The sequence below is a fragment of the Aquarana catesbeiana genome, linkage group LG03, assembly GCF_042186555.1.
Source record: "Aquarana catesbeiana isolate 2022-GZ linkage group LG03, ASM4218655v1, whole genome shotgun sequence".
NCBI classification, from domain to species: Eukaryota; Metazoa; Chordata; class Amphibia; order Anura; family Ranidae; genus Aquarana; species Aquarana catesbeiana.
The window spans coordinates 594773988-594918166 of NC_133326.1; the positions used below are offsets into that span (position 1 = coordinate 594773988).

General features: G+C 42.8%; 1 pseudogene; it reads right to left on the reverse strand.

Annotated features, from left to right (window-relative positions):
* Positions 1 to 65337: 65337 nt before the first annotated feature.
* LOC141134005 (small nuclear ribonucleoprotein F pseudogene) lies at positions 65338 to 103776 on the reverse strand (annotated as a pseudogene).
* Positions 103777 to 144179: the final 40403 nt, after the last annotated feature.

The window sequence follows — 144179 nt, forward strand, 5'->3', positions numbered from 1 at the left end:
ACAAGAGCACTCTGTTTCCTGCAATTGCTTGAGTCCTGTTTCTTATGGAAATCACAAACTATAACCCAAGATAAGTAAAAGTGCTCATTTTCTAGTATAGATTAGACATGTGCAATTCGTTTCGATCCGAATGTAAATTCGGACGAGTTTTTGGTTATTTGGAAATTCTAATGTATCCAAATCTCCGAATGAAATAGTAATGAATTTTGTTGAAATTTGTTGAACTTCATTTTAAAATAAAAAATATACTGTATAATACATGTGTTAACCACTTCAACCACTTTATTGAAGTGGTTAACACATGTACTGTACTGTATATTTTACAAAACACTTTGACCCTCTACATGACTAATTCTTTAAAATTTGATAACAATTCAAAAAAGCTTTTATATAGAGATCCAACTTAAATTAAATATATTATAGTGTGTTTAAACCCTAACATTTTTTTAATTTCTCATTTCCTCTGTATAGGTCTGTTTAACCAGCTCAGCTCCCATACCTGTACACCCTGTATGGAACCAAGCATTTTTTATAATTTCACTCTGGCCCTGGTTCTGTTATCACTGGAGGAGGGCTCAGTGTGGGGTAAGCATGCCAAATGATGGCACAATTCATCCTCTATGCAATGGACCTTAGTTTTACTTTAAAGGGTTAGTTCATGTTTTCAGAGAAAAATTAAAAGGTGAACTGATACTCTACCTCCTTCTCTTCCCTTGGTCCCCTCAGTACTTACCTCAATAGATGATGAGCTGTCAGTGCCAACGCAGCCAGTGTATTGGTTCTTGGATTTAAAATCCCCCCTATTCTTCCCCTTCTTTCTGTAAAGGTTCCAGGATGGATCAGAGTGATTCTGATTGGTCATTTCAGGCACATGACCACTTTGACCAATCAGAATCACTATGATCTATCCAGGAAGCCCTACAGAAAGAGGGGGAAGAAGAGCTAGGATTTCAATCCCTGGACCGCTACACCCAGCTGTGTGGATACTGACTGCCCATCACCCACGGAGGCAAATACAGCAGGGACCAAGGGGTTTGAGAGTGTGTAGGTCTTTAGTTCACCGTTTCATTTTTTACACTTAAATGTGCTAACCTTTCCTAAAAATAGTGATTGATTGGCTGTCATGCTGATTCTTTAGCTGCAATACTAACCTGATCCTTAACATGAAACATTTCACTTTTATGACTTTCATTTGCTGTTTTGGAGTTCAAATATTTACTTGTGTCCAGGGCTTTTTTTCAGCGGGAACGCGGGGAACGCAGTTCTGGCACCTCCACAACTGAATGTAATTTTTGGCAAGGATTGCTGGGGTGTGCTGGAGGGTCTATTGATGCTGGCTGCTTGGAATCTGTTGTCATTGCTGGGAGTCTATTTTTGTGTGGGGGGGTCTATTATTATTGGGCACTGGGCAGGTCTATTGTTGCTGGCAGGGGGTCTACTGTTGCTGGGAAAGATCTACTATTGAGGGAGAGGTCTACTGTTGCTGGCTGCTAGAGGATCTGTTGTTGCTGGTGGGGACTATTGTTGTTGGGGTGGTATTTTGTTGCGGGAGGGCCTATTGTTGCTGGGGGAGAGGGAAGGTCTGTTGTTGTGTGGGGGATCTATTATTGCTGGAGGGTCTACTGTTGCTCGGGTGGGGTCTATCAAATTCCATACAAATTACTTAGTAGCACAAAATGAAACTTGGTTTTGTATTCTCTAAAAGAGATGAATTTGGGAAGTGGGTAGGGGTTGGAGCCAAGAGACAGTGCTCAGAGGTGGGTAGGGGGCAGAGACGAAGGGTGACTCAGGAGGAGGGAGTTCCTGCACCTATTTTCTGAGAAAAGAAGCCCTGCTTGTGTCTATGGTGGTAAAACAAGCAGGGATTTGTTTGAATTGGATGTAAAGAATATGTCAAGATTTGGTTTTTTTGTTTTTAAATAAACAAATGTCATACTTACCACCTCTGTGCAGTTGGTTTTTGCACAGAGCGGCCCAGATCCTCCTCTTCTGGGGTCCCTCAGCGGCGCTCCTGGCTCCACCTCTTCTCGAGTGCTCTCCCTTTTTGCATAATGGGGAGGATTAACGCCTTAGGTTCCACAGTGAGTATAACGAGCATGCTTTATTGCATATACAGACTGATTTTACTGTTGTGGGTTTAGTATCACTTTCTTGTTCAGTATTTTTTTTTATTGAAAGTAGGTGCAAACATTGCATAAGGGACAATGACTAAGTATTACAATTAGCAGGTGTCTTCCTACATGAAAACAGTACAGATAACTAAATAATAAGTAGAATGCAATAGTAAATAGTAACTAAATGATAATATTACATCATGAGTAGAAAGAATGTAGGGGAGAATAAACTCCCACCTGATGCATGTGGCACAGGTATTTATAATGCAATAGATTACAGGGGAGAGTAAGGACCGCAGAGAGTGCCTTAGAGGAGTACCACATAAGGCCCTGACCACATGTCTCAGATAAAATCTGAAGAAAGAGATGATAGAGATCTAAAGGAGAGGGTAAGAAGAGAGAAAATGGCCTATCAGGCCACCGGGAGAAGAAAAAAGGTAAGAGGTAGAACAGCAAAGAAGGGTCACAAGGGGGGAGAGAGAGAGGCCATCTGTTCTGCATCAGGGCAGAGGATTAATAGGGTAGGAAATTGGTTTCACAACCCTAAGGTTCCAGGAGCCTAGGATCGAAACGTGAAGGAAGGAAATGATCCACCCATAGTTGGTTTAGTAACACTTTAACTGTGAAAATGTATTCACTCATAGGAACTCTTGAAGGGCTTACTAAACCTATGCTTAATTCTAAGTATCATCATTATTCACTTATGATTTCAAAGGAACTGTCTTACTTTAGTTTTTTGAGAACCTGCAAAGAATAGCAAAAGTCTCTGCTAAATACAACATGTAAGCTGCCAACATGATGACATTGTTGAATGATGGTACAACAATGTGTGCCCAGACTGGCAACTTTTATTGTCCAGAAGGATTGATGTATGAGAGAACCTCTAAGCTAACATGAACTTAAAAGGATAATCATCCTAAGTTGGCTCTGGTTCAATAAAGAGCACCCTTCACATTATACTATAGCATTCATACCCCTATTTTAAACCATTATTTAAACAAATTTTGGCTACTATTCTTTAGCAGACCAAGACTTTTATATACCAAGAGTTTTAAGCTTCAGTGCGTGATATCTGGGTATATGGTTATGAAGAACTCTTCAAATCTTCAAATCTCAAGTTGCTAGCAGTAGAGGGGTCCCGATACCTATAGGGCTTGAGACCATGAAGCCTTAGACACAGATACAGCCTTTCCAACGTTGTATAACTGAATCATTGGAGCTTGATGGTGGTATGTGTGTGTGAAAGGTCAAAGGGTAAATCCATCCATCCAGACAGGGGCAAGGCGCAGACACCATGGCTCTTTCCTGAGTGGCTCTGTCACGAGTGATGGGCAGTTTCACCGCCGCAGTTATCAAAACCGATCATGTCTTCTCTGCTCTTTTACAGGTAAATGTCTTCTGTCCATCTGTACACTCTACTGAACTGACATTGCTGTATCATATTTGGTAAATGTCTTCTGTCCATCTGTACACTCTACTGAACTGAAATTGCTATATCATATTTGGTAAATGTCTTCTGTCCATCTGTACACTCTACTGAACTGACATTGCTGTATCATATTTGGTTAATGTCTTCTGCTGCCATGTCTTTAAACTTCTATATTTAATGCTAGCTATATAACAACCACACTGCAATAGCAACATTACTGGTGATTGATTCTCAACTCTATTTGGCTTGAGTGACCAAGAGAGGTAATTAGCTTTACGACCCTAGCCTGTGTCTGGTCTGGTATTGGCCATCTCCTCTCCCATATTCAGGTTTCTCAAATCAGACCCTATAATGTCCAATAGAGAAATGCATGCCTGCTCTGTCTCCCTATTAATTTAAAGTAGCCTATGGGGTGGTGCAGACAGGGGCAAGGCGCAGACACCATGGCTCTTTCCTGAGTGGCTCTGTCACGAGTGATGCGCAGTTTTACCGCTGCAGTTTAATGAAAGCAGGATAACTGAAGCTGGATGCAGATACAACAAGAACTCTGCTCCACTCTGCAAGACGACAAGCAAACTAGCATTTGATATTTATTTTATATCAAGTCAGATTCCCAATCTCTATCCACTAACATGCTCCTTATTCTCTTCCTTCTAACATCAGTGTCTTCTATCCTCAAATTATCCTTACTCTACCCCTCCTCTCTACCCTGCAGCATGCACATATCACCCTCACTCCTACCCTCTCCCTACTACTGCACCCATCATCTCCTACATTTGCTGCACCCACATGCTGACATAAACACCAGGGTCACTAGACATGTGCACTCATGCACATCCTACTACCATCTTGCCTTCCTCGTCCTCCTCCTCCTAGTTTCAGGTGACATTTGTCCTAATCCTGGTCCGCCATTTTCCAACTGCAAGCCACATATCCGATACCCCTCCTCCTCTGGCAACCACAGCAGCCCACCTATCTCATGCGCTCTTTGGAACGCTTGCTCCATCTGTAACAAGCTAACATCTGTACATGACCTCTTCATCTCTCATGGCTTTAACATACTCGCCAAAACCGAAACCTGGCTTGAAAATTTTGACTCAGCTTCTCCTGCTGCCCTCTCCCATTTTGGCCTCCATTGGACTCACTCCCCCAGACCCAATGGACAGAAAGGAGGTGGAGTTGGATTCCTTCTATCCCCACAAAGCACCTTCCAAGTCCTTCCTATCACTCCCTCTCTATCCCTCTCTTCTTTCGAGATGTTTTCTCTGAGGATTTCAGCAATTTATTGGCCTCCTGGACCAGTATTGAGCTTTCTTGATGACTTTGCTGCCTGGCTACCCTACTTTCTCTCCTCTGAAATACCCACAATCATTCCTGGTGACTTCAACATTCCTGTCAATGTTAACAGCCCAACTACAGCTAAACTTCTTAACTTAACCTCATCTTTTGACTTAGCCCAATGGACACATACTTCCACTCAATCCAATGGTAATACCCTTGACCTTGTATTCTCCCATATCTGCAACCCTGGCAACCTCACAAACACCCCCTTTCCTCTCTCTGATCACAACCTCATTAGTTTCACTGTATCCTTGCCTCCAACCACCCATCCCTATAAGCAACAAACAATTACTTGTAGGAACCTTCGCCACTTTAACCCTTCTCTTCTCTATTCTGCTACTGAACACCTATATGACATAATCTCTCCTCTGTCCTTTCCTGACCGGGCCACCACTGTCTACAACAGTTCACTCTCATCATCACTAGATGAACTTGCTCCACTAACCACACGCAGCATCAGGCCTCGACCCTTACAACCCTGTGAAATTGACAACACTAGAAATCTCAAGAGACATTGTCGTGCTCTTGAACGACTGTGGAGTAAAACCAAATGCCTGCAAGATTTCACCCTATATAAATCTGCCCTTCTAAAATACAATTCCTGCCTCCATGCTGCCAAACAAGCCTACTTTGCCTCTCTTATTAATACTTTGTCATCCAGTCCCCATCGGCTCTTCTCAACCTTTAACTCTCTGCTTCGTCCCCCACCCCCTCTACCCACTAACTCACTCACTGCCCCAAGAGGTTGCCAAACACTTCAAAGACATGATAGATGCAATTTGTGAGGACATCTCCACTGTGTGTACATCTTTCCCACCCAACATACCTTGCCTAACAGCACATTCAACACTCTCCTCTTTTGAATTGGCTACTACTGAAGAGATTACAAAACTTTTCTCAGATGCCCACCTAACCAATTGTCCCTTGGATCCTGTTCCCTCACAATTACTACGGTCACCCTCTTCCTTATCCTATGCTCCCTCACTCACATCTTCAATCTCTCCCTGTCTAGTGGCACCTTCCCCTCCCCTCTAAAACATGAGCAGATGACTCCCATACTTAAAAAGCCCTCACTGTACCCCACCAACCTGAACAATTTAAGACCCATCTCATTGCTCCCATTCACATCTAAACTTCTACAAAGATTAGTCTACAACTGTCTTAGCTCTTACCTCAGTGAAAATACAGTCTGGCTTTCTCTCGCAGCACTCCACGAAAATTGTCTTACTAAAACTCACTAACGATTTACTAACTGCTAAAACCAACAGCCAGCACTCCATACTCCTACTACTTGACCTCTCTGCGGCCTTTGATACTGTTGACCACCCGCTCCTTCTCAATAAACTACATTCCCTTGGCCTCCAAGATTTTGCTCTATCCTGGTTCTCTGCCTACCTATCACAGCGCTCCTTCAGTGTCATCTACAACTCTGTCTCCTCCTCTCCATTGCCCCTTTCTGTGGGGGTCCCCCAAGGCTCTGTTCTTGGACCCCTTCTCTTCTCTATCTACACCTCCTCCTTTAATCACTTGATAACTGCCCATGGCTTCCAATACCACTTATACGCCAATGACACCCAAATCTATCTGTCTACTCTTCACCTCACTCCTTCAGTCTCCTCTCGCATTACTAACTTACTAACTGACATATCAGCATGGATGTCACACCACTTCCTTAAACTAAATCTCTCTAAAACTGAGCTAATAATATTCCCCCCGCCTGTGCCCCCCTCCCTGACTTTTCCATCAAAATCAACAATGCAACTATCAGTCCCTCCCCTCACGCCAAGGTACTAGGTATAATCCTAGATTCTGACTTGTCATTTCAGCCCAAAGTCCAATTGTTGTCAAAAGTTTGTAGAATTCACCTCCGTAACATCTCTAAAATTTGCTACTTTTTAACAAATGAAACCACCAAGCTCCTCATTCACTCCCTTGTTATCTTTCGCCTTGACTATTGCAACTCCCTTCTCATTGGCCTGCCTCTCCATAGGCTATCCCCTTTTCAGTCTATCATGAATGCTGCTGCCAGACTTATCCACCTTACCAACCGCTCATTCCCCACAGTTAAAACCATTTGTACCACCTGCCCCACCCTATTAGATTGTAAGCTCTTCTGAGCAGGGCCCTCTTAATCCTCTTGTATTTTATTGTATTATAACTGTATTGTCTCCTTTTTATATTGTAAAGCGCTGCGTAATCTGTTGGCGCTATATAAATCCTGTATAATAATAATATAAATGTGGACTGGTAAGTAGTGTGACTATATGTCATTTATCCTACATTATTGGCTAGTTGGTCAACAAAACAGTCTACTAGCTAGAGTAAATACAGACACATAAAATGTAAAGACAGATGTCAATCGATCCTTAATTAAAGGAGGTTGTAAAAGGAAGCGAAACATAATTCAATAACCTTCTCCAGTGAACGCCACCTCAGGTGTACACTCAGAGCTTGCAGTACAGTGCCGTCTCCTACTGAATAACAGTTGCTAATGACTGTTGTTGATCTTCGTATACAAAGTTTGTTTTGCATTTCCCACTAATGCCCTTGTTAATGAACTGTGAAAGCTGACATTTCCAATAAAGAACAATTAGGCCTGAAAATGCCTTTAATGAATGAATTCACTTAGAAAATAATACTTAAGCAGCTAAAGGATTGCAAAAATAATTTCTGAAATTGCAAACCTCTGGGAAAACGATGAAGTCTTAAATGAGGTTTGATGGTCAGAATATGTTGAAGTGATTAGCTTGGCTTAACTCCTTCCTGGCATGACAACCAAACAATACAGCTCTATAAAATAGGGTGGTTCTTACAATATACTTTCAAATAAAGGATTGTTTCCTGGATTTCCCAAAAAATAAAAATATCCAAAATGAATCCAGCTGAAAGTGGATTGGTGCTCCGCCATACGTGTATAGTGATTCTAGATCCTTAAATAAGGCAATTGAGGAATTTGCAGATTAGTACAGAATGTCTTGGGAGTACTATATGAAAATAGTGATCAGAAGTGACATGGTTATGCACTGGTCCACCTTCTCCAGCCTAACAATTTTATATTGTCCAGTGAAACTACACATATTTTTGGTGACCAACAGAAAATTGTGGGGACTGGGGTTTGGCCAATTTAGCTTTGGTTGCTAAAAGAATATCTTGGGCCACTTTGGAATTAGTATACAGGTACCTGCTGACACTTAGACATGTCCAATACTAGGCCCTGGAGCCAATGAACCACATAAAGTGAGCCTCCAGGTTTGCTTTAAAGGATAGTTATCAAAACATGTATGGATGGATAAGTAAATTCGAAAAGTGGAAGCAGATACATTTTATTTCTTTATTTCATTTTTTTTTTAACTTAGATGGGATTTTTTTGTTCATATGTAGTGCACACCCCGAAGATGGTATTAGTTGATACTTCCATAATAGTACACAGGCTGCTCACCACCACAAGCATCAATCTATACACTCCAGCTCCAATAACTCAGTCTAGGGGACGTCTTTTTGAATATTATTTCTTGAAGAACTTTAAACAGGGGAGGGATTAGGACATGAGATATTCCAAATGCCGCACAATAAACAGGCGCACACTCTTCTCTAGGCTCGCATTCTGAATTCTGCTGAGGACAGGGATAAGGTCGGTACTCTGAAACCTGATGAGAGCTGTCTCTGTCCAAGCTACCTCTATCCCAAAAGCACACACAGTGAACAGGAATCAGTTCAGGGTCATTACTCTCAAGTCCCCAGGACAGCTGCACACCTTTCAGTTTCTTCTTCTCCAGACCCAGGTAGGCATTGATCCGGCCACCACACGGGAAACTGTTACATCTGTAGCACTCATTTGTGGTGGGACAGGTGGATGCTTATCCCTTGGCTACTTAGCCAATATTGCTGCTCTCAGTAAATTGTTTGTCCCACCTACCTGGATGAGAATTACTTGGGCATCTATCTCAGAATAGATTTTGCAGATTCTATACACCTTAAGAAACGTGCCCAATATTTACAATACTTACAGTTTTTCAAATTATGTATTATCAGCATGGACTCTTCTGTCCTCAGTGCCTGCTTAGACATGGAATCATCACACTGGAATTTATTTGAATGCTAAAAAACTTTTTGAATCCTTGGCCCCTGAGGAAGGTATTCGAACATCTCATACCGGAAAAGCGTCGGGCATTTGGGCATTGATATTGTATGCTAATCATGTGTACAACATTTGTTTGACTTTCCATGTAACATACGTTATGCATCTTTGTCATATGTGGATTTTATACGTTTTTTATTCCATATCATTAAAGATTGTTTTTTATATAGTTTTCGAGCGAGTGGTCTGTTAAAGTCCCAATTTAGGGGGATTACCATTTTTGTTTCTTCTCCAGACCCGGTCCCACAGCCAGCTTTTCAAAAAGTTCACTCCAGTCCCTCAAGCCCTGATACCGCTGAGGCCTCAAGAACAGCCACCTGCTGGACACTGTTCTCTAGGGATTGGCCAGGTCATGATAAATATTTAGACTGGCTATTTGAATTTCCCTTCCTATTTTCCAGAAGCTTCTTCCATAGGCAAGGGGAAGCAATCAAATTCCCAGCCTGTGGAAAACTGAATAGACCAGAATAAGTAATCACTGCTCCCTTGTCTAATAGGTTGATGCTACATATATATCCTTTTGTGTGAACACTTTTTTCAGAATATCTCAACCACACTGCAACTGTTGGGGGGTATTTTCCTCGCCCAGTATATTTAGGTACACTTCCCCTGTGTATGTGGCCATGCTGAAAATGTTCCATCATCAGTTCCATCAGCTCTGTCATAGAATCTATCCTGAAATATATTTTTACTGGACATCCTGCTGCTTTGTACAGCACCCTCTTCATTTATGTTGGCTTTGAGAATATGTGATTATTTTATTAAAATAATAACTACCTACTGTATATCACCTATAGTACTTAAAGAGATACTAAAGCCAATTTTTTCTTTACTATTAAAAATAACAAACATGTTATATTTACCATGTATAAATGTAAATCTCTGTGCTTGTCTGAATTGGTGGAACAGCTGCTACTCAAGACCAGAAAGGAATCAAATAACTTGAAAGTGCACTGAAACTGTAGATCCGAGGGGGACATACAAGGAAGATAAAAAACAGCATTTTAGCTTGCACATGATTGAATGATAAAATCAGAAGAGCTTCCCCTCATTTCAGATCTACCCCTCAAATTTAAAGTGACTGCACGTCCAAGTGCACTTGTAGTGCAAAGTGGAGTTGCCTTTTGTAAATAACCCCCAATATGTTGGCTGAACAAAGAGTGACTGATGTGTACACAGTAGTATGTGAAGTAATTGCCTTAATAAATTGAGACTGATGTTAAAGAGATTGGTGCATAAGTGACTCTCTGAGGTGCTCAAAACAGTATATATAAATAAAAAATCCATGTATGGAAAAATTGTGCCTTATGTGATAAACAATTACATTGCACACAGTTCATATTCATGAGAAAAAATGCTGCATTTGGCATCTTTTCAGACAGATTCCTGCATTAATCTCCCATGCTGAATAGCGCTGAAATTTTGCAAGATGTCTGCTGGATTCCACTTGTAAGTAATCTCCAATGACTTGAAATATGATGTTTCATAAAGTAAAGTTGGCCTCTTACCAGATATGGTGGATCCCTATTACAGACATCAGACTCGCTGTGGGATATGATCGCCTGTGTGGATATCACTCTCCTAGGTTTTTTCACAATCAAACACCTCCAAAGATTGAACTCAGGTGATGCAAAGAACAAGGAACTGACTCACTTCCATAGGCCGTCAGCTCATCCAAATCACAGCAATTAGCCAGTTTAAACGTCTCAGGTGCAATGATATGTAAACTTTTGCATCCGTTTAAATGAAGATGGAACTCCAAGATTCAGGAAATCATATATAAGGAAATAAAAAGCCTCATAGTGTAAAACTATATAAATTTATTAAAATGCTTGTAAAGGTTACATTTACAGCAAGGCAGGAAATTCAGGCATGAAAAAATTGTCTGGAGACAATGTTATTCGTCCAACCAGTTGAATGGTGCTACAAGGACTCTCCGGCTCTCCAACTCTCCTTGTACACTCCGTGTAATGGTTTTGCACAGAGCAGCCCAGATCCTCCTATTCTCGGGTCCCTCTTTGGTGCTCCTGGCTCTTCCCTCCTGTTGAGTGCCCCCACAGCAAGCAGCTTGCTATGGGGGCACCCGAGCCAAACTTCAGCTCTGTGTGTCCTTTTAGACACAAAGCCATGGCCTGGCCATGCCCCTTTTCTCTCCTGATTGGCTCACTGACTTTTATTGACAGCAACTGCCAATGAGGAGGGGGGAGTCCCGGACAGCTAAGTCTCTTGTGCAACATCGATGGATCTGGATGCACCTCAGATAAGTATTGGGGGGGGGGGTTGGGCTGAAGGGGGCTGCTGCACACAGAAGGCTTTTTATCTTAACGTATAGAATGCATTAGGATAAAAAACATTCTGTCTTTACAACCACTTTAAATGTGAAAAACATAAATGAATTTATATTATATACTACGTCACATCTAAAGATCCACTCCACAGGATTGCCAAAACATGTTTTGTTCATACACACACACACACACACAAATATATACAGTATCTCACAAAAGTGAGTACACCCCTCACATTTTTGTAAATGTTTTATTATATCTTTTCATGTGACAACACTGAAGAAATGACACTTTGCTACAATGTAAAATTGCTGTCCCCTCAATATAACTCAACACGCAGCCATTAATGTCTAAACAGCTGACAACAAAAACATGGCACCCAATGGCAAAGATCTCTCTGAGGATCTGAAAAAAAGAATTGTTTCTCTACATAAAGATGGCCTAGGCTATAAGAAGTTAGCCAAGACCCTGAAAAACTGAGCTGCAGCACAGTGGCCTAGACCATACAGCAGTTTAACAGGACAGGTTCCACTGTTGAGGGCAGGTGCTCAGTGTCATATCCAGAGGTTGTCTTTGGAAAATAGATGTATGAGTGCTGGCAGCATTGCTGCAGAGGTTGAAGGGGTGGTGGGTCAGCCTGTCAGTGCTCAGTCCATACGCCGCACACTGCATCAAATTGGTCTGCATGGCGGTCGTCCCAGAGGGAAGCCTCTTCTAAAGATGATGCACAAGAAAACCTGCAAACAGTTTGCTGAAGACAAGCAGACTAAGGACATGAATTACTGGAACCATGGCATGTGGTCTGATGAGACCAAGATAAACTTATTTGGTTCAGATGGTGTCAAGCGTGTGTGGCGGCAACCAGGTAAGGAGTACTAAGACAAGTGTGTCTTGCCTACAGTCAAACATGGTGGTGGGAGTGTCATGGTCTGGGGCTGCATGAGTGCTGCCTGCACTGGGGAGCTACAGTTCATTGAGGGAACCATGAATGCCAACACGTACTGTGACATACTGAAGCAGAGCATGATATCCTCCCTTCGTTGACTGGGCCACAGGGCAATATTCCAACATGATAACGACCCCAAACACACCTCCAAGATGACCATCGCCTTGCTAAAGAAGCTGAGGGTAAAGGTGATGGACTGGCCAAGCAAGTCTCCAGACCTAAACCCTATTGAGTATCTGTGAAGCATCCTCAAATGGAAGGTGGAGGAGCACAAGGTCTCTAACATCCACTAGCTCCGCAATGTTGTCATGGAGGAGTGGAAGAGGACTCCATTGGCAACCTGTGAAGCTCTGGTGAACTCCATGCCCAAGATACTGTATACTGTATATATATTTATATAAAATGATTCTTCACATTCCTTCCAATAAAAATATAAATATGTATTTCAAATCAATAGGTGCAGGAATTGTGTGGTGATTACAAAATCTGACCAAGCTCATGTTCTAGCCATGTGTAGCTTGTGTATAGTAATCTATTGTATGTTGTTCCACAACATCATCTTTGGATTCCATTTAACAATATAGCACATACAGTAGATGGCCAAGGTCAGGCACATCTTCATTCAGTAAAGCAGTGTTTAAGGCCATATTAACTCATGCAAACCCATAGTCAAGTTTAAAAACACAAATTAAGTGCAGGAAATTACAGCTTATAATGAGTAACATTTAGAGCTGTGGTGTTCAAATTACAGTATTTAGTATAAAGAAGAGCTTTTGACATCCCCAAAGGGACAAGCGTAATGTTCTGTGTGTGTAATGCTGCACAAAAACTGTCACACTAGACATGGGCGATTTATTTAGTTACAAATTGAAATTTGGACAAATTTTTTGTTATTTGGAGATTCAGATGTAGCCGAAATTCCCAAATTACAACTGTAATGAATTACAACAAGTCTAAATAAATTATAACGTAAACAACAAATTCATTCGTATTCATTGGTTTGCGACTTCAGAGGGTTTTGTAAATTTAGTAATATGTATCACACTCTGTATTGTTATGATTGGCCAAAGCCAAAGTCACAGAACATCAAAGTCACAAGCAAGTCGCATCAATTCGGAACAACAAATATACAAAACAAATTCCGAAAACAAATCATTCTAGCATGACGAATAAGATGAAACAAATATGATTAAATTAATGAATAAATCCAAAATAAAACTATACAAATGTTTTCATCGTGCTCATCTCTGCTTGAAATACCAGAAGGGATGGTCATAGACTGCAGACATGTTACTGTATAGTAGTAGGAGACAGAGAATATGCTACAAAAGACAGTGAAGTACTAAAAATATATATATGGACGCATCTATATATTGTGAGTACCCCTTTTGGGGAGAGTATCTATATCTTTTAATACATTTTAAAACGGTATTATACTATGTAGTTTTTTTCTTCCCATCTATATACTCTTTACTGCATTGGAGTCTGGGATCCTGTAATCTACTTAGAACCCGGGGTGGTTCACAAGCATGGTTTGACTTTGTCTAGCGACTTGGTCACACACTCTGAGGTGAGCGCATTACCTTTGGGGTTACGGAATCACACCATTGCATGGTCCGTGGTACTTTGAGAGTTACTAGCAAGTTGATTGTATCACCAGTGGACATCACGTTTAGGCACCTTTATACCTTTTGAGGGACTTCATAGTGAACTATTTTTGGTTACATTGAGGACTTTTTTACACATGAACTGTGTGACACCAGATTACTTTTTGTATTGTATTTTTTGCACTTACCACTTTTTACATGCTCATATATATATTTATATTGTAATAAGTATGTTTATTTGCACTTTATGCGTTTATATTTTGCACTTTTGAGCAATATTGTCATTTAGTTATGCATATTGGCACATTTGCACTCTGATGCGTTTATATTCATTTATTCATCTAGTAATGCTTTGATTCAGTTATGCTTATTGGTACCTATGCACTTTGATGCGTTAATCTGTCTTATTTCACATTTGAATTTGCATTTATACTTTAATGCGTTTATATGCATTTGTCAATGTTCACGTTTGTATTCAGAGTATTTATCTATTATTAGGTCCGCTTACCTTGTAGAGGTATTGTGCTTCCTACATCCACATGCGTTTATTTAGACACAGTTGTTCTATCATGCTATAATTTAGTAGCATGTCTAACACACTCTAGCGCATAGTATTAAACAAAACAGTGAAAAATGTGCCAGCATCAGGACAATTTTCATTAGGAATAATATGTTTAATCGGTGTATGGCTATCTTTTTCTATCTATAGGGATGGGGTTATTCTGAATGTGAGTAAAATATTGAGGTGGTTCTTGCAACTTTTATTTAATGCTCAAAAATGCCACCCTTTTTTAAAGCGAAAACTTGCAGCAGCAAAAGGAAAAAGCATAATATGGACAGGGCAGCAGCTTTAAGTGACCACTGACCTCAAATAAACCCCAAAATAAAATAATAAAAGAGAAGACAAAAAAGTCCCGGTAATACAAATTAGCAAAAGTGCAGATTGTCTCTAGAACTAGCAATGAGAAATAAACTACAGTTCTCTAACTGACCCCAATCTTTCCCTATGTAGTTTTTATACTTTCCCTATGCTTTCCTTTCAACAGGTTTCAATTCACTGACAGTATGGCTGCTCTATGTCTCAGCCTTTATTAGTAATTTTTATTATTTAAGGGGGCTAGCTTACTCAAAAACTCCTTTATTGGCTTTCCTTAACCTGCTTGTCATAGTTCAAAGGTCATGCGGTGCATCATGGATTTAAAACAAATTTTCCCAGGGAAATCTCCAAAAACTCAAATGCGCAAGATTCGCTCAAACCTATGAGAACCTGAACCCCATCCGTATCTGCAGGAATAATACAGGGCATGAATGGACAGAAGCCAGATAGATCTGAATCCTAGTCATAAGTAGAAAGACTAATCTGTCGATCAGGCCCAGATTGAATGCACAGCAGCCTGCTTAGATTTTCTTGACTAGGGTACATGTGTGCTGCAAATACATAAATTGCAGTGTTGATCATTATCACCTATGTTATTCTCATGTTACTTGTGCTGCAATTAGACAGGAAAATTATTAAAATAGCATACAAAAGGATGAAAAAAATTCTCAGCAAATAGGGTTCGACGTCTTGACAAAACAAAACAAATTTAAAGAACTGTGCAGCATTCTAAAAGCAAATTTCACAGCTAACAGCAGTTTGATTTCATCTCATCGGTGCCTGTTTGTGCTTCTTAACAAATTTCTAATCTTCCCTGGCATATTTACTTTAGATATATCTTCGCGCTCAGAGAAAATGCTTTAAGTGTAATTGAGGGGCTGGATGTTTGCGTTAAACAAGCTCCTAATTCACTCTTCAAATATTCAATAGTCCTTGTGAAATAACTGTAATAATACCCTTTTTTCTTCCAGAAGATGATTCCTGATGGCTCGGAAAGCCTCGCCGTTCACTGCACACAATATTCTCACATTTAACCTGAGGGTGAGGGAAAGGGTTAAGCATTATAGCACAGAGATGTTTTCTCGGAATAATAGCTTTATTGCAGCTACATTGTCTTTTAAGGTGGATGAGATTTTTTGAGAAGATGCCGATAACCTTTTCCCAAGCATCAAAAACTGAGTCTTTTTAGATGGGAAATTACAAGTGTAGGTTTGTCAGGGTGTAAATAAATCTTCATGTATTTATCTCTGGGTTATTTGCGTTGGCAAATTGTGACAAATGCAAACAGTCATAGGCTGTATGACAGCAGAAGTGTGATCGTATTAAAATTATATCTAAAGTTGTTTCAGGGGGCAAAAGGTACATCACAGATAATTTCTATATGAAATACATCATGTAGACATGATGCAAGTAGAGCTGTAAATAAATACAAATTGTGAACAAAATTTCAGTTTTAAGAGGGAACTATAGTCTTTTAAATATGGATGTAAATCCTAACTGAACAATATTTAGTTTACTATAAAAAAAAAAATGAGTATCATATTAAATTACCATTTTTTAAATAAAATACTCATATACAGTACAACAAAAATAATTGCGCTCAGCTAAATGCAAAAGGAATGTGTACTAATAAAAACTAAAAGCTGCAGTGGAAAAAAAAAAACTTTGCTCAGATATGTTAAAATAAGTAAAATATCTCGAACATTTTAGTGTCCATAAAAAATTGTTCATCAGTCCATGAATATTCCACTGCCACACTTCTCCACTCTGTAACTGCTTGTAAACAGCAAATCTGTGTGAGAAACCACCACCTGTAAGCAACCACCTGGATTTACGGTCACCTTAAAGTGGATATAAACCCTCACATATACTCAGTGAAGTGAACAGACTCAGATGATACACAGAGATGACACAAAATTTCCTAAATAAGTTTTACATGTGCAGTCAGGTCCATAAATATTGGGACATTGACACAATTCTAATCTTTTTGGCTCTATACACCAGTGTTTCTCAACTCCAGTCCTTAAGGCACCCCAACAGGTTATGTTTTCAGGCTCTCCATTAATTTGCGCAGGTGATTTGATCAGTTTCACTGCCTTAGTAATTACCACAGCCGTTTCATCTGAGGGAAATCTAGAAAACATGACCTGTTGGGGCGCCTTGAGGACTGGAGTTGAGAAACATTGCTATACACCACCACAATGGATTTGAAATGAAACAAACAAGATGTGCTTTAACTGCAGACTTTCAGCTTTAATTTGAGGGTATTTACATCCAAATCAGGTGAACGGTATAGGAATTACAACAGTTTGTATATGTGCCTCCCACTTTTTAAGGGACCAAAAGTAATGGGACAGATTAACAATCAGATTAACAATCATCCATCAAACGTTCACTTTTTAATACTTGGTTGCAAATCCTTTGCAGTCAATTACAGCCTGAAGTCTGGAACACATAGACATCACCAGACGCTGTGTTTCATCCCTGGTGATGCTCTGCCAGGCCTCTACTGCAACTGTCTTCAATTCCTGCTTGTTCTTTGGGCATTTTCCCTCCAGTTTTGTCTTCAGCATGTGAAATGCATGCTCAATTGGATTCAGGTCAGGTGATTGACTTGGCCATTGCATAACATTCCACTTTCCCTTAAAAAACTCCTTGGTTGCTTTCGCAGTATGCTTCTGGTCATTGTCCACCTGCACTGTGAAGCACCATCCAATGAGTTCTGAAGCATTTTGCTGAATATGAGCAGATAATATTGCCCGAAACACTTTAGAATTCATCCTGCTGCTTTTTTCAGCAGTCGCATCATTAATAAATACAAGAGAACCAGTTCCATTGGCAGCCATACATGCCCACGCCATGACACTACCACCACCATGCTTCACTGATGAGGTGGTATGCTTTGGATCATGAGCAGTTCCTTTCCTTCTCCATACTCTTCTCTTCCCATCACTCTGGTACAAGTTGATCTTGGTCTCATCTGTCCATAGGATGTTGTTCCAGAACTGTGAAGGTTCTATTAGATGTTTTTTGGCAAACTCTAATCTGACCTTCTTGTTTTTGAGGCTCACCAATGGTTTACATCTTGTGGTGAACCCTCTGTATTCACTCTGGTGAAGTCTTCTCTTGATTGTTAAACTTTGACACACATATACCTACCTCCTGGAGAGTGTTCTTGATCTGGCCAACTGTTGTGAAGGGTGTTTTCTTCACCAGGGAAAGAATTCTTCGGTCATCCACCACAGTTGTTTTCCATGGTCTTCCGGGTCTTTTGGTGTTGCTGAACTCACTGGTGCGTTCTTTCTTTTTAAGGATGTTCCAAACAGTTGATTTGGCCACACCTAATGTTTTTGCTATTTCTCTGATGGGTTTGTTTTGTTTTTTCAGCCTAATGATGGCTTCCTTCACTGATAGTGACAGCTCTTTGGATCTCATATTGAGAGTTGACAGCAACAGATTTCAAATGCAAATAGCACACTTGAAATTAACTCTGGACCTTTTATCTGCTCCTTGTAAATGGGATGATGAGGGAATCACACACACCTGGCCATGGAACAGCTGAGCAGCCAATTGTCCCATTGCTTTTGGTCCCTTAAAAAGTGGGAGGCACATGTACAAACTGTTGTAATTCCTACACCGTTCACCTGATTTGGATGTAAATACCCTCAAATTAGAGCTGAAAGTCTGCAGTTAAAGCACATCTTGTTTGTTTCATTTCAAATCCATTGTGGTGGTGTATAGAGCCAAAAAGATTAGAATTGTGTCGATGGCCCAATATTTATAGACCTGACTGTATATCTGCTGTCTTCAGCTTCCTATATTCTTTAGAATTCTAACATTGTGTTAGAATTTTTAATTCCTTATTCAGCAGTGGGAGGAGAGTCTTGGCATACACTGTGTGACAGCTGATTGGAGGAAAGGCACACACCTCACTCCGCATAGGCAAAGGAACAAAGATACTTGCAGAACTGTGCTGTGGCAAAACAAGTTCTCTACTACTCTATTTTTAGCACCCACCCTGACACAAATTTCCAGCTGCTTTTATCTCCTGTCTGGGAGATAAGTCACAAATGTAACTCAAAAAGAAGAACATAAAAAATCCATAGTGCTCTTCCTTTGTGTGAAAATACCTATAAAGATACAGGGCTTAATTCACTAAAGAATATCTCATGAGATAAAAAAATCAGGTGACACATTTTTTTCCAATTATCTCATGAGATGCTGAAAAATGTCAATCCACTATCATCTTTTAAGTTATTTACCTCACAAACCAAAAACATGAGCTAAACAACTCATAAAACAGCTTTAAAGTCAATTCACTTAGAAAATAAATAAATGCATGAGTTAAATAAGTAGTGGTCCAGTCATGACGTATTTAGGGATTGTAAAAATATAATTGCCAATTTGGTGTAGTCTCTGCCTTTTTGGATCCGATTCTCAACAGTAATGCATAGAAACCTAAATATGGAAAAACACAGAATCATCGGGGCTGATTTACTCACAGGGTAACTCCACTTTCGTGGGGAAAAAAAATATTAAGTAAAGAAATAATAATATAGCGTATACAACTGTGACACAAGTCATATTGTAATTGAATGTTATTAAAAATTACCTTTCCTTTTCCTTGTCAAAAGAAGTTTATTGAGTATACAATGTTATAAAGATACATAAAGTAAGTTTACAAGGATCTATAAAGTAAGCTCATTGTTTTACAGTAGGGTTTATATAGGTAAATATCATGAAATTTCAAATATTAAACATTGGGTTCACGTAAACCTAAATTAAAGATATATATCATTTCCTTAGTTACTTTTGTAGGTATTTAAATGATTTATACCTACTATACATATTGATTACAAGTAGAGTGTATATAGGTCAAATAAATTCTGATAATGAGCTTTAATCGTAAGGTGGAGAAAAGGAAAGAGGAAGAAGAAAAAGGGTTGAAAGGTAGAGGTATGGTCCACAAGGTTGTCCCGCTCGTCAGTTTATTATTCTTTTTAGTTCTCTTTGAAGCCTTAGAATGGGTGTCTCTGTAAGTCATTTAATCTGTTACCATGGCAACAGGACAGAGTCATTGAAGTTTGACAGGAACTGTTGTTTTATCCAAGGATGCCAAAGTTTTTCAAATTTTGGAATTTGATTTTGATCGATGGCTACCATCTTAGCATGGGACATTGTATTATTCATTCTGTGAATTGTTTCTGCTAGTACCAATGTAGGAGATTTCCATGCCTTGGCCACTGTTTGTTTTGCAGCCGTTATTAGTTGGATCATAAGTTTGAATTGAGAGAGTGTTAACCATTCCGGTTTTAGATTAAGTAAAGTTAAATATGGATCTGGTTGTATTATCTTTTTAAATATTTTAGATGCAATCACGAAGACTTCCTTCCAGAAGGTTTGGATTACTGGGCACGTCCACCATATGTGGAAATATGTGCCTATTTCTGGGCATCCTCGAAAACAAAGAGTTGAGGTATTAGGTGAATATTTTGCCACTCTAGCGGGTACAAGGTACCAGCGAGTTAGGACTTTATAATTTGTCTCAAGTGCTAAGATGTTGGGGGAAGATGACTTAGATGTGAGCCATATGTTAGACCAGTCCGTGTCTTCTAAAGTTCGTCCCAGGTCCTCCTCCCACCTCTGAACGTAAGAGGGTCTATTAAGATTTGCTACTCCATATAATTGATTATAAAGTGATGAAATTGTACCTTTAGCAAATGGATCTTTTGTACAGATTGATTCAAAAATGGATAATTGGGATAATGGTGTATCCCCCTTTAGGAATGGTGTATAGAAATTTTTGATTTGGAGATATCTAAATATCTCAGAGTTTGGTAGATCATATTTTTCTCTAAGCGATGGGAATGAAAGGAATGATTTAGATGCTATGAAGTCATTTAGTGTCTGAATGCCTGATGTTGTCCAAGCTTTAAAAGAATTTGGGTAGATCCATGCCGGATAAAAGGCCGGATTTCTGATAAAAGAAAGGAGAGGATTGTGTGGAGATTGTAACTGATATTTGGTTTTTAGTTTATCCCAGAGAGATAAGAAGTGTTTAGTTATGGGATTATGAATTTTAAAGCGGTCTTTAGGATCAAGCCATAATAAATTTGATATTAATAGAGGGTCATTTTCTGAAGCCTCTATAAATACCCATAATGGGATTTCCTGTTTTGCATGGTATTTGGACAGACTGGCCAAATGTGCTGCTCTGTAGTAGTTAGTAAAATTAGGGTATCCTAGGCCTCCTTTATTTTTGGGAAGATGTAGTGTGTGTATAGGTATACGTGGTTTAGAAGAGCCCCATATAAACAAAGTTGCTCTTTTTTGTACTATTCTCAAAAAATAGGAAGGAATTGGAATAGGGAGGACTCTGAATAGATAAAGCAATTTGGGTAGAATAGTCATTTTGATTGCATTAATCTTTCCTATCCAGGATAAAGGAAGTTGCGACCATTGTTTTATTAGATTTGTGATCTGTCTTAATACAGGAGGATAATTGGTTGAGAATAAGTCAGAATGAGATGCTGTTAAATGAATTCCAAGATATGGGATTGATTTTTCTGCCCATGTGAATGGGAGTGCAGCCCTAGCCGGGATCAATTCCATGTTTGTGAGTGAAATATTAAGCACTAGGCATTTCTTAGGATTAATCATAAGGCCGGATAGGGCTGCAAATCCATCAAGAGCTGGTATTAAGTTAGGACCAGAGACCTGTGGTGATGATAGAAAAAGTAATATATCGTCTGCAAATATACATAATTTGTGTGTAATACCTCCTACTTCAATGCCAGTTATAGTTTGGTTTGTTCTGATGTATTGGGCCATGGGTTCGAGTATAAGGGCAAATAATAAGGGAGATAATGGGCAACCCTGTCGGGTACCTCTTTCGATATTAAAGGCTTCAGATTTGTATCCAGCATATTTTATATAGGCTTTGGGTTTATTATATAATGCTTTGATCCATGTTAAAAAGTGGGGTCCAAAACCCCATTTTTGTAATGAATATTGCATATATTGCCAGGATACTTACCTTTCCTTTTCAATCTGCAGCCACTTTAATTTTCTAAAAATGCAATGCAATATGGCTACCTGGAGTTGTTCTGTACACAGAATGTGTACAGACCACCCCCAAAAACATCATTTCCTGCTTGTGTGATTGGCTTACCAATTTTCCCAGAAGTCTGCCTAAGATACAAATCAGACTTCAGGCATCCCCTGGAACAAAAATGTCACTTTTGATGAGATGTTCGCTCCCAGTAGCAACACGTCTAAAGGTATGCAGGCCCAGCAGATTTCCTCATTAGGGCTCTGCAGCTACACAGCTGATGGATAATTATGAAACCACTCCCTTTAGACCCACTCAAAGCAGAGGCACAGACAAACACAGAGGGATTTCTTCAGAATAACAAAAGGTAGGAATCTGAAACAAAGTTTGTTATAATCCTTGCAATGTACACAGATCACCCACGGTGGAATATTTGTTTCTCAACAAAAGTGGAGTTACGCTGTAAAGTGTAACTAAAGGTGAAACTTATTTTTCGTTTTGGATAGAGTGGAGAGGGATTAGACCCCCTGTCAGGTTTTTATTGCTGCCTGTGCCCCCATTAGGGTGATTCACCCTCTCTATTTGTCCTGTTTACCATTATCATTAAAAGTGACATAAAATCCCTAATTATGGGTTGTCCTCAGAAAAGCTTTTAATGGGGACACTAGTTCTGGTGACCTGGGGGTTCCCACGGGATTCTTTTAATTTGTAGGGATTTCACGTCCTGTTTTGTCTATGTGACAGAAGTGAAGACATATCTCCCCAATGACAAAGCTGTCTTTTTTTATTGGTGGAAAAACAGTATTTATATATGTGTGTGGTTTTGAAAACTATTTTCATTCAATATTTGACATTTATAAAGATATTTTGTATTTACTTAATAACAAACATGTTACACTTACCTGCTCTGTGTAATGGTTTTGCACAGAGCAGCCCAGATCCTCCTCTTCTCGGGCCCCTCTTCTATGCTCCTGGCCCCTCCCTCCTGTTCAGTTCCCCTTACAGCAATCAGCGGCAGCCAATCAGGAGGAAGCATCTCGAATGGCTGAAGCACTCGTAGACATCGCTGGAAAGAGAGGGCCCTCAGGTAAGTATTAGGGGGGGTTGCTGCACACAGAAGGCTTTTTATCTTAATGCATAGAATGCATTAAGAAAAAAAACCTTCTGACTTTACAATCCCTTTATTTTAACTTTTTTTTTCACATGATGTGTGTCCTGTGAAAGCAGCTTTCCTTTGACTGGTATTCTAAACATCTTTTTATATGCTGCAAGGACCACACGGACATGTGAGTTGGTATATTTCTACAGTTTAAACCATTTTACCACATTAATAGCACTAAAAAATTACAGGGGTTCTAATCCTTCTCCACTGTATCCATCCCATTATGTCATGAGATAAAATACCACATGATTTCATGAGTAGAATACCTCACATTTTGATGAAATATCTAATGCTTTTTTTTTTTTTTTTTTTTTTTTTTTTTTTGTGAATTGTGAATTGCAAAAAAATGTGTGAACAAATCTATGGGTTATTTTATCTCAGATTTTAAGACTAAAATGTCTCTTTGTGAACTGAGCCCACAGTCACAATTTTCAAACAAAACCACTTTGTCTACATACACAAGAGCAGGAACAGCTCACTGCTGCTGTATGAATACCACCCAGGACTCAGTGTAAATGGACCAGCAGCCACTACACAAAACTAACGGGTCTCTGTGCTCGGCCCTAGGCGTTACATCATAAACCTCTTCAGGCTCTAAATAAAATATAATTTTCACCTTTGTTTCATCTTTTGTTGACTCTCTGTGCTGCTGATCCTCTGCAGCCTCTTTGCAGTCACTTCCTGTCCACATGCATGCACTCCAATAATGGCTGCATGGCATTTCTCAGGGTGCCATTCCTGTTGGTGACAAAAGTGGACCCCAGTAATTGCTGGCTTTTATGCTAACCAGCAAACAAATAGTTTCGCATCGCCCATGACTAGTCCCATCCCAGTGTTGACCTTGAGACGGGAGAAACTTTACAACCTTTCTATCCCTTTCTGCATGTTTCATCAGTGGGTTTATCAGTGCCCATTCTACCATCTCTGATTGATTTCCATGCCAACCCCTGTTGCTGCCTATAGCAGGAGGGTCTTTCTGGACTGCACAATTGGGAACAACTCTAGGTCATAGATGAGTGGGTTTAACACTTTCATTTTTGTAAGTGCAATTTTTCTTTTAGGGCTAGTTTACACTTGTTTCAAAACATGGCTTTGGACATGCTTTGTTAACCATTTCAGCCCTGGAAGAATTGCCCCCTTTCTGACCAGGCCATTTTTTGCGATACGGCACTGCGTTGATTTAACTGACAATTGTGGTTGTGCGGTTGTGCGATGTTGTACCCAAACAAAATTGATGTCCTTTTTTCCCCACAAATAGAGCTTTCTTTTGGTGGTATTTGATCGCCTCTGCGTTTTTAATTTTTTGCGCTATAAACAAAAAAAGAGTGACAATTTTGAAAAAAAAAACACAATATTTTGTATTTTTTGCTATAATAAATATCCCAAAAAAATTAAAAAAACAAAAACAAAATTTTTCATCAGTTTAGGCCGATATGTATTCTTCTACATATTTTTGGTAAAAAAATCGCAATAAGCGTATATTGATTGGTTTGCGCAAAAGTTATAGCGTCTACAAAATAGGACATAGATTTATGGCATTTTCATTATTATTATTTTTTTTTACTAGTAATGGCGGTGATGTGCGATTTTTATCAGGAATGCAACATTGCGACGGACACATCGGACAATTTTGACTCTTTTTTGGGACCAGTGACATTTATACAGTGATTAGAGCTAAAAATAGCCATTGATTACTGTATAAATGTCACTGGCAGGAAAGGGGTTAACACTAGCGGGCAATAAAGGGGTTAACTGTGTTCCCTATGTGTGTTTCTAACTGTGGGGGGAATGTGGCTGACTAGATGAGGAGAGAGATTGTTGTTCCTACTTAGTAAGAACACACGATCTGTCTCTTCTCCTCTGATAGAACCAGGATTTGTATGTTTACACACACAGATCCCGGGTCTCGCTCTGTCATGAGTGACCGCGGGTGCCCAGCAGTCATCGTGCCCACCGGGCACGTGCATCGGCTCCGGGGACACACTGCGGGCGCCCACGTGCGCCTGTTACAGTGTCCTAAAGAGCCGACATACAGCTATGACAGTTCTTCCAGGAGTATAACTGCGGTGGCTGGTCGGGAAGCGGTTAAAGCCCTCTGAACACCAGTCAAAGCCCCGTCACTAAATAAAATGGTTAGCTTACAGTCCTGTTTACACCTTGCTTTTGCTTCGATGAGGCTTCAATGAGGCTTTCATGAGGCTTTCATGAGGCTTTGGTGGAGCTTCGGTGGGGCTTCCATGAGCCTTTGGTGGTGCTTTGGTGGGGCTTCAGTGAGACTTCGATGAGCTTTTTTTGGGGCTTTTGGTGGGGCTTCGGTGAGGCTTTGATGAGGCTTTGTGGGGCTTTGATGAGGCTTTGGTGGGGCTTCAGTGGGGCTTCAAGCGAGCTTTGCCATAGATTTCTATGGAGGCTTTGAAAATGCTTTGAATTACCACTAAAGCTACATGGGGTATAATTTTTATTGCGAAGCTGAAGCAAAGCAAAGCAAAGCAAAAGCAAGGTGTAAACAGGACTGAACTCTAACCATTTTATTTAGTGACAGGAGCTTTGACTAGCGTGCAGAGAGCTTTAACAAAGCGTGTACAAAGCCCTGTTTTGAAGTAAGTGTAAACTAGCCATTTATGTGTGTTGAAGCCGAAGCAAGTGTAAATGAGCTCTTTAGCTTTCATTAAACTAAAGAATCACTACATTATGAGGAACATTCTCTGCCTTGTTGTTTGTACAACAGTGGAATATGTCTGTGTAATTAGTGTTAAAATGGCTCCTTGCAGTGTCCATCAATAACCCATGTAAAGCTTAGTTTACACTTGCAGTTTGGAAGAGATACTAATAAGTGGTTGAGTCATGTTTTCACTGCAATCCAACCCCCCTCCACACACACACACACACACACACATTCCGTAAGCTGCAAATGTACCTGGGCTCTTCACGGCGCAGCAAAAATGATCCCCCCCTCATGTTTGGTGAGCAATGCCTCCACTAAATGCAACATATTCGCATGGGGCTGCACCAGAACCACAAGTCAAATGCTAGGCTTGCGGCTGGGTACTTCATTCTTATTCAAACAGCCTGTTTGGCTGTAAAAAAACAAAAAAACAAAACAGGAATTCAGGAGGCTGCAGTGTCACCTGCCTGTGAGCTGCACGTGCACCGCAGAACACTGCTGATCACTCTTCACAATACATGTGTAAATGAGCCCTAATAGAGTGACAAGACAGGAGCACATTTGGTAGTCAGGGATAGCAAGCTGTCACCCTAAAACAACCAGTACTTTAACAAGGTCCTTTATAGCAGGATCAGCAGTTATCATTTTAATGAAAGTGCAGATTTAAAAATATTAAGAGTGACTTTTGAAACAAAATTATAGAAAAAGTATGATGGCTGTAAAAAACAGCTTCACATCCCTGAATAGGGATGAGCCGAACACCCCCCAGTTCGGTTTGCATCCAGAACACGCGAACAGACCGAAAGTTCGCACAAACTTTCGAACACCGTTAAAGGCTATGGGACTCGAACGTGGGAAATCAAAAGTGTGAATTTTAAAGGCTAATTTGCATGGTATTGTCCTCAAAAGGGTTTGGGGACCCGGGTCCTGCTCCAGGGGACATGTATCAATGCAAAAAAAGGTTTTAAAAACGGCCGGTTTTTTTCGGGAGCAGTGATTTTAATGATGCTTAAAGTGAAAAAATAAAAGTGAAATATTCTTTTAAATATCGTACCTGGGGGTGTCTATAGTATGCCTGTAAAGTGGCATGTGGTTCCCTTGTTTAGAACAGTCCCTGCACAAAATGACATTTCTAAAGGAGTAAAAGTAATTTAAAACTGCTTGCGGCTGTAATGTAATGTCGGGTCCTGGCAATATGGATGAAAATTATTGAGAAAAACGGCATGGGTAACCCCCCAGCCCATTACCAGCAGGCCCTTTGAGTCTTGTATGGATATTAAGGGGAACCCCGCACCCAGATTAAAAAAAGAAAAGGCGTGGGGCCCCCAGGCCCTATATACTCTGAACACCAGTATACAGGCAGTCCCAAGAAAGACAGGGACTGCAGGTTTGTTCTTAAGTCGAATCTGTTTGTAATTTGGAACAGGTACATTTTGTAAGTGTAGTTCCAGCCAAAAAATCTATTTTTAAGCTTTTTGGAAAACATAGGGAAGGGTTATCACCCCTGTAACATTTGTTTTGCTGTCTGTGCCCCTATTCAGAAGATTTCACCTCACTTTCTGTCCCAATGACAATTGGATTTTGAAAATTTGGGGGTTTTAGGGAAACAAGGATTGGTGATAAAACATCAGTGGAGGACACACCTTTTTCCCTAGGAGAGAATTTCCCTTCCTAGGGGTAGAATTCCTCTCAATTCTTGCTGTCTCCCTCCGTTTCTAAGTAGGAGTCATTTGTAAGTCGGATGTTTGAAAGTAGGGGCCTGCCCTATATACTCTGCAGAAATTTGGGCCTTAGGTGTTGGTGGTACCAGAACACTGTAAGCCCTCACAGTTATGTCGGACATTGATCGGACATTCCGACAACAAAATCCATGGATTTTATCCGACGGATGTTGGCTCAAACTTGTCTTGCATACACAGGATCGCACCAAAGTTGATGGAAAATCCGATCGTTCTGAACGCGGTGACATAAACACATACGTCGGGACTATAAACGGGGCAGTAGCCAATAGCTTTTGTCTCTTAATTTATTCTGAGCATGCGTGGCACTTTCTACGTCGGATTTGTGTACACACGATTGGAATTTAACCGATCGGATTTTGTTGTCGGAAAATTTTATATCCTGCTCTCAAACTTTCTGTGTTGGAAATTCCGACGGAAAAAGTCCGATGGAGCCCACACACGATCGGAATTTCCAACAACACAATCCGATTGCACTTTTTCTGGCGGAAAATCCGACCATGTGTACAGGGCATTACTCTTGGTGGGCGCTGGAACGGGCCCTGCTGTGAAATATTATATCAAGAATTGTAATTACATGCCCCTGTTGAACAGGGTCAGAAAAATTGGTCCTTTGGTGGTGGTGTAGTGGTGTTGCAACAACACTGTAAGCCCTCACAGTTACTCTTGGTGGGCGCAGGAACGGGCCCTGCTGTGAAATATTAGATCAAAAATTGTAATTACACTCCCCTGTTAAACAGGGGCAGAAAAATTGGGCCTTAGGCACTGGTGGTGGTGCCACAACACTGCAACCCCTCACAGATACTCTAGTTGAGCTCAGGAACAAGCCCTGCTGCAAAATATTACAGCAAGAATTGTAATTACACGCCCCTGTTGAACATGAACATTGAGGAGGAATAGGATAGTCACTCAGCATAACAGGGTAGTCACTCAGCATCAGCATAGGCAGTCTTCAAGGGATCTCACATTCATAAAAAAATTAGTCGGTTACATCAGCATCAGGTGCTTGGTAGCTGGTGATCCAAGACTGATTCATTTTTATGAAGGTGAGCCGATTGGTGAAGGTGATTGGTTACAAAGCCTCCAGCAGCACTGAATGTGCACTCCGAAAGAATGCTGGATGCAGGACAGGCCAGTAGCTCAATTGCATACTGTGCGAGCTCTGGCCAGTGATCCATCCTTAAGACCCAGTAACCCAGAGGATTTTCAGTTGGAAAGGTCTCCAAGTCTGATCTTGCCCCTATGTATTCCTGCACCATATAAATCAGACGCTGGCGTTGGTTGCTGGAACCGATCAGACCTTGGGGCTGCGGACTAAAAAAGTGTCTGAACGCATCTGTCAGACGGCCACCTTCTTCACCGCTCCTTCTGTTACTGACTGAAGCCTCAGCATTACGTTGTCAAGGACCAGGAATTTGTAATCTCCCAGGCTCTGGCAACGCGTTGCACAAACCTTTCTGCAAGGCCTCCCAAAGATGTTTCATCCTCTGCTCCCTCCGCAATGGCTGGATAAGTTCCGCAACCTTACCGTTGTAACGTTAATAAAGGAAGGTTGCCAGCCAGTACTGATCCCTCTCCTTGATACCACGAACCCGAGGGTCATTTCACAGGCTTTGCAGGATCAGGAAGGCCATGCAGCGTAGGTTTGCTGAGGCATTCGGTCCAGAGTCCTCTGGGTCACTAAGGATGAACTGATCCGCAGCCAACTCCTCCCAGCCACGTACAAGTCCATGGGTTTCTGGGGACTGTAGACGATCCCTTGAAGACTGCTGCTGATGCTGAGAGCTAGGCTCCACCTCCATGCTGACACAATCCTCCTCCTCTTCCTCTTCCTGTTTGATCAGCGGGCCCGCCGGAACACTGTCTGGATAAAGGGGGCCTTGAGAGGTAAGGAAATCCTCCTCTTCCTCCCTCTGTTCTGCCTCAAGTGCCCTGTCCATTATTCCATGCAGCGTGTGCTCCAACAGGTAGACAAGAGGGACAGTATCACTGATGCATGCACTGTCACTGCTCACCATCCTTGTGGCCTCCTCAAATGGTAACAGGACAGTGCATGCATCCTTGATCATGAGCCACTGGCGTGGCAAAAAAAGCCAAGCTCCCCGGACCCTGTCCTGGTGCCATAGTCGCACAGGTACTCATCAATGGCCCTTTGCTGCGTGTGCAGCCGCTGCAGCATTGCCAACGTTGAGTTCCATCTGGTGGGCATGTCACAGATTAGGCGAATCTTGGGCAGGTTGTATTCCTTTTGGAGGTCAGCCATCCAAGCACTGGCATTATACGACCTGCGGAAATGCACACAGACTTTCCTGGCCTGCCTCAGGAGATCCTGTAAGCTCGGGTACCTGCACAAGAACTGCTGCACCACCAAATTAAGGACGTGAGCCAAACAGGGAACATGGGTGAAGTGTCTCTGTCGGAGGGCAGTGAGGAGGTTGGTGCCATTGTAGCAAATCACCATTCCTGCCTGAAGCTGGTGTGGCGTCAACCACCTCTGAGCCTGCCTCTTCAGAGCTGACAGAATCTCTGCCCCAGTGTGGCTCCTGTCCCCTAAGCACACCAGCTCAAGCACCGCATGGCATCTTTTTGCCTGAGTGCTTGCGTAGCCCCTTGAACGCCTACGGGGCACCGCTGGTTCCGAGGACAAATTTATAGAGGAAGAGGCCATGGAGGAAAAAGAAGAGGAGGGGGTGGAGGAGAGAGTTGTGTCAGAATCACCACTAGTAGCATTTTGGAGGCGTGGTGGCGGAACAACCTCCAACAATACTGCACCCTGTCTTGCATCCTTCCCAGCTGCCAGCAGGGTCACCCAGTGTGCCGTGAAAGATAGGTAATGTCCCTGTCCATGCCTGCTGGACCATGAGTCAGCGGTAATATGTACCTTACCGCTGACCGCCCTGTCCAGCGAAGGCCAAGACATTGCCTTCCACATGCCGGTAGAGAGTCGGAATCGCCTTCCATGAAAAAAAAGTGGCGTTTGAGAACCTGCTACTGAGGTACCGCACATTCCACAAATTCACAAAAGGGGGCAGAGTCTACTAGCTGAAAAGGCAGCAGTTTGAGTACTAGCAATTTAGCCAAGCTAGCATTCAGCCGCTGGGCATGTGGATGGCTGGGACCGAATTTCTTTCGCCAGTTTAGCAACTTGGGTAGGGAATTCTGCCTGCTACAATCGGACGTTGGTGTAGCGATAGCAGATTGCCCGCAAGTACTTGGCACACCTAATTCTACACCTTCATTCCTCTCGGTGCAGGTTTCTGAGAGAACTGAAGGTATAGTGGGGTTGGAGATCCCAGCTGAGGAGGAGAAAGGTGAGGTCTGCCTTGTTCTTTGGTGTGGGTCTTTTAAGTACGCTTGCCAACGGACTGCATGGGAGTTCGACATATTTCTAGTCAACCATGTGGTGCCCAAGCTGCTGCTGTTTTGGCCACACTTGATACGCTTCAGACATATGTTGCAAACAGCAACGGTGCGATCTGCTGCACACATCTCAAAAAAGGCCCACACCAAAGAACTTTTGGAAAAACGTACGGAGTAAGCAGCGCCCTGCGGTGTGATACAGTAGGTTGGCTGCCTTAAGCTGGCCCCTGGAGGGCATCCTGCCTCATTGGAGTTGTGCCTCCTTCTCCCCCCTCCTATCAGGCACCCACGTGGATTCAGTGACCTCATCATCCCCTCCCTCCTCATCACTGGAGCAAAGCTGGCAGTATGCTGCAGCTGTTGGAAAATGACTGCCAGTTTTTTGTCCTTCTTGGGCACCCCCTCTCTCTGGGCTCATGTTACTGCCTTCCTCAATCTGGGTACCATCATCAGAGCCTTCAAAACGCTGCGCATCCTCCTGCAGCATGTACCCAACACTGTGGTCAAACAGTTCGGGGGACTCCTCAGGGCATCATGGTGAGGCTAGGGAATGAGTGACTGATGACATTGAGCTGATGGAAGAGGCCGCTTTGGCAGCTGCATTGGTAGCCAAAGTACTCTGAGCCTGGGTGACAGAGGATGAGGAGGATGAGGACGGCTTGGTCATCCACTCTACCAACTCTTCTGCATGTTGTGGCTCAACATGGCCTGTTGCTGAAAAAAAGAACAAGCGTGTAACACGGCCACGTGCTGAGGATGCACCGTGTCCACAACCAGCAATGCTGGCTGTAGACACAGAGCCTGCTTGCCCTCTTTTAGTGGCCTGTGAGTGTCTGCCTCTCCTTGTTGGCCTTCCAGGCATACTGTATTTGATGTATTTTTAATGTATTAGGTACACCAGGAATGGCCTGCAGTGAGATGTAGCTGCACAAAGCTGGGATGTATATATATACTGAATATACTGCAGCTAACTGAATGAACTGCCTGCCTGTAGAATATTAGGAAGAGAACAACAGGAACGGTCTGCAGCGAGATCTATCTGCACAGGATACAGTACTGAATATACTGCAGCTAATTGAATGAACTGCCTGTAGTATATTAGGAAGAGAACAACAGGAACTGTCTGCAGCGAGATCTAGCTGCATAGGATACAATACTGAATATACTGCAGCTAACTGAATGAACTGCCTGCCTGTAGTATATTAGGAAGAGAACAACAGGAACGGTCTGCATTGAGATCTAGCTGCACAGGATACAGTACTGAATATACTGCAGCAAACTGAATGAAATGCCTGCCTGTAGTATTTTTGGAAGAGAACAACAGGAACTGTCTGCAGCGATATCTATCTGCACAGGATACAGTACTGAATACACTGCAGCTAACTGAATGAACTGCCTGCCTGTAGTATATTAGGAACAGAACAACAGGAACGGTCTGCAGCGAAATCTAGCTTCACAGGATACAGTACTGAATATACTGCAGCTAACTGAATGAACTGCCTGCCTGTAGTATATTAGGAAGAGAACAACAGGAATGGTCTGCAGCGAGATCTAGCTAAACTGGATACAGAATCTATCTATCTATCTATCTATCTATCTATCTATCTATCTATCTATCTATCTATCTATCTATCTATCTATCTATCTATATATATACACATACAAAGCCTGGAATGTATATATATATACTAAATATACTGGAGATAACTGAATCAACTGTCTGCTCAATCTATCTAAATGAAATTAAATGACACTGCGGATGTGCAGGCGGCCTTACATAGTATGGGGCATGTACTTAATCCCCTGAGCCATAATTGGCCAAATGCACCCTGCCTTTGGCCAATTTTGGCTCTGTTTGCTTACGGCGCTGTGATTGGCCAAAGCATGCGGGTCATAGTGCATGCTTGGCCAATCATCAGCCAGCAAACCACTGCGATTACTCGTGTTCGACTCGAACTCGAAGCTCATCCCTATCCCTGAATAACTAGTGTAACGAGCCCCTTGCTCGCTCGGTTCCACTCTCCCGACACTCCTCTGCTGCTATAGAATCAGACTGCAGATCGCAACATCTGATTACTCGGTCATCCAATGCTCCGGGATTAGAACTACAGCTATGTGCCGTTCTAACCCAGTTGTGATAGCTCAGAACAAACACCAGGCAGGCTGTATGTAAGTTCAACCAGGAATCTCCTTTATTCAAAAATACAGGCTCTTTTATACACTAACAGTGGAGGTGCATACCTCCTGCTCATATTACTTTAACAATACAACTGTAACCTAATTAACCTAATTAACATGGGCTAATTAACTAATCCCTTTAGACAGCCTAGATAACTCAGACATGACCTTTAGGCCAGACTGGCCGTCTTGTAACTTAGAACCCCCAATCAACATTATCACAATAGCAGAGTTAATTAAACACAAACAGCAATGGGGATCTAATGACTCTTAGATCCCATACTAGAGACTTATTTACAATACACATTTTAGCAGACAACAGACAGGTAGCTGGAATTGATGACATTAGCATTTAACAGTAGGAGTCCCAATGGTATGAATCAGTCACTATTCCAATAGGGCAAATCCAGGGTCCCCAGAGTCTGTGTGTCCTGGGGGACCAGGACCCGAATGCACAGTAATACCACCTCAAGGGTCCCCAGGCATACAGCTCACAAAAAGCACCGTTCCCCCAAATGCCAGGGCCCACGATCGATCGGCAAGAGGCTAGCATACAGTCCTCTCCAAAAGTCTCTCTCCCGGCTAGGTCTGTCACAACTAGGAACAAAACATCATACAGGATAGGACTTTAAAGGTGCTGAAAGACCCCCTCTCAGAATGAAAGTCAATACAATGTTGAAGATAAAAAGAAGAAGCCAATACATGCGAAATATCTCACCATGGGACGAATTATCATTCTCTGCTGTAACTGATACTGGGGTTTCAATTTACTATCATTATCTGTCATATATATAATAATACATGCGGGAAGGAAACTCTACCTTCAGGGGTGCTGGTTTGAGACTATGTATAGGAACAACCACTTGTTTTTAAGGGGTTAGACCCCTAGTATGTCTTTTATCATTTTTGTAATAATTTTTTTATCTTCAATATTCTATTGACTTTCAGTCTAATGCCCCGTACACACGGTCGGATTTTCCGATGGACAATGTCCGATCGGAGCGTGTTGTCGGAAATTCCGACCGTGTGTGGGCGCCATCGGACATTTTCCATCGGATTTTCCGACACACAAAGTTGGACAGCAGGAGATAAAATTTTCCGACAACAAAATCCGATCGTGTCAATTCCGACCGTGTGTGGCCTGTTCCGATGCACAAAGTGCCACACATGCTCAGAAGAAATTCCGACACGGGACAGCTCGTTCTGGTAAACTTAGCGTTCGCAATGGATACAGCACTTTCGTCACGCTGCAATGTTCAAAATGGTTTAATACAGCGCACTCTCTTCTTCTTTATAATGTGACAAGAATTAAGTAGTTTTGATGCTCATATTCACACACACTTCTCACAAACTTATTTCGTTACTATTTATCGGGATTCCCTCAATATATTTTGATTTCTCACATCTGACAACATATTTTTTTTTTTTTTTTGACTTTAATGTAGATTCTTTTTTTGTGTTTCTCTTTTTTAATTTTTTTTTGGTGATTTTGATTTGTACTCCCAAAAATGTTTGTGTGTTTTTTGTGACAAGTTCCCACAACACCATTGATATGTTGTTCTATTTAATCTGTAGGAGATTGTTTGGTGTTGTTGTCCCTTGTTAATTTCACATTTTATGTTTTTAGAAATGTACCTGAATCGTCACCAACAAACTGTCCTTTTTGGATGAAAACACACACAGGAGAGTAGAATTTACCGAAAAAATTTTATTAAGGGCTCACAACTATAAAAAAACAAAGAGGGAGGCAACGCTGGAGAAACTGCAGAAGTGGGCGAAGCCTTGGACCCCCAGGGCAGACATCAATTATTTAAAAGCAAAATTGGTGGCCTGAGGAGTCCATATCTAAGGGAGGGCAGTCTGGTCCAGAAGTCCCAGAGATCCGGAAAGCAGCAGATGACATCTATGTCCCCAGGCTGTGGTCATACCAGAGACTGCAGCTTTTGTCAGACCAGACTGAACCCAGGGCAATCGCTCTTTGGTCTTCCTTCCACGCTTCCTTCCAGGCTTTGGCTGTGGTGGTGGAGTTGTGGCAGCAGGAGGAGGAGGAGGAGGAGGAGGATCGTCGATCTCAATGACATCCGTCTTGTGTGTCAGTTCCCCACTCTCCCCCTTACGTAGGACTTTATAAATCAGGTCCTCAGAGATCTTGCGTTGGCCCTCCTGCATGCCCAGCAATTTGGTGGCAGCCATGCAGGCAAAGGCCTCTTCAGGACTGGGGAAGGCTCTGAGGGACGCCGAAGCCTCCTGGATCAGCCTGTATGCTGAATCCTGCACAGGACTGGGAGTCATCTTCCTGGCTCGTTTATGTAGCAGGCGGAGGGGAGGAACCTGAGACTCAGTCAGGCTGCGACTGGTCCCAGGCTTCTCTTGGCTGACACTTAGCCCCGCCTCCTCCTGGCTGACACTAATCCCTGCCTCCTCCTGGCTGACACTAATCCCCGCCTCCTCCTGGCTGACACATTCCACAGCCTCCTCCTGGCTGAGGTCTTCCTGTGTATGAAAAAGGGACATAGTTTTAGTATTTTTTACATCAATCACACACAATTTTCACCTCCTGACTGCTGCAAATTGAATGTTAACAAATATAACAGACTATCATTCTGAGCCCAGCATTTTGCATTCTTGTCCCAATTTTGGGTGCCCACTACTGTCTATTGATATGTAAAATACTTTTTTAATCAGCAATTAGTGATCAATACTAACATCTAGTAAACATCATTTCTTTATTGCCCAGAAATCTGTAGAAGAATGCTATACCTGACTCCAGCTGGGCTCCTCCACTTCTTCCTGGCTGGAAGGCCCAGGTTGGACATCAGAAGCCTCAGCTGGGATGGAAGGAAGGGTGGAAGGAAGAGTGGAGAGGGATTCCCTGACTTCAGTGTGGTCTGACAGAAATCGCAGTCTCTCATAGTACCACAGCCTGGGGACATAAACGTCATCTGCTGCAGCTCCGGATCTCTGGGAATCTGTGACCTTCTTGCGCTCCCTAAGATATGTGCTCCTCAGGCCACCAATTTTTGCTTTTAAATAAGGGATGGTTGCTGTGGGGACCACCGTCTTCACCAACTCCAGCAGTTTCTCCAGCGCTGCCTGCCTCTTCTGTTTGTGGTTATAGTGGGGGTGTCTCACTTGCCACAGACAGGGCAGCTCCCTGTACTTGTCAATGAACAGGGGCAGGAAATTGTGGTCGTTGAACCCATCCATTTTCTCTGCAAGACACAACACAAGACAAACCCTAATGTCAGGCCAAACTCCCCTAATCTTGTTACAATATAGGCTTCCATTTCGAAGCAGTATAGGCGCAAGTTTAGATCCTACCTTCGTTAGCACGATCGGCGTCTCCGATGCTCCTTCCTCCGCTCACAGATCGTACGTAAGACGCGCGCGTTACGATTTATACACACTGCGCATGCGTATAACTCCGCCCGCCCCTGACGTTCTTTCTAGTCTATTCCCCGCCCCTTTTCATTCGGCGCAGTGGGGGAAGAGCACATGGCGGATAGACAGCAGGATCGTGCTAATTGTAGCAACGAGGAGGAGGAGGGGGAGGAAAGGCCAGAGCCTGAAACGTCCCGATCCAGAAGGAGATTAAAGGACTCAAATATGTCCTTTGGGGAGATGTTGGAGATGGTGGACATCCTGAAGAAGGCCGACTATGATGGAAAGTATGGGCCTTACCCCAACCACAATGTCCGAAAGGCCAAGATCATGGCGAAAGTGGTCAGGAGTCTGCACCGGAAATTCGGGGTACGTCGATCGAAAGATCAGCTCAGGAAGCGGTGGTCGGACCTGAAATTACGAGAACATGAGCAGTACAGAAAGATCCGGAGAGTGCTGCAAAAAAGTAAGTATTTGTGCTGTGTTCCTATTCTTTTTGTGTTTATTACGTTCGTGCTGCTCCATGTGCTTTTAGGAACTGTTGTACGGTTTAAAATGGCAACTTTCATGTTCATGGGCACATTATTCGTTCGGATCACACATTTTTATTTCGGACGATAAAATACCATTGTTTAAGCCATATGCATTTGGCCACCATTTTGACGCCCTATACTTGTCTTCAAAGAATTGGGTTGTGTAGATGGGTTTGTTACTAGAATGAAATGCAAACTAGATTCTGTGTAAGGAGAGGACACTCAGCAGCTGTTTTCACATCTGGACACTGGAGCACTAGTGTGGGACCCCAGAACACCATTTTTATTAGGGGGGCCACACAGGTGCTCCAGTGTATACTATAGGGGGGTCTCCATCTGTGAAGCTTGTACAAAACAGGTAAAGTATTGCAGCTTGACAAAGGACACTAAAAAAGCTACATCTTGGAACTCTGCTAAAATAGATCATTGTACCCCACTTCCAAGCAATGTTTCAGCTTTATAGTTCTGCCATCAAATATCTGTGTGCTAATTATATCATTTTTGTTTTACATAGGGGAGAAAAGACTCGGAGGACACCCCTCATCCGAGGAGACCAGAGCCCCCCCCCCCCCCTCTGGAAGAGGGGGAAATCCACCCAACACAAGCTGAGCAGGAGGATGAAGACGTGGTGGAACTAGTCACCACAACAGGTGAGTGTCTGCGACCACAGGCTAAGATAAGAGATGGATGGCGGCAAACCTAATTTATTTTGGGTTTCCTCTCTTTTTAGGTGATCGTGAGGTTGTGGATGAAGATCCTTTCACATCCGAAAGTGCCCAGATCCTGATCGGGGAGATCATGGGGTGTAATTTACAATTGGAAAACATCAAGCAAAACATCAATGATGTTATTCCAAAATATAAAAACATCATTGATGTTTTGGGGTGAGTTTAAAACCCCTCCAAATCACTTTCTTCTTTTGTGTGCTACAATGTGCGAAATGTTTTTGTGATTTTTCCCAAAGCCAAATTTGGAGGATGCACATAGTGTGTCAACATGTGCTATCTGCCATCACGGGAGATCAATGGACGCGTTTTGGGGGTGCAACACCTTCCTCAATAATAAAGTAGCGGTGAGGAAGGGCTTTATCCCCCAAAACACGTCCCTTCATCCCCCGTGATGGCAGATAGCACATGTTGACATTGTGAAATTTGTGTGCATCTTCCAAATTTGGCTTTTCCAGGGGTGATTTCCCCCCATCTGAACGCAATATCAAACACAGTTCCTAAATACTCATGTCTGATATTGCCTTCAAGTTCTACCTAATGTGAACTTTGTAAGATCAAGATTTGTGTCTTTCTTGTGGGTTTTACACAGGCCTGTTTTCTATAAAATGCACATTTTGGTTTTGGATAATGACACCACAAAAATTGTTATACAACAAACATGTTGGTTTGTCAGAAAAACCTTTGGTAAATGCACATGTGATTGTGCAGGTATTAAAAAGATTGTTCATCAAGAATGTGTGGATTATTGTCTCAACGCTACAACACTTTTGGGGTGATGTAATTGTTGTTTTAGGAGAAAATGGGGGTAATTTCCTAAGGGCAAATCCTCTTTGCACTACAAGTGCAGTTTCAGTGCAGTTGCAAGTGAAAAGTGAAAAGTGTATTTGCATTTAGTAAATAACAGCCAACAGTGCTTTGTATAAGGTTACACAATCATGACATTTTCTGGACTCCACACATTTCTGTCAGGGTCAGCTAAAACAAACACAAGCAGTAAATGTCCACAAAGAAGAGCCTGGGGGGAGATGCCTGTCGAGAACTTGAGGTCCTGCAGGCTTCTCCCTGTGGCCAAATACCACAGGGTAGCGACCAACCTCTGCTCCGCAGTGATGGCTTGCCTCATGCAGGTGTCCTGCCTGCTGATATAGGGGGTCAGCGAAGCCAACAAACGGTGAAATACAGGGTCCGTCATCCTGAGAAAGTTCCTGAAATCATCAGGATTATTCTCACGGATCTCACGGAGCAAAGGCATATGAGAGAACTGGTCACGCTGAAGCAACCAATTCTTGGTCCATGAACTCCTCCCCACCCTGTTCATGGACTGGACTTGTGTCAAGGTCAGGACCCCAACACCAAGCCCCCACACAGCACGAACTCTACGAGGAGTACGCATACGAAACATGGCTAGAAAACGGTCGGCTGCTCAGAACGAAGTAACAGAACACACTGAAGAACAGCAAGGCCTGTGAAGAGCGACCTGAAAACCAGTAACGAACGAACAAGAATACAATGACTACCTAAAGTCACACGGAACTTGCTGCACGCACTGAAGAGCAGATACAAACCCACAAGCACAAACTGAACGGCAGAAAACGATCTGAAAGCCACGAGTCTGAAAAAGCGCGAATCGTCTCTCACCAAACTTTTACTAACACGAGATTAGCAAAAGGAGCCCAAAGGGTGCCTCGCTTGGTTCTGAACCGGCCTTTTCTAGTCTCGTCGTACGTGGTGTACGTGACCGCGTGGTTGTCGATCGGAAATTCCGACAACTTTGTGCGACCGTGTGTAGGCAAAACAAGTTTGAGCCAACATCCGTCGGAAAAAATCCTAGGATTTTGTTGTCGGAATGTCCGAACAAAGTCCAACCATGTGTATGGGGCATAAGAGTGTTTTTTGCAGCACCTTTAAAGTCCCATCCTGTATGATGTTTTGTTACTTTTGAAACATTAACATGGTAAAACTTATATGAGATTTAAACAATTATTTATTGCATATAAGGGCACGGGCAGGCAAAATCACGTACCTGGTACGTGATTGCCTTCCCGCGGGCGGGGGGTCCGATCGGACCCCCCCCCGGTGCCAGCGGTGGTCGGCATTTGTCTAGGAGCGATCAGAGGTGAGGGGGAGGCCATCCGATCGTGGCCCCCCCTCGCGATCACTCCCAGCCAATGAGAAACATCCCCTGCCTGTGTATAGTACACACAGGCAGAGGATGTGATGTCATCTCTCCTCGGCTTGGCAGTTTCCGTTCCGACGCCGAGGAGAGAAGACATCTGAGTAAGTGTAAAACACTACACAACACAGTAGAACATGCCAGGCACACTAAACACCCCCGATCCCCCCCCAATCGCCCCCCGATCCCCCCCCAATCACCCCCCCCTGTCACAAACTGACACCAAGCTGTTTTTTTTTTTTTTTTTTTTTCCTGATTACTGCATGGTGTCAGTTTGTGACAGTTACAGTGTTAGGACAGTTACTGTTAGCCCCCTTTAGGTCTAGGGTACCCCCCTAACCCCCCCTAATAAAGTTTTAACCCCTTGATCACCCCCCGTCACCAGTGTCGCTAAGCGATCATTTTTCTGATCGCTGTATTAGTGTCGCTGGTGACGCTAGTTAGGGAGGTAAATATTTAGGTTCGCCGTCAGCGTTTTATAGCGACAGGGACCCCCATATACTACCTAATAAATGTTTTAACCCCTTGATTGCCCCCTTGATTGCCCCCTAGTTAACCCTTTTACCACTGATCACTGTATAACCGTTACGGGTGACGCTGGTTAGTTTGTTTATTTTTTATAGTGTCAGGGCACCCGCCGTTTATTACCGAATAAAGGTTTAGCCCCCCAATCGCCCGGTGGTGATATGCGTCGCCCCAGGCAGCGTCAGATTAGCGCCAGTACCGCTAACACCCACGCACGCAGCATACGCCTCCCTTAGTGGTATAGTATCTGAACGGATCAATATCTGATCCGATCAGATCTATACTAGCGTCCCCAGCAGTTTAGGATTCCCAAAAACGCAGTGTTAGCGGGATCAGCCCAGATACCTGCTAGCACCTGCATTTTGCCCCTCCGACCGGCTCGGCCCAGCCCACCCAAGTGCAGTATCGATCGATCACTGTCACTTACAAAACACTAAACGCATAACTGCAGCGTTTGCAGAGTCAGGCCTGATCCCTGCGATCGCTAACAGTTTTTTTGGTAGCGTTTTGGTGAAATGGCAAGCACCAGCCCCAGGCAGCGTCAGGTTAGTGCCAGTAGCGCTAACACCCACGCACGCACGGTACACCTCCCTTAGTGGTATAGTATCTGAACACATCAATATCTGATCCGATCAGATCTATACTAGCGTCCCCAGCAGTTTAGGATTCCCAAAAACGCAGTGTTAGCGGAATCAGCCCAGATACCTGCTAGCACCTGCGTTTTGCCCCTCTGCCCGGCCCAGGCCAGCCCACCCAAGTGCAGTATCGATCGATCACTGTCACTTACAAAACACTAAGCACACATAACTGCAGCGTTCGCAGAGTGAGACCTGATCCCTGCGATCGCTAACAGTTTTTTTTGTAGCGTTTTGGTGAACTGGCAAGCGCCAGCGGCCTAGTACACCCCAGTCGTAGTCAAACCAGCACTGCAGTAACACTTGGTGACGTGGCGAGTCCCATAAGTGCAGTTCAAGCTGGCGAGGTGGCAAGCACAAGTAGTGTCCCGCTGCCACCAAGAAGACAAACACAGGCCCGTCGTGCCCATAGTGCCCTTCCTGCTGCATTCGCCAATCCTAATTGGGAACCCACCGCTTCTGCAGCGCCCGTACTTCCCCCATTCACATCCCCAACCAAATGCAGTCGGCTGCATGAGAGGCATTTTCTTTATGTCCTCCCGAGTACCCCTACCCAACGAACCCCCCAAAAAAGATGTCGTGTCTACAGCAAGCGCGGATATAGACGTGACACCCGCTATTATTGTCCCTCCTGTCCTGACAAGCCTGGTCTTTGCATTGGTGAATGTTTTGAACGCTACCATTCACTAGTTGAGTATTAGCGTAGGGTACAGCATTGCACAGACTAGGACACACTTTCACAGGGTCTCCCAAGATGCCATCGCATTTTGAGAGACCCAAACCTGGAACCGGTTACAGTTATAAAAGTTACAGTTACAAAAAAAAGTGTAAAAAAAAAAAAAAAAACACAAACAAAAATAAAAAAAAAATAGTTGTCGTTTTATTGTTCTCTCTCTCTCTCTATTCTCTCTCTCTATTGTTCTGCTCTTTTTTACTGTATTCTATTCTGCAATGTTTTATTGTTATTATGTTTTATCATGTTTGCTTTTCAGGTATGCAATTTTTTATACTTTACTGTTCACTGTGCTTTATTGTTAACCATTTTTTTGTCTTCAGGTACGCCATTCACGACTTTGAGTGGTTATACCAGAATGATGCCTGCAGGTTTAGGTATCATCTTGGTATCATTCTTTTCAGCCAGCGGTCGGCTTTCATGTAAAAGCAATCCTAGTGGCTAATTAGCCTCTAGACTGCTTTTACAAGCAGTGGGAGGGAATTCCCCCCCCCCCCCACCGTCTTCCGTGTTTTTCTCTGGCTCTCCTGTCTCAACAGGGAACCTGAGAATGCAGCCGGTGATTCAGCCAGCTGACCATAGAGCTGATCAGAGACCAGAGTGGCTCCAAACATCTCTATGGCCTAAGAAACCGGAAGCTACGAGCATTTTATGACTTAGATTTCGCCGGATGTAAACAGCGCCATTGGGAAATTGGGGAAGCATTTTTTCACACCGATCTTGGTGTGGTCAGATGCTTTGAGGGCAGAGGAGAGATCTAGGGTCTAATAGACCCCAATTTTTTCAAAAAAGAGTACCTGTCACTACCTATTGCTATCATAGGGGATATTTACATTCCCTGAGATAACAATAAAAATGATTAAAAAAAATGAAAGGAACAGTTTAAAAATAAGATAAAAAAGCAAAAAAATAATAAAGAAAAAAAAAAAAAAGCACCCCTGTCCCCCCTGCTCTCGCGCTAAGGCGAACGCAAGCGTCAGTCTGGCGTCAAATGTAAACAGCAATTGCACCATACATGTGAGGTGTCACCGCGAACATCAGATCGAGGGCAGTAATTTTAGCAGTAGACCTCCTCTGTAAATCTAAAGTGGTAACCTGTAAAGGCTTTTAAAGGCTTTTAAAATGTATTAATTTTGTTGCCACTGCACGTTTGTGCGCAATTTTAAAGCATGTCATGTTTGGTATCCATGTACTCAGCCTAAGATCATCTTTTTTATTTCATCAAACATTTGGGCAATATAGTGTGTTTTAGTGCATTAAAATTTAAAAAAGTGTGTTTTTTCCACAAAAAATGCGTTTGAAAAATCGCTGCGCAAATACTGTGTGAAAAAAAAAAATGAAACACCCACCATTTTAATCTGTACGGCATTTGCTTTAAAAAAATATATAATGTTTGGGGGTTCAAAGTAATTTTCTTGCAAAAAAAAATAATTTTTTCATGTAATCAAAAAGTGTCAGAAAGGGCTTTGTCTTCAAGTGGTTAGAAGAGTGGGTGATGTGTGACATAAGCTTCTAAATGTTGTGCATAAAATGCCAGGACAGTTTAAAACCCCCCCAAATGACCCCATTTTGGAAAGTAGACACCCCAAGCTATTTGCTGAGAGGCATGTCGAGTCCATGGAATATTTTATATTGTGACACAAGTTGCAGGAAAGAGACAAATTTTTTTTTTTTTTTTTTGCACAAAGTTGTCACTAAATGATATATTGCTCAAACATTCCATGGGGATATGTGAAATTACACCCCAAAATAAATTCTGTTGCTTCTCCTGAGTATGGGGATACCACATGTGTGGGACTTTTTGGGAGCCTAGCCGCGCACGGGACCCCGAAAACCAAGCACCGCCTTCAGGCTTTCTAAGGGCGTAAATTTTTGATTTCACTCTTCACTGCCTATCACAGTTTCGGAGGCCATGGAATGCCCAGGTGGCACAAACCCCCCCCCAAATGACCCCATTTTGGAAAGTAGACACCCCAAGCTATTTGCTGAGAGGTATAGTGAGTATTTTGCAGACCTCACTTTTTGTCACAAAGTTTTGAAAATTAAAAAAAGAAAAAAAAAAATTTTTTTTCTGGTCTTTCTTCATTTTCAAAAACAAATGAGAGCTGCAAAATACTCAGCATGCCTCTTAGCAAATAGCTTGGGGTGTCTACTTTTCAAAATGGGGTCATTTGGGGGGGGGGGGGGGTTTGTGCCATCATGGCATTTTATGGCCTTCAAAACTGTGATAGGCAGCGAGGAGTGAAATAAAAAATTTATGCCCTTAGAAATCCTGAAGGCGGTGCTTGGTTTTCGGGGTCCCGTGCGCGGCTAGGCTCCCAAAAAGTCCCACACATGTGGTATCCCCATACTCAGGAGAAGCAACAGAATTTATTTTGGGGTGTAATTTCACATATCCCCATGGAATGTTTGAGCAATATATCATTTAGTGACAACTTTGTGCAAAAAAAAAAAAAAAATTTGTCTCTTTCCTGCAACTTGTGTCACAATATAAAATATTGTGCATAAGTGCAGTTCAAGCTGGCGAGGTGGCAAGCACAAGTAGTGTCCTGCTGCCACCAAGAAGACAAACACAGGCCCGTCGTGCCCATAGTGCCCATAGTGCCCTTCCTGCTGCATTCGCCAATCCTAATTGGGAACCCACCGCTTCTGCAGCGCCCGTACTTCCCCCATTCACATCCCCAACCAAATGCAGTCGGCTGCATGAGAGGCATTTTCTTTATGTCCTCCCGAGTACCCCTACCCAACGAACCCCCCCAAAAAAGATGTCGTGTCTACAGCAAGCGCGGATATAGACGTGACACCCGCTATTATTGTCCCTCCTGTCCTGACAAGCCTGGTCTTTGCATTGGTGAATGTTTTGAACGCTACCATTCACTAGTTGAGTATTAGCGTAGGGTACAGCATTGCACAGACTAGGACACACTTTCACAGGGTCTCCCAAGATGCCATCGCATTTTGAGAGACCCAAACCTGGAACCGGTTACAGTTATAAAAGTTACAGTTACAAAAAAAAGTGTAAAAAAAAAAAAAAAACACAAACAAAAATAAAAAAAAATAGTTGTCGTTTTATTGTTCTCTCTCTCTCTCTATTCTCTCTCTCTATTGTTCTGCTCTTTTTTACTGTATTCTATTCTGCAATGTTTTATTGTTATTATGTTTTATCATGTTTGGCTTTAAATATCATCTCTACGCTGATGACACCCAAATCTATCTCTCCACCCCCCAGCTCTCTCCATCTGTCTCCTCACGCATTACCAACTTACTAGCAGACATATCAGCCTGGATGTCACATCACTTTCTCAAACTCAACCTATCCAAAACCGAGCTCATGATATTTCCTCCCTCAGGTGCCACTTCCCCTGATCTCCCTGTCAAGATCAACGGCTCAACTATCAACCCATCTCCCCACGCCAAGGTCCTAGGTGTAATCCTGGACTCTGAACTAACCTTTCGACCCCACATTCTATCACTATCCATAGCTTGCCGCCTCTGTCTTCGCAACATCTCCAAGATACGCCCCTTCCTAACCAATGACACCACAAAGCTTCTAATCCACTCCTTGGTCATCTCCCGCCTTGACTACTGCAACTCCCTCCTCATTGGTTTACCTCTAAATAGGCTATCCCCACTTCAGTCCATCATGAACGCTGCGGCCAGGCTCATCCACCACACAAACCGCTCAGCGTCTGCTACACCCCTCTGCCAATCCCTCCATTGGCTGCCACTCAGTCACCAAATTAAATTCAAGATACTAACTATAACCTACAAAGCCATCCACAACCTGGCCCCTAGCTACATCTCTAACCTAGTCACAAAATACCAACCTAATCGTTCTCTTCGCTCCTCCCAAGACCTCCTGCTCTCAAACTCCCTTGTCACCTCATCCCATGCTCGCCTTCAGGACTTCTCCAGAGCCTCCCCCATCCTCTGGAATGCTCTACCCCAATCCGTCTGATTTTCTCCTACTTTATCCACTTTCAGACGATCCCTGAAAACTCATCTCTTCAGAGAAGCCTATCTGGCCCCCACCTAACAACTGTACACTTATCTTCTCAATCAGCACATCACCCACAGTTATTACCTCTTGTATCTCTTGACCTTCCCTCTTAGATTGTAAGCTCTAAGGAGCAGGGCCCTCTGATTCCTACTGTATCAAATTGTATTGTATTTGTACTGTCTACCCTCAAGTTGTAAAGCGCTACGTAAACTGTTGGCGCTATATAAATACTGTATAATAATAATAATAATAATGTTTGCTTTTCAGGTATGCAATTTTTTATACTTTACTGTTCACTGTTCTTTATTGTTAACCATTTTTTTGTCTTCAGGTACGCCATTCACGACTTTGAGTGGTTATACCAGAATGATGCCTGCAGGTTTAGGTATCATCTTGGTATCATTCTTTTCAGCCAGCGGTCGGCTTTCATGTAAAAGCAATCCTAGTGGCTAATTAGCCTCTAGACTGCTTTTACAAGCAGTGGGAGGGAATTCCCCCCCCCCCACCGTCTTCCGTGTTTTTCTCTGGCTCTCCTGTCTCAACAGGGAACCTGAGAATGCAGCCGGTGATTCAGCCAGCTGACCATAGAGCTGATCAGAGACCAGAGTGGCTCCAAACATCTCTATGGCCTAAGAAACCGGAAGCTACGAGCATTTTATGACTTAGATTTCGCTGGATGTAAACAGCGCCATTGGGAAATTTGGGAAGCATTTTTTCACACCGATCTTGGTGTGGTCAGATGCTTTGAGGGCAGAGGAGAGATCTAGGGTCTAATAGACCCCAATTTTTTCAAAAAAGAGTACCTGTCACTACCTATTGCTATCATAGGGGATATTTACATTCCCTGAGATAACAATAAAAATGATTAAAAAAAAATGAAAGGAACAGTTTAAAAATAAGATAAAAAAGCAAAAAAATAATAAAGAAAAAAAAAAAAAAAAAGCACCCCTGTCCCCCCTGCTCTCGCGCTAATGCGAACGCAAGCGTCAGTCTGGCGTCAAATGTAAACAGCAATTGCACCATATATGTGAGGTGTCACCGCGAACGTCAGATCGAGGGCAGTAATTTTAGCAGTAGACCTCCTCTGTAAATCTAAAGTGGTAACCTGTAAAGGCTTTTAAAGGCTTTTAAAAATGTATTAATTTTGTTGCCACTGCACGTTTGTGCGCAATTTTAAAGCATGTCATGTTTGGTATCCATGTACTCAGCCTAAGATCATCTTTTTTATTTCATCAAACATTTGGGCAATATAGTGTGTTTTAGTGCATTAAAATTTAAAAAAGTGTGTTTTTTCCACAAAAAATGCGTTTGAAAAATCACTGCGCAAATACTGTGTGAAAAAAAAAAATGAAACACCCACCATTTTAATCTGTACGGCATTTGCTTTAAAAAAATATATAATGTTTGGGGGTTCAAAGTAATTTTCTTGCAAAAAAAAAATAATTTTTTCATGTAATCAAAAAGTGTCAGAAAGGGCTTTGTCTTCAAGTGGTTAGAAGAGTGGGTGATGTGTGACATAAGCTTCTAAATGTTGTGCATAAAATGCCAGGACAGTTTAAAACCCCCCCAAATGACCCCATTTTGGAAAGTAGACACCCCAAGCTATTTGCTGAGAGGCATGTCGAGTCCATGGAATATTTTATATTGTGACACAAGTTGCAGGAAAGAGACAAATTTTTTTTTTTTTTTTTTGCACAAAGTTGTCACTAAATGATATATTGCTCAAACATTCCATGGGGATATGTGAAATTACACCCCAAAATAAATTCTGTTGCTTCTCCTGAGTATGGGGATACCACATGTGTGGGACTTTTTGGGAGCCTAGCCGCGCACGGGACCCCGAAAACCAAGCACCGCCTTCAGGCTTTCTAAGGGCGTAAATTTTTGATTTCACTCTTCACTGCCTATCACAGTTTCGGAGGCCATGGAATGCCCAGGTGGCACAAACCCCCCCCCCCAAATGACCCCATTTTGGAAAGTAGACACCCCAAGCTATTTGCTGAGAGGTATAGTGAGTATTTTGCAGACCTCACTTTTTGTCACAAAGTTTTGAAAATTGAAAAAAGAAAAAAAAAATTTTTTTTTCTGGTCTTTCTTCATTTTCAAAAACAAATGAGAGCTGCAAAATACTCAGCATGCCTCTTAGCAAATAGCTTGGGGTGTCTACTTTCCAAAATGGGGTCATTTGGGGGGGGGGGTTTGTGCCATCATGGCATTTTATGGCCTTCAAAACTGTGATAGGCAGCGAGGAGTGAAATAAAAAAAAAATGTATCCTGAAGGCGGTGCTTGGTTTTTGGGGCCCCGTACGCGGCTAGGCTCCCAAAAAGTCCCACACATGTGGTATCCCCATACTCAGGAGAAGCAGCTGAATGTATTTTGGGGTGCAATTCCACATATGCCCATGGCCTGTGTGAGCAATATATCATTTAGTGACAACTTTTTGTAAATTTTTTTTTTTTTTTTTTGTCATTATTCAATCACTTGAGACAAAAAAAAAAAAAATATTCAATGGGCTCAACATGCCTCTCAGCAATTTCCTTGGGGTGTCTACTTTCCAAAATGGGGTCATTTGGGGGGGTTTTGTACTGCCCTGCCATTTTAGCACCTCAAGAAATGACATAGGCAGTCATAAACTAAAAGCTGTGCAAATTCCAGAAAATGTACCCTAGTTTGTAGACGCTATAACTTTTGCGCAAACCAATAAATATACGCTTATTGACATTTTTTTTACCAAAGACATGTGGCCGAATACATTTTGGCCCAAATGTATGACTAAAATTGAGTTTATTGGATTTTTTTTTATAACAAAAAGTAGAAAATATCTTTTTTTTTCAAAATTTTCGGTCTTTTTCCATTTATAGCGCAAAAAATAATAATGGCAGAGGTGATCAAATACCATCAAAAGAAAGCTCTATTTGTGGAAAGAAAAGGACGCAAATTTCGTTTGGGTACAGCATTGCATGACCGCGCAATTAGCAGTTAAAGCGACGCAGTGCTGAATTGTAAAAAGTGCTCTGGTCAGAAAGGGGGTAAAACCTTCCGGGGCTGAAGTGGTTAAAAGCTTCCTTAAATGTCTGCAAATGATACACACAAAAATGGACAGCTGCCGCACCATAAATTGCAGCTACTTACTGTCCAGCAGTTGTCCGTTTGGCTGCAGTAAGCTGGCAGTAGGGGGGCAGTTTGAAGCATGATTCAGTGCATCACATAGCTCCTTTATTTTTATTTTTTTAACAAACTTTATTTGAAATGCACAAAAAAGTCAATGTACAGCAGAGCTGCATTTCAGTGTGCATAGAACACATAAAAAACAATTGTTTTCTGTGTGAGCTAGTGCTGACTGTTATTTTTCAATGTGGTGTAAATTGGTCCTAACTGAATGTAGTTTTGTCAGGATGTTTTAAGTCCCATTCACACCATAGTTTTACACTAACACATATGATCTCTGCCATTAAGCTCAAGCATTTTTAACAGCACACTGCATTCCCATTAAAAGCATATGGCACTCCAATGCACCTGCCTGGGGATGTGCATTTTTGCACAGAGCTCAGCAACTTGATAATGTGTGTTGCTTTCTAGTGCGCTAAAAAATGTAGTGCATACGTGCAACACTATGGTGTGAATGAGCCCTTAAAAAAGAATAAAACAAATTAAACAATGGCCTCCTTATCTAAAAAGAAAGGCATCCCTTACTGTAGCAGTTAATCTAACTTATACAAAACGAGGATGCGCATGCCCATGCACCAAAGCCCACAGGATATGGCCTAACTTATTAGGACTTTAGTAAGTAATTTAGTTGTTGTATGTACTGTTTTTATTCATAGGGGTAGGTAAAAAAGGGTCCCAAAAACCCCCAAACAATCTGAGAATAACTCTCACAAACACATCAAGGCATCAGTCTCACAGGGGTCTAAATTAAATGGCATAATAACACTTCTCACCCATGCTTCACATGTACATGAGTATATCTACGAGGGTGAGAGTGCTCAGACACATCCAAACACAATGTTTGCACCCAGGTAGTCCGATTAGTAGGAGTAATAAAATAACCCCCCACACTAATCCATCATCTCAATCCTGTTGCTATTCAATAGACCTCTGTGTATGCCAATAAAACAAATGTAGGTATTCATGTGATCCCCAGCCGGCTCCTCACAAAAAAAATGTGAATCCACAAAAAGGTGAAAGGAAAATTAGTGCACCAAAAAAACAAAAAGACCCTACATGTTTCACTCAATATAAGCTTCTTCAGGGATGCCCATAAATCCTAAAAGTGCAACAATCACTAAATGGCAAATGGCAACTATAATATGTTTCTCCTCTATTTATAGATAATCTCCAAGTTTGGTATGCTGTGATGACACCATGCATGTATGCGCAATGATGTAATCATGACGTCCGCACATATGAGCTTCATTTTTGCAATATAGAGGCCAGCTAGAAGAAGGCAAAAAATAGAAGAAGGCAAACAGTGATTTTAGCATCCCTTTTGTTGTTAATATATTAATGCAACCCTTTTAATGCTGCCCTATTAATAATCATAATTTTACGGATGCCTTTACTGTATTTTTGCTATATGTAAGGGGCCATACTCTTTATGCCCAGTCATATTTCTTGCTATATTTAAGGGACCATATTATTTTATGCCCAGAATTCCAAATAGTCACCAATTAACCAACATATCAATATTGCAAAATACAAATAATAAGCAAAAGACAGGCAACTAGATAAAGAGCTATTCACACACTAAGGGCAGATAGGTGAAATCTAGGGATGGGGTAAACGGGTGACCCCATCCCCCTCTGATACCGCGGGGAAAGCCATAGGGAAGTCCCCGTGCATCAGAGGGGGGGCGGGGTCACCGGGTGGCCCCGCCCTCCATTATATAAGAACTGTCACCCGAACAGAAGTGTCACACAGCGGTAGACTTCCACTGAGGCGGATCAGAGGACGAAGTGGAGAAGAAGAAGCCAGAGGAAGATGCAGGTTGAGAAGACCGGAGGAAGAAGCGGAGGAAGATAGAGGAAGAAGCGGGGGAAGAACAAGATGGAGGAAGAAGAAGAACACCGATGGAAGACCAGAAGAAGATGGAAGAAAAAGCGGGGAAAGAAGAAGACATTAATAAAGGAATTGTCAAAAAACGTCTTTTTTTTTACATTTTTGACACTTTTTTTGTGAAATGGTAGGGGTACATTTGTACCCCATTACCAATTCACACAGGGGGGGGCAGGATCTGGGGGTCCCCTTGTTAAAGGGGGCTTCCAGATTCCGATAAGCCCCCCGCCCGCAGACCCCCACAACCACCGGGCAAGGGTTGTGGGGATGGGGCCCTTCTCCCCATCAACATGGGGACAAGGTGTTTTGGGGGGCTACCCCAAAGCACCCTCCCAATGTTGAGGGCATGTAGCCTGGTATGGTTCAGGGGGGGTGCTTTCTCGTCCCACCCTCTTTTCCTGTGGCCTGCCAGGTTGTATACTCATATAAGGGTCTGGTATGCATTTTGAGGGGGACACCCACGCCATTTTTTTAAAAATTTTGGCGCGGGGTTCCCCTTAATATCCATACCAGACTTGAAGGGCCTGGTATGGAATTTGGGGGGACCCCTACGCATTTTTTTTTTTTTAATTTGGTTCGGGGTTCCCTGGTGCGGGAATCCCATGCCGTTTTTATCAATGAACTTCTATGTGTATTGCCGGACCGAATGACCGAATTCATTATAGCCGCGAGTAGTTTTAAATTACTTTTTTTTCCTTTAGAAATTTCATTTTACTGTCAGACTGTTCAAAACACGGGAAACATGCGTCACTTTACAGGCATACTATAGACACCCCAGGTATGACATTTAAAGGAATATTACACTTTTATTGTTTCACTTTAAGCATTTTTAAAATCGCTGCTCCCGAAAAAAAACGGCTGTTTTTAAAACTTTTTTTGCATTGATACATGTCGCCTGGGGCAGGACCCAGGTCCTCAAACACTTTTTAACAACTTGCATATTAACCTTTAAAATTAGCACTTTTGATTTCTCCCATTGACTTTTAAAGGGTTCCATGGCTTTCGAATTTGCCGCAAACACTCCAAATTGTTCGCTATTCGGCGAACGGGCGAACAGCCAATGTTCGAGTCGAACTCATGTTCGACCCGAACATAAAGCCCATCCCTAGTAAAACCCATATTTAACCCATGTGCAAAGCGCTATCCAAGGCAAAATAACAATCTGGACTGTTTTAAGCAGTTTTTTTTATCCAGGTGACCTTTTCTCTGACCCAACTTAACCTGCTGGACAGCCCAAAAAGAAAAGCATTCTGGTTTACCATTGTGCTTCTACCATCTATGTCTGGCAATTGGTCTGTCCTTTTTAAGTATCACATAGTTTACATGTTTAAGAACCCTATGTCTAAATTGTCGAACTGTCTTGCCGACATACAAAAGTTGGCAAGGACACTTAGCCACATACATGACACATTCCGTGCTACTTTTGTAGAAGGATTTAATGTTAACTATTTCACCATTTTTAGAGTTTATAAAGCGTTTCACCATTGGAATGTATGCATAAGCCTTACAATGCCCACATTTAAAACTACCCAATTTATTTTCAGGTAGCCATAATTGAGACCGATGTGACACAGGACTTTATCCAGATGACTGTGTAGCACAAAGTCTTTGAGACTTCTACCCCTTCTGTACGTAATCTGGGGAGTCTGTGGTACTATTTTTTACCTCTCCCTATGAGTAAAAACAGCACATACAACAACTGCTTGATAAATAATATCCACATATAATGTTGCATTACCCTGTACATTGACAACGCTGCATAACCAGGTCATATTCTGCCAGAATTTACTACACACACATAGAGACCTGTACACTAATTAGAGTGAATATATGTCATACTCAGTACAGAAGTTGTTTGATATTTAATTTCTGTTATCTATTTTGTATGTGCATCATGCAGCAACAGGGCCATATGAAGTGTACACTGATATCACTTAACAATAAAAATAAAATAGCTATTGCCCATGACTCATGGAAGTTACAACAGTGCATATGAATGAAGATCAGTGGCCCAGGTACATATATAGTTTCATACCTTGTTGCTTGCCAATGCAGGTTCCAATGATAAATTCAAGTACTTAAGCTGTCTTATTTGCTCTGAGAGTATGGCGTACAGGTCTTTTTAAGCTGTATCTATATAGCTATCAAAGACAAAACAATGCATGTCTGGAAGTAGCCCTGCCATTTATTTTTATCTAACAGACTAACTAACACAGTAAGTGGCACATTATTGCAAAGGAAATCTGAGTGGTTATTTAGGACCCACGGCTCCTGGTAAGCCTGGTAAGCCTGGTAAGCCGATGACCACCTGGCTACTCTATTATTTTTCCAGTACGCAAGTTTTGTAGTATTACTACCATTATGTGTGATCACAAGCATAGTGGCAGAATGATTTTCGATAGAATGCCCAACAAGCTCATGTAGGTATAACCCTGGAAGACACACACCCAGCTTTCACAAAGTCTTTCACATTGGGGTTGCAAAGGACACTCTACGATAGCACTATGACATGAAGGAGAAATGGAAGTGTTGAAGCTTGCCCATCCTCTACTACCTCCAACAAGCTCCTAAGGGTCAGTAAGGAAACCATTTTATAAATCAGCTAATAGGAATGTATGGGGAGATGGGGGCCTCTGGCAAGCTTTGATGCTACAACCCCTTGCAAAAAGCATGGAATCACCACTCTTGGAAAATATTCATACAATTGTTCAATTGTGTAAAAAAAAAAAAAAAAACTAATTACAGACATGCCTCAAAACTATTTTCATTTAACATTCCAACCTTCTGGTTTAAGAAACAACAAAAAAAAGAAAAAAAAATTGTAGTCAGTTGCAACTGTTTTTGCAGATCAAGCAGGAAAAAAATATGGAATCACTCAATTCAGAGGAAAATATTATGGAATCACCATGTACTTTGCAGTTCTAAAACAAACATCTGCATTAGATTACATCCTGAAAAATGATGTCATCAACACCAAACATCCTTTCAATTGATGGAATAAGAAAAGTGTCCAAAATCTCAATTAGGGATGAGCTTCGAGTTCGAGTCGAACTCATGTTCGACTCGAACATTGGCTGTTCGCAAGTTCGCCGAACAGCAAACAATTTGGGGTGTTCGCGGCAAATTCGAATGCCACAGAACACCCTTTAAAAGTCTATGAGAGAAATCAAAAGTGCTAATTTTAAAGGCTTATATGCAAGTTATTGTCATAAAAAGTGTTTGGGGACCCGGGTCCTGCCCCAGGGGACATGGATCAATGCAAAAAAGGAAGAAGAGAAGAGGATGAAGAAGAAGATGAAGAGAAGAGCGTGAGCCTCCCCCCATGCCATGGGTGCAGAGCGGCCCAAGGAGAAGAAGGTAGAAGACGCCGCGGAGGAGATGCTGGACGAGAACGCCGGAGGAAGAACCAGAAGAGCCAGAAGAAAAAGAAGAAGAAGAAGATAAAGGAAGATAGAAGAACGAAGCATTTAAATAAAGGAATTGTCAAAAACTGTCTCTTGTCATTTTTAACATTTTTGACAGTTTTTTAGTGAAATGGTAGGGGTAAGTACCCCCTTACCATTTCACACAGGGGGGGGCCGGGATCTGGGGGTCCCCTTGTTAAAAGGGGCTTCCAGATTCCGATAAGCCCCCTGCCCGCAGACCCCCACAACCACCGGCCAGGGTTGTGGGGATGAGGCCCTTGTCCTCATCAACATGGGGACAAGGTGTTTTGGGGGGCTACCCCAAAGCACCCTCCCAATGTTGAGGGCATGTGGCCTGGTACGGTTCAGGAGGTGGGGGGGCCGCACTCTCGTCCCCGCCTCTTTTCCTGCGGCCTGCCAGGTTGCATGCTCGGATAAGGGTCTGGTATGGATTTTTGGGGGGACCCCACGCCGTTTTTTTTTTTTTTTTGGCGTGGGGTTCCCCTTAAAATCCATACCAGACCTGAAGGGTCTGGTATGGAATTTAGGGGGAACCCCACGTCATTTTTTTTTGGCCGGGGTTCCCCTTAATATCCATACCAGACCTGAAGGGCCTGGTATGGAATTTAGGGGGACTCCCACGTCATTTTTTTTTTTTTAATTTTGGTTCGGGGTTCCCCTGTGGGGAATTCCCATCCCGTTTTTATCAATGAACTTCTATGTGTATTGTCGGCAATGCAATAGCCGCGAGTAGTTTTAAATGGGTTTTTTCCTTCGAAATGTCATTTTGCTGTTAGACTGTTCTAAACACGGGAAACATGCGCCCCTTTACAGGCATACTATAGACACCCCCCAGCTATGAAATTTAAAGGGATATTACACTTTTATTGTTTGACTTTAAGCATTATTAAAATCACTGCTCCTGAAAAAACGGCCGTTTTTAAAACTTTTTTTGCATTGATCCATGTCCCCTGGGGCAGGACCCGGGTCCCCAAACACTTTTCATGACAATAACTTGCATATAAGCCTTTAAAATTAGCACTTTTGATTATTCATGTTCGTGTCCCATAGACTTTAACGGTGTTCGCGTGTTCGAGCGAACTTTTTTCCTGTTCGCATGTTCTGGTGCGAACCGAACAGGGGGGTGTTCGGCTCATCCCTAATCTCAATATAAACTTGTGCATTTATTAAAGATTTAATGGCTGATTTAATGTTTTCTTCAGGCGGTTGTCTTCATACATTTCATTGGAATGGCACCAAACTAAAGTTTCAGCATCATCACTCTACCCAATGCAGATTCATGATTCATCACTGAATATCACATTCATCCAGTCATCCACAGTCCATGATTGCTTTTCTTTAGCCTACTGTAACCTTGTTTTTCTCTGTTTAAGTGTTAATATTGGTTTTTCGTTTGGCTTTTCTGTATGTAAATCCCATTTCCTTTAGGCAATATCTTACAGTTCGGTCACAGACATTGACTCCAGTTTCTGACCATTTTTTCTCATTTGTTTTGTTGTGCATTTTCTGTTCTCAGGGCATATTGCTTTAAGTTTTCTAACTTGACACTTAAACTGCGTACACACAATCAGATTTTCCGATGGAAATTGTGTGATGACAGACTGATGGCAGAAAATCCGACCGTTTGTATGCTCCATCGTACAATTGTTATCAGATTTTCCACGGACAAATGTTGGATGGCAGGCTTTTAAATTTTCTGAGGACAAATGTCTGTTCTCAGATTTTCCGATTGTTTGTACACAAGTTCGTCGGACAAAAGTGCATAGTATAAACAAACATGCTCGGGAGCAAGGATGAGCCAGAAGCGGACGGTCTTGTAAACTAGTGTTCGTAATGGAGAGTTAACATTTGTGATGTGGCAAATTATGAAATCTCGAAATGAAGCGCACATTCTCTTCTTCTTTAATGGGATAATAATGAAGCTGCTTTGCTGGTGATACTGATGAAGTTATTGCAAACAAATAATTAAAGGCTTTTTTTTTTTCTAGTGATATCAAGAATAATAATATTATGCTTGTTATTTTTGTTTTGGTGCAAGTTACCACAACACTATTATCCCCTAGTTTTTAAGATCAAAGATAAAACTATGTTGGTGTCCCTAGTTAATTTTACATAGTATTTTTTAAAATGTAACTGCTTATTCCCAAACTGTCATTTGAAGTAAAACACATAGCGAAGTATTATTCTCCACAATTGTTTTATTGTAAATTAAAAAAAGAAAACAAATAAAATTAGACATGCTATCTGCCAATAGAACTTAACCAAAAAGTGCATTCTATGCATCCAAAAATATAGAAAATATAACTAATCAAATCATTATTATTCAACCAAAAAATAAAATAAAAGCCTCATGCATGTGTCCTGCTTCTTAATATAGCGTGTCAACAATGCCAAGAGTTGGTGAAAGCAGGGGTCCATCATCAGGAGATAATTCCTAAAATCATCCAGATTATTCTCCTGGAGCTCCTGCAGCAAAGGTATATGACATAATTGGTCACGATTAATAAAGCAACCAATTTTTGGTTCAAGAAATCCTCCTCCTCCTGTTCCTGGAGTGGACTTGGGTCAAAGCAATAAATCCAAGGCCAATAATAAATAACACGTTATCTCCTCCGATTCTGCAACATGGCTGGTTGACAAACGGCCATTCAGAAATGAACTGAAAAGTGAGATCTGAAAAGTGCAAAATGAAAAGTGCGAATCAACACTCATCAAACTTCTACTAACACGAAATTAGCAGAAGGAGCATGTCATGAACCTTGGAATACTGGTTTGTCATGAAGCTTGGAATACTGAAGTATTTCTCCTCTGATTGATAATGCTGGGACAAATACTGTTAGGAGATGCTGATGTCAATTCCAGCCAACTGTCTGTCTGTTGCCTGCTAGAATGTGTATTGTAAATAAGTCTAGTATGGGATCTAAGAGTCATTAGATCCCCATTGTTGTTTGTGTTAATTAACTCTGCTATTGTGTGAAGAAGAGTTTGGTGTTGATTTGTGATAATGTTGATTGGGTTTTCTGAGCTACAAGATGACCAGTCTGGCCTAAAGGTCATGTCTGAGTCATCTAGGCTGTCTAAAGGGATTAGTTAATTAGCCCATGTTAATTAGGTTTCTGGTCACAGGTGTATGTTCAGAGTAATTTGAGCAGGAGGTATGCACCCCCTCTTTTACTGTATAAAAGAGCCTGTATTCCTTTCAATAAAAGAGTTCCCTGTTTGAACTTACATACAGCCTGCCTGGCGTTTGTTCTGAGCTATCACAACTGGATTCGAACGGCACATAGCTGTAGTTCTAATCCCGAAGCATCGGATGACTGAACCATCAGACGTTGCGATCTGCAATCTAATTCTATAGCAGCAGAGGAGTGTCGGGAGAGTGGAACCGAGCGAGCAGGGGCTCGTTACAGAGCATAAAGGGTGGTGCTTGACAATTGAACTTCTTTTTCGGCTCGTAGTATGTCAGTACGTTCGTGTTTGTTGGCTGACAATTGTGTGCCGTTTGTATGCAAGACAAATTCCAGGCACATGCCTTTGGACAAAAGTCTGAGGTTTTGTCAGCGGAAAATCCAATATGTGTACAAGGCTTTAGATGTGTTCCTTGGTCTACCAGTATGCTTCCCTTTACCAACCTTCCCATTTGATTTGTACTGTGTAACGAAAACTTGTAACAAAAACCATCATTAACACCTAAACAGAAAAAAACAAGGTTACAGTGGGCTCATGGGCATCCGCTGAACTTTTTTCAGGGGGGGCATCATTTTAGGGTCAACCATGCGCCCCCCCTTTTCGACAATGTCATTATCACATTATCATGGTCAGAGACTGCAGATGTAGTACAGTCCCTAGGATAAGTAATGGATAATGGCCCACAGGCCCTCTTACCAGACCCAGCAAAACTACAGCTGTGATCCCTCCGGCTAGATGATTGCTCACTCTGGGTTCCCCAGGGGTGACTCTGGTCAGTAGTATAGCATGTCTGTACCCTGGTAGTGGCTCAGTCTTTCTCTCTCTGGTGGTGCCGGGCAGAGTGGCTCTCTCTCTGGCTTGATGGTGTCACCCCACTGATTCCAGGGGGGGGCACTTGACCCCCCTTGCCCCTACCTGCAGACGCCCATGAGTGGGCTAAAGAAAAGCAATCATGGACTGTGGATGACTGGTTGAAAGTGATACTCAGTAATGAATCATGAATTTGCATTGGGCAGCAGGGTAATGATGCTGGAACTTTTGTTTGGTGCCATTCCAATGAAATGTAGTATGAAGACAACCGCCTGAAGAAAACATGCAAATTTCCACAATCATTAATGATACGGGGTTGCATGTCAGGTAAAGGTACAGGGGAGATGACAGTCATTAAATCATAAATAAATGCACAAGTTTATATTGAAATTTTGGACGCTTTTCTTATTCCATCAATTGAAAGGATGTTTGGTGATGGTCATGATTTTTCAAGATTTTTCTGATGCAGATGTTTGTTTTAAAACTGCAAAGTACACGGTGATTCCATAATATTTTTTCTTTAGAATTGAGTGATTGCATATTTTTTTCCTCTGCTTGATCTGCAAAAACAGTTGCAACTGACTACAGTTTTCTTTATTTTTTTAAACTGTTTCTTAAAGGCAGCAGGTTGGAATGTTAAATGAAAATAGTTTTGAGGCATGTCTGTGTTTAGTTTTTTTTTCCTATGTATTCATTAAAACAGTGTAAGCTGTGAAGTATAACAACTGATAGAATTTCACATTTAATTGGTTTGCAGCATTCAAAAGTGTTTATGGTTGCTATGGGTCATTACATTTTACAACCTTTGCCTTAACAAATGTTTATTCTAGTTGTGGATAGAGAGTAAAAGGATTACAACTCCTGTTGGTTTGTTGCTGCTATCTAGTGCCCCATTACGGAGGCCTACCCCCACTTATTATGCTGCTGACTAGAGATGGGCCGAACACCCCCCCTGTTTGGTTCACAGCAGAAATCCTGAACAGGGTAAAAGTTCTAACCCAAATGGCAAACCCCATTGAAGTCTATGGGAGTCGAAACAGGAACAATCAAAAGTGCCAATTTTGAAAGCTTATATGCAAGTAATTGGCCATAAACGGGGTTTGGAGGTCTGGGTACTGCCCTGGGAGATATGTATCAATGCAATTTTTCTTTTTAAAACAATCATTTTTTAACCACTTGCCGACCGCCTAACGTATATATACGTCGGCAGAATGGCACGGGCAGGCAGAATCACGTACCTGTACGTGATCTGCCTCCCGCGGGCGGGGGGTCCTGTCGGACCCCCCCCGGTGCCAGCGGCGGTCGGCATTTGACTGGGAGCGTCGGGAGGCGAGGGGGAGACCATCCGATCGTGGCCCCCCCCTCGCGATCGCTCCCAGCCAATCGGAATCCTCCCCTGCCTGTGTGTAGTTTCACACAGGCAGAGGATGTGATGTCATCTCTCCTCGGCTTGCCAGTTTCCGTCCCAGCGCCGAGGAGAGAAGACATGTAAGTGCACACAACACAAACACACACAGTAGAACATGCCAGGCATACTTTACACCCCCGATCCCCCCCCGATCGCCCCCCGATCCCCCCCAATCACCCCCCCCCGTCACAAACTGACAGCAAGCAGTATTTTTTTTTTTTTTTTTTTTTCCGATTACTGCATGGTGTCAGTTTGTGACAGTTACAGTGTTAGGGCAGTGAATATTACCCCCCTTTAGGTCTAGGATACCCCCCTAACCCCCCCTAATAAACTTTTAACCCCTTGATCACCCCCTGTCACCAGTGTCACTAAGCGATCATTTTTCTGATCGCTGTATTAGTGTCGCTGGTGACGCTAGTTAGGAACGTAAATATTTAGGTTCGCCGTCAGCGTTTTATAGTGACAGGGACCCCCATATACTACCTAATAAATGTTTTAACCCCTTGATTGCCCCCTAGTTAACCCTTTCACCACTGATCACCGTATAACCGTTACGGGTGACGCTGGTTAGTTCGTTTATTTTTTATAGTGTCAGGGCACCCGCCGTTTATTACCTAATAAAGGTTTAGCCCCCTGATCGCCCGGCGGTGATATGCGTCGCCCCAGGCAGCGTCAGATTAGCGCCAGTACCGCTAACACCCACGCACGCAGCATACGCCTCCCTTAGTGGTATAGTATCTGATCGGATCAATATCTGATCCGATCAGATCTATACTAGTGTCCCCAGCAGTTTAGGGATCCCAAAAACGCAGTGTTAGCGGGATCAGCCCAGATACCCGCTAGCACCTGCGTTCTTCCCCTCCGCCCGGCCCAGCCCAAGTGCAGTATCGATCGATCACTGTCACTTACAAAACACTAAACGCATAACTGCAGCGTTCACAGAGTCAGGCCTGATCCCTGCGATCGCTAACAGTTTTCTTGGTAGCGTTTTGGTAAACTGGCAAGCACCAGCCCCAGGCAGCGTCAGGTTAGCGCCAGTACCGCTAACACCCACGCATGCACCGTACACCTCCCTTAGTGGTATAGTATCTGATCGGATCAATATCTGATCTGATCAGATCTATACTAGCGTCCCCAGCAGTTTAGGGTTCCCACAAACGCAGTGTTAGCGGGATCAGCCCAGATACCTGCTAGCACCTGCGTTTTGCCCCTCCGCCCGGCCCAGCCCACCCAAGTGCAGTATCGATCGATCACTGACACTTACAAAACACTAAACGCATAACTGCAGCGTTCGCAGAGTCAGGCCTGATCCCTGCGATCGCTAACAGTTTTTTTGGTAGCGTTTTGGTGAACTGGCAAGCACCAGCAGCCTAGTACACCCCGGTCGTAGTCAAACCAGCACTGCAGTAACACTTGGTGACATGGCGAGTCCCATAAATGCAGTTCAAGCTGGTGAGGTGGCAAGCACAAGTAGTGTCCCGCTGCCACCAAGAAGACAAACACAGGCCCGTCGTGTCCATAGTGCCCTTCCTGCTGCATTCGCCAATCCTAATTGGGAACCCACCGCTTCTGCAGCGCCCGTACTTCCCCCATTCACATCCCCAACCAAATGCAGTCGGCTGCATGAGAGGCATTTTCTTTATGTCCTCCCGAGTACCCCTACCCAACGAACCCCCCCAAAAAAGATGTCGTGTCTGCAGCAAGCGCGGATATAGGCGTGACACCCTCTATTATTGTCCCTCCTGTCCTGACAATCCTGGTCTTTGCATTGGTGAATGTTTTGAACACTACCATTCACTAGTTGAGTATTAGCGTAGGGTACAGCATTGCACAGACTAGGCACACTTTCACAGGGTCTCCCAAGATGCCATCGCATTTTGAGAGACCCGAACCTGGAACCGGTTACAGTTATAAAAGTTAGTTACAAAAAAAAGTGTAAAAAAAAAAAAAAAACACAAACAAAAATATAAAATAAAAAAAAAATAGTTGTCGTTTTATTGTTCTCTCTCTCTATTGTTCTGCTCTTTTTTACTGTATTCTATTCTGCAATGTTTTATTGTTGTTATGTTTTATCATGTTTGCTTTTCAGATATGCAATTTTTTATACCTTACCGTTTACTGTGCTTTATTGTTAACCATTTTTTTGTCTTCAGGTACGCCATTCACGACTTTGAGTGGTTATACCAGAATGATGCCTGCAGGTTTAGGTATCATCTTAGTATCATTCTTTTCAGCCAGCGATTGGCTTTCATGTAAAAGCAATCCTAGCAGCTAATTAGCCTCTAGACTGCTTTTACAAGCAGTGGGAGGGAATGCCTCCCCCCCAACGTCTTCCGTGTTTTTCTCTGGCTCTCCTGTCTCAACAGGGAACCTGAGAATGCAGCCGGTGATTCAGCCAGCTGACCATAGAGCTGATCAGAGACCAGAGTGGCTCCAAACATCTCTATGGCCTAAGAAACCGGAAGCTACGAGCATTTTATGACTTAGATTTCGCCGGATGTAAACAGCGCCATTGGGAAATTGGGAAAGCATTTTATCACACCGATCTTGGTGTGGTCAGATGCTTTGAGGGCAGAGGAGAAATCTAGGGTCTAATAGACCCCAATTTTTGCAAAAAAGAGTACCTGTCACTACCTATTGCTATGATAACAATAAAAATGATTTAAAAAAAAAAAATGAAAGGAACAGTTTAAAAATAAGATAAAAAAATAATAATAATAAAGAAAAAAAAAAAAAAAAAAAAAAAAAAGCACCCCTGTCCCCCCTGCTCTCGCGCTAAGGCGAACGCAAGCGTCGGTCTGGCGTCAAATGTAAACAGCAATTGCACCATGCATGTGAGGTATCACCACGAACGTCAGATCGAGGGCAGTAATTTTAGCAGTAGACCTCCTCTGTAAATCTAAAGTGGTAACCTGTAAAGGCTTTTAAAGGCTTTTAAAAATGTATTTAGTTTGTCGCCACTGCACGTTTGTGCGCAATTTTAAAGCATGTCATGTTTGGTATCCTAAGATCGGCCTAAGATCATCTTTTTTATTTCATCAAACATTTGGGCAATATAGTGTGTTTTAGTGCATTAAAATTTAAAAAAGTGTGTTTTTTCCCCAAAAAATGCGTTTGAAAAATCGCTGCGCAAATACTGTGTGAAAAAAAAAAATGAAACACCCACCATTTTAATCTGTAGGGCATTTGCTTTAAAAAAATATATAATGTCTGGGGGTTCAAAGTAATTTTCTTGCAAAAAAAAATTATTTTTTTATGTAATCAAAAAGTGTCAGAAAGGGCTTTGTCTTCAAGTGGTTAGAAGAGTGTGTGATGTGTGACATAAGCTTCTAGATGTTGTGCATAAAATGCCAGGACAGTTCAAAACCCCCCCAAATGACCCCATTTTGGAAAGTAGACACCCCAAGCTATTTGCTGAGAGGCATGTCGAGTCCATGGAACATTTTATATTGTGACACAAGTTGCGGGAAAGAGACAATTTTTTATTTTTTTTATTTTTTTTTGCGCAAAGTTGTCACTAAATGATATATTGCTCAAACATGCCATGGGAATATGTGAAATTACACCCCAAAATACATTCTGTTGCTTCTCCTGAGTACGGGGATACCACATGTGTGAGACTTTTTGGGAGCCTAGCCGCGTACGGGACCCCGAAAACCAAGCACCGCCTTCAGGCTTTCTAAGGCCGTAAATTTTTGATTTCACTCTTCACTGCCTATCACAGTCTCGGAGGCCATGGAATGCCCAGGTGGCAAAAAACCCCCCCAAATGACCCCATTTTGGAAAGTAGACACCCCAAGCTATTTGATGAGAGGTATAGTGAGTATTTTGCAGACCTCACTTTTTGTCACAAAGTTTTGAAAATTGAAAAAAGAAAAAAAAAAAATTTTTTTCTCGTCTTTCTTTATTTTCAAAAACAAATGAGAGCTGCAAAATACTCACCATGCCTCTCAGCAAATAGCTTGGGGTGTCTACTTTCCAAAATGGGGTCATTTGGGGGGGGTTTGTGCCACCTGGGCATTCCATGGCCTCCGAAACTGTGATAGGTAGTGAGGAGTAAAATCAAAAATGTACGCCCTTAGAAATCCTGAAGGCACTGATTGGTTTTCGGGGCCCCGTACGCGACTAGGCTCCCAAAAAGTCCCACACATGTGGTATCCCCGTACTCAGGAGAAGCAGCTAAATGTATTTTGGGGTGCAATTCCACATATGCCCATGGCCTGTGTGAGCAATATATCATTTAGTGACAACTTTGTGCAAAAAAAAAAAAAAAAAAAAAAAAAAATTTGTCACTTTCCCGCAACTTGTGTCAAAATATAAAACATTCCATGGACTCAACATGCCTCAAAGCAAATAGCTTGGGGTGTCTACTTTCCAAAATGGGGTCATTTGGGGGGGTTTTATGCCATCTGGGCATTTTATGGCCTTCAAAACTGTGATAGGTAGTGAGGAGTAAAATCAAAAATGTACGCCCTTAGAAATCCTGAAGGCAGTGATTGGTTTTCGGGGGCCCCGTACGCGGCTAGGCTCCCAAAAAGTCCAACACATGTGGTATCCCCATACTCAGGAGAAGCAGCTAAATGTATTTTGGGGTGCAATTCCACATATGCCCATGGCCTGTGTGAGCAATATATCATTTAGTGACAACTTTTTGTAATTTTTTTTTTTTTTTTTGTCATTATTCAATCACTTGGGACAAAAAAAATGAATATTCAATGGGCTCAACATGCCTCTCAGCAAATTCCTTGGGGTGTCTACTTTCCAAAATGGGGTCATTTGTGGGGGTTTTGTACTGCCCTGCCATTTTAGCACCTCAAGAAACGACATAGGCAGTCATAAATTAAAGGCTGTGTAAATTCCAGAAAATGTACCCTAGTTTGTAGGCGCTATAACTTTTGCGCAAACCAATAAATATACACTTATTGACATTTTTTCTACCAAAGACATGTGGACGAATACATTTTGGCCTAAATGTATGACTAAAATTTAGTTTATTGGATTTTTTTTAGAACAAAAAGTAGAAAATATCATTTTTTTTCAAAATTTTCGGTCTTTTTCCATGTATAGCGCAAAAAATAAAAACGGCAGAGGTGATCAAATACCATCAAAAGAAAGCTCTATTTGTGGGAAGAAAAGGACGCAAATTTCGTTTGGGTACAGCATTGCATGACCGCGCAATTAGCAGTTAAAGCGACGCAGTGCCGAATTGTAAAAAGTGCTCTGGTCAGGAAGGGGGTAAAACCTTCCGGGGCTGAATTGGTTAAGGAGCAGTGATTTTAATGATGCTGAAAATGCAACAATAAAAACAAAAAATTCCTTTAATTATAGTGCATGGGGGTCCCCTTAATATGCTAGTAAAGTGGTGCATCTGTAGCATGCATAGAACATGCTGTAGCAAAAATGACATCTCTAAAGAAAAAAAAACTAGTCAAATCACATTTAAATTGACTCGTGGTTGCAATTGTTGGCACCAAAAAAACAGCGTGGGGTCCTCTCAAAATCCATACTAGACCCTTATCTGACCATGCAGCCTGGTAGGTCAGGAAAGGGGGGGCGAGTGAGTGCCCCCCCCAAACCATACCATGTCAAATGACCTCAACATGGGGGGGCAAGCGGCTCTGCCCCCCCACCCCAAAGCACCTTGTCCCCATGTTGATGGGGACAAGGGCCTCATACCCCACAACCATGGCCACCTGGCTACGTCACCTGGTGGCACCGCCCTCTTCTGACACCACAGACTGGTGCATGCTGGACTGGCAATGTCACAAGGGGGTGGTGCCACCAGGTGATATCATCAGGTGTCTCCACCCCTTATCTTTATAAGAACTGTCAAACTCCAGAGCCTGCAGTAGGGGGCCATCCTTCATAGACAGCGGGAGTGTTTTTGCTTTTTTATTTTTTGGGCGCAGCATGCAGTGTGATTGACAACTGTTTTTAAATTTGATTAAAAAGGAATTGTATGTATTTGGGGTGGACCTGTTTTTTTTTTTCATTTTTTGGGGCTGGATTTCCTCTTAAAATCCATACTAGTACCTGTATTGGCTAGCTGCATGTTCATATAGCCATCCACAGAGACCAGGTATCCCTTGTATTCCATATCCCACTTCAGTTTCACCATTACTGGTTTACCAGTAAGGCCATTAAAGAATGGTTTTGGGTTTAGTGGCAAACTCACTGAAGCTGCTGCTGAACTACAGAATAGTAAATGGAAGAAAAAATTTCACCACGGAAGGCTCCGAGAACACAATGCCAGAGAGAGCAAGAAATGGCCAGAGGTACTCTGGATGAAAGCAAGAATTGGCCTTTCTGTAATTAATACAGATAAAGTACATGCTTCAAACAAGTGTGGAAAAATTTGGCTTTGGGTGTTGGTGGTGCAATTACACCACAACCATATAGAGGTACATTTGATGAAAGCAAAAATTGGCCTTTCTGAAAAAAGATTTAATTATATGCACCTGTCAAACAGGTGTTTTTCCGCACCTGGGCTTTGAGTGTTGGTGGTGCCTTCACACTAAACCCTGTAGAGGTACTCTTGAGGAAAGTAAGAATTGGCCTTGCTGTAAAAAATGTAAATGTGAAACAGGTGCAGAAAAAATAGTTCTTCGGTGTTAATTGTGCCCATGAAACCTATACCAAAAAATTACTTCATGATGAAATCAACATCCACAAAGTTAGGCAGCCTAGACGTTCTAGCAGAGATTCCAGATCCCAAAAACATTAAGGCTGGGTTCACACTAGTGTGAATTGGATGCTGGTTTCCCGGCATCCAATTTGCATGACAGGAAAGTGTGCCCGACTCTCAATGGAGCTGGTTCACACATCTTCATGGTGGCTGCAGAGTGGAATGCACAGGGGTCCTGTGCATCTTTGGCTCAGTTTCAGGTCTGAATTCAGGCAAAAATTCAGGCCTGATTCATCCCTGAAACAGGGAACAGCGATGCACCAGACCCCTGCTTTGAAGCGCATGCAATTTAAGTGGGAACCCAGCCTTAATCAGCGACATTGGCATCAGGGGTTTGATAGCTGCTGCAAATCTTGACAAATGTCACACAGTCAACAGAGTCAGTGGACAGACGTGCTCTTTTATCTGTCACAAAACCTCTGGCAGCACTGAATGCCATTCTGAAAGCATGCTGGATGCAGGGCAGCCCAGCAGCTCAGTTGCATACTGGGCAAGTTCTGGCCAGTGGTCTATTCTCATGACCCAGTAAGTAACCCATTGGATCATCTACTAGAGAGCTATCCAAGTCTGTTTTTGCCCCTAGATAATCTTCCACCATATGATGCAGATGCTGCTGATGGGATGTGGAAGCTGACAGTCCTGGGTGCCAAGGATAATTTTTTTTTTTTTACATGCATCATGGTCCCCTTCTCCACCGCTCATCCTTTGACCAACAGAAGCCTCTAAACTACCTCTTCCATGAGACTGTAACTTACCAGAGTCTGGAAAGGTGTTACATAAACTCCTCTTTAAGGTGTCCTCATGATATTTAATACTGTGCTCCCTCTGTGAAGGTAGGATGAGTTACAAGACTTTCCCCTTGTAACAGTGGTCAAGGAGGGTTGCCAACCAAAAATGATCCTTCTCCTTGAGGTCACAAATTCTCGGGTTCTTTCACAGGCTTTGAAGAATAAGGGAGCCCATGCACTGCAAGTTTGGAAATGCCCTCTCCCAGCCATGTACTGCTCCCAAGGTTTCTGGGGACTAAAAACCATCTCTTAAGGTTTGACGTATGTCTTCTTCTGCTTCAGTGCCTCCAAAACTGCCAGAATCCTCTTCTTCCTCCCTCTCCTCTTGTGTGTTCTGTGGCATCGCAAGAATGGTGTCTGCATAAGTCCTCCTCTTCTTCCCACTGCTCTGCCTCAAGTGCCCTGTCCATAATGCCACGCAGAGTATGCTCCAGCAGGAACACAAGAGGGATTATGTCACTGATGCATTCATTGTCACAGCTCACTATCCTTGTTGCCTCCTCAAATGATGACAATACAGTGCATGCATCCTTTATCAGCCGCCATTGGGGTCAGGAAAAAAAGTTGGGCTCCCCTTAGCCTCTCCTTGTGCCATACTCACACAGGCACTCGTTGATGGCCCTCTGCTGCATGTGCAGCCGCTGCAGCACTGCCAAAGTTGAGTTCCACCTGGTGGGTATGTCACAAATCAGGCGGTTTACGAGCAGGTGGAATTCCCGCTGATCTTCAGCCAATCGAATACTGGCTGTGTATGACCGTCTGAAATGGCTATAGATGCTTCTGGCATTCGTTAAAAGATCTTGCAAAACTGGGTACCTGTTTCTGAAACGCTACACCACCAAATTGAGGACATGTGCCAAGCATGGCACAGGTGTCAACTTTCCCCGTCGAAGGGCAGACAAAAGGTTAGTGCCATTATCACACACCATCATTCCTGGCTCAAGCTTCCGTGGCATGAACCACCTCTGGGCCTGCCCCTGCAAAGCTGAAAGAATCTTTGCTCCGGTGTGGCTCCTGTCCCCTAGACAGACCAGCTGAAGCACTGCATGGCATCATTGGGCCTGCCTTGTTGAATAGCCCCTTGAATGCTTAGTGGGTACTGGTGGTTCATATGACAATTCAGCACAGGAGGGCATGGAGGAAGAGGATGGGGTGGAGCTGGTCGATCTTGCATCATCACCACCAGCTGTATGGAGACGTGGTGGCAAAACAAGCTCTAGCACTGAGCCTGTCCTGCATCCTTCCGTGTTGCAAGCAGAGTTACCCAGTGTGCTGTGAACTAACTATATCGTCCCTGACTGTGCTTCCTGGACCACGTGCCAGCAGTAATGTGGACTTTGTGGCTGACTGCCTTGACCAACGATGCCAAAACATTGCCTTCCACGTGATGGTACAGAGCTGGAATGGCCTTACATGCAAAGAAATAGCAACTGGGAACGTGTCATTGTGGTACAGCACATTCTGCAAATTCACGGTAGGGGGCAGAATCCATCAAACGGAAAAGCAGGAGTTGTAAAGCCAGCAATTTGGACAAGCTTGAATTTAGATGCTGGCCATGTGGGTGACAGGGAGTGTATTTTATTATTTTTTTATGCAGCAGCTGGAGCAGAGACATTTTCCTGCTATATTCTACAGCTGGTGGTGTGCTGCTGGCAGACGTGTTGCAAGGACTTGTGACACCCAATGCTATACCATCATCCCTGCCAGTGGAGGCTGCCGAGAGGTTATGAGATATAGTAGGGATAGACCTGAAAGTTGAGGCGTGAGAAGGAGAAGAATTGTGTGAACAGTGGGAGGTTAAATGCCTTTGCAAGCATGTGGTACCCAAATGCCTGGTGTTTTTGCCACGCTTGATCTGCTTGCAGCAGAGATTGCAAATTGCAACAGTGCGATCAGCTGCACATATGCTAAAAAAGGCCCAGACAGCTGAGCTGTAGGAAGTGGTCTGGGAGATAACAGCTCCACAATCTGATGACATTTGGTGACTGCTCCCTACTGTTCCATGATCGCTGCCTCTGGAGGACACCTTACCTCATTGGGGTTGTGCCTCTCACTTACTTTCCTGCTCTGCTCCATCCGGCAGCCAAGTCACGTCAATGATCATCATCATCCCCTCCATCCTCATCATCACTGGAGCCAACTTGGCAACACGCTGCGGCTGGGGGAACATGACTGCCAATTTGATGTTTATCAGTGTTCACTCCTCTCTGTAGGCTCATGCTACTCCCTTCCTCAACCCAGAACCAACATCAGAATGAAGTATAAGCTGTGCATCCTCAAAAAGCAAGTGGCTGACGCTGTGTTCAAATAATTCAGCTGACTCCTCCGTGCATGATGCTGGGGCTATGGCAGGAGGAGCTGTGGACAAGGAGTTTGAATTAGCTTCTCTAGCAGCTGTGGTGGACTGTGCCCTAGTCTCAGCTCAGGTGATAGAGGATGATGAGGATGAGGTTTGCTTAGTAAGCCAGTCCACCACCTCCCCTGCATGCTGTGGCTGGATGGGATGGACAACACTAAACTGAGAAAAACATGCCCTTCTTGAGGATGGACCACATCCACCTTTGCCTGCGGACAAAGACACTGTTGGCCCCCTCATAGTGGCATGGGAACGTCTGCCTCTCCTTGTTGGTCTCCCAGACATAATGGGTGGGGGGAGGGGGGCTTATGGCTCATATTTAATAGATACTGGGAAATGTGTAATTGGATGCACTTTATTTAATGAAAAGCGGTGTTTGGTGCACTTTAAATTGAGGACTGCCGCTGACAGAAATGTAAAAACTATAAAAATAAATAAATAAACACCTAAGAACAACAGCATCGCAGTAAGAAAAGCAGTGGCTGACAATTTAAAAAAGGGGGCAGGCACGGGACAAAAAAAAAATGCAGCAGCCAAAAAAAAGGCACTGTATACATTACTGAATGTTACAGAATGTAATACTGTGTTAAACACTGCACTACACTAACACTACACTGACACTACACTATACTGACAATATGCTGACACTATACTCACACTATACTGACACACTACACTTTACTCACACTACCCTAACACTGCACTAACACACTACACTGACACTACACTATACTCACACTATACTCAGACTACACTAACCAGGGATGGACTGGCTAACGGGATTACCGGGAGATTCCCGGCAGGCCGATGGCTCAGTGTGGGCCAGTTTCAGCCACGTCTGCGGTGCGCGGCGATCTACCTGTCAACCGCCGACCAAGGGCGTTGCTAGGGGGTGGCTATTGGGGCTATAGCCCCGAATCTAGGGCCCATAGCCCCGAGTCTCTTGACAATCCACATCAGTTGGCAAGTGACAACCCACATCTGGTGGCCGTTGACGTGGCAAGTGACAATCTGCAAATGGTGGCAAGAGATGTGGCAAGTGACAATCTGCAAATAGTGGCAGGAGACGTGGCAAGTGACAATCCACATCTGCTGCCAGGTGAAAGTGGCAAGTGACAATCCATGTCTGGTGGCAGGCGACATGGCAAGTGACAATCCACATCTAGTGGCAGGTGACAATGGCAAGTAACACGCTGCATCTGGTGACAAGTGACGGTGGCAAGTGATATGCTGCATCTGGTGGCAGGAGATGTGGCAAGTGACACGCCCAGGGCTCCCACTGATTCTGCAGTATAGTGAGTTGAACCACTTCATTATATATTAGAATGTAACAATAGAAATAATGCACTTCAATCACCCTGACACCATATCAACCATTATGCCATGATGATTGATGCGCCAACACCAGCCCGTGAAAAATTGCTTACCACTGGTCGTCCCCCCCCGGGCATGCAAAAAGGTTTGGTGACCGCTGCTATGGGCTCTAGCCCCAGATAATTTGCAGACCTAGCAACTCCCCTGCCGCCGACAGTTGCTGCCTGACGGGTAGATCGAGATTTACCCAGTATGCCAAGGAGCGCAGAAAGTGCCTGTCTGTAGTGAGTTCTCTCTCATGTCATGCAGCGCTGCTCGCTCCCCGGCGGCCCCTTCTCTCTTCTCGTGTATCCCCATTGGCTTGTGACATCATCTGGGATAGACGAGAAGAGAGGAGGGGCCCCTGGGGAGCGAGCAGCGCTGCGTGACATGAGAGAAAATTTACTACAGACAGTAGCTTCCTGCGCTACTCTGCAAACTGGCTAGTAAGATTCCATGATGTGCCCCCTGAATGCCCTGATGATGTGCCCCATCATGTGCCTTGATGTGCCCCATCACGTGCCCCCTGATGTGCCCTATAATGTGCCCCATCATGTGCCCCGTGCCCTGATGTGCTATCTGCCCCATGCTCTGTGCTCAAATGTGCCCCATGCCCTGATGTGCCCCGTACCCTGATGTGCCCTGTGCCCTGATGTGCTCCCCGTACCCTGATGTGCCCCCCGTACCCTGATGTGCCCCATGCCCTGATGTGCTATTTGCCCCGATGTGCCCCATAATGTGCCATGTGCCCTGATGTGCCATGTGCCATAATGTGCTCTGATGTGCCCCGAGCCCTGATGTGCCCCAATGTGCCATGTGCTCGTGCCCTGATGTGCCCTGTGCCCTGATGTGCTATGTGCCCCGGTGTTCCCGTGCCTTAATGTGCCATGTGTCCTGATGTGCTATGTGCCCTGTGCCCTGATGTGCCATATGGCCTGATGTGCTGTGCCCTGTACCCTGATGTGCCTTGATGTGCCCTGATGTGCCCTGTACCCTGATGTGCTGTGCCCTGTACCCTGATGTGGCCTGGTGTGCTGTACCCTGATGTGCTGGGTTCTGTACCCTGATGTGCTGTGCCCTGATGTGCTGGGCTCTGTACCCTGATGTGCTGTGCCCTGATGTGCTGGGCTGTGTACCCTGATGTGCTGTGCCCTGATGTCCTGTACCCTGATATGCCGGGCTCTGTACCCTGATGTGCTGTGACCTGTACCCTGATGTGCCTTGTGCCCTGATGTGCTGGGCTCTGTACCCTGATGTGCTGTTCCCTGATGTCCTATACCCTGATGTGCTGGGCTCTGTACCCTCATATGCTGTACCCTGATGTGCTGGGCTCTGTACCCTGATGTGTTGTGCCCTGATGTCCCCTGTATGCTGATGTGCTGGGCTCTGTACCTTGATGTGCTGTGCCCTGTACCCTGATGTGGCCTGGTGTGTTGTACCCTGATGTGTTGTACCCTGATGTGCCTTGTGCAAGGTTCCTTCCTGTGGGAAGGAACCTTTTATAGTGTGGGTTGGGACTATGAGCACTGAGCCATGATTGGGCAAAATCATCAGGACTTTGTCCAATCATGGCTCTGACTGTGCTCTGTGTCCTGATTGGACAAAGCCTACACCTGACCAGCGGTCAAGTGCATTGCTTCATCCAAATAGGGTCCTAAAATGCACTGTGCAGCATGCAGTGTATTGTGGGGCTCTCAGCTGACAAACATCCCGCCGAGCACCCCACAAATTCGAGTGTTCACCGAATAGGCAAACAGGCGATGTTCAGGCCAAACTTTTGCTCGGCTCTAACTGTTCACCCAACGCTACCAGCATTCAATCTACATTTGCAGCCAATGGCTGTAGCACTGACCAGTATATCCTTACAGGGGGAGAGTCTCTCTGTCAGACAATAATAGCACAGATTCCACCACCCATGTCACTTGTGTGGATGTGGGGATCTGTGAGGGTTTTTTTGTACCCGCTGGTTAAACAAAAAAAAAAAAACTCTGCATGCTTACCCTGCTTTACCCTATTATTCTGTTTTGGGGACAACTGTAAAATTCAGGATTTCAAATCGCTTTCTATCGCTGAGCTACAGTTTTACAGCCCCCCGACTTCCCACCCGAATCCTAGCAATACAGCTAGAAAAAGCTGGACACACATTTTTAACCCAGGCTGCAGATTTTGACATTTGGCACAGCCTATCAAACTCACTTACTGAGTTCAATGAGGCCACTCTGCAAACACTTGGCTTGCAGTTGCGGCGTGGTCCTCTCGGCAATTTAAAAAAGAAAGTAAGCCAAAATAAAAAAGCAGGTGCAGTAGCACCTCCTGAATGCCTGTCAGTCACTGCTATACTACGCTCTGAAAAGTGATCCACACCGTCAGCTTTTCAGAGGGTGGTAAGCATTACCAGTAATGTGAAAAGGACCTAAGAGGTCCCTTTAGAAGTTAGATTATGTGCTGCAGGTGAGGAAATCTGTTTCTCATTGTTATTGTTGCTATGCAAAATGATTTTAAATGTAAAGGTTTGCATTAAATAAAGGGTATAAAGATTTGATAAAGCCTAAAAGTTTCTTCGTATATTGTACACTGATAGAAAAAAAAAACATACGTAATAGTACCATAAGTAGAACAATTTGATTTATATTAGATAAATCCACTTTTAAAAAGTCTAATTATTTTAGAAGCTAGGAAAGCATCTTTTAGCATTTGTTTTATTGTCAATCGGCTGTCATTTCCAGCGTCTCGAATGGCTGCCACTAAACAATAGAAGTTCTTCATATCTTTCCTTATTTGCATCAGGTTTGAGGTCAAACTTCTTCAAGAAGTTGGAGAAGAAAATTACAAGCGATAAAATATAACTTTGAACATCTAGTCACGGATGAATTCTAGCAGTCTACATGCCAGATGGGTTTAATATACTGTGCTAAATCAGCTTCATTATTACTTTAGATAATTAAAACACATCACATATCTCCGCTCTCTGGAGAAAAGCGCCCGGGCTTCAATTTTTTTGTCACCATCACACAGCAGCGTTCAGTGTATTACTTTATTTTTCTCCCTTTTCTTTTTTTAATCTTAATTTTACAGTTGTAAGTACTAATGTGACATTTTTCGTCCCAGTGTGTAATGAATTTTGGGCTAATGTGATGCAACAGAGCCAAAGATATTATATTCCTCGGAAATCCTATTTTCCATTGTTTTCAGTTAATTGTCCTGTGAATTTTGCATCTTTGCTGAAAGAAAAAGGAAGTCATGATACATAGAAATTGTTAAAATATGTATTAAGTATGTGGGACTTCATTTAAAGTAAACCCATAAATAGATTAAAAAACTAATATCAGCAAGAACTATTTGACAACAGAAATGTGAGTATCAGTGTAGTTCAGCACCATCTAGTGCCACCAAACCAATGCGAATGTTTTCTCCATGTCATTTTTTGCATAAACTTAGCCATGGCCAACCCCACCTCCCCATGACATTCTTTGGGCCTGCTGATAGATAGTTCTGCATCTGGGATTTGCATTGTTGAATGGGACAAGGACATGCAGCAGGAAGTGGAGTTTAAACACCCTGATTGTCCATCAAAATTGTCATCCACACAGGCAGTCATGGAGAGAAACAAAAGCTTTGATAATGGGTAATTTGGGACTGTGATTCTTTTCTCCACCAAATGTGGACAAACTACTGCTGAATATGTACAAGTTATGTTCTGCTACTGTAAAAAAGTAATTTGTCAAATTTGAACTTGCTATTTGCCTGTCAACGATGATGAATCTGAAGTATGCCTCAGACATGCACTTATGACCAAAATGTAAGAGAAGGTAGCTGTGGAGGAAGACCTCTGAATGATCATCAGCAAGCTTGCTCACCAACTTTGGATCAAAAAGACTTCTGTCTTCATGACTTTCACAATCTCCCTTCATAAGACTGCATCATTTTGGCCCATCTTCAAAAGAAGCCAATATTGGGCAGGTGCCTTAGCTTATGAGCCACTGGTGTGGTGAAAAACTTCCTAGAATCTCTCCTTTTGCAATAATAAGAAAGAATAGGTGAAGGAGGAAGGAGAGGAGGAGTAGAGGGAGGAGGAAGTAGAAATGGGGGATCAGGAGGAGGAGGAGGAAGAGGCCAGTGACAAAAGAGAGTGCATATGACTTCGCTGTGACATCTGCATAGCGTACTTGGCTGTGTAATTGCCTTTCACTTTACTTTTTAGGGAAGAAAAACAGTACACAAAATGGTTTTCCCTGTGCCTACTGAAATCCTTATCAATATCAATCAAAAAAGGGAATGAGTCTGCTACCTTGCCTAAAAATCCCCTCTTGGACGTTACCAGTGCATGTGTTCCCATTTAACAAAGTATACTACCAATACCCCTTGGGACTTTGAGGCAGCAACATAAAAAATGAAACAACTTTAAAAGAATATAATTTGGTTTGTACATGGTTAAAAGTAATTACCATGGTATATCCTAAAATATGTTGTTCCAGTATGATATATTCCCCATACATTATACAGTACATCAATCCTTGTAAAATATTATTGATCATGGGTTTAAAACTAATTCTCATACAATATCCAGGGGAAAGCCTTGATGCATTTTGATCATTCTAGCTCTTCTTCAGGGGTACTGGCCAGATATCATAATCTACATAAACAGTGAATGAACATGATCGGAACCATTAAAAGAACAGACACTCCCTCCGGGCCACTGAGTACAAAATTGGATCAGAATACCAAACAAGGAACCCTCAAGGAGTCATGCGGACCCAAGATGCGAATGGGAGAAGAACAAAAAGGGCCACCATTCCCACACAAAAAATATAGAAGACAGGCACAGTGAATGCATCAAGTGGTTAAACCTCCATGTTAAAAGGATTTAATCATCTTGGAAATTCGCAATACACTTGTTCAAAGGTGTCTGTATGTGCCCAAGTAAAGTGGATTCCATGGAGAGAGAAGTGTCCTCATTTATAGATTTCCTCTCGCCTCTTGTTCCTGTGAGAACTGTAACATTTTGGATTTCCCATTATAATCTTCCAATGGCAATAGTCATCAGGAGACATAGGGTTTTATTTACTAAAAGCAAATCCACTTTGCACCACAAGTGCACTGCAAGTGCGCTTGGAAGTGTACTTGGAAGTGCAGTCACTGTCAATCCGAGAGGAACATGCAAGGAAAATAAAAAACAGCATTTTTGATTGTACATAATTGGATGATAAAATCAGCAGAGCCTCCCCTCATTTCAGATCTTCCCCATAGATTTACAACGACTGCACTTACATATGCACTGTCAAGTGCATTTGCAGTGCACTTGTAGTGCAGAGTAGATTTGCCTTTAGTAAATCAACCCCTTAGTATTTTTTTTTACTAAAGACAAATCCACTGTGCACTACTGTAGTGTGCCCAGGGAGCACACTTGGAAGTGCTATCGCTGTAGCACTTAGGGGGACTTGCAAGGAAAATAAAAAACAGCATTTTTGCTTGCACATGATTGGATGATAGAAATCAGCAGAGCTTCTGCTCATTTCAGATCTTCCCCTCAGATATACAGTGACTGCACTTTCAAGTGCACTTGCAGTGCACTTGTGGTGCACATTGGATTTGCCTTTAGTAAATCAACCCCATAGGGAGGGTGAACATCCTTAAAGTGAATGTAAACCCACCACTCACCCAGTATAAACTAATGGCACAGTATTAATGTATATATATATGCAAGCCTCCTGCATGTTGTCCTACCTTGCCAATGTCACCCCCTTCAGCAGTAGGAGCCCTGGAATCGGTGGGTGGGTCTCTTTGTCTGAGCTTGGTGGGTGGAATCATGATGTCACAAGACTCCCCGCCCACCTCTACACTCTCCTACTCTCCTATTCCTGAGTTTTGAGTAACATCCAATCAAAACTCAGGAAAGGCACCACATGACTTCAGCATGCCCAATCATGCTGAGGTGTGGAGCAGCCAATCCTGGAAGAGCTGGAGAAGAAAGGTGGAGGGATGTGAAGCTGTGATTGTAACACTCTCTCTCATGCCGTTCATGAGATAAGGAAATCAGATGTCAGTCACAGCAATGGGGGAAGTGCGGATGCAAACTTATCTGCATGTTGTTTTTTTATCTTACTACAAAAAAAACAAGAGGATTGTTCAGAGCTGGATTAACTCTTCGTGGCCAGACTGGGCACAGATGACTTGACATCCTCTACTGTACCAGGTAGAAGTCTTCATTAAAAAATTTTTTTTCATGTTTACATCCACTTTAAGGCTCCGTTCACACATAGGCATTTTGAATCAGGGGTGGAATCGCCATGTTTCTATGCCTGCTTTTAAAACGGGCTCTTAAAATGTATAATTGCACATCGGCTTGTCCAGGTGCCATTCATTTCAATGGCACCTAAAAATGCTGTGCAATTCTACAGTGACTGTCATGCAACAAATAGTGATGCAAGCGCCTAAGAGGCATGTTACCCCCAAAAAAGTTCTGGAACTTCTTTTGGGCGATGTGTCTTCTGCAATTTGGCAGAATTGCACCGCATTTTTAGGTGCCATTGAATTTAATGGCACCTGAACACGTTGATGTGCGATTTGACATTTTAACAGCACCTTGTCAGGGATTCTGCCCCCTCACCAATCTATCCCCCAAAAAATGTTTTAGATTGCACTTTCAGTAAAGTGATATCTAGGTATCCTTATTTTTAAACAATTTCCTGCTTTTTAGCGAGGCTGGAATTCTGCATGAATAACTTTGCTTATACTTTCCATTGCGATTCTGGGGACATAAGAAATAAATAGTTTTCTCACTCTGGGCTCTAGAAAGAATTTCTGTTCTCTCTTCCTAACTGTTCTCTGTGGGAGAGGCTGTATTATCAATCCTGAAGCTCTTTGTTATTCAGCAATATGCTAGTGGAACAAAAAGATTTAAGAAATGCAGATCTGGTCCTTAACCACTGCCTGGGATGTAAAGGTCTAAGTTTACAGCCCGAAGAGAGTTTAAATGTTTTAATTAGAACCCTGTTTTCCACACATTCCCCCCTTCTACTCTGCGTCTCATCCACTCCCACTCATGACCTTTTCCTGGCAGGAATATGAAATAGCAAATCTTCAGCCCCCTTTCTTGGTTGAGTTTTCATCCACCCCCTACCCACCCATTGTATCATGTTTATTTTTTCCCCTTAAGTTTTATTGTTATTTTCTATTTTTCTCTTCTTCTTTTTTTTTCTCTTGTCATGTTTTTCTCTGCCTCTTGTGCACAGCAGGAGGTTAAACAAAGAGGCACGGAAAAATCTAAAATGCACTGGGCTCAGGTGACAGAAAGGGGACAGTGACAGGAAAATCAGTCATGGTGGAATGAACAAACAGGAGAGAGAAAATGGGCTGTGACCAGCTAAGGTGACATGAGGCACCCAGCGCTCGCTTTGTGTGCTTCAAATCAAAACGTTGAAATTGCACCGGATTTATCACTGCAGAAAATCCACTCTTCATGATGGGGTTTGTTTTAGGAAAGACACGTTGAAACAAGCAGCTGTGTTGAGGAAGAATTGTACCTGTTTGATCGAGGAATCTGGGAAAATCCAGGAAAGAACCATGTTTACTTTCATACCATGTTTTTTTATACTTCAGGAGAAAGCGATCAGACCAAAAGTTAGATGACTATTAGAATAAAACATGAGAGGTCAAAGCAACAGTTCAAACCTATTGTAAATAAACAAAAGGGGTATAACTATGCATGATTGAGTCTCATAGCAAAACCAATACTGAGCCCCATTGTCATTTTAATCTCCATCTGGAACAACACAGAACCCTAATTGTTTTCATAGCAACTGCAATTTGGGTATAGGATTTTTATATGGTTTCTATTGGTTGAACTAGAGGTGTCCTGTTTCAAATGTCACTTTAGGCCTTGACATACTTCCTTAGACCCAGTCACTCAGGACAGTATGGTCACCTTCTAAATTGCCATCATCCACGGGCAGCTTAACCTCTTCCCAACCGCCCCAAGCAGATATACTGCAGCACATACTCGGTACGTAATCTGGCACTTCTGGGTCTGGGGCGTGCACTTCCGGGTCTGGGGTGTGTCCAATCACAGCGGGAGCCAATCAGCAGGTCTGACGAGACCCGACGTTAGTTAGTTATAAAGCACTACCAGGGAACACAGTTAACCCTTTAATCACCCCTGATGTTAACCCCTTCCCTGCCAGTTTCACTAGTACATTGACAGTGCATATTTTTTTAGCACTGATCACTGTATTAGTGTTACTGGTCCCCAAAAAAGTGTCTAAAGTGTCTGTTAGGTGACTGATTTGTCCACCACAATATTGCAATCCTGTTATAAGTCACTAAATGTCACCATTAATAGTAAAAAAAAATAAATAAAAAATAAATAAATAGAAATATCCCCCTGTTTGCAGACGCTATAACCTTCAATCAACCAATAAATATACGCTTATTGGAATTTTTTTACCAAAAATATGTAACAGAATACATATTTGTCTAAATTGATGAAGAAATTTGATTTTTTATTTTTGTATTGGGTATGTTATATAGCAAAAAGTAAAAAATATAGTTTTTTTTTCCCAAATATGTTGGTCTTTTTTTGTTTATATAATACCACCAAAATAAAGCTCTATTTGTGGGGGAAAAGGACATCAGCTTTATTTGGGTACAGTGTCACATGACCACGCAATTGTCAGTTAAAGTAACGCTGTGCCCTATCACAAAAAATGGCCTGGTCATGAAGGGGGTTAAACCTTCTAGAGTTGAAGTGGTTAAAGGAATTGTAAACCCATATTTTTTAAAAATAACAAACATGCCATATCTACCTGCTCTGTGCAATGGTTTTGCACAGAACAGCCCTGATCCTCCTCTTCTCGGGTCCCTGCTTGCGCCCCTGGCTCCGCCACCCTGCTGAGCGCCCACCATAGCAAGCCACTTGTTATGGGGGCACTCATGTGGGCTCGCTCCTGAGCCATGCTCTGTTTGTCTAACTGGCTGTGATTGACAGCAGCAGGAATAATGGCTCCTGCTATTGTCTCTGAACCTATGAGGAGGGAGCAAATAGAGAGCCTCTGCTTTTGTGCACAGCGCTGGATTGAGTTTGGGCTCAGGTAAGTAGGGCGGGGGGGAGGAGGGGGAGGCTGCACTCAGAAGGTGAATCTAACACAATTTTACTTCAGCTAATTGCTGTACAGGGGATGTTTTTCCAGTCTTTGGAAGTTTAAGAAGACAACTGACTTTCCTAAACCCTGTCTCTGTGAATAACTAACACCAACTGAGGAAACATGGAAGAAATGGGGAAGGTCTAGCTAGGACTAAACTAATTAGCAATAAACAAGAATGCAAGTAAGACAGAAAAAAACTAAATAACATTGTAGACAAATTGCAGTGACCCAGAACATCCACTAAATTCTACTGATCAATACTAACCTGAACCTAGCCTAGTGTCAAAATACTAACCTAATCGCCCTCTTCTTTCCTCCCAAGACCTCCTGCTCTCTAGCTCCCTCATCACCTCCTCCCATACCCGCCTCCAGGACTTCTCCCGAGCCTCGCCCATCCTCTGGAATTCCCTACCCCAATCTGTCAGACTGTCTCCAAACTTATCTACTTTTAGGCGATCCCTGAAAACTTTCCTATTCAGAGAAGCCTATCCTGCCTCCATCTAACAACTGCACTATTTTCTCCATTAGCTCATCCCCCACAACTATTATCCTTTTATATAACTTGACCCTCCCTCCTAGATTGTAAGCTCTAACGAGCAATGCTGTAAAGCGCTGCAGAAACTGTCGGCGCTATATAAATCCTGTATACAACACAGAAAAATGTATGTATGTAGTACCTACTCCTAAAGGAGCTGCTTGATTTGTTGGGCCCTCTGCTCTTGTGCCCACAACTCTGCTAACAGCTCTGTACACTTTGTGTCATGATCAGGGGCTCGAAGACTAGTTGCTTTATCAGTAGTGGGACTACCACCGGCCAGCATGATATGTACACAGGTCGTCATCCGGGTGAATAACTCAGGCTCACCTCAGGTGCGGAGTCTATGTACTAACAGGTGTTCACCAGAGCTCCTGATGGTGGAGATGTAATTTGCTGCATCTTAGTACCAGGTCCTGGTCCTCAGGATTGCCCCACCAGGAGGTGAGCAAGCTGGGTCCAGTAGCAGATAAGCATAGCCAGTAAACAAGCCAAAACGTCAGTAACTAGTAGTTGCAGGTTGGGATCAGGCAGAAGCGTAGTCGAGGAACAAGCCAAGGGTCGATAATGAGTGGTAGCAAAATATGGACAGCAGCAGGGAAGACAGGAGCAAGATACTGGCTGGAGAGAGCACAATATTATGGCAAACAGGAAATGCAGAGACATGGCTTGAATCAGGAAGTTCATGGGAGGAGCAAAAAGTTCATGGTTTAAGACAAACAAGGTTCAAGACAGGTTCATTTAAGGGATTGCCTCAGGAACTGTCCAGCATTCTAGGTAGCTTAGCAACAATTGACATTGCCTGACACAGAAGAGGTTCTGGGTTCAGCTCCATGTCCTGGCACTCTGGCCCACCTGGTTGGACTGGGGATATGGATGCAGACACCTGTGCGTATAAATACCCCCAAACACATATACACCAGAAAATGACACAGGTCTGTTTAAGTTTTAGTCAAGTATATTGTAATGATCGTGAGCAAGAAGAAATTGTACTGGGATGTATGTATCAGGAAGGAATGGCTATGCTGAAATTACCACCAAAGGTTGCAACATTGTATAATACAGAAGTTGCGATCAAACATTAGCAAACAGTAATATTGTAATGATTAACTGGGATTATTAGCAAGCTGCAAACAGTGAACACTAAATAATAACACCAAATCCAGACTTTCAAAAGGAACAGCCTAGAGAAAGGATAATGCAGTTCCCTGCATGTACCAGCTTGAAAAGTGTGTCTGGCTTGATAGTACTAAATATTGGGAATGGTTTAACCACTTCCCTGCTGGCGCATTGTATAATGGCACTGGCAGAAACCTTTCCTCCCTCCGGGCAAGCATCATATGACGTCTGCCTGTTCGACGTTCTCACGCTCCCCTGGGGGGCGTGCAGCCTGGCGATCGGGAATGAGGTGTGTCTTCGGGACACAGCCCATCCCCAATGAGGGTAGAGAGCCAATGAAATTGGCTCTTTACTATGTGACCGGCTGTGTCCAATCACAGCCGGTCACAAATGTCAAACCGCGGTAACTAGCTGTTACTGGGTTATCCTCCTCATACACCGATTCTGTGTGAGGAGAGTACCCGAGTACCTATCTGCAGCCCATCAGAGTACCCGAGTACCTGTCTCCAGCCCAGAGTACATGAATGCCTATCTCCAGCCCATCAGAGTACCCGAGTAACTGTCTCCAGCCCACTAGAGTACCTGAGTATCTGTATTCAGCCCATAAGAGTACCTGAGTACCTGTCTCCAGCCCAGAGTACCCGAGTACCTGTCTCCATCCCAGAGTACCCAAGTACCTATCTGCAGCCCATCAGAGTACCCGAGTACCTGTCTCCAGCCCAGAGTACCCGAGTACCTGTCTCCAGCTCAGAGTACCAAAGTACCTATCTGCAGACCATCAGAGTACCTGAGTACCTTTTTCCAGCCCATTAGAGTACTTGAGTACCTGCCTCCAGCCCTGAGTACCTAAGTATCTATCTGCAGCCCATCAGATTACCCGAGTGCCTGTCTCCAGCCCAGAGTACCCGAGCACCTGTCTCCAGCCCAGAGTACCCGAGTACCAGTCTCCAGCCCAGAGTACCCAAGCACCTATCTGCAGCCCATCAGAGTACCGAGTACCTGTCTCCAGCCCGGAGTACCCAAGTACCTATCTGAAGCCCATCAGAGTACCTGAGTACCTATCTCCAGCCTATTAGTACACCCTAGTACCATCAGAGTACCCAAGTACTTATCTGCGGCCCATGCATAGAACATACGTTGGGGTGTTTGCTTTTCAAAATGGGGTAATTTTGTGGGCGTTTCCATTGTTCTGATGTTTCAGGGTCTTTAAAAGTGTGATAGGCAGTCAGGAAATTATAATATGTGTAATTTGTGCTCCTAGAACACCTGACGGTGCTCTATGCCTGGCCTCTGTCTGTGGCCAGGCTGTGTAAAAGTCTCACACATGTGGTATTGCCATACTCAAGATAAGTAGCAGAATGTATTTTGAGGTGTAATTGCAAGTATGCACATGCTGTGTGTGAGAAATAACGTGTTAGTATGACAATTTTGTGCAAATAAAAAAAAAAAAAAAAGATATATATATATATATATATATATATATATATATATATATATATATATATATATAATTGTAGGAAAAAATTACAACTTCAAAAAACTCACAATGTCTCTTGCTAAATACATTGGACTGTCTACTTTCCAAAAAGTGGTAATTTTGGGGGTATTTGTACTGTCCTGACATTTCAGGGCCTTGATAAATGAGATAGGCCATTAGTACATCAGGTGTGATCAGGTGTGATCAATTTTTAATGATTGGCACCATAGCTTGTAAACGCTATAACTTTCACACAGACTAAATAATATCCACTAATTTGGATTATTTTTAAGATATGTAGCAGTATAAATTTTGGCCCAAATTTATGAACAAAAATTCACTTATATCACAAAAAAAAAAGAAACCCTGTATTGAAGTGGCTAAAGGGTTATGGTTAAAAAAGGGTTCAGGGCAACACCTACTATATATACACCTACTGTATATACTACACATGTTTGCTGCAGTCCTTGTACTATTACTACTGAGCTACTTTCAGATAAGGGTTAACTGAGTGGCCGTAATTTAAAAGACCAGATGAGACAACGTCCTCAGGAATTTTCTGGTTTATGAAATGAATAAAATAATAGTACATCCAAGTGGCAGTAATCCCGAATAAATATCCATTTTGGACAGTATGACACTATTTATATTATGTAACCAGACAGTTTAAAATGCAGAACTTACATGTGCTGTGTGCTTGATGATTGCTCATTTAAACAGATACCCTAGCCTTGCAGTGGGCCTTACAGACGGATGCTGTACTGGGATGCACCATTACAGATGCATGCTGGTAAAAGGGTCCTTCCTCAAACTAGGTAGTTTCCAGGAGTCAATGAACAAACACTCCAGAACTGAAACTTTTCCCTATGCCAAACCTGTCTGTCCCTATCTCACACTCCCTCTGCTGCAGGGCATGCCAGAATAACCCAGCAGGGTCTATATATAGCCTTTGGCTGCCCATGTCTCAGCAGAGTCCTATGCAAAATCAGACACAGGCTTGTCTAAGATGGCCTCCAGGAATCCAGTGCAGAGAACAAGTTAGTCCTCTGCAGGTTTCCCTTACCGTCAGAGGTAAGCAAAGATTATGTGATCGCATATTCACCAGGAGGTGAGTGAGAGAAAAAACACAGTTTCGTGTGTGGGTACACTGTCAGCTACAGCACACCCATCTCACACTGCCACATTTGGGATCCCTTATATGCTTTGATTATTTATCTTATAGCACCATACTATGTACCCTGGATAACACCATCACCCTTATATTTTGAATATAATACAACCACCCCTAGGCAGTGCTTTCATCACGCATTTTTCAGCACACCTATATGGTTTACCTTATTTGAATTTTAGTCCTGGCCACCTCCATCTGTGTGCAGGTGTTTGGGCACATTATGCTCCTGTGCCCGCACTGGGCATTGCTGATTGGATGTTCCATTCTATAGATTAACTGTTTACCCTGTACATCTGTCTGGTTCCCGAAGAAGCCAAATATCTGGCAAAACATGTTGACCTTACAGGAACAAGGAAAATCTCACTTCATCTATACTGGACTGATACCATCTTAGTCTGTATATGTGATTCATTTCACACATAGAGCTATTTAGATATATATTTACAGGGTATTACTTCCCCAATATGTATGTCGTATATTATAGATGTTTTTATCCTTTTTACAATTGTACAATAAAATCCATCTTTTATTTTAATTTTACTTGTGTCTCATGTGCTGTGTCACAATAGTTCATATTTTTAGGTAACTGGAGATTTCTTTCTCCAGTTGTTACCTAATTTTTCTATATGCTTTTGAAAGAGGCCTTATAGGGGTTGTAAACCCTCATGGTTTTTCACCTTAATGCATTCTATGCATTAAGGTGAAAAACCTTCTGTCACGCTGCAGCCCCCCCCAGTGCCCCCATTTTACTCACCTGAATCCGGTCTTTTTCTCCCCGGAGATGAGCACACCAGCTCTAGATGGTGTCTCATGTCCTGATTGGATAGATTGATAGCAGCGCAGCCATTGGTTCTTGCTGCTGTCAATCAAATCCAATAACGCGGGTGCCAGGAGCGGGGCTGAGTCCTGCTTTCTGTGTCAACAGAAGCAGGACTCGGGAGTGCACCTGCACGGGTTTTCTGAAGGAGAGCGCTTCAACAACGGGGCAATCGAGAAGAGGAGGAGCTACTAGCGCAGATGAGGGACCCCAGAAGAGGAGGATCGGGGCCACTTTGTGCAAAACCAACTGCACAGAGGAGGTAAGTATGATATGTTTGTTATATTAAAAAAAACAAGGGTTTAGGGTTTAATGATGTATGGTACTCATCATTAGTGTCTTTGAAGTGATTCCAAAGAATAAGCACAAAAAAATACATCCAGCTGATGGATGTTTCCCATGCAAAGTATATGCATTTCCAAGGCAGTTGGATCAACTGCCTGGAAAAAGTGTGTGCTCTGCACAAGCAATGTTCTTTAGCTGGATCTATACGTAGAAATAAATGGACTTTGTTTTCTAGGATTGTTGTACAAGCAACATGTACACTGTTCTACTGTTATAAATATAAGTATAGTATATACTGTTGTAAATAGCAAAACTTTGGATGGCTGAGGAAATTTAAATTCAGCAAAGAAAAGTCATAAATACCCCAGTACGCCCTCTGGCTGCCCATAATTATCACCACATGGGTTGATTGTACCATTCAGTGGGGCTGTGCTTGCACTGCATGGGTTAATTGCTCATTTTATTCTAGGGGTTTGGAGAGCCGAGATATACTTACCTAATCCTCGGACCCTCCCAGCACATGTCTGGTCCCTTCTGCTCCTGCCCCTCCACAGTTCAGCGATCTTGTATAGACATAGGGAAGCAACGTTTTTCCAAGGATCAACGGATTAAGTGAGTAAAAGGGCTGCGTTCACCCCTAGACAAAACGAGTAATTAACCCCTATAGGGTGAGCACAACCCCACTGCATGAAAAAAATTAAAATTTGCCTGGAGTTGGGCTTTAATTGACTAAATTCAAACTGCTTTGGTCACATGACTGGCCAGAACAGCATTTGCTGTAGGAACAGTAAGTATTTAAAGCAGAACTAAACCCATCGATTTCCCAAAACAGTTGCATTAAAGGCATGCTATAAATGCCAACTATTACATTGTCTTGTGCCTTTCGCTAAACTGTGAATCCATCAAATGGCTGGTGTTATAACTAATCACATGTGCAGCACTAGGGATGAGCCGAACACTCCCCTGTTCGGTTCGCACCAGAACATGCGAACAGGAAAAAAGTTTGTTCGAGCACGCAAACACCGTTAAAGTCTATGGGACACGAACATGAATAATCAAAAGTGCTAATTTTAAAGGCTTATATGCAAGTTATTGTCATAAAAAGTGTTTGGGGACCTGGGTCCTGCCCCAGGGGACGTGGATCAATGCAAAAAAACGTTTTAAAAACGGCCGTTTTTTCAGGAGCAGTGATTTTAATAATGCTTAAAGTCAAACAATAAAAGTGTAATATCCCTTTAAATTTCATAGCTGGGGGGTGTCTATAGTATGCCTGTAAAGGGGCGCATGTTTCCCGTGTTTAGAACAGTCTGACAGCAAAATGACATTTTGAAGGAAAAAACCCATTTAAAACTACTCGCGGCTATTGCATTGCCGGTCCGACAATACACATAGAAGTTCATTGATAAAAACGGCATGGGAATTCCCCACAGGGGAACCCCGAACCAAAATTTAAAAAAAAAAATGACGTGGGGGTCCCCCTAAATTCCATACCAGACCCTTATCCGAGCATGCAACCTGTCAGGCCGCAGGAAAAGAGGGGGGGACGAGAGAGCGCCCCCCCTCCTGAACCGTACCAGGCCACATGCCCTCAACATTGGGAGGGTGCTTTGGGGTAGCCCCCCAAAACACCTTGTCCCCATGTTGATGAGGACAAGTGCCTCATCCCCACAACCCTGGCCGGTGGTTATGGGGGTCTGCGGGCGGGGGGCTTATCGGAATCTGGAAGCCCCCTTTAACAAGGGGGCCCCCAGATCCCGGCCCTCCCCCCTGTGTGAAATGGTAAGGGGGTACTTACCCCTACCATTTCACTAAAAAACTGTCAGAAATGTTAAAAATGACAAGAGACAGTTTTTGACAATTCCTTTATTTAAATGCTTCTTTTTTCTTCTATCTTCCTTCATCTTTTTCTTCTGGTTCTTCTGGCACTTCTGGTTCTTCCTCCGGTGTTCTTGTACAGCATCTCCTCCACGGCGTCTTCCATCTTCTTCTCCTCGGGCCGCTCCGCACCCATGGCATGGGGGGAGGCTCCCGCTCTTCTCTTCATCTTCTTCATCTTCTTCTCTTCTTCTTTTTTTCTCTTCTTCTCTTCTTCTCTTCTTCATTTTCTTCTCCGGGCCGCTCCGCATCCATGCTGGCATGGAGGGAGGCTCCCGCTGTGTGACGGCGTCTCCTCGTCTGACGGTTCTTAAATAACGGGGGGCGGGGCCCCCCTCTGACGCACGGTGACTTGACAGGACTTCCCTGTGACGTCACGGGGAATGCCACAGGGAAGTCCCGTCATGTCCCGTGCGTGGCCCCGCCCCCCGTTATTTAAGAACCGTCAGACGAGGAGACGCCATCACACAGCGGGAGTCTCCCTCCATGCCAGCATGGATGCGGAGTGGCCCGGAGAAGAAAATGAAGAAGAGAAGAAAAGAAGAAGAGAAGAAGATGAAGAAGAGATGAAGAGAAGAGCGGGAGCCTCCCCCCATGCCATGGGTGCGGAGCGGCCCGAGGAGAAGAAAATAGAAGACACCGCGGAGGAGATGCTGGATGAGAACGCCGGAGGAAGAACCAGAAGAGCCAGAAGAACCAGAAGAAGAAGATGAAGGAAGATAGAAGAAAGAAGAAGCATTTAAATAAAGGAATTGTCAAAAACTGTCTCTTGTCATTTTTAACATTTTTGACAGTTTTTTAGTGAAGTGGTAGGGGTAAGTACCCCCTTACCATTTCACACAGGGGGGGCCGGGATCTGGGGGTCCCCTAGTTAAAGGGGGCTTCCAGATTCCGATAAGCCCCCCGCCCGCAGACCCCCACAACCACCGGCCAGGTTTGTGAGGATGAGGCCCTTGTCCTCATCAACATGGGGACAAGGTGTTTTGGGGGGCTACCCCAAAGCACCCTCCCAATGTTGAGGGCATGTGGCCTGGTACGGTTCAGGAGGGGGGGCGCACTCTCATCCCCCCCTCTTTTCCTGCGGCCTGCCAGGTTGCGTGCTCGGATAAGGGTCTGGTATGGATTTTTGGGGGGACCCCACGCTGTTTTTTTTTTTTTTTTTGAGCGGGGTTCCCCTTAAAATCCATACCAGACCTGAAGGGTCTGGTATGGAATTTAGGGGGACCCCCACGTCATTTTTAAAAAATTTTGGCCAGGGTTCCCCTTAATATCCATACCAGACCTGAAGGGCCTGGTATGGAATTTAGGGGGACCCCCACGTCATTTTTTTTTTAAATTTTGGTTCGGGGTTCCCCTGTGGGGAATTCCCATGCTGTTTTTATCAATGAACTTCTATGTGTATTGTCGGACCGGCAATGCAATAGCTGCGAGTAGTTTTAAATGGGTTTTTTCCTTCGAAATGTCATTTTGCTGTCAGACTGTTCTAAACACAGGAAACATGCGCCCCTTTACAGGCATACTATAGACACCCCCCAGCTACGAAATTTAAAGGGATATTACACTTTTATTGTTTGACTTTAAGCATTATTAAAATCACTGCTCCTGAAAAAACGGCCGTTTTTAAAACTTTTTTTTGCATTGATCCATGTCCCCTGGGGCAAGACCCAGGTCCCCAAACACTTTTTATGACAATAACTTGCATTTAAGCCTTTAAAATTAGCACTTTTGATTTCTCCCATAGACTTTTAAAGGGTGTTCACCCCAAATTGTTCGCTGTTCGGCGAACTTGCGGACAGCTTCGAACTCGAAGCTCATCCCTATGCAGCACAATGGCAACTGCAGATCAAACAGAGGCTAAGATGGCAGCTTCCTTGGCTGTAAAGGATAAGAGGGTTTAGTTCCAATTGTGTAAGCCCTTGTGTTACTCTTCATCCCCATATCCCCTTTGCTCTTAACTAATAGATGATAAAGGATAAAGATAGGTGTGGTTCAATAAATACTTGTTGTTTTATAAGTAAAGAAAATAAAGCTGTGATTCAAGAGGGTCATTTTGTTTGTTACACCCAGACAATAACTTGCCTGAAATGTCCAGTACCAGATACTGTATTTTATGTTCTCTTATCTGAGCAGATCTTTTCATTTTCTCCAGTAACAGTTTGCAATACATTAAGAGAGATAGTAGCTTCTGAAAGCCAGTTTTTTTCTTCTTTACCGCTTAAGAAACACTGAATATAGTTTTAATGTACCTCTGACCTGTATTATGCGTCCTCAGCCCCCTGCAGTAGTACTGATCATACTGCCTGACTAAGATCACTCTGTCATACATGAGACTAGGAGAACTCTTCCCATTATCACAACTGTGCTGTGACTTCCCAGCTATAGTGTAGCTTCATATTGCAGTGGTGGCTTGTTAGCAGAAAGGTCAAAGTCTCTCTTTAGTTTGTTCACGTTCCTTACATTGCAGAACACTCCAGAAATGCTTGATGTATTTAAGGTATAATGAAGCAACTGGCAGTATTTACGGTGCCTTGCAAAAGTATTCACCCCTTGGCTTTTTAGCTATTTTGTTACATTACAGCCTTAAGTTCAATGTTTTTTTTAATCTGAATTATATGTGATGGATCAGAACACAATAGTCTAAGTTGGTGAAGTAAAATTAGAAGAATATATACAGAAAACTATTTTTCAGAAATAAAAAAACTGATAATTGGCATGTGCACCTTTGATATGAGGCCCATAAAAAGGTCTGGTGCAACCAATTACCTTCAGAAGTCACATAATTAGTGAAATGATATCCAATGTGTGCAATCTAAGTGTCACATGATCTGCCATTACAGATACACACCTTTTTGAAAAGGCCCCAGAGGCTGCAACACTTAAGTAAGAGGCACCACTAACCAAACACTGCCATGAAGACCAAGGAACTCTCCAAACAAGTAAGGGACAATGTTGTTGAGAAGTACAAGTCAGGGTTAGGTTATAAAAAAGTATCCAAATCTTTGATGATCCCTAGGAGCACCATCAAATCTATTATAACCAAATAGAAAGAACATGGCACAGCAGCAAACCTGCCAAGAGATGGCCGCACACCAAAACTCATGGACCGGGCAAGGAGGGCATTAATTAGAGAGGTAGCACAGAGACCTAAGGTAACCCTGGAGGAGCTGCAGAGTTCCACAGCAAAGACTGGAGAATCTGTACATAGGACAACAATAAGCCATAGAGTTGGGCATTATGGCAGAGTGTCCAGAAGAAAGGCATTACTTTCAGAAAAAAACAAAATGGCACATTTTGAAAAGGCATGTAGGAGACTCCCAAAATGTATGGAGGAAGGTGCTCTGGTCTGATGAGACTAAAATTGAACTTTTTGGCCATCAAAGAAAAAACTATGTCTGGCGCAAACCCAACACATCACATCACCCAAAGAACACCATCCCCACAGTGAAACATGGTGGTGGCAGCATCATGCTGTGGGGATGTTTTTCAACAGTTGGGACTTGGAAACTGGTCAGAGTTAAGGGGAAGATGGATGGTGCTAAATACAGGGATATTCTTGAGCAAAACCTGTACCACTGTGTGTGATTTGAGGCTAGGACGGAGGTTCACCTTCCAGCAGGACAATGACCCCAAACATACTGCTAAAGTGACACTTGAGTGGTTTAAGGGGAAACATGTAAATGTGTTGGAATGGTCTAGTCACAAAGCCCAGACCTCAACCCAATAGAAAATCTGTGGTTAGACTTAAACATTGCTGTTCACAAGCACAAACCATCCAACTTGAAGGAGCTGGAGCAGTTTTCCAAGGAGGAATGGGCAAAAATCCTAGTGGTAAGATGTGGCAAGCTCATAGACACTTATCCAAAGCAACTCGGAGCTGTGATAGCCACAAAAGGTGATTCTACAAAGTATTGACTTTAGGGGGGTGAATAGTTATGCACATTGACTTTTTCTGTTTTTTTGTCCTTCAAAGTTGTGGGCATGTTCTGTAAATTAAATGATGCAAATCCTCAAACAATCCATGTTAATTCCAGGTTGTGAGGCAACAAAACACGAAAAATGCCAAGGGGGTGAATACTTTTGCAAGGCACAGTATTTCTGCTATACACACAAGTTACAATAAAAAACTCTGTAATGAACAGTCCTGCCATAAATCACCACCAGCGATAGATGATAAGTTGGTGAAAAGTCCCAGCACCAGCAGTGTGAAAGGTATTGAATGCACTCATCACCACCAGTCTGTAGAGGCAAACTTGCTTACCAGAAAAAGTTGACTCTCAGATTATAAAGAGTCAAGGAATGTGTATAATAAGGAGATGAATGATCATTTAGACATCCGTAACAGCATCACTCCAGCATTTGGCAGTTATGGAAAACGTGATCCCAGAGCAGGAAGCACTTTCTCCAAGTAAGGGGATGTATATGTATACAGTGGCTGTTTTTCCTCAAAAAATGTAAGGGCACCACAATAGTGTGATATTGTTTAAAAACATGACTTTATTAAAAGGTAAAATAATACACTTACAACAGGCATAACTCGAATGAATAATCCATGGGTCGAGCCGTGCTAACACCGTCCGGTACCGCCTTACATGTTTCTTAATCATATTATGTCTTCAGAGGCGTGGCAGCCGAATGCAAGCACGTCTAATATGCTAGTCTCACCAGAAGTGACTCGCCGTAAACTATCAGTCCGCTCTCATGCGGTTCAGTATGCGTTCCACGGACCACTAATGGGAAGTTTAAAAAGGGCACGCAAAGTGAACACGCGGGGGTATTGTTGTTTTAGACAAATCCACATATCTATTAGAAATGGAAAGGATATTGTCTGATCTTTGCCATCTAATCCCACTAATGGATATAAAAAGGAGCTTGTTAGATTGATAGATGAGGATTTTCAGACTAAAATTCTATCTAAAACGGAGAAGGACCATTTGGTTCCTATGGCTCCACGTGCTCCAGTGATGTACCACCTTCCAAAGGTACACAAGGAGGTCCCCTGTAGGCCAATCATCAGTGAGATAGATTCTGTGACTTCTAGGATAGGTAGATACATTGATGGATTTCTACAACCTTTGGTAGTGCAGACCCCGTCTTTTTTTGAAGAACTCTACACAAGTCCTAAATCTACTTGGTGGTATTCAGTGGAAGGTGGGATACATTTTGGTAACAGCCGACTTGTCCTCTCTGTACACCATTATATCTCATGAGGATGGGTTTGATGCTGTGGACTCCTTTTTGGGACGTGACCCTAGTTTGTTACCCACACAGCGAGATTTCATCCTGAAGCTTTTGACATTTGCCATGAACCATAACTACTTCTGGTTTGGCGGCACCTTCTACCAGTAAAGTAGGGAAGTAGCCATGGGTGCAAAATTTGCTCCCAGCATGGCGAATTTGTTCATGGCCAAGTGGGAGGGGGATATCGTCTATAGTAATCTGAGATCTGAGCTTCTCCTATGGCGGAGGTATATTGACAATATCCTCCTCCTATGGGAGGGTAATATGCAGTCCCTCAATTATTATATTGACCATTTGAATTATAATTCTTTGGTTATTGTACTACAACATGAAGCCAGTCATGAAAGGATTCATTTTCTTGATCTCAGCGTGGAGGTCAGGGATGGTGCTTTGGTTACCACCACTTACTTTAAGGAGACAGACTGTAATAGCTTTATTGGCCAGGACAGTTGTCATCACCCATCATGGCTTAGGTCTGTCCCTAAGAGTCAGTTCCTTAGAGTACATCCGAATTGCACCGCCCTTATTATCATCAGCAGGCCTCCACATTGCAAATTAGATTTATTGATAGAGGCTACAGTCCTAATGTGTTGGATAATGTTATTTGTTTACCTTTTGCAGTGCCCATGTGGCCTACAATATGTCGGCCGAACAATTAGGACCATGCAAATTAGAGTTAATGAGCATCTAGGTAATATTCGGCATGGTTTTCCCAAACACAGTGTGTCTAAGCATTATGCAATTTGTCATGCGAAGGACCAAAAGGGTACATTGATTTTGGGTATTGACAAATTTTCTCCACATTGGAGGGGTAGTAATGTCCGGCGGGAAATCTCTGGAATAGAGAGCCGCTGGATTTATGACCTTAAGAGTTATTCACCATTTGGAATGAATATAGAGTGGGGTGCTTTATAAATAATGGTTGAAGAATTTTGGAGTTTTTTTGTATGATTTTTATCATTTATATCTTTATTTATTTATATGATATAACAACAAAAATATATTTTTATATATTTTTATATTTTTTATTTACAATACATTGACTATTGATATATATATTTTTCCTGTTTATCCTCTTTTCTCTTAATGAAATTTAATGTTATGAATTTCTTTGAATCTAAATGCATCTGTGTAGGATGTTTAAATATTGTTTATATCATGTTCATTGTTTAAATCATGTCCACTAGATGGCGTGCCCTTTTTAAACTTTCCATTAGTGGATGTCTATGTGACTGTTGATTCGGTTCAAAGGGCAGTTAAATACAATCTTTGCAATGATTTGGCTTCTTTTTATAAAGGAGAGAACTTCTTTTTTTAAAGTAACTCATTACTGTACCTATGTGATTTGAGAGCCGCGGGATCGGCTTATAACTCTTTCCGGTCCGTGGAACGCATAGTGAACCACATAAGAGCGGACTGATAGTTTCGGCGGGTCACTTACGGTGAGACTAGCATATTAGATGTGCTTGTGTTCGGCCGCCATGCCTCTGAAGACCTAATATGATTACAAAACATGTAAGGCTGTACCGGACGACGTACGCACGCCTTGACCTATGGATTGTTCATAAGAGTTATGCCTGTTGTTTATCTACAGAATTGTGAGTGTATAATTTACCTTTTAATAAAGCAGTGTTTTTTAAACAATATCACACTATTGTGGTGCCCTTACATTTTTAGGGGAAAAAACCACCGCTGTATACATATACATCCCCTTACCTGGAGAAGGTGCTTACTGCGATGAGATTGCATATTCCATAACTGGCAAGAGCTGGAGTGATGCTGTTATGGATGTCTAGATGATCAATTATCTCCTTATTATACACGTTCCCTGACTCTTTATAATCTGATAGTCAACTTTTTCTGGTAAGCAGGTTTGCCTCTACACACTGGTGGTGACGAGTGCATTCAAAACCTTTTCAAACTGCTGGTACTGGGACTTTTCACCAACTTATCATCTATCACTGGTGGTGATTTATGGCAGGACTGTTCATTACAGAGTTTTTTATTGCAACTTTTTTCTGATTGGCGCTGCACCTTTTATATATATCTGTTTTAGTGGTTTTATGATCAAACCTTTAGTGCTGGCTGCCGCGGATATTGTTATTTAGCCAAAGCGCTGATATTATTTGTTTTTTTATGCACACAAGTTGCATGGCACAGATTCTCAGCAGGGATGGTAAGGTTCATAAAAAACTGTACAGAAATAAATCCATACAGCAAAGCCATAAAGTTGAATGGGCTTGGGTTTTTGGATAAAAGGCACAGTGATAGACATGGTTTCTTGTGAAGTAGATCCATATACAGTAGGTAAGTCACTGACTCGAATAAAAGGCATTCAGCCTTCACCAGCAGCACCAGGCTAGTTTAAGCCAGTATTGTAATGGTTCAAAATTAAGAAAAAATGTATCTGCAGACAACGGATGAATTATATGGTGCATCCTGTTATTAACATTACCACAACAGTTTTTGTTTTTCTGAGTACCCCAGCAACAGTTTTATTACCTAATGATTCTGCAATTGTGTTCCCACTTCTAATAGGGTGACAAACACTATTCCCTCTGCACTGAAAATGCACAGCAGTGTTTTCACTAGATAGATTTTAACTTCTTGCCACTTACATAATCCATATGTGCGGTGGCAAGGAAGGTGGGCGTCAATGCCCACCCTTTGCACATGTGTGTCCATGGATGGCCAAGGTTACCCACTGCATGCTCCCAGCACAGTGACCAAGCTCGGTCTCTAGTCATAATCAGGAGTAGGGGTGGGCCCGAAGTTCAAGTCGAACGTACAGTAAGTTTGACTCGAACATCAGGTGTTCGTTTGTTCGTAGAATAAACGAACATATGGGGCGCTTGCGGGACTTTCGCCCACTGTGGAGTGCCCCATAATGCACTACCAGATTGCATTGCATTGAAGGCTGTTGATTGGCCAAAGAATGCACCTGACCTGTATGCTTTGGCCAATCACAGCACGGTGTACAGTGAGAGCCATGATGGCAGGGTGCCTTTGGCCAATCATGGCTCAGGGGCTAAGTCTACACCCCACACTATATAAGGCTGCTTCCAATAGAAGCTGTGTATAGTGTGCATCAATGGAAAGAGATTAGGCAGGGTAGTTAGTGGTTTGAGCGTGCAGTCAATGTAGTGTATATAATACAATGCAGGGTATATAGTGAAGTCAGTGTAGTGTATATAATGTAGTGCAGAGGATATAGTGCAGTCAGTCTAGTGTATATACCGCAGTACAGAGTATATATAGTGCAGTCAGTGTAGTGTATATAACGCAGTGCAGAGTATATAGTGCAGTGTAGTGCAGAGTATATAGTGCAGTGCAGAGTATATAATACAGTGTAGTGCAGAGTATATGGTGCAGTGCAGAGTATATAATACTGTGTAGTGCAGAGTATATAATGCAGTGTAGTGCACAGTGTATAGTGCAATGCAGAGTATATAATACAGTGTAGTGCAGATTATATAATACAGTGCAGTGCAGAGTATATAGTGCAGTGCAGAATATATAATACGGTGCAGTGCAGAGTATATAATACCGTGAATTGAAGTGGTTAAGGGGAACCCATTGACAGAATAAGGAAAGAAAACGGCACGAGTCTGAGAAAGATTTTAAGGGGAACTCCATACCCAATTTTTTTTAAAAATTGCGTGGGGTCCCCCTGAAATCCATACCAGACCCTTATCCAAGCATGCAGCCTGGCAGGCCAGGAAAGGGTAGGGGGGGACAAGCGAACCATACCAAGCCGTTTGCCCTCACATAACCTCAGAAGGGGTTGGGGTCACCTCTTTACGTCACCGGGTGGCGCCTATATAAGAGCTGTCAAACCGAAGAGAGACCAGCCGGCGGGAGCGTTTTCCATTTTTGCTATTTTTTGGGTCCGACAATGTACCCCATAACCATTCACATGGGGGGTGGGATCTGGGGGCCCCCTTGTTAAAGGGGGCTTCCAGATTCCAATAACCCTCTGCCCGCAGCCCCTGACAACCACAGCCCAGGGTTGTGGGGAAGAGGTTCTTGTCCCCATCAACATGGGGACAAGGTGCTTTGGGGTGGGGAGTGCACCCACCCCCCTTCATGTTGAGGGCCTGTGGTCTGGTATTGTTCAGGAGGAAGGCCGCTCGCTCGTCCCCCCCTTTTCCTGACCTGCCAGCCTGCATTCTCGTATAAGGGTGTGGAATAGATTTTGGGGGTCCCCACACCAATTTTTTTTTAATTATGGCGTGGGGTTCCCCTTAAAATCCATACCAAACCCGAAGGGCCTGGCATGGACTGGGGGGGGGACTCCATGCCACATCTGGATTTCCAGGAGCCGGCAACACATTAAAGCTGCTAGCAAGTTTAAATGAAATGTTTTACTTTAGAAATGTCATTATTGCTGTGGCATGTTCTATACATCGCACAGATGCGCCACTTTACAGGCAGTCTAAGGGGACCCCCAGACATGATATTTAAAGGAATATTTAATTTTTATTGTTTCACTTTAAGCATCATTAAAATCACTGCTCCTTTAAAATTTAACATTTTAAAAGCTTTGTTTTTTTTGCATTAATACATGTCCCCCAGGGACACTTTTTATGGCAATAACTTGCATATAAGCCTTTAAAATGTTCGTGTCCCATAGACTTTAATAGAGTTTGCATGTTCGCTAGAACTTTTTGCCTGTTAGAGATGTTCTGGTGTGAACTGAACTGGGGGGTGTTCGGCCCATCCCTAATCAGGAGCTGGCAGGACAGACTCCCAATCATGTGACCACTGTGATGGCCAAACAGGAAATCTATCTGTCCCATGTGGGCTTAAAGATCAACTTAAAGGGACGCTGGGAAGGGATAATGTAAGAGACAAATTAAAGTCTAACTCCAACATGTTTTGAGCAGTTACAGCAACAGGTTTTAATTCTTTTGGAAATAAAAGCTTTAAGCCTCATAAATAATATGTTTTATATCAACCCTGCAAAAATAACTTGTGATGGCAGCTTGGCCTGTTAAAGGAAGTGGGAATATAACACACCCACTTGCAGGATCAATGTGTAATAAACAATGTTTCAAGGGGTAATCAGAAAGTTAAAAAAACGTTGCTAATGCTCCTCAGGTCTTATACATCAATTTAAATTTTGTCAGCAGTACTTCTTATGGGTCCACTCAGAAAAAAAGCATTAAAGTGTTGCCTTTAAGGGTAAACAAAGTCATAACTAGAAATCTGTATCACACCCCTACTCTCTTTGCTTATCATATGTGAATTATTATTATTACAGACCTCCATTAGAGACCAAATATCTCAACATCTCATGTTCTAAATGTCAGCCAGATGCTAATTTGAGGGCCCATACACACGAGCGGAATTTCCGTCGGAAAAATCTTGGATGGTTTTTCCAACGGAATTCCGCTCAAGCTTGGCTTGCATACACATGGTCACACAAAAGTTCTCTGAACTTTTGACCGGTGACGTACAACTATACGACGAGCCGAGAAAATGAAGTCCAATGCTTCCGAGCATGCATCTAATTGTTTCCGAGCATGCATGTTTTTTTGCGCGTCGGAATTGCATACAGACGTACGGAATTTCCGTCAAGAACTTTTTCCGTCTGAAAAATAGAGAACCAGCTCAGACAGAAAAAGTTGGATGGAGCATACACACGGTCGGGATATCCGAACAAAAGCTCCCATCACACTTTTTTTTAATGTCAATTCTGACCGTGTGTATGCAGCATAATTTTAATTCTTTTCACACACATGTTTTGTCCCTGGTTGCCATGCTAGCTCAATCCCATTAATTACCAGTATGTTAATCTGAAATATCCTAAATTATACATCACGGGAGCAAAAGTTTTAGACGGAGTGAAAAAATGCTCCAAATTCAGAATGCTTACAGAAACAGAAGTGTTAATAGTTTATTTTTATCAGTTAACAAAATTGAAAGTAAATGAAAAGCATGGCCACACCAAATGTTGATTTGATTTAGATTCTTCTTCTGTTCGCTCACTTTGCATTTTGTAAATTGATAAAAATAAACAATTAATATATATATATATATATTTTTGAAAGCATTCTATTTTACAGGCTTTCTTCACAACTGCCTAAAATGTTTGCACAGTGCTGTCTCTTAATATGCCTACCAAGAGCTCCTAGTTCCAAACATCATCCTTTCCTGAGTCCACTAGAGCTTCACCCATGCATAAAGAAACTTAGACCTGCCATTTCAGAGCACAGAACCAAGTGAAAAGAGCCATATAAAGCTTGCTGAGACTGGTAGCAATACCTAAATCTGAAAACTTTCACATGGAGACTGTATTCATCAACCCTGTGTAAGTTCCAACAAACTGTAACATGGGATTTATGCAGGACTTGACTCTTTGAGCAATGAATGGACAGAGATGCACAGGAAAGGTCAGTATAAGTAGTTGGGGTGAGCTAGCAAAAGACTCTGTCACTTTTCCCTAACCAAGTAAAACTGAAGTTATTTTAATTTCCCAAAGTAGCACTTCTACCACCACACATACTCTGAACCCCAAGGACCTGTGGTATATTAATATACGTAGACCAGCTTGGCTGGTCTAGAGCTTGGATCTGTCCCTCCTCCTCTTTACCCACCTTGACTTTTGCTTTATTGAAATAGTAATGTAATAGACATCATCAACAATCTCATACCAGTTTAATTCAGGATGCCATCAGCAGTTAAAAGCTTAAGTGAGCTCACATGCAGGACCTGGAGGTGCCTGCTATGTGGTAGAGGAGGCATGTTAGGAACTTTAACCCCTTCTCGCCGACTGTACGCAAATATGCGGCCCCACTGGATTGGAATTTTTTTTCATGGGGCTGCATATTTGCGTACCTCCCTTTGTGCCGGGAGTGAGCCACATGGCACACTCCCATCACAAAGACCCGGGTCTCACAGAGACAACCGATCACTGTGATAGCCTCTGATTGGCTATCACAGTCACTGTGAAGCCCGCCCCTGTTTTTTGTTTTCTCTGTGAATGGAGGAGAGAGATTCATCATATCTCTCTCTCTTCCTTGCAGAAAAAAAGTGTGTGTAAAAAAAAAAATAATAATAATAATAATAAAAAAATAGGATAATTAAAAAAAATACCTAGATAAAGGTTTGATCTAGGTCAGTGCCAGGGTTAGTATTTGGGTCAAAGGTCAGTGTGATTTAGGTCAGATACAAAATAAACAAAATGGGCATTATTGTTTTTTGGGTGTACTACAGGTACAAACAACAAATAACATATACATATGTGGTATTGCTGCGATTGTTAAAGTAGTAGCAAGAAATATATAGCTAAATTTAAAAAAATATGATTTTTTTTTACTGATTTGGGGCAGTTTTCCTTTAATAAAAATAATAAACAAAAAAAAAAACAGGAGATAGCCATTACCATTTACCACCAAAAGACAGCCCAATTTGTTCTGAAAAAAACAAGGTATAGTCCACCTGGATGCACAAACTAGTGATGATATATACGGTTTTACTAGGACATGTCAAAATTTCTAAATTTTGCTTAGGTATTTAGATTTGTTTTACCCATAGGTATGAAGGGGTTAAAATCACTTCACTTTAACTGACAACACAATGTTCTGACGGGGTTCAGGAAACTCTCATTAGTTATAGTCATTCAACTGGCACAATGACCTAAAACTGGAGAATTTTGCCCTGTACACACGATAGGATTTTCCGATGGAAAATGTGTGATGGGACCTTGTTGTCAGAAATTCCGACTGTGTGTAGGCTCCATCACACATTTTCCATAGGAATTTCCGACACACAAAGTTTGAGAGCTTGCTATAAAATTTTCCGACAACAAAATCCGTTGTCGGAAATTCCGATCATGTGTACACAAATCCGACGCACAAAGTGCCACGCATGCTCAGAATAAATTAAGAGATGAAAGCTATTGGCTACTGCCCCATTTATAGTCCCGACGTACGTGTTTTACGTCACCGCGTTCAGAACGATCGGATTTTCCAACAACTTTGTGTAACCGTGTGTATGCAAGACAAGTTTGAGCCAACATCCATGGGAAAAAATCCTAGGATTTTGTTGTCGGAATGTCCGATCAATGTCCGACCGTGTGTACAGGGCATTAGAAAGCAAAAAGGATATATCCATTTCAACTGCATCTATTTTTTATTTTTGCCTGTACACTTTCTTCTGCGGCAGAAGGTGAAGGACACAAAACAATATGACTCAGTTAGTGTGTCACCTTTGACAGAAACTGCATCTGTAAATGATTTTAAAACGTTAATAAGTTTGCGTTTTGCTTAAATGCTGTACTTTATGTGTATCTTTTCTTTTTTTTACACTTTGCATTTTTATTACAAAAAAGTAAACGAGGGAGTACATTTTTTGTAAGTTGTGGATATCAAGAACAAGTCATTTCAAAGAAGACAGAGTGCAATGTGAAGCAGTCATGTTTTTGGTCTGGTGACCTCAAGAAACATAGATGGAGAAGTCAATCATTCAAGAAAGTATGAAACAAAAGGTGGCAGAGGTATTAGCATAAACCTTTCCTGAATAATAAAAGAGGTCTGATGTTAATGTTTTAAGCAAGCCTCTGAATAAATACAAACCAATGACAGACAAAGTACAGGAACCGTGAACACTGTGTAGAGGGAATAACTGCAGAACAAGGTGGGAAGCTGAAAAGGTTTTACTCAAGAAGAAAATGTACAGAACAATGGTGATGTGCAAAGAGCAGTAAACCTTAGAAGCTCAACTGATTTCAGTTTACATTAGTCCAATTAGTAATGCATAATTTACGATTGGTTGCTGATGCTTAATGTGTTTGTATGTCACAATTTATGGCCTTGCTAAGTGTAAGGCCGGAGGAGAATGAGAATGATGGGCCATGGAGTGCTGCTCTTGCACTTGCAGCCCTTAACAGGGACATATAAAACGAGAGCAGTGACATAATACAAGCTTCACCCTATCTTTTATTTAATATTTCCCTTAGGGATTCAAATGTCCATGTCAATGTTTACTCCAAAGTTGTCCGCGTTTTTCACTATCTAGGAAAGTTCACTATAAATACAAGTTTTTGCAAAAGCATTAAAAGGTCAGTCCACCGCAAAATTATTTAAGATTTCAGTTGATGCTGGAAAGCTGGATTTCCTGACAGTTTATGACATCACTTATGAGGGGTTCCCACTCTCTTTGTTGGATTCTTTTTTATTGTATATTATGGATAATGGAACAGGATAAGTAGTAATATCGATAGGAGGGCGAAAGCACCCAAAATTTCTCAGAAGGACAGAGACAGAGTTAGAAATTAAGGTAAATTAAGGTCTCACTGTTGGACCTATAAAAAGCCATAGGCCAATTAAACCACCATCTGTACAAGACTGACTATTTGAACCATGTGACTATTACATGTAACTTATTGACTATTACTCTTTGACTGTCTGAAATGGTGGGTAAAATGACCAGAGGTGAGCAAAGAATAGCCATAAAGTTTAATATTGTGATGCTAATGTGATTCTTTCTTTGCCATGTTAGAATCCTGGATTCTAAGTAGATCTGGAGCAATTCGTGTTTGTATGAAGGAATTGGAATATGTAATTTGTAGCATGTATTGTGGAAGAGAATGAAGGTAACAGTGGCATAACTGTAGTCATAGCAGCCCATGCTGCTGCCAGGGCTGGTGCTACCACTAGGCAAACTAGGCAGCCGCCTAGGGCGCCCTACTGCCTAGGGCGCCCAGCCACTGGTGTTCAGACTCTCTTCTCTCTGCAGCAAGCAACTAATTCTCAGCATCAGCAGGCTCCGTTCGCACATATTGACAAAGGCGCAGCAGAGGCGGAGGACTGTGTCCCGACTCCTGAATGAATGGAACGCAAGCAAACATTCATTGATGGGCGCTGGTGAGGCTGCATTAATGGGCGCTGGTAGGCTGCATTAATGAGCGCTGGTGAGGCTGCATTTGATGGGCGCTGGCGAGGCTGCATTTGATGGGCACTCCATTAAAAAGGTGGGGTTTACATGGGCAGGGAAAAGGGGGTGGATTCAGTGGTGGAGCCAAGGGGGGGTGGCAAAATGAGGTTTCACCTAGGGTGTCAAAAATCCTTGCACCAGCCCTGGCTGCTGCTATAGGGTCCAAGGATGGGATGGGTGCCCCACTAAGAAGGTTGTCTGATGTCTGTATTCAGGAAGAGCTCACGTCACATGATAAGAGATCACAGAAATGTCACCACTTTGACATTAACCTTGTATGCCTAATATAGTATTCCTGAGGCTGAAATCCCAAAGTGTTTTCTCAGCTAGAAAGTGATAAGACACTTTAGGTTTGTAATTCTTTAATCAAAAAGTTGACCTCCAGAAGATTTTACTGCCTTCATGACCAGGCCATTTGTTGTTATTCAACACTGTGCTACTTTAACTGGTCATGCAACACTGTATGCAAATTATATTTTTATCATTTTTTCACACTTGCTTTTCTTTTGGTGATATTTTATCACCACTAATTTTTTTATGTTTTTTGCAAAATAAATGAAAAAAGACTGATTTTTTTTTTTATAAAACAATATTTTTTACTTTTCGCTATAAAACATATCCAATAAAAAATGTAAAAAAAAAAACGAATTTCTTCATGAATTTAGGCCAAAATGTATTCTGTTACATGTCTTTGGTAAAAAAAAAACAAAATCCTAATAAAGGCAGATTATTTGGTGTTTGTGAAAGTTATAGCGTCTGGTATAAATACTGGATTTTTTTTTATACTAGTAATGGCAGCAATCAGCAAATTATAGTGGGACTGTGATAGTGTGGTGGGCAATCTGACACCTGACGCTGTGTTAAGTGCTGATTTTACTAAGCGCTCTTGCTGTTTTTTTCCCTGTTTTGCAGGGAATTTAAAAAAAAAGCAAGATCACCTGTCAGTGTTTCTGAGCTCTGTGTTTTTGCAACACAGAGCTCCCTTCTGTCAATGATGGAGCTGATCAGCAGGTCAGTCCACCCCAACATGATTTAAGTTTTCGGTTGATGCTGGAAAGCTAGATTTCCTGACAGTTTATGGCATCACTTATGAGGGGTTCCCATTCTCTTTATTGGATTCTTTTTTATTGTATATTATATATAATGGAACAGGATAAGCTGTATTCACCTTGCATTCACCATATTTTTTTCCCTTTTATATCCTCACAACCACTCAACTTATTACATCACCTTTAACTTTTTTCCTTCCACACAACACCATACTATTGTCAGAACAACATACACACACCTCATCAAATTAACACAAATTAATTACTATAACAATATATGAAAACATTAATACCTAATAAACATGTGGCACCTGTTCGGCATCTAATGTTGTAAACTTAATAAGATCTTCATAAAGGCATATACTGATAACAAACATTTGGAATCTAGTTGACATTTTGCATCATGTTAGGACTTACCCTCCGAGGGTGTCCTCAGCGTGACTGCTTGCAAGTCGCATCGCATCGGTCTTTCCCGCCTTTGGGGCACGGATGGGTATGGATCCTCAGGGATCATCCAACGGTTTTACATTTCTGGTCAGGAGATCTCTCTTTTCACCTTTCAGTGGTAACTATACCTTCTATATATGAAATTAAATATATGCTGGAATATCTCCTTCTTTTTAAGATACTAAATATATCTCTTTATAGCAAAACAACCCCCTGAAGAAGACCATATGGGTCGAAATGCACCGGGGCATCATCACAACAGACCAATGATATATGATGCTGTAACTTTGTGTTTGCTTTCTGTAAATGTGAAATGTTTTTGTTATCCCCCAACCAGAGTATACTTTTTGATACGGCAACATGCTATTGACCTCACATGTTTCCGAATAAAATACTTTTATATAATTCCTTTCTGAATTGCTTGTATTGCTGCCTTAAAGCCCTCCTGGGGGAATTTTCTCATGTCAAACAAAATCTATGTCCTTTTTTTCCCACAAATAGAGCTTTCTTTTGGTGGTATTTGATCACGTCTGCGGGCTTTATATTTTGCACTATAAACAAGAAAAGAGTGACAATTTTGAAAAAAATCCAATATTTTTTACTTTTTGCTTTAATAAATATTCCCCCCCCCCCAAAAAAAAAAACAAACAAATTTCTTCATAAGTTTAGGCCAATATGTATTCTTCTACATATTTTTGGTAAAAAAATTGCAATAAGCCTATATTTATTGGTTTGCGCAAAAGTTATAGCATCTACAAAATAGGGAATATATTTAAGCCATTTTTTATTATAATATTTTTTTTCCACTAGTAATGCCGGTGATCAGCGATTTTTAGCGGGACTGTGACATTGCGGCGGACAGATCAGACAATTTTGACACTTTTTTGAGATCAGTGACATTTATACAGCGAACAGAGCCTAAAATAGCCACTGATTACTGTATAAATATCACTGGAAGGGAAGGGGTTAACACTAGAGGGCGATTAAGGGATTAAGTGTTCACTAGGGAGGTGTTTCTAACTGCGAGGGAAGTGTACTGACAGGGAGTAGAGAGAGATCGCTGTTCCTGATCACTAGGAACAGCAGATCTCTCTCTACTTCCCTGACAGACACCCAGGGGACAGATAAACTGTCTGTTTACACTCATTGATCCCCATTCTGGCTCTCTGAGGAGCCACAAGTGTTTATGTTCATCACACGTGCTTTAACCTAAACAAGTAAATTGCACAGAGCTTGTAAGTATAACATGTTTTTTTTTAACCTCCTGGAAATACACTGTGAGCAGGCGGCAGGTGTAGGCACTGCAACGCACTTTGCAGGTTGCCAGCTTGCTTCTGGATTTAGGGCCCGCATGAGCATACCCCCTGCAGACCCGTGCTATGTTGAGTTTGGCAGCAGTTTTCAACCAATTATTTTGGCTGAAACCTGCTGATCGGCTGTGTCCAGTCATAAACAGAGTTCTGTGTTTACAAACACACATAACTCTGTTTACTTGTGAACAGTAATGTGGCTATTTCTTCTCCCTGAAAAGCAGGGAGAAAAAACTGTCAGATTAGTAAGTAAAAGCGGCATACATTACACTTGTTAGGCACACAGTAAACACCCTTTGCCTCTAGATGTTAAACCAATTCCCAGCCAGTGTGATTAGTGCAGTGTTAGTGTATAGTATTACCACTGTATTAATGTCACTAGCAATGTCAGTGTCAGTTAGTGACCCTCCCAGCCAGTGTCTGTTAGTGACAGATTGCCAGCTACACTATCACAATTGATCAGTTGCCAGCTACTAATCAACACACTATGAGTTATTGATCACCGCCATTAAAGTATAGCATCTATAGCTGCATAAATATAGCTGCATAAATTCCAGTATTTATATACCATAATTTGTAGACACTATAACTTTCACACAAACCAAATAATATACACTTACTGTAGGTTCACACTTCTTCATTTTTGTGGGTCACTTTTGCGTGGGCATGGCAGGCCATTCAAATGAATAGGCTGCTGTGCCTACGTTTCCTCAAAAAATGGTACATACACCCTTTCAAAAACATGGCCGCAGGGAATTTGCACAGCCTTTTTGACTACTCTGCATGCTCAGGTGCGTGGGGCTGCCATTCAGAATCAATGCCAGCCCTGTGCATCTCCTAAGAGCAGCACAATTTGTCTGTGGGTGGTTGCAGAAAGAGATGCGATTCCCACAGTCACACGCATAGGTGTGAATTTAGCCTTACTGCAATTTTTGTTACCAAAGAAATGTAGCAGAATACATTTTTGCCTTGGGCCCCTTTCAGACTTGTACGACTTGTCCTACGATTTGGGGCTGCAAAGTCACATGACAAGTCGTTCCCCATGATTTCCAGTGACTACAATTCATTAGTACGACTTCAAGTCGTGCTGACTTCAATGTAGTCCCTGCACTACTTTGGTCCGACTTTGATCCTACTTCAGCCCATTGAATATTAAAGAAGTTGTGTCAAAGTCAGATCGCTGTCTTAACTGATCCAACTTTGGCATGCGACTTGTGCTCTGATGATCTTGAAGGGGAACTCCACATCAAATTAAAAAAAAACGACATGGGTTCTCCCTCCAAGAGCACCAGGCCCTTCGGTCTGGTGTGGATTTTAAGAGGAACCCCCAAGCCGAAAAAACTGCGTGGGGGGGTCCCCCCAAAATCCATACCGTTCTTCTTCCGATGTAGACTCAACGCTCTCTCCCACTCTAATGCTGGGTGCACAGTGTGCCACTCCTTATATCATCGGAGGCCCACCCCTTATGATGTCACCTCCCATCATGCCCTGGACGGTAACTCTGGATGACATCACACGGTGACCCCACCCCATGCCAATATAAGTAGTGGCACACCACTCACCCAGTATTAGAGTGGGAGAGAGCATCCAGTCAACATCAGGAGAAGAACAGAGGGAGAAGACAGTGGAGAAGACTGGGCAAAAGAGCGAGAAGATAGCAGAGAATACCCGGAAGAGGCAGAAGACAGTGGACAGAGGGAGAAGAACCTGAGAGGGCTAGAAGACATCAGCGGAGAAGACCCAGAGAGGGGAGAAGAACTGGCAGAGGCAGAAGACATCAGAGGAGGAGGCAGAAGACATCGCCAGAAAAGGGAGAAGAGCCGGAGAGGGGAGAAGAAGTCAGAAAAGACTCCAGAGCTGCCTAATAAATTACTTTAAAAACCTGTGTAGTGTGTTTTATTTTTGACACTTTTTTTAGGTGAATGGGTAGGGGCACAATGTACCCCATACTCATTCACATGGGGTGGGGGCCAGGATCTTCCAGATTCCAATAAGCTCCCCGCCCGCCAACAACCAACGGCCAGGGTTATCAGGTGGAGGCCCTTGTGCTCATCAACACCCACCCCCCCATGTTGAGGGCATGCGGTCTGGTACAGTTCAGGGGGGGGGGCGTCGGCTCATCCCCACCCCCTTTCCTGACCTGCCGGGCTGTGTGTTTGGATAAGGGTCTGGTATGGATTTGGGGGGGCCCTACGCAGGTTTTTTGGCCTGGGAGTTCCCCTTAAAATCCATGCTAGACGAAAAGGCCTGGCATGCTCTTGGAGGGGGAATCCATGCCGTTTTTTTTTCTACATTGTGGGTGGAGTTCCCCCCTAAAGATTCATACCAGACAGTGCCTGGTATTGTCGGGGATCAAAGTCGGACGCATGTCCGACTTCGAGTCACAGGGCAAAGTCGGATCCACAGTCGTACGACTGTCGTGTCATACAAGTGTGAAAGGGGCCTAAATTTATGAAGAAATTTGTTTTTTTTTTATTGGATATGTTTCTGTAACAGAAAGTAGAAAATATGTTTTTTTTTTCAAAATTTTCATTCCTTCTTTGTTTATATAATAAAAAATAAAATACCCAGTGGTGATCAAATACCTAAAAAAGAAAGCTTTATTTGTGTGAAAAAACAATATAAATTTCATTTGTGCACAGTGTTGCATAACCGTGCAATTGCAAGTTAAAATTGCACAGTGCTGAATAGCATGAAGGGGGTAAAACCTTCCGGATTTCAAGTGATTAATAAAAAAATAGTCTTTAGTAATACTTTAATATCACATCTCCTTCTCCAGATGTCCACCTAGGTGCCTCAGCAGTTGGATAGGGGAAAAAGATGCCTGAAAGCATTCATATGTTGAAGTTCACGTTCATGTATTGTTGGATTGTTGGCTTTCATTATCAAATTATGTGTTTCTAATCCTGTTTTCTTACTTCTATTTTTTCTTTTTTTTTTATATGCTGTGTACAGCGTGCAGATATATTTATATAAATATGTGGAGGTATGCGTCATGGATCTGAGCAATCCTATGTTTTACTGCTATAGCTCAAAAAAGGGGATTAGTTCTCAGGAGTAACAGAGCATTTCCCTTAACTACATTTGTAATTATCAGCAATCCATAATAGAAGTGTGAGAACACTACAAAGCCCTCCTCTGCTTCCCAGTTTTTTCATCCACCTCCTGTCACTAATCTTTTGAAAGCTTTCTAAATATGACTTGAAAGGAAGCAAACTGAGTGACCCCGTTCACCTGCAGCCCAAGTTAGCCAGTAATGCAATGTGGGTGCCTGTGGATTGCATTACCAATGTGAGATTGCTGCATGCTTCAGGTGTGAGGGGAATGACAATTCTAGCTACGTAGGAGGCAGCATGTAATACAGGTTTAAAAAGTGACATTTATATTAACCCTATGCCTGCTGGAGCTTCCTGTGGATTCACATCTACTACTATATTACATTGTGCAGCACTGCAATTAATTTTAATTGGCATCTGAATGGGGTAGAACCTGCTGTGAGGTGTGTAGCTCATTCAAAATGGGAGGGATACCTTAAGATAATGCATGTTTATACATGTAATAATGAATTTTAACATGTGTATGTTATGGTGCATTCACACCTGAAAATGCACTCTGCCTTAAATTCGATGGTAGAACCCCCATGGGGTTTTCTGCAATTGGTTGTGGGAGTCAGCTCCATTGAAATCAATGGGAGGCTGCTGGCTCTCGCAGTTAATCATAGTCATTCGCATTTGATCACTACATGTGAGTCGCAACCATTGGCTGTGAGAGGCAGCCCTACTGAAAGCAATGGGAGGCTGCTGGCTCTTGCAGCTAAATGCAGTCCTCCCATGTAATCTCTCATTCATTGATCATATGCAACTGATTGGCCCTAGACACAAGCAGTTTGTGTCCAGGACTTAAGACTTGCATGTAATCGCTGCATGAGTGATTACATGTTACTCTAGGTTCATACTATAGCATTTCTGTAAGACACGTTTACGCCGGCACGGCAGACCATTCATTTCAATGGGCTGTGGTGCCTGCGTTTCCTGCAGACAAAGGTGCATGCACCTTTTTCAAATTTTGGCCCGCAGGTAAATCACATAGGCATTTTGACCATGTGAATTCTCTGCCGTTCCTGCACCCACACTGCAATTTTACATGCATGGGGCTGCCATTCAAAATGATGAATTTTCACTGCGGGTGGTTGTGGGTACGGGAATCACGGTGACTCCCGCAGCCACATGCAGAGGTGTGAACCAAGCTTAGTGACCATGATTAGCTATGAGAGCTACGTGATTTGCTTTCAATGTAGCTGTCTCTCGCATCTAATTGGAAGCAGCGTGCGTTTGCAAGTGTGAATGCACCCCTAAAGCACCAGTCAATCTTTCCTTATGACCTTCAGAAAAATTTACTGAAATGTACATGTATATTTATTTGTACTTACATAAATTTATTATGATTGGAGTGCAAAATATTGTCGGTGATTGAATAAAGCATTTGTGACACTTTTACCAAGACCGGAGGAGGAGACCGGGAGGAGACCGAGAACACCAATCGGTCTCCTCCCCCCTGTGGATCCCCTCCCCCTACAGTTAGAATCACTCCCTAGGAACATAATTAACCCCTCGATCACCCCCTAGTGTTAACCCCTTCTCTGCCAGTCAAATTTATACAGTAATCAATGCATTTTTATAGCACTGATTGCTGTATAAATGTGAATGGTCCCAAAAATGTGTCCAAAGTGTCCGATATGTCCGCCGCAATATCGCAGTCACGATAAAAAAACGCAGATCACTGCCATTACTAGTAAAAAAAAAATAATAAAAAAATGCTATAAATCTATCCCCTATTTTGTAGACGCTATAACTTTTGCGCAAAACAATCAATATACGCTTATTTTGGGTTTTTTTACCAAAAATATGTACAAGAATACGTATCGGCCTAAACTGAGGAAAAAATTTGTTTAAAAAAAAAAAATTGGATATTTATTAAAGCAAACAGTAAAAAATATTGTGTTTTTTTCAAACTTGTCACTCTTCTTTTGTTTATAGCGCAAAAAATAAAAAACGCAGAGGTGATCAAATACCACCAAAAGAAAGCTCTATTTGTGGGGAGAAAATGATACCACTTTCATCTGGGTACAGTGTTGCATGACCGTGCAATTGTCATTCAAAATGTGACAGCTCTGAAAGCTGAAAAATGGCTTGGGCAGGAAGGGGGTGAAAATGCACTGTATTGAGGTGTTTAAAGTGGTTGTAAACCCACTTTGAAAAAAAAAAAAAAACTAACACCTGCAAGACAAAGGCATAATGAGCTAGTATGCACGGATGCTATTTCTGCCACGGGTCCCTCCATTATGGTATTACCAATGACCAGATCAAATGCAATAGGACTCTCCTATTCCTTTCTGTATTGAACTGTATTGGAATTGTACTGTACCCTTTATATTGTAAAGCACTGCATAAACTGTTGGCACTCTATAAATCCTGTATTATAATAATAATAATAATAATAATAATAATAAGGTAACTAGACTTTAGAGGCTTGCTTTCTTAGATATTGTGAGACAACTAGACAACTTTAAAAAAGGAAATAACAAATATGCAATTTCTACATCATAGGGTAATTTGTTTACCTAGTAAACACTATACAGGCATAGCCCACATTTAAGTACACAATGGGGTTTATTTACTAAAGCTGGGAAGTACAAAATCAGGCTCACTTCTGCATAGAAACCAATGAGCTTCTAACCCCAGCTTGTTCAATTAAGCTTTGGTAATAAAACCTGGAAGCTGATTTCTATGCAGAAGTGACTCTGATTTAGCACTTTCCAGCTTTAGTAAATAAACCCCATTGTGTACTTAAAAGTGAGGTATGCCTGTAGTGACCCTAATTGGTATTTCCAATAATTACAAGTAGCATTTTTTGATCAACAACAAGATGAAAAAAGTGGTCAGCCAATCAGAAACCCCTCCAGTTTCAGACACTGGTATATCAGGGGAAGTTTTAGCTGTTAAACATGTTCATTATAGAAGCACAGGTCTAGAATATAGCACACATGTCTGCATGCATGGAAGCTACCTAGGTGCATATTATAGATTGGACATATATACTGGATGGTGTAGTGTATGCTGGCTATGACAGAAAATAACTAATTATTCTGAACGCTGATGTTTGTTGTATTATTTGCAAGTACCTTGTGGTCAGTTTTGGGGTGCAATGGATGCTATTCTTTCTGGGAAATAATCTTGTTGCTGCAGAGATACTTAATAACCTGGTCCTATACCCCCCACCTAGTATACCCCCCGCCTAGTCATATACACCCTCACCTGGTCATATACCCCTCACCTGGTTATATACTCCCCACCTGGTCATATACCCCCCCACCTGGTCATATACCCCCCCACCTGGTCATATACCCCCCCACCTGGTCATAAACCCCCCACCTAAATGGGCCCCCAAAATGCTCCAGGTCTCCTTATTACCAATGACCATTATTAGCCCCGAGTCCCAAAGCCTGGGGTTGGTCGGGAAGTCGGGGCTATTGGCCGCCTGTTTTTGTGCGTGTTTCCAAAATTAAAGTGGGCCGGTCTGAATGAAGTCCAGGGCCAAATTTTTGTCCCAGTCCAGCCCTAGTTATATTTGCATGGTTTAGGAGAGGTGTTATATTCTAACTGTGACCACAATATACTGCCTTTCCATAGACAGGTCAGAAAGGGAAAATCCTCTTTCAAAGCTCCAAACATAAACCATCTAAAAGTATTCTTTTGTGGATCTCTCTGATGCCTATACTTACCTTTAAAGCGGGATGTCGTCATTAAAAAAAAAAATTTAAAAGTCAGCAGCTATAAACACTGTAGCTGCTAACTTTAAATGAGTACTTACCTGTCCTGGGTGCCCGCGATGTCGGCCACCCGAGGCCGACCCATCCCTTGGCTCACGGGTCCCGGCACTGCCATCCTAGGTAAGAGAAACAGGCAGCGGAGCCTTGCGGCTTCACTGCCAGTTTCCTACTGCGCATGCGCGAGCGGCGCTTTGTGAATGGGATGGGATGTGTTGTGGGACACACACAGTTCCCATAACACACCGTGCCCCATTCCCCAGAAGACAACGCGGGAAGCAGAAGACTGAAGATCACCGCGGTGTAGGAAGAGGCAGATTAGGAAGACTGCCTAGCAACAGCCATTTCACGTAAGTAAAAAAAAATTTTTTTTTCTTTTCCTCCATTTTTTTTGGTATTTTTTGTTTTTTTGTTTTTTCAGGGTGAACCTCTGCTTTAACTTCACCGTCCTGCTACTCCTACCCTGGTGCCACCCCATAGTTTTGCTGGCAATAACCAAGATTACTGAATATTGTTGGTAACTGCACAATCTATGGCATGTGATATCCTCCTCAGGCCTCCTAATCCTATATAGCTATAGCAGCCAATCAAATTCAAACCTGTAGCTGAAAATATCACTTAGAAAATGTAGATTTTAATCATGCATTGATTCATGCATACATAGGTCTTAAACTAAGGTGGTGATAGTGAAGAGAAGGATACACACTATCTAAAGGCCTTTTTTTTTCCAGTGAACACACAAACACACTCAATAAATATCTAATTTACCATTACAGTAATTGCACACTGGTGTTTTTTTATGGAACTGAGAAACCATGAAGATGTGATATCATGGGAGCAGCAAAGTAAGTGCCTATGTTGATGAGAAAATGTAGTTTTTAAGCGTATTCATGTTGTGTTTAATGATCAATTTGAAATGCTTCTGAGATCATTCAGAGTGCATTGACAGGTGCAGTGTGCCTGCAGTTGACTTCCTTTTCAGCTGAACCAGTCTGCTTGGGACTGCTTTTACGTTTTGTTTTGTTTTTTTGTTTTTTTATGTATATGGAAAAAACGAGGTTCTGGAGCAAATAAAAGGCAAAGTACATGTGACCTTAAAAAAAAACAAAAAAAAAAAAAAACTTTTCTAATGCATTTATGAAATCTGGCAGTTCCTATCTCCAACATTTGGATACATAACTGCATTCATAACCATTGAAAGAATTGTATTATATCTGTTCAAGAAGTGCAAAAATATAGCTGTTGATCTTGCCAGAAATCACATGTGCTGATAACCTTCTGTGCTCTCTTCCTCTGCTGACTAATATCATGCTGTTCCTATCTGATGGACATTTCTGTTGTGTTCTCCTATGACGCTATTTTCTGCTATTCCTATTCATTGCATTCAAATCATTAATATTCTGACCTATGCTTACATCTAATGCTGGAATGCTTCCATGTTCCTTCCATGTTTGTGTTCCTTCTGCTCATCCCCCCTAATTAGTGCTAGGTGGTACAGTCCTTCTTAGCCACTCCCTGTCTTTTTCATGTTATCTTAGCTTTTTTCTTCATAGCAGACACAAGGCATGGAGGTTTGTTCTTTTGTTACATGGCAAGAGACTGGAAAAATATCCTTTGCAATGTACTCTGAGAAGTAAATTTGTGTTGGAATCAACTGTTTTATTGGAAAGTTTAGCTGTCTGTGGAGGATGCTGAATCAGCAGATCAAGGATCACCAGATGAAAATAAAGTGAAAAAGCCCAAAAAAAATGAATGCAGCAACCGCATCTAAAGACTGGTAAGCTGCAATATATTACATTTTTCTTTTTGGGTATAGAAATGCTATAAGTATTGGTGAAAGATGGTATCCATTTGTATTGATGTTGTGATCAAAAATAATTTGAAAGCATAGTGCTGGCCATGTGCTAAGTACCGTATTTATCAGCGTATAACATGCGCCAGCATATAACACGCACCCCAAGTTTAGGAGGGAATTTTAAAGAAAAAAACTTTTAGGAGTGAAGTTTAAGGAAAAAAACTTACATTTGAAGTGTGTATCTGCAGCGTTGCCCAGTGTCCATCTGAGATGTTTTAAATTATTGCGCCGCTCGTCTCGCAGTCCTGCCCATTTGCCCGGCTCCTATGATGGACACATCACCAGTCCAATGGCAGGGCTAGGAGGCGGGACTGCGAGTGGAGCCGAGCCGAGTACACAGTACACTCGGCTCGGTCTTTTTCGGCGACGCTCGCAACTCTCCCACTCAGACAGCAGGGAGGCGGGACGGTGTCACTACGTGCGCAGCCGAGAAGAGCCGAGCCGAGTACACAGTACACTCGGCTCGGTCTTTTTCTGAGATGCTCGCCTCTCTCCCACTCAGACAGCAGGGAGGCGGGACGGCATCACTACAAATGCAGCCGAGAAGAGCCGACCCGAGTGTACTGTGTACTCGGCTTGGCTCTTCTCGGTCTTTTTCGGCGGCGGTTTTACCCCTCACAAACAGCAGGGATCGGCATATAACACGTACCCACGATTTTCCCCTAATTTTAAGGGGGAAAAAAGTGCGTGTTAACGCCAATAAATACGGTAACTTTCATGTAATTTCAATCACTTTCAAAAAGCTTTCCATTAGGGATGGGCGAAGGGTTCGGCCCAAGCATAAGTTCGGGCCGAACTTTCATTGTTCGGTCGTTCGGCGAACACTCCAACAAACGGGTCGTTTGACCATTTGTTTGCCCCCCGAAACGACTACAATGCATTGCGGCGCTGAACAGTGCATTGCAAGCCCTGATTGGCTGAAGCAGTGAAAGCTTCAGCCAATCAGGGCACAGAGCACTGTTAGAGTCATGATTGGACACTGTAATCATGACTTTATCCAATCATGGCTCATTCCCGCCCCACAGTATAAAAGTATTATTTCAATGGCAGCTATTTGCAGTGTGATTTCAGCGTGGAGAGAGATAGAACAGGGCTATGTTCAGTGCTATTAGGTAGTTAGTGTGCTATACTGTGCTATTTTGCTTCAATTGTCAGTGTAGAATGTTCTATGGATAGTGTGAGTGTAGTGAGGAGGACCATCATTCAGCTTTGCATAGTGTGCAGCTAGAGTAGGGACAGCTCAGATAGTTTCACTGTAGTGTAGAGAGACTGTATCATTCATACATACACTAGTATAGAGTAGGAACAGCTTATATAGTTTCAGTGTAATGCATGGGCGTGCCCAGGGAGCACACCCTAATCACCAAGGTTGCCAACCATGCAGTGTCTGTAAAAAGCCAGAGGTTATAGCTGCTGTGCATCTCTGCTGCCTCCTTTATTTGATGTTACAACAGGAGGTGGTGGCAGCTGGAAAGGGCAGGAGAAAACACAGCCTGAAATGTGGGACTGACTTCATCCTACCAGGAGAAGGTAAGCTGGGGTGAGCACAATGTAGTCAGTATATATACATACACACGCATGAATGTGTGCTTGAGCTTTGGGGTGCACACCCTAATGCTATAGGCTGTACACACCTATGGTGTGGTGTAGTGTAGTGAGACCGTGTCAGTAATCTTTACATTAGTGTATAGCTAGAGTAGGGACAGTTCAGATAGCATCAGTGTAGTGATGGTTGAACATCATCTATTTGATTTCGTTACTGCCAGTTTAACGCCATTTACTTCTGTGTGCGTTACTGCCAATTTAACGCCATATAGTTCTGTGTGCGTTACTGCCAGTTTAACGTCATTTACTTCTTTACATTTGTTTATAAGCACCACCCCCTCCCTCCCAATAATGACTGTGAGGACAACAAGGAGATGTTCCCTTTTTACTGTAAGGGGGCCAGCGACAAATGTGTCCACAGGCAAAGGTGGGCGTGGTGGTCAGTCCTCAGGCAGGGCATAATTTCTGGTGTTTAGTGCTATCCAGCCATAGCATGCAGAGGAGGTGGTGGACTGGCTTACTAAACCTTCCTCATCCTTTGTCACACAAGCAGAGACAAGTGTGCAGTCCCCAACAGTTGCCAGAGTAGATAAACCTGCCTCCTTGTCCACATCTATTCCTGCCATAGCCCCAACATCAGCCATTGAGGAGTCAGCTGAGTAATTTGACTACAGCGTCATCCACTTCCTTCTTGATGATGCCCAGCCATTAGTGGATTCAGATGTTGGTTTTGAGGTTGAGGATGACAGAAACATGAGCCTAGAGAGAGGGAGGAACACCGGTAGACAAATTGACATTCATGTTCCCCAAGCCGCAGCGCATTGCCAAGTTGTCTCTAGTGGTAATGATGAAGATGGAGGAGATGGAGATGATGATGATGAGGTCACTGATGCGACTTGGCTGCCAGAGCAGAGGTGGAAACTGAAGGTGAGGCGGCACAACTCCAAGGAGGCTGACATTAAGAAAGCGTAGAGAGCAGCCCCCTTATTCCATCACATTCTGCAGCTGTTATCTCCTGGTCCACTCCCCAAAGCTCAGCTGTCTGGGCCTTTTTCAGCACATCTGCAGCAGTTCGCACAGTTGCTATCTGCAAACTGTGTCTCAGGCACATCAAATGTGGCAAACACACCAGCCAAACCACATGCTTAACAAGGCATTTAACGTCCAACCACTCAGCCCGTTGGCAAGAGCACCAAAAAGCCACACAAAAGGGGCTCAAATCTGTCCCTCCTCCTCCTCTTCCTTACCGACTTCAGACTGCCCCTGCGATACCATGTCATTACCTCTCAGCAGCTTCCACTGACAGGGATGATGGCATAGCACAGGGTGTCCCAGGTCCTAACAGCACATCTGCCAGCAGCCCACCACCTGCTGTAGACTGTAGCTGGCAAATTTCTCTGCCCCATCTGCTGTAGCGGAAAAAAAAACAGGCCCTGCCACCCACATGCCCGGTGTCTGAATGCAAGCTTCTCAAAGCTGTTGGCTCTCCAACTTTTGCCTTTCAGCCTGGTGGATTCTGCCCCCTTCCGTGAATTTGCACAATGTGCTGTACCACAATGGCAAGTTCCCATTCGCTACTACTTTTCATGTAAGGCCATTCCATCTCTCTACCATCACATGGAAGAGAATGTTCTGGCATCGTTGGGCAAGGCAGTCAGCCGTAAAATTCACCTTACTGCTGTCTCGTGGTCCAGCAAGCACGGGCAGGGACAATATATTTCATTCACAACACACTGGGCAACTTTGCTTGCAGATCAAAAGGATGTAGGGCAGGGCTCTGTGCTGCAGCTTGTTGTGCCCCCACATCTCCATACAGCTGGTGGTGATGATGCCAGACCTGTGAGCTCTACCCCCTCCTCCTCCTTTGCCACCCCATGCCCTCCTCTGCAGAATTGTCCTATGAACATCGGGTACCCCCTAAGCGTTCAAAGGGCTATTCCCAGAGTCAGGCTAAAAGGTGCCATGCAGTGCTTCAGCTGGTGTGTTTAGGGGACAGGAGAGATTTTTGCAGCTCTGCAGGGACAGGCCCAGAGGTGGTTCACACCATGCCAGCTGGAGCCAGGAATGGTGATGTCCAATAATGGCTCAAACCTACTGTCCGCCCTTAGACAGGAAAAGTTGACACATGTGCCATGCTTGGCACGTGTCCTCAATTTGGTGGTGCAGCATTTCCTAAGTACGTACCCAGAGTTGCAAGATGTACTAAAGCAGGTCAGAAGAGTCTGGAGCCATTTCAGGAGGTCATACACAGCTAGTGCTCGGTTGGCTGAAATTCAGCTGGAATTCCACCTGCCCATAAACCGCCTGATTTGTGACATGCCCACCAGGTGGAACTCAACTTTGAGAATGCTGCAGTGGCTATAAACGTGGCAGAGGGCCGTCAACGAGTACCTGTGCCAGTACGGCATTACGACAGGATCAGACCGCCTCTGCTTTTTTTTCCCCAGGCCAATGGCTGATCAATAAGGATGCATGCACTGTATTGTCACCATCTGAGGAGGCCACAAGGATGGTGAGCAGTGACAGTGCATGCATCAGTGACACAATCCCTGTTGTGTTCCTGCTGGAGCAAACTCTCCGTGGCATTATAAACAGGGCACTGAAGGCAGAGCAGCAGGAGGAAGAGTAGGACTTCCTTTCCTCTCAAGGCCCACTTCACCCAGACACCATCCTTCCTATGTCACAGAACACACAGGAGGAGACGTCCCCACAGAGAGTGCAGAAGATAAAATCTCATGAGGACACATTAAAGAGGATTTTATTGAGCGTTTTTCCTGACTCCAGTAGGTTACAGTGTCATGGAAAACGCAGTTTTGAGTCTTCTGTTGGTCAAGAGAGGAGCATTGGAGAAGCATCCACCTTTTTTGGAATTTTTTTTATTCCTCACCGCCCAGGGCTGTCAGCGTCCACATCCCATCAGCAGTGTCTGCATCACATGGTGGACGATTACCCTGGGGGCCAAAACAGATGGAGAGCTTTACAGCTAATGATCCACTGACTTACTGGGTCATGAGAATAGACCACTGGCCAGAACTTGCCCAGTACGCTAATGAGTTGTTGGACTGCCCTGCATCCAGCGCGCTTTCGGAACGGGCATTCAGTGCTGCAGGAGGTTTCTTAAAATGTGTCTGTCCACAGATTTCGTGGATCGTTTGACTTTTATAAAAATGAATCAGTCCTGGATTACCAGCTACAAAGCCCCTGATGCCAATGTCACTGATTAAGTTTTTTTGGGAAGTGGAATCTCTGCAGGGCTTTGAGGCTACCTAGCTTTGAGGGTGTTCATTTCATCTGGAAGAATGTTTTTGGTATAGATTTCATGGGTACAATTAACACCCAAAAAACAAGTTTTCTGCGCCTGTTTAACAGGTGCATATCATTGCAATTGTTTACAGCAAGGCCAATTCTTGCTTTCATCAAGAGTACCTCTATAGTGTTTTGGTGGGAAGGTGCCACCGACACCCAAAGACCAATTTTTTACACACCCGTTACTTCTATCCAAAGTCACACCAGAATGTATCCAAAAAATCTTGTTCCCAGTACACTACATTGTAGCCTCATCAAAAATTACTTTTCTTTTGGCTTTATAAATGCAATTATTGCAGCAGATTCTAGACATGGTACAGATCTGCCACTTTACAGGTGGACTAAGGGGACCTCCCAGGCAATATTTTGGAAGGATTTTTTCATTTTTATGCTTTCACTTTAAAAATCAAAAACCCTATAACCATTGTATGCCCAATTACTTGCATATAAGCCTTCAAAATGGGCACTTTTGATTTTTGACGTTCGGGTCCCATTGACTTTAATGGGGTTCGTTATTCGGGTCCGAACTTTCGTGGTGTTCGAAAGTTTTGGTGCGAACCGAACAGTGGTCCGTTAAACCCATCCCTACTTTCCATCTCAAAAATGTCTAAATGGTCTAAGGTTACCCTAGCATTAACAGTTTACATATGTATTCATTGTTTTTGTAAAGCAGGGATTTTGGTAGGTTGTCTTGACCAATTCGACAGTTTTCGAGATCAAAAGTGAATTTAAAAAATTGCCTGTGTGTACCACCAATATTGCAAGTACTGTATACTTCCTGCAAAGCTGTCATGAGTTGGGTAATACTACATATAAATTAGGCATTCTAAGTAGGGAAGAGCCGAACACCCCTCCCCCCCCCAACCCCCCCCCCCCCCCCGGTTCGGTTCGCAGCAGAATATGTGAACAGCCAAAATATTTGCTCGAACATGCAAACACCATTAAAGTCTATGGGACGTGAACATGAAAAATCAAAAGTGCTAATTTTAACCACTTCCTGACCAGAGCACTTTTTACTATTTGGCACTGCGTCGCTTTAACTGCTAATTGCGCGGTCATGCAATGCTGTACCCAAACGAAATTTGCGTCCTTTTCTTCCCACAAATAGAGCTTTCTTTTGATGGTTTTTGATCACCTTTGCCATTTTTATTTTTTGCGCTATAAACGGAAAAAGACCGAAAATTTTGAAAAAAAATGATATTTTCTACTTTTTCTTATAAAAAAAATCCAATAAACTCAATTTTAGTCATACTTTTAGGCCAAAATGTATTCGGCCACATGTCTTTGGTAAAAAAAATGTCAATAAGTGTATATTTATTGGTTTGCGCAAAAGTTATAGCATCTACAAGCTAGGGTACATTTTCTGGAATTTACACAGCTTTTAGTTTATGACTGCCTATGTCATTTCTTGAGGTGCTAAAATGGCAGGGCAGTACAACCCCCCCCCCCCCAAACGACCCCATTTTGGAAAATAGACACCCCAAGGAAATTGCTGAGAGGCATGTTGAGCTCATCGAATATTAATTTTTTTTGTCCCAAGTGACTGAATAATGACAAAAAAAAAAATTACAAAAAGTTGTCACTAAATGATATATTGCTCACACAGGCCATGGGCATATGTGGAATTGCACCCCAAAATACATTTAGCTGCTTCTGAGTATGGGGATACCACATGTGTGGGACTTTTTGGGAGCCTAGCCCCGAAAACCAATCTCTGCCTTCAGGATTTCTAAGGGTGTAAATTTTTGATTTCACTCTTCACTGCCTATCACAGTTTTGGAGGCCATGGAATGCCCAGGTGGCACAACCCCCCCCCAAATGACCCCATTTTGGAAAGTAGACACCCCAAGCTATTTGCTGAGAGGCATGGTGAGTATTTTGCAGCTCTCATTTGTTTTTGAAAATGAAGAAAGACAAGAAAAAACATTTTTTTTTTCTTTTTTCAATTTTCAAAACTTTGTGACAAAAAGTGAGGTTTGCAAAATACTCACTATACCTCTCAGCAAATAGCTTGGGGTGTCTACTTTCCAAAATAGGGTCATTTGGGGGGGGGGTTGTGCCACCTGGGCATTCCATTGCCTCAGAAACTGTGATAGGCAGTGAAGAGTGAAATCAAAAATGTACGCCCTTAGAAAGCCTGAAGGCGGTGCTTGGTTTTCGGGGTCCCGTACGCAGCTAGGCTCCCAAAAAGTCTCACACATGTGGTATTCCCGTACTCAGGAGAAGCAACAGAATGTATTTTGGGGTGTAATTTCACATATTCCGATGGCATGTTTGAGCAATATATCATTTAGTGACAACTTTGTGCAAAAAAAAAAAAATTGAATTGTCTCTTTCCCGCAACTTGTGTCACAATATAAAATATTCCATGGACTCGACATGCCTCTCAGCAAATAGCTTGGGGTGTCTACTTTCCAAAATGGGGTCATTTGGGGGGGGGGGGTTGAACTGTCCTGGCATTTTATGCACAACATTTAGAAGCTTATGTCACACATCACCCACTCTTCTAACCACTTGAAGACAAAGCCCTTTCTGACACTTTTTGTTTACATTAAAACATTTTTTTTTTTTTTGCAAGAAAATTACTTTGAACCCCCAAACATTATATTTTTTTTAAAGCAAATGCCCTACAGATTAAAATGGTGGGTGTTTCATTTTTTTTTCACACAGTATTTGCGCAGCGATTTTTCAAATGCATTTTTTGGGGAAAAAACACACTTTTTTTTTTAATTTTAATGCACTAAAACACACTATATTGCCCAAATGTTTGATGAAATAAAAAGATGATCTTAGGCCGAATACATGGATACCAAACATGACATGCTTTAAAATTGCGCACAAACGTGCAGTGGCAACAAAATAAATACATTTTTAAAAGCCTTTAAAAGCCTTTACAGGTTGCCACTTTAGATTTACAGAGGAGGTCTACTGCTAAAATTACTGCCCTCGATCTGACCTTCATGGTGATACCTCACATGCATGGTGCAATTGCTGTTTACATTTGATGCCAAACCAACACTTGCGTTCGCCTTAGCGCGAGAGCAGGGGGGACAGGGGTGCTTTTTTTTTTTTTTTTCTTCTTTATTATTTTTTTTGCTTTTTTATCTTATTTTTAAACTGTTCCTTTCATTTTTTTTTTTTTTTTTTTAATCATTTTTATTGTTATCTCAGGGAATGTAAATATCCCCTATGATAGCAATAGGTAGTGACAGGTACTCTTTTTTTGAAAAAATTGGGGTCTATTAGACCTTAGATCTCTCCTCTGCCCTCAAAGCATCTGACCACACCAAGATCGGTGTGATAAAATGCTTTCCCAATTTCCCAATGGTGCTGTTTACATCCGGTGAAATCTAGGTCATGAAATGCTCGTAGCTTCCGGTTTCTTAGGCCATAGAGATGTTTGGAGCCACTCTGGTCTCTGATCAGCTCTATGGTCAGCTGGCTGAATCAGCGGCTGCATTCTCAGGTTCCCTGTTGAGACAGGAGAGCCAGAGAAAAACACGGAAGACGGTGGGGGGGGGCATTCCGTCCCACTGCTTGTAAAAGCAGTCTAGAGGCTAATTAGCTGCTAGGATTGCTTTTACATGAAAGCCGACCGCTGGCTGAAAAGAATGATACCAAGATGAAACCTAAACCTGCAGGCATCATTCTGGTATAACCACTCAAAGTCGTGAATGGCGTACCTGAAGACATAAAAATGGTTAACAATAAAACACAGTAAACGGTAAAGTATAAAAAATTGCATACCTGAAAAGCAAACATGATAAAACATAATAACAATAAAACATTGCAGAATAGAATACAGTAAAAAAGAGCAGAACAATAAAACAACAACTATTTTTTTATTTTTATTTTATATATATATATATTTTTTTTCTTTCTTTTCTTTTTTTTTTTTTACACTTTTTTTTGTAACTAACTTTTATAACTGTAACCGGTTCCAGGTTCGGGTCTCTCAAAATGCGATGGCATCTTGGGAGACCCTGTGAAAGTGTGCCTAGTTTGTGCAATGCTGTACCCTACGCTAATACTCAACTAGTGCATGGCAGCGTTCAAAACATTCACCAATGCAAAGACCAGGATTGTCAGGACAGGAGGGACAATAATAGCGGGTGTCACGCCTATATCCGCGCTTGCTGCAGACACAACATCTTTTTTGGGGGGGTTCGTTGGGTAGGGGTACTCGGGAGGACATAAAGAAAATGCCTCTCATGCAGCCGACTGCATTTGGTTGGGGATGTGAATGGGGGAAGTACGGGCGCTGCAGAAGTGGTGGGTTCCCAATTAGGATTGGCGAATGCTGCAGGAAGGGCACTATGGGCTTGACGGGCCTGTGTTTGTCTTCTTCTTGGTGGCAGTGGGACACTACTTGTGCTTGCCACCTCACCAGCTTGAACTGCACTTATGGGACTCGCCACGTCACCAAGTGTTACTGCAGTGCTGGTTTGACTATGACCGGGGTGTACTAGGCCACTGGTGCTTTCCAGTTCATCAAAACGCTACCAAAAAAGCTGTTAGCGATCGCAGGGATCAGGCCTGACCCTGCGAACGCTGCAGTAATGTGTTTAGTGTTTTGTAAGTGACAGTGATCGATCGATACTGCACTTGGGTGGGCTGGGCTGGGCCGGGCGGAGGGGCAAAACGCAGGTGCTAGCAGGTATCTGGGCTGATCCCGCTAAAACTGCGTTTTTGGGAACCCTAAACTGCTGGGGACGCTAGTATAGATCTGATCGGATCAGATATTGATCCGTTCAGATACTACACCACTAAGGGAGGTGCACGGTGCGTGCGTGCGAGCGTGGGTGTTAGCGTTACTGGCACTAACCTGACGCTGCCTGGGGCTGGTGCTTGCCAGTTCACCAAAACGCTACCAGAAAAACTGTTAGCGATCGCAGGGATCAGGCCTGACTCTGCGAATGCTGCAGTTATGCATTTAGTGTTTTGTAAGTGACAGTGATCGATCGATACTGCACTTGGGTGGGCTGGGCCGGGCGGAAGGGCAAGCAGGTGCTAGCAGGTATCTGGGCTGATCCCGCTAACACTGCGTTTTTGGGAACCCTAAACTGCTGGGGATGCTAGTATAGATCTGATCGGATCAGATATTGATCCGATCAGATACTATACCACTAAGGGAGGTGTATGCTGCGTGCGTGGGTGTTAGCGGTACTGGCGCTAATCTGACGCTGCCTGGGGCGACGCATATCACCGCCGGGCGATCAGGGGGCTAAACCTTTATTAGGTAATAAACGGCGGGTGCCCTGACACTATAAAAAATAAACAAACTAACCAGCATCACCCGCAACAGTTATACGGTTATCAGTGGTGAAAGGGTTAACTAGGGGGCAATCAAGGGGTTAAAACATTTATTAGATAATATATGGGGGTCCCTGACGCTATAAAACGCTGACGGAGAACCTAAATATTTACCTCCCTGACTAGCGTCACCAGTGACACTAATACAGCGATCAGAAAAATGATCGCTTAGCGACACTGGCGATGGGGGGTGATCAAGGGGTTAAAACTTTATTGGGGGGGTTAGGGGGGTATCCTAGACCTAAAGGGGGCTAACCCTAACTGCCCTACCACACTAACTGTCACAAACTGACACCATGCAGTAATCAGAAAAAAAAAAACTGCTTGGTGTCAGTGTGACGGGGGGGGGGGGGGGGGGAGGGGTGATCGGGGGGGGGGGATCGGGGGTGTAATGTGTGTCTGGCATGTTCTACTGTGTGTGTGTGTGTGTGTGTGTTGGTGCACTCACATTACAGTCTTCTCTCCTCTGCGTCGGAACGGAAAATGCCGAGCCGAGGAGAGATGACATCATTTCCTCTGCCTCTGTACAATACAGAGGCAGGGAAATGATCCCATTGGCCAGGAGCGATCGTGAGGGGGTGGCCATGAATGGATGGCCTCCCCCTCACCACCGATCGCCGGGGAGGATTTACCGACCGCCGAAGGCACGGGGGGGGTCCGATCGGACCCCCCACCCACAGGCAGGCAAGGACGTACCTGTAAGTCCTTTTGCCTGCCCGTGCCATTCTGACGACGTACATCGTCGTGCGGCGGTCGGCAACTGGTTAAAGGCTTACATGCAAGATAATGCCATAAAAAGTGTGTGGGGACCCGGGTCCTGCCCCAGGGGACATGTATCAATGCAAAAAAAAAAGTTCTAAAAACTAGTGTTTCTTCGGGAGCAGTGATTTTAATAATGCTTAAAGTGAAACAATAAAAATATTCCTTTAAATATCGTGCCGGGGGGGGGGGGGGGTGGTGTCTCCTTAGTCTGCCTGTAAAGTAGCGCATCTTTCCCATGTTTATAACAGTACCACAGCAAAATGTAATTTCTAAAGCAGAAAATGTAATTTAAAACTGCTGTAATGTATTGTCGGATCCCGGCAATATAGATAAAAATCATTGAAAAAAATGGCGTGGGTTCCACCACCCAGTCCATTACCAGGCCCTTTGGGTCTGGTATGAATATTAAGGGGAACCCCGCACCAAAAATACCAAGAAAAAATGTTGTGGATGTCCCCCCAATATCCATACCAGGCCCTTCAGGTCTGGTATGGATATTAAGGGGAACCCCGCACCAAAATTAAAAAAAAATAGCGTGGGGGTCCCCTTGGCCCCCAGGCAGTATATACTCTGAACAGCAGTATTTATACCATAGGGCCTGCCCTATATACTCTGCAGAAAAATTGGGCCTTAGGTGTTGGTGGTGCCAGAATACTGTAACCCCTCACAGTTACTCTTGTTGGGCACAGGAACGGGTCCTGCTGTGAAATATTATATCAAAAATTGTAATTACATGCCCCTGTTAAACAGGGGCAGAAAACTTGGGCCTTGGGTGGTGGTGGTGCCCTAAACCAAAAATATTGTTGGAAGCTAGCATCATCAAGATTGAGGAGGAATAGGATAGTCAGCAAATTCAATCAGTTACATCAGCATCAGGTGCTTGATAGCTGCTGATCCAAGACTGATTTATTTTTATGAATGTGAGCCCATCAACGGAGTCTGTGGACAGGCGCACTCTTTGATCCATTACAAACCCTCCAGCAGCACTGAATGTGCGTTCAGAAAGCACGCTGGATGCAGGACTTGCCAGTAGCTCAAATGCATATTGAGTAAGTTCTGGCCAGTGGTCCATCCTCAAGACACAGTAACCCAGTGGATGCTCTGTTGGAAAGGTCTCCAAGTCTGCTCTTGCCCCTAAATATTCCTGCACCATATAATGCAGACGCTGGCGATGGTTGCTTGAACTGATCAGACCTTGGCGCTGGGGATTGAAAAATTGTTTAAAGGCATTGGTCAGCCGGCCACCTTCTCCACCGCTCTTCCTCTGACTGAACGAAGCCTCAGCAACACGTTGTCCAGCACAAGGAAATTGTAACCTCCCAGCGTCTGGAAATGCATTACACAATTCTTTCTTCAAGGTCTCCTGAAGATGTTTTATCCTCTGCTCCCTCTGCGAAGGCAGGATGAGTTCTGCAACTTTACCCTTGTAACGTGAATTAAGAAGGGTTGCCAGCCAGTAATGATCCCTCTCCTTGAAACCACGAATCCTAGGGTCCTTTCGCAAGCTTTGCAGAATCAGGGAGGCCATGAAGCGTAAGTTTGCAGAGGCATTTGATTCTGAGTCCTCTGGGTCACTAAGGATCACATTATCCATGCTGACACAATCCTCCTCCTCCTCTTATTCCTGTGTGTTTGGCGGGCCTGCAGGAATGCTATCTGGATAAAGGGGACCTTGAAAGGAAAGGAAGTCCTTCTATTCCTCCCGCTGTTCTGCCTCAAGTGCCCTGTGCATGATTCCACGAAGCACATGCTCCAACAGGAAGACTAGAGGGACAGTGTCACTGATGCATGCATTGTCGCTGCTTACTATCCTTGTGGCCTCCTCAAATGGTGACAGGACAGTGCATGCATCCTTGATCAATAGCCACTGGAGTGGCAAAATGAAACCAAGCTCCCCTGACCCTGTTCTAGTGCCATACTCACACAGGTACTCATTAATGGCCCTCTGCTGTGTGTGCAGCTGTTGCAGCATTGCCAACGTTAAGTTCCACCTGGTGGGCATATCACAAATGAGGCAGTTGGTGGGCAGGTTGCATTCCCTTTGAATGTCAGCCAGCTGAGCACTGACATTGTATGTCCAGCAGAAATGACCACAGACTTTTCTGGCCTGCCTCAGGAGATCTTGTAAGCCTGGGTACCTGGTCAAGAACCGCTGCACCACCAAATTCAGGACATGTGCCAAACATGGAACATGGGTCAAGTGTCCCTGTCAGAGGGTGGAGAGAAGGTTGGTGCCATTGTCGCATACAAGAATTCCTGGCTGAAACTGGCGTAGCATCAACCACCTCTGAGCTTGCCCCTGCAGAGCTGACACAATTTCTGCCCCAGTGTGGCTCCTGTCCCCTAGGCAGATCAACTCAAGCACTGCATGGCATCTTTTAGCCTGACTGCTTGCGTAGCCCCTTGAACACTTACGGAGTACTGCTGGTTCAGAGGACAAATCTGCAGAAGAGGCCATAGAGGAAGAAGAGGGGGTGGAGGAGAGAGTTGTGGCAGAATCACCACTAGCATTTTTAAGGCGTGGTGGCGAAACAAGCTCCAACAACACTGAACCCTGTCCTGCATCCTTCACTTCTGCCAACAGTTACCCAATGTGCAGTGAAGCAAAGGTAACATCCCCGCCCATGCCTGCTGGAGCATGAGTCAGCAGTAATATGAACCTTACTGGTGACTGCCCTGTCCAACAAGGCCAAAACACTGCCTTCCACATGCCGGTAGAGACCCAGAATGGCCTTCCTTGAAAAGAAATGACGTTTTGGAACCTGCCACTGAGGTACAGCACATTCCACAAATTCACAAAAGGGGGCAGAGTCTACCAGCTGAAAAGGCAACAGTTGCAGTGCTAGCAATTTGGCCAAGCTAGCATTTAGACGCTGAGCATGTGGATGGCTGGGATCAAATTTCTTTTTACTGTTTAGCAACTGGGGTAGGGAAATTTGCCTGCTAAAATCAATTGGTGGTGTACTGCTAGCAGATTGGCTGCAAGCACTTGGGACACTTATACCTTCATTCCTCTCAGTGAAGGTTTTTGAGAGGACTGGAGGTATAGTAGGGTTGGAGATCCCAGATGAGGAGCAAGGAGAAGTCCGCCTTTTTCTATGATGTGGGTCTTTCAAGTGCTGTTGCCAATGGACTGCATGGCAGGTCGTCATATGTCTGGTCAAGTACGTGGTGCCCAAGCGGCCGCTGTTCTGGCCATGCTTGATCCTCTTCAGACATAGGTTGCAAACAGCAACAGTGCGATCTGCTGCACATGTGTCAAAAAAGGCCCACACCAAGGAACTTTTAAAAGTCAGCGGGGAGTCAGTAGCGCCCTGCACCTGCAGAGCTCTGCGGTGTGATGCAATAGGGTAGCTGCCCTTAAGCTACCCCCTAGAGGACATCCTGCCTCATTGGAGTTGTGCCTTCTCCTCTCGTCTCTCAGGCACCCAAGTACAGTCAGTGACCTCATCATCCCCTCCCTCCTCCTCACTGGAGCAATCTTGGCAGTATGCTGCAGCTGGGGGACCATGACTGCCAGTTTCTTGTCCTTCTGTGACACCCCCTCTCTCTAGGCTCACGTTACTCCCTTGCTCAACCTGGGAACCAACATCGGAGCCTTCAAATTGCTGTGCATCCTCCAGAAGCATACAACCGTCACTGTGGTCAAATAATTCTGGGGACCGCTCCGTGCATGATGGTGGGGCTATGGAAGGAGTGACTGTGGACAAAGAGCCAGTGGAATAGGCTGATTTGGTAGCTGCGTTGGAAGGCAATCTACTCTGAGCCTGGGTGACAGTGGATGAGAAGGATGAGGACGACTTTGTTATCCACTCCACCTACTCTTCTGCATGTTTTGGCTCAATAACATGGCCAGCAGCAGAAAAAAAGGACAAGCATGCCACACGGCTACCTGCAAAGGATGCACCATGTCCACTACCACCACTGTTGACTGTAGACATAGAGGCTGCTTGCCCTCTTTTTGTGCCTGTGAGCGTCTGCCTCTCCTTGGTGGCCTTTCGGACATGATGTATTTTTTGTATTGCAACACCACACAGTATTATATACTATGTACACCGCCTGAAGTTCATTAGAAACTATACACCACTGAATGCACAGTATATATAGGCTACACTGAATGCAGAGTATATATACAGTATCTCACAAAAGTGAGTACACCACTCACATTTTTGTAAATATTTTATTATACCTTTTCATGTGGCAACACTGAAGAAATTACACTTTGCTGTAATGTAAAGTAGTGAGTGTACAGCTTGTATAACAGTGTAAATTTGCTGTCCCCTAAAAATAACTCAACACACAGCCATTAATCTAATTAATCTAAACCATTGGCAACAAAAGTGAGTACACCCCTAAGTAAAAATGTCCAAATTGGGCCCAATTAGCCATTTTCCCTCCCCGACTCGTTAGTATTACAAGGTCTCAGGTGTGAATGGGGAGCAGGTGTGGTAAATTTGGTGTTATCGCTGTCACTCTCTTATACAGGTCACTGGAAGTTTAACAGGGCACCTCATGGCAAAGAACTCTCTGATGATCTGAAAAAAGAATTGTTGCTCTACATAAAGATGGCCCAGCTATAAGAAGATTGCCAAGACCCTGAAACTAAGCTTCAGCATGGTGGCCAAGATCATACAGCAGTTTAACAGGACAGGTTCCACTCGGAACAGGTCTCGCCATGGTCCACCAAGGAAGTTAAGTGCACGTACTCAGTGTCGTATCCAGAGGTTGTCTTTGGGAAATAGATGTATGAGTGCTGCCAGCATTGCTGCAGAGGTTGAAGGGGTGGTGAGTCAGCCTGTCAGTGCTCAGACCATACGCCACACACTGCATCAAATTGGTCTGCATGGCTGTCATTCCAGAAGGAAGCCTCTTATGAGGATGATGCACAAGAAGGCCCGCAAAACAGTTTGCTGAAGACAAGCAGACTAAGGACATGGATTTCTGGAACCATGGCCTGTGGTCTGATGAGACCAAGATAAACGCATTTGGTTCAGATGGTGTCAAGTGCGTGTGGCGGCAACCAGGTGAGGAGTACAAAGACATGTGTGTCTTGCCTACAGTAAAACATGGTGATGGGAGTGTCATGGTCTGGGGCTACATGAGTGCTGCCGGCACTGGGGAGCTACAGTTCATTGAGGGAACCATGAATGCCAACATGTACTGTGACATACTGAAGCAGATCATGATCCCCTCTCTTCGGAGACTGGGCTGCAGGGCAGTGTTCCAACATGATAACGACCCCAAACACACCTCCAAGGCAACCACTGCCTTGCTAAAGAAGCTGAGGGTAAAGATGATGGACTGACCAAGCATGTCTCCAGACCTAAAACCAATTGAGCATCTGTGGGGCATCCTCAAACAGAAGGTGGAGGAGTGCGAGGTCTCTAACATCCACCAGCTCTGATTTTGTCTTGGAGGAGTGGAAGAGGACTCCAGTGGCAACCAGTGAAGCTCTGGTGAACTCCATGCCCAAGGGGGTTAAGGCAGTGCTGCAAAATAATGGTGGCCACACAAAATATTGACACTTTGGGCCCATATGGACATTTTCACTTAGGGGTGTACTCACTTTTGTTGCCAGGGGTTTAGAAATGAATGGCTGTGTGTTGCATTATTTTGAGGGGACAGAAAATGTACACTGTTATACAAGCTGTACACTCACTACTTTACATTGTAGCAAAGTGTCTTTTATTCAGTGTTGTCACATGAAAAGATATAATAAAATATTTACAAAAATGTGAGGGGTATACTCACTTTTGTGAGATACTGTGTGTGTGTGTGTGTGTGTGTGTGTGTGTGTGTGTGTGTGTGTGTGTGTATGTATGTATGTGTGTGTATATATATATATATATATATATATATATATATATATATATATATATATATATATATATATATATATATATATATATATATATATATATATATATATAAATTAGACTGTATATTAATACACTGCCTGCACTGACTGAATATAGAGTAAACATTGAATGTAGAGTCTATGCTAAATGCAGAGTATATACGCTCGACTCGAACCGCTGGCTCATCCCTAATTCTAACATTTAAAAAAAAGAATATGGCAGTAGGGTAGGTCACAGAGATGGTCCTTGCTCAGAGAGAAGTCAGTCCCACAAAATCAGGGACAATTGGGTGCTATAGTTTATTATTTTACCTTGTTGCTGCTGTACCTTGTGGTGCTCATGCACCTCTCTGCTGAGTGGGTTCGATCCCGGGAGAAAGAGGCCTCTATATGCATATAATTATCCATCGTTATACGTATGCTGATTAAGGATGAGCCGCATACCCTGGTTCGGTTCGTACCAGAACATGCGAACAGGCAAAAAATTCGGACAAACGCGCAAACACCGTTAAAGTCTATGGGACGCAAACATGAAAAATAAAAATTGCTCATTTTAAAGGCTTATATGCATGTTATTGTCATAAAAAGTGTTTGGGAACCTGAGTCCTGCCCCAGGGGACATGTATCAATGCAAAAAAAGTTTTAAAAACGGCCATTTTTTCAGGAGAAGTGATTTTAATAATTCTTAAAGTGAAACAATAAAAATTAAATATTCCTTTAAATATCATGCCTGGGAGGTGTCTACAGTATGTCTATAAACTGGCACAGTTTTCCCGTGTTTAGAACAATACCACAACACAATGACATTTCTAAAGGAAAAAAGTCATTCAAAACTGATTGCAGCTGTAATGAATTGTCGGGTCTCGGCAATATAGATAAAACTCATTGAAAAAATTGGCATGGGTTCCCCCCCAGTCCATTACCAGGCCCTTTGGGTCTGGTATGAATATTAAGGGGAACCCCCAAATCAAAAATTTAAAAAAAATTGTGTGGGGGTCCCCCCAAAATCCATACCAGGCCCTTCAGGTCTAGTATGGATATTAAGGGGAACCTTGCACCAATTTTTTTTTTAAAATGGCGTAGGGTTCCCCCCAAAATCTATACCAGACCCTTATCTGAGCATGCAACCTGGCAGGCAGCAAAAGAGGGGGGGATGAGAGAGCGTCCCCCCCTTCTGAACTGTACCAGGCCACATGCCCTCAACATGGGGAGGGTGCTTTGGAGTATCCCTCCAAAGCACCTTGTCCCCATGTTGATGGGGACAAGGGCCTCATCCCCACTAACTTAGTTGTGGTTGTGGGGGTCTGGGGGTCTGCGGGCGGGGGGCTTATAGTAATCTGGAAGCCTCCTTTACCAAGGGGACACCCAGATCCCGGCCTCCCCCTCATGTGAATTGGTAACGGTACATTGTACCCATACCATTTCACAAAAAAAGTGTCAAAAATAGTAAAAAAGATAGGAGATAAAGCTGAGCTGAAAAAAGAAAAAAAAACCTGCAACAGCTCCCGCAGAGTGATGCTTCTTCTCGGTGACAGCTGTTATATAGCTGAGGACGGGGCCACTCAGTGACATATACTCAGTGACATTTTTTTTTGTGAAATGGTAGGGGTACAATGTACCAATTCACACCGGGCAAGGGTAGTGGGGATGAGGCCCTTGTCCCCATCAACATGGGAACAAGGTGCTTTGGGGCTCTCTCGCCCCCCCTCTTTTCCTGTGGCCTGCCAGGTTGCGTGCTCAGATAAAGGTTTGGTATGGATTTTAGGGGGACCCCTACGCCATTTTTTTTTTTTTTAAATTGGCGCAGAGTTCCCCTTAATATCCATACCAAACCTGAAGGGCCTGGTATGGATTTTGCGGGGACCCCCACACATTTTTATTTTTCATTCTTGGTTCGGGGTTCCCCTTAATATTCGTACCAGACCCACAGACTCAAAGGACCTGGTAATGGACTGGGGGGGGACTCATGCCATTTTTTTTCAATGAGTTTTATCTATGTTGCCGAGACCGGACAATTCATTACAGCTGCGATCAGTTTTAAATGACTTTTTTTCCATTAGAAATGTCATTGCTGTAGTACTGTTCTAAACACGGGAAAACTGCGCCACTTTACAGGCATACTAAGGGCACCCCCCAGGCATGATATTTAAAGGAATATTTCATTTTTATTGTTTCACTTCAAGCATTATTAAAATCACTGCTCCCGAAAAAACGGCCGTTTTTAAAACTTTTTTTTTTACATTGATACATGTCCGCTGGGGCAGGACCCTGGTCACCAAACACTTTTTATGGCAATAAATTACATATAAGCCTTTAGAATGAGCACTTTTGGTTTTTCATGTTAATGCCCCATAGACTTTAATGGTGTTCTGCGGCTTTCGAATTTGCTACGAACACCGCATAATGTTCGCTGTTCGGCGAACACCTGATGTTTGAGTTGAACTTACGTTCGACTCAAACATCGGGCTCATCCCTAATGCTGATCCTACCTGGTTGGGCTTAGTATGCTAATCATTATTAAAAATTATTAATGCTCGACTCACAGTCTTGTAGTTGTTATTGCTTTACTATTAAATGGGAAATGTAATGTAATCCAGCAAAATGCAATGAAGGAGAGAGCAGGAGTTGTCCTCGTCAGATCATCTTTAGTGCAGCTGGGTCCTACAGCACCAAAAGTTCAGGGACAGGATAAGGCGTCCCGGCAGCGAAGATTTCTCCAGGATCTAGCAGCCAGCACATTATGGGACATATTTCATTTCAGGGAAAAAAATTACCAAAAGCTGTAGGGAGAAAAAAAAAAATTGCTAAACTTCAGCTTTAAGCTGAGTCTGGCCAACTTCATGGGATTACTGACATGTATAAATATCTCTGCTTTTTTGATTCAGTAAACTGTTAAGAAGTAATTCTGGGGTGGACTCCTCATTCTCCTAACCTCTATAAAAATATGTATCCTGGAAATGAAACTTGTGCCCAAGGGGCAAAGCAAGGCCCGTTGGTGTAAGGCCTGAATGAGGTATGCAGATGACTGCCAATATGTACCAGCTAAGCCAGGGCACTCATCCCACAAGCTTTGACAGATGCAAGGAAAAAAGAATAGGTCCCCTGGAGGGCTCCATGCCTATGGTTTGCTTTTAAGGCAAAGTGTTCCCCCACTACACAACACAACTTTTTGGAAAATTGGATAGGGTAATACAGTGTTAGAAAATCTGTAACCAGGAGCCAGAAATCTATATATACTGTATTTATGCTATGTACTTTGTGTGTTGTTAATGCGGGCTGATGGAGGATTCAAGGCTCCCTTACCCCCAATACCCATCCCCATGTGATGTTGCAGCTTTGGGGTCCAAGACCTAATAGGTGATTTGACTGCTCTAATATAACAGCAAAGCTACTGCATCTGGCATAATGCACAATTCATATCTGGAACCCTAACAGTTATTTAAATCCATTTATTTTCTAAACGGTTTTATTGTTTTCTGATTATATTAAGCAATTCACCTAAACAACGCATCTCAGAGCCAGATTTGAAAACTAACTACAGAGTTTATAGTATTACCACCTGTTCCAATCTCTATTCACTATGCCAGAATATCAATCTATATGATAACGGATAAAAGTTTGAATCTGTTTTAACACCATCTCTCTGCCAATAAATCTTCCCATCAGGTTGACTTAACCAGTGATGCATTTTTCTGCTTTTATAGAGCTCATAAAATTTAGGAATGGACCATTTAGATTTTCCCAGCAGTAATTTTTATGACTTTTTAGTCTGCGAGATACAGCGCTTCACCAAAAGAACATTTTTTTTTCTCATCTTTCTGCATTATATTTTACATCAATTTGTTTTACAATGAGTTGCATCCACTCACACTGTAACAAGTACGGTTAGGAGAACAAGTATTGCAAGTATACAAAATTTATTAAAAGGAGCTGAATCTATTAGTGTAGAAGACCAAGTGGCCCCCTTTAATTGACAGGATCTCACATTACTTGTAGAGTTATTACAATATAACCACCTTTTATTACAGGAAAAAAATACAGTGGCAGTTATACAATTTTTATTTTCTAATCTTTGTTGAAAACAGTAGCAAATAGAACTAAGAAAATGTATTTTGTGTGTTTGTGAGCAGATGGAGGCGTATATATTTAATGGCAAAAAAGTCACCAATGTACAGATTTGTGTAGCTACAGTATCATTATTTTGCACTGTCCCATAAATTTGTATTTGATATTAAAATTAAAGTGATTCTAAAGGTAGCTTACATGTAATACTTACCTGTTCTGTGCAAAGGTTTTGTACAGGGCAGCCCCAATGCTCCTCTTCTTGTATCCCCCCGCTGCCACTTCTGGCTCCTCCTCCTCGGCGGATGCCCACACTTCCTATGGGGACACTTGTGCATGCTCAGCACTAAAACTTTTTTAGAGCCTAGCATGGTGCATTTTTTACCATGCTTTTTCGTGTGTTTACAGCGCGTTCCTGAAACACATCAATTTCACTTCCAGGCTCCATTCACATCTAGCGTAGTGGGTGCACACATTTTTGGGCTCCTTTTTTCCATGACACGCATAGGGCAGCTTGTTGATTTCATGGGGCTGCGCTACACGTGACAAAGTAGCTCACAGGACATTTTGGAGTGTTGCAAGTTTTTTTCCTGTGCATTTTGCTGCATTTTTTGCTTGTTTTTTCACATGATAAAATGTGTGCTTGCTTCTGTGTTTGGTGTGCCGTTAACAATTAATGGCACCAAAAGTACAACTAGTTTTAGGTGTATACAGTGCCTTGAAAAAGTATTCATACCTTGACATTTTCCACATTTTGCCATGTTACAACCAAAAAACGTAAATTAATTGTATTGGGATTTTATGTGATAGACCAACACAAAGGGGCACATAATTGTGAAGTGAAAGGAACATTATAAATGGTTTGCAATTTTTTTTACAAATAAGTGTCTGAAAAGTTTGGCATGCATTTGTATTCAGTCCCTTTTACTCTGATACCCCTAACTAAAATCTAGTGTCACCTAATTAGTAATTCACCTAGTTAGTAAATAGAGTCAACCTGTTGGTTCACTAAGGTTCTGTGAACCCCCAGAGGTTTGTTAGAGAACCTTAGTGAACAAACATAGTTACATAGTAGGCGAGGTTGAAAAAAAGACACAAATCCATCAAGTCCAACCTATGTGTGTGATTATAAGTCAGTATTACATTGTATATCCCTGACTGTTTTGGTCGTTCAGGTGCTTATCTAATATTTTTTTAAACTATTGATGCCCCCCGCTGAGGCCACCGCCTGTGGAAAGGAATTCCACATCCTGGCCACTCTTACAGTAAACAGCCCTCTACATAGTTTATGGTTAAACCTTTTTTCTTCTAATTTTATTGAGTGTCCACGTGTCTTTTTAAACTCCCTTTCCTCAAAGTAGTTTTATCCCTATTGTGGGGTCACCAGTATGGTGGATTGTAAATTTAAATCATATCCCCTCTCAAGCATCTCTTCTCCAGAGAGAACAAGTTCAGTGCTCGCAACCTTTCTTCATAAATAATAACCTCCAGACCCTTTATTAACTTTGTTGCTCTTCTTTTGTACTCGCTCTATTTCCAGTACATCCTTCCTGAGGACTGGTGCCCAGAACTGGACAGCATACTCTAGGTGCGGCTGGACCAGAGTCTTGTAGAGTGGGAGAATTATCGCTTTATCCCTGGAGTTAATCCTCTTTTTAATGCATGCCAATATTCTGTTTGCTTTGCTAGCAGCAGCTTGGCATTGCATGGCATTGCTGAGCCTATCATCTACTAGGGCCCCCCAGGTCCTTTTCCATCCTAGATTCTCCCAGAGGTTCTCCTCCTAGTGTATAGATTGCCTTCATATTTTTGCCTCCCAAATGCATTATTTTACATTTTTCTACATTAAACCTCATTTCCCATGTAGTTGCCCAACCCATTAATTTGTTCATATCTTCTTGCAAGGTTTCCACATCCTGCGGTGAAGTTATTGCCCTGCTTAGCTTAGTAGCATCCGCAAATACAGAGATTGAACTGTTTACCCCATCCTCCTTTGGGTCATTTATGAATAAATTAAATAGGATTGGTCCCAGCACAGAACCCTGTGGGACCCCACTACCCACTCCTGACCATTCCGAGTATTCCCCATTTATCACCACCCTCTGAATTTGCCCTTGTAGTCAGTTTTCAATCCATGTACTCACCCTATGGTCCATGCCAACGGACCTTATTTTGTACAGTAAACGTTTATGGGGAACTTTGTCAAATGCTATTGGAAAATCCAGATACACCACCTCTATGGGCCTTCCTTTATCTAGATGGCAACTCAATTCCTCATAGAAGCTTAATAGATTGGTTTGGCAAGAATGATTTTTCATAAATCCATGCTGATTACTGCTAATGATACCGTTTTCATTACTAAAATATTGTATATAGTCCCTTATCATCCCCTCCAAGAGCTACTATTGATGTTAGGCTAACTGGTCTGTAATTCCCAGGGATGTATTTTGGGCCCTTTTTAAATATTGGTGCTACATTGGCTTTTCTCCAATCCGCTGGTACCATTCCAGTCAGTAGACTCTCAGTAAAAATTAGGAACAATGGTCTGGCAATTACTTGATTGAGTTCCCTAAGTACCCTCGGGTGTAAGCCATCTGGTCCCAGTGATTTATTAATGTTAAGTTTCCCAAGTGTAATTCTAATTCTGTCCTCTGTTAGCCATGAGGATGCTTCCTGTGACGTGTCATGAGGATAAGCACTGCAGTTTTGTTTACTAAACCCCCCCGATTCCCTCATGAAGACGGAGGGGAAGAATAAATTCAATACCTTCGCCATCTCCCCATCCCAAACAGCACCATGAAGCACCAAGAAGGCCAAGGAACACACCAGAGAGGTCAGGGATAAAGTTGTAGAGAAGTTTTAAAGCAGGGTAAGGTTTTAAAAAAATATCATTTATCAGAGAAGCAGCCAAGAGGCCCATGGTAACTCTGGAGAAGCTGCAGAGATCAACAGTTTAGGTGGGAGAATCTGTCCACAGGACAACTATTAGCAATCCACAAATCTGGTCTTTATGGAAGAGTGGCAGGAAGAAAGCCATTGTTGATAGAATCCCATAAGAAGTTGCGTTTGCAGTGTGTGAAAAGCCATGTGGGGGACACAGAAAACAAGAAGCTGCTCTGGTCAAATGAGACCAAAATTGAACTTTTTGGCTTAAAAGCAAAACGCTATGTGTGGCAGAAAACTAACACTGCACGTCACCCTGAACACACCATCCCTACCGTGAAACATGGTGGTGGCAGCATCAAGTTGTAGGGATGCTTTGCTTCAGCAGGAACAGGGAAGCTGGTCAGAGTTGATGGGAGGATGGGTGGAGCCAAATACAGGGCTTCTTAGAAGAAAACCTGTTAGAGTCTGCAAAAAGACTTGAGACTGGGACAAAGGTTCACCTTCCAGCAGGACAATGACCCTAAACATACAGCCAGAGCTGCAATGGGATGGTTTAGATCAAAGCATATTCATGTGTTACAATGGCCCAGTCAAAGTCCAGACCTAAATCCAATTGCGAATCTGTGGCAAGACTTGAAAATTGTTGTTCACAGACGCTATCTGACAGAGCTTGAGCTTTTTTTTTTCAAAAACGATTGGGCAAAAATTTCACTCTCTAGATTTGCAAAGCTTGTAGAGATATCCCCAAAAAGACTTGCAGCTGTAATTGCAGCGAAAGGTGGTTCTACAAAGTATTGACTGGGGGGGGCTGAATACAAGTGCACACCACTTTTTACAAATGTATTTGTAAAAAAAAAAAATGTGAAAACCATTTATCATTTTCCTTCCACTTCACAGTTATGTGCCACTTTGAGTGGATCACATAAAATCCCATTAAAATACATTTACGTTTTTGGGTTATAACATGACAAAATGTGGAAAATGTCAATGGGGTATGAATACTTTTTCAAGACATTGTAAAGGTGGCCATACACTGTACAATCTCTGTACAATCTTCTTTAGATTTACCAAAACTATATAAAATAAGGACACACCATCTATCTTATCACTCTGTATCCAATTAGGTAGGCACTTGCACTACGTATAGTAGTTGGTGGTAGATCTAGAGGACATTGTACAATCAGATTGTATAGTGTATGGTGAGCTTTACAAAATCCAGGACACAGTTCTCCTACTTATAATATTACAGATCTATCCATATAGGCTGTTATCTGATCACTCAGCTCCTTCACATGCTGCTAAATGAACGATTTATGGCTGTATATTAAGTGAGAATGGTATTCACTAATTGCATTGGAAAAACATGCACCTCATAAGGGGTGGTCATGATGTGCTGGAGTAGGAGGGTAGAAAATGCAGGGTGTGTGCTAGTGAGGTCAGCTGGTGAACTCCTTCCTGTGTCCAATTCCAAGGTCTGTCCAGGAAGTAATGGAGATGTTTTTTCATACAACCAGCTGGGCACAGAGGTATGGGGTGTGTAAGTTAAATAAAAAGCACATATAACAAGGCATCTGTCATTTGAAAATGTGAAGTCCTGATAAAGCGTCAATGACCACAAAACACATTGTGACTTTTTGGATAGATGACAATTGCTACTGCTATACCAAAATAGATGATGATATAATTTTGGATCTGTGATTTATATGACTTCTTATATTTTAGATGACTTGTAATAAAAAAAAAATATATATATATATATATATATATATATATATATATATATATATATATATATATATATATATATATAATTTTTTTTATAGTTTTTATGAATCCAGTGTAATTTTGATAATGATGGGCCATCCTTGAGTAACCTTTTACTTTCCCCTTTTTTTTTGTGATGATTTAAGCTAAATTGGGTTGATGACCTATCAGTATAGGGCTGGGTTAGCCCTCTCTATCATATCCTTCCACACTTCCATATGTAGATAAGATCATTAAAACACTTTTTTATTTCCGCAAGTGAAGTACACTAATGGTACATTGGTACGTGGGGAGCTGGAATTTAGAAATAAAAGGTACACTTATCCTTTAATGTACAGAATGCTTTAAGGTAAAAACCTTGAGCCTTTAGAACTAACACTAATGGCTTTATTCATTGAGGACTTCTTAAAACTGAAATCCAGGGAGGATTCCTGCATCTACCTCAATTGTGTTGATGCAGGAATCCTCCCCGCTATGTTATTGTATTCTGACAGTAGGGACAAGCCACTGATTGAAGGAAGTTTTCCAGGAGGACCGTTAGACAGAAGCCGATTTAACTATTGGCTTCTGTCAAACAAAGAGGGCTACACACAGATTGGAATTTGGCCAATCCCTGCTGAATCACCTGATTTTCGATCTGTGTGTACCCAGCTTGAAAAAATACAGTTATGTAACTTCCCCAACCCCAGTCTGTGATTGGACAGCAGGGGTGAGTGAACTTGGCTGGACTAAATTTCAGATACATTTGCCGAACCCAGTGGGAAGTCTGTGAACCCTGAACTCATAACTGAACCTTTTTGAACCTTTAGGAAGCAAACCTTCTTTTCATGTTGTTTAAAGGGAACCATTGAGAATAAACAAGTCCTTTAACCACTTCAGCCCCGGAAGGATTTACCCCCTTCCTGACCAGAGCACTTTTTACAATTTTGGCACTGCGTCGCTTTAACTGCTAATTGCGCGGTCATGCAATTCTGTACCCAAACGAAATTTGCGTCCTTTTCTTCCCACAAATAGAGCTTTCTTTGATGGTATTTGATCACCTCTGCGGTTTTTATTTTTTGCACTATAAATGTAAAAAGACTGAAAATTTTGAAAAAAAATATTTTCTACTTTTTGTTATAAAAAAAATCCAATAAACTCAATTTTAGTCATACATTTAGGCCAAAATGTATTCGGCCACATGTCTTTGGTAAAAAAAATGTCAATAAGTGTATATTTATTGGTTTGCGCAAAAGTTTTATAGCATCTACAAACTAGGGTAAATTTTCTGGAATTTACACAGCTTTTAGTTTATGACTGCCTATGTCATTTCTTGAGGTACTAAAATGGCAGGGCAGTACAAACCCTCCCCAAATGACCCCATTTTGGAAAGTAGACACCCCAAGGAAATTGCCGAGAGGCATGTTGAGCCCATTGAATATTTATTTTTTTTTGTCCCAAGTGATTGAATAATGACAAAAAAAAAAAAAAAATTTACAAAAAGTTGTCACTAAATGATATATTGCTCACACAGGCCATGGGCATATGTGGAATTGCACCCAAAAATACATTCAGCTGCTTCTCCTGAGTACGGGGATACCCCATGTGTGGGACTTTTTGGGAGCCTAGCGGCGTACGGGGCCCCGAAAACCAATCACTGCCTTCAGGATTTCTAAGGGCGTAAATTTTTGATTTCACTCCTCACTACCTATTACAGTTTTGAAGGCCATAAAATGCCCAGATGGCACAAAACCCCCCCAAATGACCCCATTTTGGAAAGTAGACACCCCAAGCTATTTGCTGAGAGGCATGGTGAGTATTTTGCAGCTCTCATTTGTTTTTGAAAATGAAGAAAGACAAGAAAAATGTATTTTTTTTTTTATTTTTTCAATTTTCAAAAGTTTGTGACAAAAAGTTCGGTCTGGGGGGGCGTGTCCGGACACAGAGCAAGGAAAACGTGCTTGTGTTGAGCTCTGCACAGCCAGCAAACAATCCGCTGCCATCCTCCCTCTCTCTTACCCCAGAGATCTCCCAAAACCACAGCATACTCCCCAGAACACTCCTTACTACAACTACAGCTAAAAATTTTCCTCCATTTCAGACTCTACACGGCTGTGTACACCCCGGCCCGGCTCCCTGACTCCTGGGCTCGAGGCCTGCCGCCATCTTAAACACCGACCATCCTATCTCAACCTTCCAGCAGGGTACCTCCGGAGGACGTTGGATAAACCTGCAGTGGAGCTGTGCTACCTGTGGATCTCCAGGCGTGAGCCCCGATATACCGCGGCCTAACGTCCATCTACAGCCTGCGGCCTATTGATCCGGCTGCATCATCCTCCCGGGGGCACAGTGAGTAGTGGAGTATCCACATCTACCATCCCACAGCCAAATACCCCTGACATCAACCACCCACTGCCCCATTAGCTGTGTTTCTTCAGGAATCCCTTTGGCCCAGACGGAGCGGAACTTACACGGCCGGCCGGCCCATAGGAAAGCCTGCGGCTTCGGCCTACACACGGAGGCCGGTGGCCATCTTGGGACTCCAGATACACCCAGCTGCTTCTGTCCCTCTCTGCTGTACTTACTCATCATAGTGCATCTCTTTATACTTCCTCAATAATATCCACCACTGGGAATACTATGCCCTGTAACAGCTACTTAAAAAATTGCCCTTACAACTGTTAAATGTAAGACGCACGTGCAGCTTGCAAAAATGGAAGACGTCTGAGATTTAAGCTTTGGTCTCCGCCTACATATCCGAATCTCCCGCTCCGCAACGCTATTATTTTTAAGACCCGGGAGACACGCTAACCTTTCAGGGAACCCCATAGTTATCTCTCAAACAGTGTATGGGTAAAATCGGAGACCAACGCACCGTATACTCAAAACAAGCCTCGCAGGCCGCATTCTGGCAAACCCACTCAATGGAGAAATACCTACGGAGGCCTCACTCCAAGGCCCCAAGTACTCCGGAGGCAGCTATGAACCAAACGGATAATTTCCCGTTGGTTGACCCCTCTCTGTTTATTGAAGACTCTTCACAGCGCCTACAACCACCTGTTTCCCCCGCAATATCACTACCCGTGACAGTGGATGTTTTAGATACTAAGTTGCAGGCTCTGCTTCACAGCATCACCTATAACATCACCAAAGAAGTAAATAAGCTAGCCCACGAGCTTAGGGGTGAAATAGATCAACTTGGTGAACGTACAGATCATTTGGAAACTAAATTCGACGACATGGTTCAATATATCCATGTCCTAGAGGAGGAAAATGCAGGCCTGAAAAACGCAGTCTCACAATTAAAAACGCAGAAAGAAGACCTCAAAAATCGAGAACGCCGCCAGAACCTACGCATTCGTGGAGTCCCGGAATCCATACCAAATAAAGAAATTCGACCCTACCTCCTTGCTCTATTTGTCATGTTAGTACCTCATATTCCTGACATAGAATGGCGCCTGGATAGAGCACACAGATCACTGGCTCCTAAACCTCCTCAGGGTGCTAATCCCAGGGACATCATCGCTCGTTTCCACTTTTATGAGAGCAAGGAGGCCTTGACCATTTGCTACTCGAAACAGACCAAGGGTTGAATTCAAAGGCGCAAAACTTCAAATTTTTAATGATTTATCACCCATCACTTTGGCTAAACGCCGCGCTTTACGCCCGGTTAACTCTCATTTGCAACAATACTAAGTCCCTTATCGTTGGGGTTTCCTGTTCCGGTTATCAGTCATTAAAGACGGTTCACAATACTCCATGCGAGACTTGCAAGAATGTGAAACTTTTATCAAAAACCTAGGTCTCCCTCCCATACCAGATGAAGACCTGCAGATACAAATCCCGCCTTCTCGACAGATGTCCACGCCTGGGAAAATCTGGACCCCGGTGCGCCAGAGGTCAAGGAAGACACCAGTTACACCTCCAAAGAGCTGCTCCATTTAACGGCCCTACCTGAAAACGTCCTGTGACATGTCCCTATGGTCCCTCTTTACACATGGGTCCTATTTTTTTGACCTATGTGTTCTGAGACTCTGGGCTCAGATTCGAACTTCCATACCTGAAGTGCCTTACACATTTATCTGTTTGTTATAACCCAGCACATAACCTCCATGTTGGTGGTTCCCTGTTTTTCTTTTTTTTTTGATGTTCGGATTGGGCGGAGGCCCACAAGTCTGATTTTGTAGGCTGACACACCCCCTGTTCACATGGTCTTGAATCGAGACCGTGATTTCCTGAGGCTCTCACGTTCCTCAGGCCTAATACCTAATTGGTATATGTTTTTTCTTTTTTTATTTTTACTAGAGACCCTTTTTGGTCCTAACCTGGATCCCTTTTTTTTTATTATTATTATTACTTTTCTTGTTTTCTTTTTCTATTCCCCAACCCCTTGTTTGACTGATTTTTTCCTACACATGGTTTTTTTTTTCAGACCCATATTCAAAATACAGTTATGTTTCAAAAATTATACAATACTGTCATATGATCATTTATGATATATTTATTACTATGTTTTATACATCATGGTGCACGTTTCTTTACTACCCTCTAAATTTAATATATGCTTTACTCATATACCTGAGCTATGGCTGTAAGTATATTGTCATGCAATGTTAAAGGTCTAGGTTCCATCCGCAAACGTTGGCTGGCGTTGAAAGAGTTTAGGGCATCCAAAGCAGAAGTGATCATGGTTCAGGAGACACACTTCAAGGCGGAGGGATCTTTTAAATTTGCCTCCAAACATTTTCCTACCGCTTATATAGCATCAGATTCTTCTGGAAAGGCTGGAGTAGCCATATTACTGAAACATAATTCTAATATACGTGTCAAATCGACATATTTAGACCCTCAAGGCCGCTTTGTTCTCCTGAGCTGTGATCTTGAAAATGTCTCATTTACCCTTGTCAATGTGTATGCACCCAACACAGGACAGATTGGATTTCTTGAGA